At 38.0% G+C, this 144,179-nt stretch overlaps 1 pseudogene; it reads right to left on the bottom strand.

The window, feature by feature from the left end:
- Positions 1 to 40,841: 40,841 nt before the first annotated feature.
- On the bottom strand, positions 40,842 to 132,282 carry LOC150069602 (heterogeneous nuclear ribonucleoprotein C-like; annotated as a pseudogene).
- Between the last annotated feature and the right edge of the window lie 11,897 nt (positions 132,283 to 144,179).

Here is a 144,179-nt window from a genome sequence, read left to right as displayed (position 1 = left end):
TGAATTATGGTCCTATCCTAATGAATTAATTTGACTTTAATTATCTTTTTAAAAATGCTTATGCCTAAATACAGTCACATTTGAAGTTGGAAGTTCAGTTTGCAAAGTTTTCGGGTAACATTATTCAGTTCATGGCAAGACTTTAGGACAAAGGCCTTCAGCCCATCACAAGTGGGCTTCCTCCCTACCAACGTGGGTACCCATGAGATGCCGCTCCATAGGAAACTGAATGAAGCTTGTTACACTCCGGCCTCTATCTAGACCTGGATGACAGGCTGAACAGCATGAGAAGGTCCTTTTTCTATGAGAGTCGGGGAAGGCCAGAGGACTTTGGGGCTGGGAGGGAATGTGTGGAATGAAGAGATTCTCAAAGGAGTAGTATTTCCATGCAAAAGACACTTAGAAATTCTTACCTCGATGGCCAGATCCATGCATGCAGGGTAGCTATTAAATGGCTTCACGTGACTTACTGCATATGCAGTAAGAAACCCCACTGCTTGTCTAGCGCTCAGTCTGTAGTGAGGAGGAAATGGTATCTTGTGAATAGGTAAACCTACTGATTCCAACACTGATTCACAAAGTGTACATCAATAGATGCCTGTTAGCTTTTTGCAATCACGAACAGCTCTACAACATGATACACGTGTGAGAAAGCAAAGCTCAAAGCAGAAGCAGCATGTGCTATGGGAGCTGGTACCTTTGTAGGAGGTCAGTTTTTGTGCTCAGTGACATCAAAGCCTCTGTGTCCTAAAGTTAAGCAGGATGAATTCAATAAAAGAAATAAAATATTCTGTAGAATATTGTCTGTTCCACATTCATTAGTTGTACATTTTGATATGTTTATATTTGCTTACAATGTGCATTGTCCAGATTCTTCCCTGCCCTGTACTTTCCCTGGCTGTAGTAGAGTTTGACTCAGGGCTTTGAACTTGCTCCGATCGATGGCTTTCACTTGTGTCATGCCATCAGCTGTCTTTTTGCTGATTGTCTTGGAGATGTGGCCTTCTATCTGCTTGGGCTGTTTCTCATCTATGGTCTTCTAGCTCTCATTCTCTCACCTGAATAGCTAGAGTTGGGCCACCAGTGCCTGACTTCCCTTCACTTCTCTACCTCTTCTCTCTTTCCCTCTTTTTTTTTTTTTTGGACAGTCCTGGGTTTTGAACTCAGGGCCTAAGCACTGTCCATGGGCTTTCTCAAGGCCAGTGCTCTACCACTTGAGCCACAGCACTACTTTCGGCTTTTTCTATGTATGTGGTACTGAGGAATCGAATCCAGGTCTTTGTGCACGATAGGGAAGCACTTTACCACTAGGCCAAACTCCTGCCCTCTTTCCCTCTTCTTAAAAGGATCTAGACAGATTTCATAGCTCTATTTTCATATCTGTATGTACATTACTTTGACCACATTTGGCCTCTTTTACCATCCTTTGCATTTTCTCCTCAGTCATCTCATTTCTTCCTGTCAGTCATCTCATCTTGCCATCACGTGTACTTGAATGTACTGGTTGTCCTCCTCCTCTGATTAGGAAGTCAAATTCAGAATGGCCCATTATCACATTAGTAAGTGACAGAGTTTTCCGCTACTCTGTGTAGCAGGACTGTCCTGGATAGGGAAAGGGTCCAAAATAGCCAAGTCAGATGACCTGAACGGAGACAGGTCAAATGCTTTACAGTGGCATTTTTTCCCCCTCTGGGCTTCCTGATGCCTCAAGTTGAAATTAATGCACAAGCTTTCAGTAGCTACACAGATGGTTTAGTGAAGCTCTTGAATCTTTGCCCTGCTACCAATTCCAATTGGCTCTAGAATCTTAAACAAAGCACATACTCTCTCTAGAGCTTATTTTCCTCATTCAGTGCATTCTGATGGTCCTTTAATCCTAATGATGTGAGACAGGTGACATTGTACTTGCTTTTGATAATGGCCTGAATATAAAAATACATGAGGTGAAACTTAGCCTTATTTTCAACGCAGACGTGGTTTGGATGACCTTCCTATGTCAAGCAGGCATATTTTCGATGTGTCAGTATATTCACTGGCATGCTCCCTTTTCCTGTGTTTAAACATTCAAGTGTAACTGGAATGGTGATCGACACAGTTAACTAAGGCCGATAGTTGGAATGACTGTGAGACACAATACACAAAGGCTGATACCTTCTGCCATGGTAGATGCGTGAGAGTCCTCTCTCACATGAGCTCCTGCAGGTTGTCAGCAACCTGAAGGCAACTTGGTTTCCTAGGGCAAGCCAGATAGTTTTGTGGCATAGTGATATCCAACTGTTTTGCTGTGTCAGGAACACATCATGGTTGAGGTTTTATTTCAGAGGAGTCGAGATTGGTAAGCAATACCACCGGCTATTGTCTTTACTACCCCACAGTATTGGGCTGGAAATCTACATGATTTTATTTCAAATGATTTCCTTTTAATTTTTGTATTTATGTGTTTAAATAGTTCTAGGAAAAGATTTATTTTAAGAGAGATTCAGAGTCACAAAAGGATTAAACTTCTCACCATGATATAGCATATTTGTTAAACTAATAAACTTATGTTGATACATCACTGAAAGTTTACATTTTGATGAGATTTTCATAGATTTTCTTTTTTTTTTTTGCCAGTCCTGGGGCTTGAACTCACAGCCTGGACACTGTCCGTGGACTTCCTCAAGGCTAGAGCTTTAGCACTTGAGCCACAGCACCACTTCTGGATTTTTCAGTGTATGTGATACTGAGGGATCTAACCCAGAGCATTATGCATGCTGGTAAGCACTCTACCACCAGGTCAAACTCCTGGCCCATTTCCATAAATTTTTTTAAACCAGTGTCCTTTTTTTGTTCCAGGACTTTATCCAGGATATCTTACTTTTTTTGTTGTTGTTGTTGGTCTGGGGCTTGAACTCTGGGCCTGGGCACTGTTCCTGAGCTCTTCAGTTCTAGGCTACTGCCCTACCTGAGCCCCACTTCCCATTTTCTAGTGCTTAATTGGAAATAAGAATCTCAGGTTCTTTAGTGCATGGGCTGGCTTTGAACCATGATCCTCAGATCTCAGCCTCCTGAGAAGCAAGGATTACAGGCGTGAGCAACCACATGTGGCTCTTGTTACGTTTTGTTGATTTGTATATCTCAAATATTTCGGCTTTATTGATGACTTTGAATTTTAAGTATTATTAAACAGGCATTTTTTAAGAATAGCTCTAAAATTTATATTCTTCCCTTTCTTCTTGGAGTTACAAGATTTTTTTTTAAACAAAACCACAGAAGTAAGTTATCATTGTCATATATCATGGTAGTTCTCTTCTTCTTTCCTTAACAACTTCTTTTGGGGGAGGAAGGGTTCCTGGTATTGTTGCATGCACTCATGGTTTGAATGCTATCCCCTAGCTTTAAATTTGCTATTTAAATTTATTTTACATTTTAATTTTAATTGTTATTATATTTGTTAGCTTTTACTCAAGGCTAGTGCTTTACCACTTGAGCCACACCTCTACTTCCAGCTCTTTTTGGATGTTATTGGAAATAAGAGTCCTATAGACTTTGCTGTGCTGGCCGGCTTTGAACTATGATCCTTAGATATGAGGCTCTCTAGTAGTTAGGATTACAGTTATCAACTTTTGGTACCCTTAACCATCCAGAACAATAACAGACAATTCCCCAGTCTTAAAGAACAGAAGCACATCAGTTATGTGAGGTTTTTAGACCACTCCTCAGATCAGACCAGAAAAAAAGAATATTTCATGACTTAACATGATTAAGACAGTAAGCACAGAGAATGAGAAACAATACTGAAGGGTGAGAGAAAAGAAAACCTATAAGAGGAAACCCTTAAGAATAACAACAGATATTTCAGTCAAAACTTAAGAAGACATGGAATGGTATATTTCAAACACTTCAGGTTGACAGTTGCAAGCTCTGAACACTATACTGAAACTGCCATTCAAAGCAGAAGGGCAAATAAAAATCATTCCATAATAAAAATTAAATAAAAAAACAATCACCATTAAATGAATACTACAGAAAATGCTCAAAAACATCTTCACACAGAAGATAAAGGAACACACCTTCTTGACAAAAACAAATGCTGGCTTAGGATGAAAGTTTGGTAAAAGGTCTTCTAAGAAAATGGACCTGAAAGCAGATAAGTGCAGATAAGAGTGACTATACTCATATCTGGCAAATAAAATTTCAAATAAAAATTATAAGAGACAGGGAAGGTCAATTCATGCAAAAAGACATATAACAAAATCTTTGCATCAAATGTTAGTACACCTGAGGATTTTTTTTTTTGTGGGTCATGGGGCTGGAACTCAGCCTGGGTTCTTGTCCCTGAGCTCCTCAACTCAAGGCTACTGCCCTACCCTTGAGCCAAGCCCCACTTCCCCATTTTTTACAAGCTAATTGGAGATTAGAGTCTCAGGTCCTTTTGTGCCCAGGCTGGCTTTGAACCTTGATCCTCAGATCTCAGCCTCCTGAGTAGCTAGGATTACAGGCGTGAGCCTGGCTATAAGTTTTAAAAATAAACATACCAGGCTTGAAAACACACAGATTCTGAACATGGTGCAAGTTAAGATATCATTACTGCATTCCTATCAGTAACAGGTTGTTCAGGTAAAAACTCAGAGACCTCAGATTTAATAAAAACTGGATATCCATCGGCCAAGAACTTAAACTGAATCCATTTTTTTCCTCACTTAAGCATACTAATATTATCTCAAAGACAGTAATGTAAGATTTAATGCACGTAAACTAGTACAACCAATATATAAGTCAATGGTGGTTCCTTTGTTTAATTGTCAGTTGTGGAGCTTGAACTCTGCAGCCTCTTGGGTAGCTAAGGTTACAGGTGTTTGTCACCAGCACCTGGACTATGGTTGTAACAATAGAATTATCCAGATCCTTGGACAGTGAGACTTAAAGAGCATATGAGGGCACCTATTTATTGATTGAGCCAGCTTCATTTCAGCCAGTCCAGGCTTCTCAGTGACCTACAGGAATAGCAATGCAGCAGATTCTGGCAGCTCCAGGGAGGTGCCCCCACCAAATAAGCATGCTTCTCCCAGTTGGAATGAGTTGTTGGACCTGGTGCTTTCTGGATCCAAAGTATAGATCTGGATCCATAAACCACTCAAATCCAGCCTGCTGGCCTGTCCTCCCAGGAAACTGGGCGCTATTTTTAGGTGACCTGTGTATGGTGGAGAGGTTTGACATGTAATTTTCATGCCTGAGGGTTAGATTTCACAGGAACTGTTTCAAATAATTTAATTCAGTGCAACCGACACATATTAATAAGAACACACTGGTTTGATTCTTGCCCTACCATTAAGAATTTCTATTCTTAGTCTACTTTGCATTAGCCTCTCCTAACTCCATTTCCACCAAGTTCACAGTTTTCTCTTCTGCCACATAGATTTCCTTTGCCTCTTTTGCTGCCGGGCCCTCTGGTTCCTTACCATGAATGAGTTCTTAGAATTGCCAACTTCCTTTCTGTCTTTTCTAAGCTCCATTCTGCTTTTGCTCCTTTGTTATAACCACATTGGAGCCTCAATTTCTAGACCTTAGATAGAGGACTTTCTTTGTCTAACCTGAAGTTATTGTATACTGTCACCTCCTTGTAATTTTACTTTTCTCTTATTTTCTTAACTTTGTAATTCAGTCTTATGGCAAGTATGAAAGTCATAAAGTCTGAATGCCTTAGATCCTTCTCCTGTCTTAGAATCATATTCTAACTTAATTGATGTTCCCAAATTAGAATCTCACCCAATTGATTCATCCAATTCTTCTATATTGTGGATATGAAAATTATTCATTACAGCTGGAGTAGAAAATAGCTACTGTATCAAGAACAGATACTTTCAATGAATCTCAAAAGAATGTTGCACTAAGAACAAGTAACTGAAAGCAACTGAGATTTTGTTCTCAATTACTGAAAAAAAGGTTGGAATGGAAGAATTCATTCACAATGCATGGCTGCATTTGTTTGCCCTTCCCCTGCTTATCCTTTCTTTTGGAAGATGCTGAAGTAATCTTTCTTTTCCCCTTCACTCTCTGGGGCTGGCCTTGAAGCATGATTCTTCCAAACTCTACCTCCTGCTTAAATTACATGTGTATACTGCCATGTATGACTGAAAACAAATGCATGTGCTGACTGCAGTGCAGTCACTGAAGGGGCAGGGATGTAGATTGGAAGTTAAAGCTCTTAGTGGTTTAGTTGCTAGTGCCTCTGTTAGTTAAAGTCAGCTTAGGTGTGAAGTTAAGTGTCTCGTGAGAGGCTAGAGGTATAGCTCATGAGGGAATGCAGAACTAGCTCGCTTCTAAACTGGAATAACAAGGTACAACTATAGGCTCTGGTAATGAATCAAAGGTCAGAATCTGTCTTGGTTCTCTTGAGCTGTAGAAAGAATTCTTGGGAATCGTTACTGATTACAAATTAATTGACATCAGTTACAACATCCCAGGCCTTAGAAATATGAGAATTAGCCTCACCTATTTATTTTAATGTTTGGTTTAATATGCATTTTTATGTAGGACAAATCCCTAATCTCTGTACTCCAGGATGCTATCACACTTATTTTGGTCTTATTACTTACCTGCCAGCCATACAGTGGGGATGTAGCAGCTGTTTAGGGAGTGACTCCGGGTAGCTATATGGTAGCATCATCATTTGGGAAACTGTCTTCTTCATAAGATCTAGATAGTGGGTAATAATGAAGATCCTTTCTGAACAAGCCTGAAGCATCTCTACTATTCCAAGGGGTATAATACCCCTTGGGTTTAGTCCCTGGCTCTGTGCTGGCGTGTGGGAGATACCATACGTTTGCTCTCTTGTAAACCTGCAAGTGGCAGGAGATGTCTAAACTACCATCCAGGATCGGGAAGACTCGTGTTGCTGAAAAAGAATAATTGCTGTGTCTAGACTTCATTGCACGTGGATGAACAGAGAGCTGAAAAAGGATGCGGTGTAATATGTCATCAACTTAGATGTCAGCCTTCCCAGAGCCCAGCCAGCCATCACCACTTAGAGGCTCTGTGGCTTCACACGAATGCCACTACCCCTAGGGCCTAGATTCTCTTGTGCTGATGTGCATTTGTGTGGTGCTGTAGCCCTCAGTCGGGAGGGCATCTTCCTGGAATGAGGTCCTTGCCGATGGCACATTACTTTTTCTAGTGCCTGCTTTCCTAGATACACATGCCCTCTCTGAACTCACATTCAACTCTGTCCCATGCCTTGCCCCGACCCTGCTGCTCTTAAAAGCTCCGATGAAAATGCCAACGTTCCCACGAGGCTCCTTCCCACCTGCCCAGCAACGTGAATTCTTCTTCCCCTTCTGCTCCAGTCACTTGCTTTTGTCTCCTGGAAAGCATGGGTCATGGTTGCCTGGTTGCCTGCTTGCTCGGAGAGTTCACGTCCACACGGCACCAACAAAACAACTTGTGTATAGTAGGTTCTCAGTTACAATTCAGTACATTGATAAACATTTATGCACAAGAGAACATTGCCTTACATGGCTTCCAAGGAGGGGGGGAGACAAAAATGAAAGAAAACCCTGTTGAGATAAAAATAGATGCATTCCCAGAACCAGAGGCCTTGCTTGCACAATGGGGTTGTGTCATTCAGGACACTTGGAAGCTGTTCACATTTCCACTTCCTTCAAGTTCCTGCTGTTCCAGCGTTTTGCCCACATGCTAAAAGGAATCAGAATCGACTTCGATAAAACAGAGTATTTTTAGGCCTTGTAATCAGCCTGGCGCTGCCAAATTTCTGGCTTTTGGTACGTGTCGTTGAGCACTGTCAGCCGTGCTCTCAGACAGGGCTAACCCTGACGAGGCAGGAGGTGGGAGCCGCCAAGTGCAGAAACAATGTGGACCTTTGCATTGTTTCACTGAAGCTTCCTCCTGGGCAGCGATGCTTCATGGTTTGCTACTGGAGGACAGTAGGCAGCTGGGGCCCAGAGAAGCTGTTTCTTGGACATCTTTAATTGGGGCTACTAGTTGCATGTGTTTATGAGGTATAATAGAATGGCCTATGAATACATTTATAGGAAGATTCCATCAGGTTCATTAGCCTATCCATCATCTCATTCAAATGTGTTGAATATGTTAAAAAATCTATTTCGGCTGCTTGGAAACATAATGCAGTTGCAAAGGATGCTAAGGGAATACGTGTATCCATGTGTCTTCCTCACTCCTTCTCCTCTGTCCACACCAGCCTTTAAGAGCTGCCTTCCCATTTTCTGCTTCCACGAGTTTGAACAGGGAGTACAGAGGAAGCATTTCTACTCTTTTTTTTTTTTTTTTTTTTTTTTGCCAGTCCTGGGCTTGAGCTCAGGGCCTGAACACTGTCCTTGGACTTTCTCAAGGCTAGAGCTCTACCACTTGAGCCTCAGCACCACTTCTGGCTTTTTTTTTTTCTATGTATGTGGTACCGAGGAATCGAACCCGGGTCTTCATGCATGCTAGGCAAGCACTTTAACCACTAGGCCAAACTCCCGGCCCCGCATTTCTACTCTTGACCTCCATTCTGTCCTTTTCTGAAGAAATAGCACTGAAGAATGTTGCTGTGTTTGTGGGCTTGGACGTGAGGTGGGACCCGGAACTTCTCAGGTGTTACTCCTGATGGAATTCACACGTATGGCTAGGGCTGTGTTAGAACTTCCTGGCATGGGGTGGCTCATGTCTGTGCTTTATATTACAATCTTGTCTAAAAGTAGTAATCAGATACCCTCAACCAATTAAAAAAACATTTTTTTTTAAATTGGAATGAGGCTTTCCTCCAAACTTATATGGAATGATCTTAGAAAATTCTAGATGAGTGCTTGCTTCGGCAGCACATATACTAAAATTGGAAAGAAAATTCTAGATGAGAAAGTATTTGCAGCCTACTGTCTTTCAGGGGAAAAAATGTTACCTTTTCTCTAAAATAAAAATCACTACAACTTCGTTTACACTCTGTAAAAATACCAGAATTTACTAGCCTCAGGAACTTCACCCACTTCTAGGTGGAGTAGTATTCCCAGAAAGGAGACAAGAGGGGACTGTGTGTATAAGTGCAGTGTGTACATGTGTCTTTGTATGTGTGTGTGTGGGGGTATATGGGTGAGAGTGTGAATGTCTGTGCCTACATGTGTGTGTATGCACATGGATATGGTATGTGCATGTGTGTGGGTTTGTACATGTGGATGTGTTTGAAAAAGATAATATCTTTGTCTAGACAAAATATAGCTTGTGGAACAAATTCTATTTCCAAAGTGGTGCTGTATTATGAACAATGCTTCTTTTAACTCTGTGAGATTCCTTGAGCTGGGCCTTGAAGTGTCCTGATTGGGCAGGAGGTATGACTCAAGTGGTAGAGCCCCAGTCATGAGCAAAAAGGACTGAGTGAGAGGCTCTGAATTCAAGCTTTGGCACTGACACAGTAACAGCTATGAAACCAAAACAAAAACCCTTAAGACAAATATAATATTAATGAGCTATGAGGCACATTTTCCTCTTTTGGTCCCAAGAAACCAATCATAGCCTTTCTGCACTGTGCTGAGGAGTACTTTTGCTCTCTCTAAGCACCCTTGAAGTTGGGAGATGAACTGTACCAAGTGCCAGGGGATCTGTTTTGACCATCTATAGAACTGATGCTTTGTGACTGCAGAAGTGAAGGATTCTAGAAACGTCTGAGCATTCATCTCCTTCAACACGGTGGAAATGATGAGGTGGACACTTCTGACGAGGTGGTGACAGCCATTAAGACACAAAGCACTGCTGGAGAATGGGGAGGCTCCACGCCTTTGGTTAAGGCCTGCTCTCTGCTGTAGCTCCCGTGGTGTCACTGGGCGGCTGCTGGCTGAGCTCTCCATTTTAACAATAACCCCTTCTCTCTGTCAATACGATGCTTTTTGTTTTGTTTTGTTTTCTGTTGGTCATGGGGCTTGAACTCTGGGGTGGGCACTGTTTCTGAGCTCTTCACCTCAAAGCTACCACCCTACCTCTTGAGCCACAGCGCCATTTCTGATTTTCGGGTGGTTAATTGGAGATAAGAGTCTCATGGGCTTTGTAGTGCCTGGGCTGGCTTTGAACCATGATCCTCAGATCTCAGCTGCCTGAGTAGCTAGGATTACAGGCGGGAGCCATTGCACCTGGCTATGTTTTACTTTTGTCTCACACTTATGGCCTTTAAGTGTGGAAAGAACATGTAGCTGGCCTTCTTCTTCCTTTCTCTGTCATCCCATCCGATGAGGACATGGGGAATAACTGACTGAGAATGCATGGATCATAAAAGATGCTGTAAAGAGTGGTTCTCTCTCTCCCCCAGGCTAACTTGGGGACTTAGCATGAAGCCCAAGCATGTAGTTTAGTATGGAGGAAGAAAAACCTGCATCCATACTGCTGGAATAAGAATTTTAGGACAGCTCTAGAAATTTCAGCTTTGCAATAGGGCATTTCTACATGTGCAAGCCATCTTGGAAGGCAGACTCACACATCTAAATTAATACATTTTTATAGGAGCTTTATGACATGGTGAATTTTCAGTTCAATAAGGTGTTATTTACTGAAATAACAGTTGTTTGTTAGTTTTAAACTATTTTGAAGTCAAGTGATTCACTCTCTGTTTGTTAGGATGACTGGATAATCAGACCCACAATGCTATTTCTGGGTATTTTGACCTTCTCCTCTCTCTCCGCTTTAGTGTATGTACAGTTAACAAACTGAAAAAATGTAGATCAAAAAACCAGGTCAATGCAACAATTTAATTTTACAGACTTAAAGATTGAATGGGAATCTGAGACTAACCCGCAACTATTTTTTTTAACTAGGTAAAGTTCAATATTCTACTCAACTTATTTTTTTTGACTGTTAATTCAAGACTTTTCTTTTTCTTTTTTTAAATCAAATATCTTGCCAATTGAGTCTCAACAAAATGTAGGTGTTAAAAATTTGCTCTTTAATTTTTTTCCCATCAGTATTTTAATTTGTAACATCTCTCTGTCCTTAGCCAATAGTTAGTTGGAGGCACATGATTTTAAGAAGAAAAGAATAAAACAATTTCCTAGTCTACTATTGCTAGAATGATCCTTGGTGAAGTTAAGCCATGGTGTATATTTCTGTGTGAATCTTCTCCCTCAATCATTCTAAGCTTGGCAAAGACACTTGAACAGTAGATGTGTTTACAGGCAGTGTTCACAATTGAGTCCTGCTTCTTTTCAAGATCATTTAAGAAGAACTCATGGATTTGGTGGAGGATGACAGCTCTTTGATTTATTACTCAAGGCATACCCTAGGATTTTCCTGTCATGGACTATGTTAGAGACTCTTACAAGTCTGTAAATATGGCAAGTTTGGAATAACTGGCTAAAAGGTTGTGAATATTTTAGGCTCTGTTTTCATGTCTGTTGCCCCCCCAATTTTTTTGTATTTTTTTATTAAAGAATTTATTAACGTTGATTTTTACATCATATTTTAAATGACAAGTTTAACAAACAAGTGTTCAAGGAGGGAATTTCTATTTACAATCACTGGAACTTAGTATTTAGAACTTAATCAAAATTAGGCTTTGGGTTTGTATGTTATAGAAACATATTAATTTATGAAAAAACATTACGTCTATAGAGTCATAGGTTTTTATGGCTATACAGTTATGTTTATATTTCCATATTTTAGGCTCTGTTTTCATGTCTGTTGCCCCCCAAATTTATAATTTTTTCTTTCTTTCTTTCTCTTTTTTTTTTTTTGATTAGGTAGACTAAACCAGGTCTAGTCTTAACCTCTGTTACCAACTGAATTATGCAAATGTGAGAACATCACTTACCTTCTCTGAGTCTTTATTTTTTCATCTGTGAAATAGGTCAACATCTAGGTTATTTTCACTTCTGTTAAGTTAGTCTCATACACTGTAATCTTCTACATGTACTATTACATGCTATATTATTTTAGCACTAACCATTTATCATTTTAAATCATTTATTTAGTACTTAATCATAAGATATCTAATTTCTTAGATTTTTTTCTCAAAGCACCCTGCAAATGTATTTTTCTACATTAGTGTATATCAGGCACATACTTGTATCCCTGTCTGTGTTAATGGGCCTCCTTCCTGAGCTGCCACGGCTTCTGTGTTCTCTTTATACTTCGGAATCATTCGTGTGACCTGCAGCCCATTCTTTCCTTCAAGATGAGTATTAGGTTGTCTTCTTAGCAGAGCCAGAGTCTGTGGAATTAGATTAGTTGATGCCAACGTGGCCGATGTCATCACTGACCTATCACATTCCCAAACTCCCTATTTTGGAGGGTATACAGTGATATTATTTCCTCTGAGGAATTGTGACAATTTGGGGCAGTCATTGTCACTAGTTACATGCACTTGGAAGGAGTTGGCTTTGGCTAAACTCTTTGGTTAGACTCATTTGGAGCTCTTGATGAGCAAAGCAGTTAGAGGTAATTCGACAAGAGCCGTGCCCCCTCCATTCTTCATTACGATTCTCGTCTTGCTTCTGAAATTTCCATCTTCCTGTACTGTGAGCAAAGATAACACTGGGTGTTCAGTCTTCTTGACTGAAGTCTTAAACTTTTTAAAAGTGAGCATGTGGGATTTTGGCTGCATCATTTAGTCTACAAAACAAATTTGTGCTTGTAAGTTATCTTGATAATGGCTTCTGGAGGTACATATTTTGAAGCTTCTGATTTTGAGGAACTTCAACTTTCTGTGTTTGTTTCCTTCAGCAAAAATGGGACAATGATAGAACTTGTTGCATGAATTCTTGTAAACATTTAATTTTTTTTCTGAGTCCTAGGGTTCAAACCCAGGGCTTCGCACATGATAGGCAAACACTGAGCAATATATTTTTCAGGTACAATCATGTTTTTGATGGAGACTTAGACACAACATTCTAGGATTCCAAAGACTTTAAAGGCTAGTATTCTAATCTCTATATATTCTTGAATCCCCACCCATTGCTATGTTAAAAAAGTAGAACAAAGTTGGAGATCCAAATGCAGCTCTCCACTGATTAGCTAAGTTAGTCCTGATTTAGGAAGGTAAAGCACCATATCTCTCAAGTCTGGGAATATCTACGGTGCAATTGTACCATAAAATTAATTAAAAATGTAGAAAAATTGCTTGAATATAGATCATGTAGTGCAACCCATATCAGTAGTTTTGAGGAATTCTGTTGTTCTTCAAGTTTTGGGGGGGAAAGTTGAATAGAGAGTGGAAATTCTATAAAAACTTCTAAGGACTAAGAATCCTTCCATTCTCAGTCTGAAAATGGAAAGAAGGCATGAGCTTTAAATGGAGGTTATGCTGGCATAACTGATAATGCTGCTGTTTCCCGAGATGTCAGAAGGCTGCATTCCATTACTCTGTCTCCAGTTCATGTGTTTCTGTGTCAGAATCTTTTTGATTTCCTGGAATTTCCTCTGAAGCAAAATTTATTGCAGGAAAATTTCTCAAACTTTATATCCTCTTCCAAAGAATTGAGTCAAGACAGTTCAATATTTTATGAAAATGGTGATGAAAAATGCCACGGTAAAAAGCTCCCACAAATCTGACTTCAAACTACACAATTCATAAACACATGTAAATCCTGAGGTCAAATGATTATTTAATCACGTGAGCATCAGAATTCATAATCAAAGAGTAGAACTATGACTTCAGTAATAACTTCAGCTTCAGCTCTAGGCGTTTCCTTCAGGGTTGAATATATCCCCTGTAGTCTACATTATTCGTCTTCAAATTAAGTTTGTTTGTTTACGCTGTTACCCACTGGGTTAAAAGGTATTTTAACACCAACTGTACATACCATAGCTAACCCCCACACAGACTCAGAAACTGATTCTTTGGTGTGTCTGGGAGACTCAGTGACTGGACTATAGGCATTCCTTTTTAAAATGTTTTTATTGCCATGGTAATGTACAGAGGGGTTACAGTTACATTTGCCAGGTAGTAGGTGCATTACTTCTCATACATTGATACCCCTTCTCATGGATTTGTCCCTATTTCCCTCCTTCACCCCCTCCCAACCATCTTGTTTCCCCCTTCCTTTTCCTATTTCAAATAAACAAATAAATGTATATACAATATATCAGGTAACAAAGTCAGATACAGTAATAAGATGAGATTAACCAAAGGGCAAAAAAAAAAGAGCAGAGAAATAACACAGTATATTACGAACCACAATCACATGAGATAAAGCTCATGTTTCCATATCCTAGAGATCCTTTCATTTGGTCTCATCCTATATGACCTTAGGTACCTAGGTTTTGAGCTATTGTAATCCTCTGCTAGGACTCTAGATGTGTACTAATTATTACAAATGAGGGAAACCATTGAGCTACATGCATTCCTATCTGGGTCTTGTGTTCAACGGTGAAGTCTGTCCTCTCCATTCATAAGCTTTCTCCTTGCAGGTCATAACAGTTTCCCACACCTTGGTATGACCTTCACTCACTGTTTTTACACTCAGTAGTGCTAGCCTTTTGACCTGTCATGGATACACCATTAGTTTTCTCTAACAGGTTGGGTGCCATTTTTGAAGCAAGTTGTGGTACCTGCCATAACTACAAGTTTCCTGAAGATGGCAGTAGAGATCTAGGATTGGAAAATGCTTCACTTGGATAATGACTTGAAATTACCCCATAGGAATGTCTCTTGTAGTCACTGTTGCAGAGAAGACGTGTGTCATGATCTGTTGGGAAGCTTGAACAGATGCAAATGACATCAGAGAAATGACAGGCTGCAGTTATTCATTAAAACCTCAGGTAAAATGAGAGCACTCATGCATTCATTAGGATGCAGTGGAGTGGAGCCAGCTGAGAGGTGAGACAGAGACCAGGGAGAAAGGGGAAAATGGTTTGGGTGGAGATTTCCCTCCGTCCAAGAGCTTGTCTGCCGGTGTGGAGGCCACAGCTAAGGATGGCCAGAGCTGAGACTCTACGTGGACGGACAGACGGATCAAAAGCAGGGAATTTCTGGAACAACCACATATGGAAGTTTTACATATCAAGATGTTGTGTCTGTGTTTGTGTGTAGTGGAGACTTGGGGAGCCATAAAAACATGAAAGGGGTTTAGGGTATTTTTAAAGGTCACCACTTTCTCCAAATAAATGTGAAATGCTTATTTTGGCCACTAGATGACAGAGTTGTACCACAAAATGCTTACAAGGAACTTGTCCACACTGCAAATGAGTAAATTGAACATCAAAAATCACTCCTGCTTTCCACTTTTAGGTATATTCCATTTATTGTTTCGGGCACTTAGAATGTCTAGAAATTTTGGATGATCCAAATTTTCTTTTGATCCCCAAAATTATCACGGAATGGGGGAAAAATGTGATTGGCATTTGAGTCCAAGAAAAATCATCTTAGCACCAGAATATATGTGAGAATGCAAGACAAAAACCCAAGTTTTTAAAGTAGGGCTGGGGGTATGGCCTAGTGGTAGAGCGCTTGTCTAGCATGCATGAAGCCCTGGGTTCGATTCCTCAGTACCACATACACAGAAAAAGCCAGAAGTGAGTGGCACTCTGGTTCAAGTGGTAGAGTGCTAGCCTTGAGCAAAAGAAGCTCAGGGACAGTGCCCAGGCCCTGAGTTTCAAGCCCCAAGACTAGGAAATAAAAAGAGGAAGTGAAGTTGACTAATATTTTACAGTTTGACTTGAAATTTGATTTAAAATGCTATACTTGCTCAGGGCCCTTGTTGAGGGGTTTTACAAAGTGAGCATGAAATACTATAACACACAAGAGTCCTTCATATGTGGCACAAGCTTCATTCAGGGCAGTAGTGGTAGGGGAGAGGGGTATTTGTTCCATGCTGTAGGAAGAAAGACTCCATTAGAAGGTAAGCACAAAGGCCCTGGACTAGTCTGGGACAGGAGAGGCCAAAGAGGGAAATATCAAGGAGTCTGTCTGTTGTTGAATGATAGTCTGGGCATTCCTAGGACCTACCCTCCCATGGCTGCTTGGTCTAACCGTGGTTCTTTCATTGTGTTTAATAGCAAAGCAGTCCTGGGGCTTGAACTCAGGGCCTGAGCACTGTCCTTGGGCATTCCTCAAGGCAAGCTTCCTACCACTTGAGCCACAGCACCACTTCTGGCTTTTTCTGTGCATGTGGTACTGAGGAATGGAACCCAGGACTTCGTGCATGCTAGGCAAGCACTCTACCGCAAGGCCAAACTCCCGGCCCCAAAGCCAGATTTTTCTACTTTCTTCAACTCAGATTAAATCGCTAGTGCAAATTAAAAAACAACTTATAGTTGTTGTTGGCGGCCAAGCTCTACCCCACTGTCTTGTTTCCTGAAAGTTTCAGAACATTAGACCAATGTCCACAGGGACGTTGTAGCTTCAAGACACCATTTCTGTGACGCAGACCCAATAGGTACTGATGTCTTTGCTTAATGCTGGGATTTTCCAGCTTCCACCATCTTCCCTTGCTTTAGTTTCCTCCCATCCCGGTTGCACAAGTGGATATCTTAAGGAAACGTGCATCTTTTAGTTGAACATATCTAAATTCTAGTCATCCATCAAGCTTTACTTTCCTTCCTTCTCCATTTTCCCCTTTCCTGCTTTCCTAATATCTTATTACTAGCTATATTTGCTTACATTTAGGTAAACCATGAACCATTGGTGCTTTATCTAACCTCTCTTCTTGCTGTGCTAGCAAAACATGAAATGGACTTCACAGAAGGGAGAGTGTGTGCAGAGGAGAGCTAAATGCCAGCCTCAGTGCTGCAGGAGGCAGCAGGGCATTATACTCCACAGTTGAAGAACAAAAGCTCTGTTGATTGTCCTGCCCTGCGTTTTGTTTCCCTCCTGGGTCAGTTACAGGAACTCTTTAAAATGTGATTATTTATGGGGGGGGGGGAGAAGAAAACAAAACTTGGCGAAGCAATTATGCCTGGGTTTGCACTTTGGCTCCCGTGGTCTGGAGCACATGATAGTAGGTGACAATCTCTCCTGGTAGAGATGTAGGCAGATGCGTTGCTATTGTAGCTACCAGTGTTTGCTGAATCCCAGTGTCAGACTGACACAGATTTTGAAATTAGAGCCCAGTGATGTTCCCAGCCACCCCTTACATTCCTCAAGATAAGTTTTCCAAGTGTCAACAAAGAAGGTCGTGTTCTCAAAACTCACGGCAAGCAAATGATAAGACCTTCCAGTCCAAGGCACGCATGCAACTCTTGCACAGTTCAAAGTCAAGATTCAAAGAACTCCAGTAATTACTGTTCTCAACAAAATATTACTCAAAGCCAGGGCCCAGCAGACATTTTCTGTACTGCTCCAGACAGTAAATATTTTTAGTTTTAGGGGCTAAATGCTGTTTGTCACAGCTACTCAACCCTATTGTATCTGGAAGGCAGTCATGGGTAACACACACACACACACACACACACACACACACACACACACACACACGGTGTGACTGTGTTCCCATAAAACTTATTTACAAAAACAGGAGCCATAGTGTGCTGACAATTGCTCAAAACCCAGACTTGTTTTCCTTCTAAGGGAGAAATCCTTTCTAGAGACTTCGGCTCCTTCACAGGATTTTTTTTTTCCTTCAAGTGTGTTTTTGTTTTTCCACTAATCCTATTACTTCCCCTGTATGTCCCAAACGTGATTGGCTATTTTTCCTCTTAATGAGGTATCAAATGTTGAGGTAGGTTGAAATAGGGAACCTATTCTGAGGCTTGACATTGGAGATTGGTAATAGGGTAATTTTGTTTTCTTTCCTCTTGTGGACCTTCTAATTTGGATTCAACCTAAGGAATAAGAGTTTAGGCCTGGAACAGTGCTTGGATTGGAACTAGTACAGTAACTCAGAATGTAAGGGGCAAAATGCTTTTCTGGTATTTTGAGGCTAAAATATATGGATGTTAATCAAGCCAACATATTAAATTATACTTGTAATTATATTCTATGTGTAATTATTTAATTTTTTTTGCCAGTCCTGGGGCTTGAACACAGGACCTGGGCACAGTCCTTGGACAGTTTTGGCTCAAGCTTAGCACTCTACCACTTGAGCCACAGTGCTACTTTCGGCTTGTTCTGTGGATGTGATTCTGGGGAATCAAGCCCAGTGCTTCCTACCTACTGGATGAATACATGACCACTAGGTCATGCTCTCGTCCCCTCTATTTGTAATCATTAAAAATCTTAATCATCTGTACTTCAAAACAATGTCTTTTCTTATTGTCAGGGTAATGAATAGAGAGGTTACACTTGTCAGGTAGTGGGTACATTACTTCTTGAATATGGATACGCCTTCTCATGTTTATGTCCCCATTTTTCTCCCTCAACTCTCTCCCAATCATCTTTTTTTCCCCTTCCCTTGCCTATTTCAAATAACCAAATAAATGTATATACAATATACCAGGTAACAAAGTCAGATACAGTAACAATATGAGATAAACCATAATGGGAAAAAAAGAGAAAAGAAATAACTTCACATAGTACGGTAAGAACAACAATCACAAAGATAAACTAGAGTTCATTTTGCTTAATCTCATCCTATGTGGCCATATGTACATAGGTTTGGAGCTATTGTGATCCTCTGCTCCGAGAATCCGGGATGTGTACTAATTATTACAGATGAGGGAAACTATTGAACCTATGTTCCTTTGGGTCTCGCTTACTTCACTTAACATCATTTTTTTTCCCCAAGTCTTTCCATTTCCTTACAAATGAGGTGATGTCAGCATAGAATTCCATTGTGTATAATGCCGCATCTTCTTGATCCATTCATCTCCTGAGGTGCATCTGGGTTGGTTCCATATCTTAGCTATGGTAAATAATGCTTCAATGAACATCATTGTGCTAGTAAGTTTAGCATGCCCTTGTTTCTGGACATGTGATTAAATGCTGTCACGGACTTCAAACTGTAATCTTTCAGATTTGTGCCTTCTGAGTAGCTAGAATTCTAAGCATGAGCTTCGGATGCCTAGCTACAGAGAGTTCTTTAAAAACTGTGTCTTGGCCTGACTTTGGCCTAGTGGTAAGAGTGCTTGCCTAGGATGCACGAAAACCCAGGTTCAATTCCTAAGTGGTGCTGTGGCTCAGGTGGTAGAGCTCTAGCCTTGAGGAAAGCCCAATGACAGTGCTCAGGCCCTGAGTTCAAGCCCCATGACTGGCAAAAAAAACCCAAAACAAACCCAAAACACAGTAATGCATGCTGGTGGAGTTTTTTCTTTTCTGTTTTGTCTGTTGTGGGGCTTGAACTCTGGGCCTGGGCACTGTCCCTGAGCTCTTCAGCTCAAGCATACTGCCCTACCCCTTGAGCCACAGCACTACTTCCCCTTTTCTAGTGATTAATTGGATTTAAGAGTCTAAACATGAGAAGGGGTATCAAGGTTGAGAAGTATTGCACCTACTATCTAACAAATGTAACTGTAACCCTGTATACATTATCCTGACAATTAAAAAAAAGAAGAGTCTTATGGTCTTTAGTGCCCCGGCTGGCTTTGAACCATGATCCTCAGATCTCAGCCTTCTGAATAGCCAGCATTACTGCGCCCCACTCAGAGTTGTTGGTTTTTTTTCATATATTTTTTGGTGTAATTAATAGAAGGGTTACATTATATTCACCAGATAGAAGATGCATTATTTCACATACATTGATACCCTTTCTCATGTCTTGGTCCCCATTTCCCTCCACCAACCCCCACCCCTTATTTTGTTTTCCCCCTTCCCTATCCAATTTCAAATAACCAAATATTCATATATCCAATACATCAGATAACAAGGTGAGCTACTGTAACAATATGAGATAACCGAGGGACGGCAAAAGAGATGAGAAATAAGTTGTTTTTTTTCCATATATTATTATTGTAATTAATAGAAGGGTTACATCATATTCACCAGATAGAAAGTGTATTACTTCACAAACGTTGATACCCTTTTACATGTCATGGTCCCCATTTCCCACCCTCCCTCCCCCATCTTGATTCCCCCCCTTCCCTATGCTATTTCAAATAACCAATTTAGCATATATAAAATATATCAGATAACAAGGTGAAATATTGTAACAATATGAGATAACGAAGGGACAGCAAAAGAGATGAGAGATAACATAGTATATTAAGGACAATCACTCATTATGTGGCTTTTGTTTCTGTATCCTGGAGGTCCTTACATTTATTTTTTATTTTATTTTATTTTTTTCTTTTATACGTTCTACTTTTTCTTTTTTTATTGTAATTAGTAAAAGGGTTACATGATATTTGCCAGATAGAAGGTGCATTAATTCACATACATTGATATCCTTTCACATGTCTTGGTACCCATTTCCCTCCCCCCCACACCCCCCACCCGTCTTGGTGTTCCCCCCTTCCCTATCAAATTTCAAATATCCAAATACAAATAAATTCAATATATCAGATAACAAAGTGAGATACTATACCAATATGAGATAACCAAGGGACAGCAAAGGAGATGAGAGACAACATAGTACATTAAGGACAACAATCATTCATTATATGGCTTTTGTTTCAATATCCTGGAGGTCCTTTCAATTAGCTTCACATTATATGGCCTTATGTATCAAGATTTTGCTCTATTGCAGATCTCTGCTAGTAGAGCCCAAGGTTTCTACTGATTATGATGAATGAGGGAAACCATTGAGCCTAAGTTCCTTTGAGTCTGGATTACTTCACTTAATATGATTTTTTCTAAGTCTTTCCATTTCCTAACAAATGGGGCGATGTCATTCTTTCTGACAGCAGCATAGAATTCCATTGTGTACAAATACCACAACTTGTTGATCCACTCATCAACTGAGGGACATCTAGGTTGGTTCCATATCTTTGCTATGGTGAATAGTGCTGCAATGAACATTGTTGTGCTAGTGGGTTTAGTATGTGCTTGTTTCTGGATGGTTGGGTAAATGCCAAAAGGAAAATAAAGTACCTAGGAATTAGCTTAACTAAGAATGTAAAGGACCTTTTTGACGAAAACTTTAAAACCCTGAAAAAGGTCCTTACATTTAGTGTCATAATATATGGCCTTATGTGTCAGGGTTTTTAGTCCTCGGTCCCTCCTGACCCGCAGGAGGGATAGAGAGAACACACCCTGACCAGGACAGGCCAAGAAAGGAGAGAGCCGACTGGCCGCCTGCACCCAGCCCTCCCTCGCCAGAGGACAATCAGACTCATCAGGGAGACCTGTCAAGGCAGGAACTCGTTTATTGAGGAAGTCCATTGAGCTAATATAGGGTGCAGGAGCCTATCAGCACAAAGGTGGGCAGGGCTGGGGAGGTACTCTCATTGAGGAAGTAGGATGCATGTGCTGTCCAAGAGGGCAGAAGAGTTGGATCCCAGAGGTGGCCTTACAAACCACACCAACGCCTTCCAACCAGGAGGCAGGTACCATCTCAGCCAGCTGCGGTCCCAAGTCATTTCCCTGATGTGACAGTGCCCCACACTTATGTATCTAGATTTTGTTCTATTGTAAATCTCTGCTAGGAGAGCCCAAGGTTTCTACTGATTATGACAAGTGAGGGAAACCATTGAGCCTATGTTCCTTTGAGTTTGGCTTACTTCACTTAATACCATTGTTTCCAAGTCTTTCCATTTCCTTACAAATGGGGCGATGTCATTCTTTCTGACAGCAGCATACCACATCTTGTTGATCCACTCATCAACTGAGGGACATTTGAGTTGGTTCCATAGCTTTGCTATGGTAAATAGTGCTACAATGAACATCGTTGTGCTAGTAGATTTAGTATAGCCTTGTTTCTGGACAATTGGATAAATGCCAAGTAGTGGAATTGCTGGGTCATAGGGGAGCTCTATGTTTAGTCTTTTGAGGAACTGCCATACTGCTTTCCATAGTGGTTGAATGTGAGTTTGCACTCCCACCAACAGTGTAGTAGTGATCCTCCTGGCCACATCCCCTCCAGCATCTGTTGTTACTAGTTTTCTTGATCCTGGCCATTCTAACTGGGGTGAGGTGGAATCTTAGAGTTGTTTTGATTTGCATTTCTTTTATGACCAGAGATGTTGAACATTTCTTCATGTGCCTATAGGCCATTTTTGTTTCTTCTTCAGAGAAGACTCTCTTTAAGTCTTTGTCCCATCTTTTAATGGGATGGTTGTTACTTTGGAGATTAGTTTTGGATTGATTCAATTTTTTGAGCTGTTGATATATTTTAGATTTGAGGCCTTTGTCCATTGTATGGTTAGTGAAAATCTTCACCCACTCTGTAGGCTTTCTAGTTAATTTGCTAGCTATGTCCTTTGCCATACAGAAGCTCAGCAGTTTAATGCAGTCTCACTTATCCAGCCTTTCTCTGATTTGTTGTGTTTCTTGGTCCTTATTAAGAAAGTTTCGAACTGTGCCAAGGAGACCTCCTGTATCTCCTATTCCTTCTTATAAAGTTTTCAGTGTATTGGCTTTTACCTCGAGGTCTTTGATCCATTTGGAGCTAATCCTAGTACAGGGTGACAAAGAAGTATCCAACTTCAGTTTTTTGCAGGTGCTTAACCAGTTATCCCAGCACCATTTGTTGAAGAGGCTGTCTTTCTTCTATTCTATTTTTTTTTTGCTCTCTTATCAAAGATTAGGTGGCCATAGGTCTATGGTTTAATATCTCAGTCCTCAGTTCTATTCCACTGGTCTTCAAGCCTGTTTTTGTGCCAGTACGTAGGTGTTTTGATCACTATAGCTCTGTAATAGAGTCTAAAGTTTGGTATTGAAATTCCTCCTATGGTGTTCTTTCTGCTAAGAAGTGTTTTTGCTATACGGAGTCTTTTATTATTCCATATGAAATTTTGAATTGCCTCTTCTATTTCTTTAAAGAATGACATTGGGATATTGATGGGTATTGCGTTGAATTTGTAGATAGCCCTTGGCAAGATTGCCATTTTCACGATGTTGATTCTTCCAATCCAGGAGCATGGGAGGTTTTTCCTTATCCTCAGTTCTGCTTTAATTTCCTTTTTCAGGGTTTTAAAGTTTTCATCAAAGAGGTACTTTACATTCTTAGTTAAATTAATTCCTAGGTACTTTATTTTCTTTGAGGCCATTGCAAAAGGAGTTGCTTTCCTGATTGTTGCCTCGCTCCTCTCACTGTTGGCATATAGGAAGGTAGTTGATTTTTGAGGGTTAATTTTATACCCTGCTACCTTGCCAAAGTTTTCAATCAGCTCACGCAGCTTGGGAGTGGAGTCTATAGTGTTCTTTAAATACAGAATCATATCATCTGCAAAGAGGGAAAGTTTCACTTCCTCTTTCCCTATTTGGATCCCCTTTATGCTTGCTTCTTGCCTTATTTCTCTGGCTAGGAATTCTAATACTATGTTAAAGAGGAGTGGAAAGAGTGGGCATCCTTGTCTTATTCATGATTTTAGAAGAAATGGCTTTAGCTTTTTGCCATTAAGTATAATACTAGCTGTGGGTTTATCATACACAGCCTTTATTATACTGAGGAATGTTCCATGGATTCCTAGTTTCTCCAGAGCTTTTAGCATAAAGGGGTGTTGGATCTTGTCAAATGCCTTTTCTGTATCTATTGCGACAATCATGTTATTTTTGTCCTTGCTCTTGCTGATGTGTTGAATTGTATTAATTGATTTGCATATGTTGAACCAGCTTTGCCTCCCTGTGATGAATCCTGTTTGATCATAGTGTATAATTTTTTTGATAAGTTGTTGAAGACAGTTGGCCAGTATTTTGTTGAGAAGTTTTGCATCAATATTCATCAAAGAAATGGGTCTATAGTTCTCTTTCTTTGATGAATCTGTCTGGTTTGGGGATGAGGGTTGTACTGGTTTCATAGAATGAGTTTGGCAAACAGCCTTCATTTTCAGTTTCGTTGAAGAGCTTGAGGAGTATTGGTGTGAGCTCTGTTTCGGAGACCTTATAGAATTCAGATGTGAATCCATCTGGCCCTGGGCTTTTCTTGGATGGAAGGTCTCTTATTGCTATTTCTAGATCACTGCTTGAAATAGGTTTGTTTAGTTGGATTAGGTCTTCTTGGTTCAGTGTGGGCAAGTTAATGTTGGCTAGAAACTCATCCATTTCTTCTAGATTCTCAAATTTATTGGCATAAAGGTTTGAAAAGTATTCCCTCATGATGCTCTGGATCTTTGTAATTTCTGTTGTGATATTACCATTCTCATTTGTGATTTTGGTTATTTGGGTGTGTTCCCTTCATTTTTTGGTAAGATTTGCTAAGGGTCTGTCAATTTTGTTAATTTTTTCAAAGAACCAACTCCTAGTTTTGTTGATTCTTTTTTCATATATTTTTTATTGTAATTAATAGAAGGGTTACATTATGTTCAACACATAAAAGGTACATGACTTCACAAATATTGATACTCTTTCTCATGTCATGGTCTCCATTTCCCTCCCCCCTCCCCCCACCCTTCGCCTTGTTTTCCCCCCTTCCCTATCCAATTTCAAATAACCAAATGCAAATATATCCAATATATCAGATAACAAAGTAAGATACTGTAACAATATGAGATAATCAAAGGATAGCAAAAGAGATGAGAGATAACAAAGTATGTTAAGTACAACCATCACTCATTATATGGCTTTTGTTTCTATATCCTAGAGGTCCTTTCATTTAGCATCATACTATATGGCCTTACGTATCTAGGCTTTGCTCTATTGCAAATCTCTGCTAGGAGAGCCCAAGGTTTCTACTGATTATGACAAGTGAGGGAAACCATTGAGCTTATGTTCCTTTGAGTCTGGCTTACTTCACTTTGTTTACCAGGACTGTTGCCTGGTGAAGGGGGAGGAACTTCCGCTAGCGCTGGGGGCGGACTTCCGGTTAAGCTGCCTCTGATTAATCCTTTGCCCTTTTGAATGATGGCGCTGCCAGCACCACTTCTCAGGCTCCAGTTGATTTTGAAGGTCTTTGCTAGCAGTCAAGATGGCGCTGCTCTCAGCTGGTGGGGGAAGGGATTCCTTCCCAATGCCGTTCTGTGAGCAGAAGTGGAAACTTCTCCTCTGAGGTACTCACGAATTGCTGGGTTTTCTGGTTCCGTGAAGCTGGCAGGTCTGCGCCACAGCTGGGTGATGGCCCTGGGCTCGCGCATGCTCTGTGTGGCTCTGTGTGGAGCCGGCAGGTTTGTGCTCGGGTTTAGAAGAGAGGCTTTGTCTCTGCGGCTGCTCTGAGCGGCTGGCACCGCTCCACGCTGTCTTCTTGTGCCAGTTTTCTGCCTTTCTCCTTTCTGACTGAGCTCTCTGTGGTGCTAAAGCTTACTTAGGATGGATCTTTGGGTAGGGACTTTCCCCTACGATGCCAGAACTGGTATCTAGGCAAGAGCTCAGAAAGACTCACAGTGAACCGCCGCCATCTTCCGCTGATTCCCAAGTTGTTTTTTTTTTTTTAAAGAATTTATTAGCATTGATTTTTACATTATATTTCAAATGATGTGTTTAACAAGCAAGAGTTGTTTTTACATCTAAAGATTTTGTTTTCTCCCAAGTGATTTTTTAAAAAGTATGCATGAAGAAGACAACTTCTATTTTATCCAGATTTGTAGTCCAATCCTAGCTCTGAGTAGTTTGTCCATTTTTTTTTATTTCTAGTATTCGGGCTTATTTTTTTTTCCTATGCCATAAAATATATACTAGTTTTGGGAAATACTTCTGTAATTTGTTGGGCTTGACATGCCCTTGATAATGGTTACTATAATAACTAAGTGGCTAATTCCATATTGTTAGTGGGGAAAAACAAATGGGAAGGAGTATGATCTGTGGCTTCTGTTGATGTCAAACAGGAAATTGCTGTGGCTCAGCAGTAGCATACCAAGAGGTTAGGTGTCGGTATCAAGTGGTGACAGAAATGTATACAGTATTCCAACCCATCTCTGCTGTTCTCAAGCGTTTCCCAAAAAGGCACCTGTGAATGTCTTACCTTTGATTTACCTGTGACTATTTTAATCATGGATTTAAAATGTTTTTGCCCTTTTGGAAAGTTGGAATATAAAAGTTAAAAAAATATATCTTAGTACATCAAAATACCAAATGATCTTGTTGTACTACAGTAAAGACTTTAAAATATGACGTCCCACATTTCACAGAAGAGCAAGCTTGATGTCCTGTTTCATACAGGGAATTTAGTAAAACATGATAATTTTAATAGAAATGTTTAAGTCCATATGGAAGGAAATGAGACATCATTTTCTCATTTTGGCTTATAGTTTTCATTTTTGTTTACAACACAGTATAGATCTACTTAAGGATAGTGATTTAAAACTATGGTAGGCAGAACACAACTATAGTACATGCCTATGATCCCAGCTCCCTAATTACCAGGAAGGTAGAGGAAAGAGGAATGTGATCTGAAGTAGACTTGGGCAAAAGTGCAAGACTCTATCTGCAAACAAACTGGAAACAAAAAAAGGACTGTGGTCTAGCAAGCAGAAAGCCCTGATGTGTCCCCAGTGTCTCCACCAATCAATCCACCAACCAACCAATCAACAATGAACATACAAGCAGAAAACAAGATGCAATAAAATTACTCATGGAACAAGCTCACTGGGAACATTCTCCTGGTCTGTTTGTCCACACTGGAAACATTGGTGCTCCTCAGAGTGCCTGTGCTATAGGTTACCTTTATTTACTGAATGCATTGAAATGTGAACATCCGTGCATTTATTCTTTTTTTGTTTTTGTTTTTTGATTGTCCCTGAGCTCTTCAGCTCAAGGGTACCATACCACCACTTCTGGTTTTCTGGTGGTTAATTGGAGATAAGAGTCTCACAGCCTTTGAACCACAATCTTCAGAGCTCAGCCTCCAGAGTAACTAGGATTACAGGTGTGAGCCACTGGAGGCAGGCCATGTGTTTGTTCTTATGAGGTATAAGAAACGTGATAGCTAAAAAGAAAAATATCAGAGACCAGGGCTATCTATTTTATTTTCTTAGACCATATGCTCTATACAATTGAGCCCAAAAAGTTGGGCACTGAAATTCAGAAGTGACCCCAAACGTAACAAGCCATGCTCCTGGAACGTTCTTATCACTATGCATTATGTCATGAAATGGTTTCTGAAAGGCTAATTGAAATCATATAGACAGTCAGATTGAACTGGCTGGCAGGTATTCACACTTTAAAGAAACCTGACTTTCTGTGTAATGGAAAGAAGGAAGGGAGAGAGGGGGGGGGAGATCCTCTCTAACCACACAATACTAGTTTCCTCTGCCTTCTCCCCTTATCTTATTTTCTCTTTATCTTGTCAGAAAATGCAGCAGCAGCATCACACCTGCTTGAAAATTTCCAAATGCCTTCTCCAAATAATAGCAATCAACATATTTAATAGACTTCAGCTGTCTGTTGGGGAGATCTGGCATAAAACTTCCTTGAATGTCAGCTATTTAAAAAGAAACACTGTTTTATGGCTTAAATGTGGGAATAATACAGAACTCTGGCTAAGCAAATAGTTCTTTTCTTTTTTTTTAAAGAAAGGTGAAGGTGACCACTGTTACTTCAAAAGCACACACACACTTGGAAGGGGACAGAACTAACACACAACCTACACCACCATTATCTGAATGCGCTGCTGGCAGAAGCTGAGAAATAGCTCTCAAGCCCTTTAGTTGTTCTTTCTGGGGAACTCACTTTTCAGTCATTTCCTACAGAAATCTCATCCTATAGTTCCTTATGTCCTTCCAACTATCATAGTATAGCTTGTTGTGTATTCTTTTCTATTTTTTTTAATTTTATGATCTAATTGGGCTCTGAAGAACTATCTAAGTACAAGTAGGCCATGCTTTCGACACTTCAGAAAAATTAAAAAAAATGAGACATTGAAAAGGAAGGCAGATTTTTGAAGTCTTGTTTACTCTGGCCCTTCCCCAAAGCCTCAAAAACGTTTAATAATAAATATATAAATTTCAATGAGCACATAACATTTTTTCATCTGACCATTTTGATAACCTTGTCTCTTTTTACTTCTGTGTTCAGGAAGGGGCTTATAAAAATCCCCAGATTCTCAATTTTATATACAAAAAGGAGGCGAGAGACCTACTCAGACTTAGTGGGAAGTTATGATTTAAACTTCCATAATACTTTAATATTATTTGAAGAAAATCTAGCAATTTTGAGTTTCCCATTGGGACTGACCATGGCTTCTCTTGCCACTTTATTTGGTCGTTATGTGGTCTTTGGGATGTCCAAAAGGATGAGGTAGACATGATTTGAGCAGGTCAGTCCAGGCTTCTGTAGGAAGGCGAGTTCCTGACTCTCAGAAATCCTCATCTTGGTGTAATCTTGGCCTTGAGTGTGGTCCGCATTAGTGAATCATGTGATGAACGATCACTTTGAGTATATTCCAATCTATAGCAAAAGGAATGGAAAGCTTCAGTACCTTTCCAAGTCAGAGTAATAATACTTTAAGGTAGTGGGGTAAGCCATATGGGCCTGACTTAATTCCATGATCCCTTTTGACACAGCAGATGTGAAGATAAGAGCCAGGCGGTTGTCTTACTGGATCCTAGAGAGGGACCCAGGGGTAGACCTTGACTCAGACTCGAGTTCCTGTGCTCGTCCTCACATCCCACCCAAGCACCCTGTGCAAACCTCTTTTGGCTGTCACCAGTCCTGTGAGGGCTACAAGCGAGTTTGTCACCTTGGGAAAGAAAACATAGGTTTCATAGTCCTAAGGTGTCTGAGAATTCCCTAAGTAGTTGAGAGCTGACTTCGCTCAACTCTTTTCTAAGCCAGGTGTGTATTCCTTTATTTTTGGCAGAGCCATTGTTTCATTGTTGTCATAAAACCTCAGATTTCGGGGCATTAAAGGACAGGAGGCCTTGGAGTATCATTCCTTTCTGAAATGTGATGTTTTTCTGTGTGAAATGTCTTTGTCCCATGAAGCTGCCTCCCAATAGATCATGAACATGGACAAGGATAATTATGATACAGAATAGGACACCTTTTCCATAATTGTATAGTTGGTTATCTGGCCCCATATTTTTTTCCATATATTTTTATTGTAATTAATAGAAGGGCTACATGATATTTGCCAGATAGAAGGTGTATTAATTCACATAGATTGATACCCTTTCACATGTTTTGATCCCCATTTCCCTCCTCCCACCTCCACTCTTCATCTTGTTTTTCCCCCTTCCCTAACCAATTTCAAATAACCAAATACAAATATATCCAATATATCAGGTGACAAAGTTAGATACTGTAACAATATGAGATAACCAAGGGACAGCAAAAGAGATGAGAGATAACATAGTACCTTAAGGACAACAATCACTCATTATATGGCTTTTGTTTTTATATCCTAGAGGTCCTTTCATTTAGCGTCATACTATATGGCCTTATGTATCAAGGTTTTGCTCTATTGCAAATCTCTGCTAGGAGAGCCCAAGGTTTCTACTAATTATGACAAATGAGGGAAACCATTGAGCCTAAGTTCCTTTGAGTCTGGCTTACTTCACTTAATATGATTTTTTTCTAAGTCTTTCCATTTCCTAACAAATGGGGTGATGTCGTTCTTTCTGACAGCAGCATAGAATTCCATTGTGTACAAATACCACATCTTGTTGACCCATTCATCAACTGAGGGACATCTAGGTTGGTTCCATATCTTTGCTATAGTAAATAGTGCTGCAATGAACATTGTTGTGCTAGTGGATTTAGTATGTCCTTGTTTCTGGATGATTGGGTAAATGCCAAGTAGTGGAATTGCTGGGTCATAGGGGAGCTCTATGTTTAGCCTTTTGAGGAACTGCCATACTGCTTTCCATAGTGGTTGAACAAGTTTGCACTCCCACCAGCAGTGTAGTAGTGATCCCTCCTGGCCACATCCTCTCCAGCATCTGTTGTTATTAGTTTTCTTGATCCTGGGCATTCTAACTGGAGTGAGGTGGAATCTTAGAGTTGTTTTGGTTTGCATTTCTTTTATGACCAGAGATGTTGAGCATTTCTTCATGTGTCTATAGGCCATTTTTATTTCTTCTTCAGAGAAGGTTCTCTTTAAGTCTTTGTCCCATCTTTTAATGGGATGGTTGTTACTTTGGAGATTAGTTTTGGATTGATTCAATTTTTTGAGCTGTTGATATATTTTAGATATGAGGCCTTTGTTCTGGTCCCATCTTATAGCCTCTGCTTTACCTCTGCTTGGCCAGTCTCTCAAATCATTGGTTTCTATGTAGCCTAGATGTGATATTCATATTGCACTCCTTTTAGAAGCATCTCTTTCCCCTTTTTCATTAACCCTAATGCTTGTCAGCTTTACGAGTCCCTCAATCATTCTAGCTTTCTTTATCCCATTACAGGTGTCGAAGAGTATGTTCATGATTCTACCCATTATTTATTCTGGGGCAAGCTTCTTGCTGTGGTGGGGTGAAGTGGGGGAGTTGGTTTGTCTCCTCCAGCACAGCAAGGGCACCTGATACTCATGGTGGCCGACTTAGAGAAGATTCTTTAGGAGACCTGCTTGCTTGTTGTCTCCTCCTCCTGAGTGTGGGCCAGGCCTGGTGATTCCATCATTCTAGCAAATGGAATGTGGCAAATCATGGGATGTCACTTGTCAGACTAAGTTAGAAACTGCTGAGGTATCTGTCTCATGGGCTTTTCCTTTTCTTTCCCTTTTTGTAATAGCAAACAAGCTGTAATGAGGACTTCCAGGAAGTGATGGACTCATCACTCAGGATGTATGTCCCCTGCCAATGGATGCCAAGAAAGCCAGGTCCTCAGTCCAGCAACATCTGAAGACTTAATTCTGGTAATAAGCTGTGCGAATGGCCTTGGAAGCCAGTCTCTCCCAGAGTTCTGATCCACATAATTGGTGAGAGAAAATGTAAGATTGCCAGCTGAGCTGGTATATGTTTGTAGCCTGAGTTACTTGGGAAACTGAGGCAGGAGGACCATTTGAACCTAAGAGTTCAAAGGCAAGTTTTGGCAACAGAATTGGAAGCTGTCCCTTAAAAATAATGCATGTGAAAGTAAAAGAAATACAATATACACTGTATTTATCATAGTACACAATGTTTAGATATAAAAAATTTAAAACCTGATAAAGTATCTATGGTGAAAAGTGATCTTTGAGAAACTAAAAAACAATTATAACCTTGTCTGTTAGCAGGCCAGAGAATGTAACCCTGTTAAATGATGCATGAAAAAGATCAGTATGTTCATTAGAACATTTTAATTGGAATTGAAAAGAAATCCACTTGTTCAGCCCTAGTATACTAAGCTAAAATTGGTCTAACTGAATTAATTAAGGATGGTTTCTAGTACTCTTTATCTCTGAGAAGAACTGAACTTCTTAGTTTTATTTTTTTTTGCCAGTCCTGGACCTTGAACTCAAGGCCTGAGAATTGACCTTGGGCTTTCTCAAGGCTGGAGCTCTACCACTTGAGCCTCAGCACACTTCCAGTTTTTTTTCTATGTATGTGATACCAAGGAATCGGACCTAGGTCTTCATGCATGTTAGGCAAGCACTCTACCACTAGGCCAAACTCCCGGCCCAACTTCTTAGTTTTAAATTAGGGTGGGTAATGTAATATTTATCATTTCTGGCCTCCAATTAAAAGTTCTTATGCGTCTCATCACATTTTCTTTTTTTTAAAAGAATTTATTAATGTTGATTTTTACATCATATTTTAAATGACAATTTTAACAAATAAATGTTCAAGGAGGGAATCTCTATTTACAGTCACTGGGACTTAGTATTTAGAACTTAATCAAAATTAGGCTAAGGGTTTGTATGTCATAGAAACATATTAATTTAAGAAATAAAACTTTATGTCTATAGAGTCATAGGTTTTTATGTCTATATAGTTATGTTTATATTTCCATTACCATGTCCATAGCTTTGGGTATGCAGTTATTGAGTCCTCGCTTGCATTTTCTTTTTTTTTTTATAATTTTTATTGTGATTAATAGAAGGGTTACATTATATTCACCAGATAGAAGGTGCATAAGTTCACAAACATTGATACCTTTTCTCATGACATGGTCCCCATTTCCCTCCCACCCTCCCCCCACTTATCTTGATTTCCCCCTTCCCTATCGAGTTTCAAATAACCAATTAAGCACATATAAAATATATCAGATAACAAGGTGAAAAATTGTAACAATATGAGATAACCTGCAAATACAGAGGCTAAATTCCCTTAGATACTGATTTTAGGGAAGTACTTTATAAGAGGTTTTGGTGGTTCATGTTTTATTTTGTACTCTGTTTTTATTAGAAATAGGCCAATGGCTTGTACTATTTGAATTGGAATTTGGTTCACTGATAGTCCAATAGCAACCATCTATCATAAACTTGCAATCTATTCTTGTTCTTTCGATTATTTGAATGTAGATAAAATCACAAAAATTGAAAGTAGCCTTTACACCTCAGAAAACTCTTCCACCTAAAACTTGAGAGTAAGTAGAATGTAATGTTAAAATATGAATGTTCAGAAGCCTAACTGAGTTTGGATCCCAGTCTTTTCCTTCTAAGGAAGTGGCTTAACCATATAATGAGTGATTATTGTCCTTAATGTACTATGTTATCTCTCATCTCTTTTGCTGTCCCTTGGATATCTCATATTGTTACAGTGTTTTACCTTGTTATCTGATATATTGTATATATGCTTATTTGAAATCGGATAGGGAAGGAGGAAAACAAGATGAGGAGTGGGGGTGGGGGGAGGGGAAATGGGAACCAAAACATGAGAAAGGGTATCAATGTGTAGTAATGCACCTTCTGTCTGGCGAATATAATGTAACCCTTCTATTAATTACAATAAAAATATATGAAAAAATAATGCATGATTATTATGAAACAAATAAGGCCAGGAGTGGTGGAGAATGACTGTAATCCACAGACCTTACTTTCTTTCAAGACCTGCTTTTAAGATCTGGTTGCTCCTTTTTGGCTTGATCCTTTACCATAGCATCTAGCATTTATGCCTGGGAAGGCCTGAATGATGTCCTTCTATTTATCTCAAATGTCTGGGAGGACAGGTATGTGTCACCATCCCCAGCCAATTCTTAAGGTGCTGTCTTACTAATGTTTTGCTGGCACTGTCATAGAACTACAGTCCTCATGGTCTCTGCTTTCCACTGAGCTTGATGTATATATCTTCCTTCCAGGAACTCTATAAGACTGTGTAAGAAGCTATGTTTTTCTTTTGTTTGTTTTGTTTTTGTTTTTGCTTGGGTCATGGGGCTTGAACTCTGGGCCTGGGTGCTTTCCTTGGGCTCTTCAGCTAAGGCTACCACCCTACTCCTTGAGCCACAGCCCCACTTCCCTTTTCTAAGTGATTAATTGGAGATAAGAGTCCCATGTTCTTTAGTGCCCAGGCTGGCATTGAACCTCGATCCTCAGATCTCAGCCTCTGAGTAGCTAGGATTACAGGTGAGAGCCACCATGCCTGACTATTTTTTTTTTTTTTTGAGTCCCTTTACTTCCAAAGCCAATTAAAAACCTTTCCAAGGTCATTGTCTTGACCTTGTCCTTTACTTTTACTTCTAACCCCAAGTCCACAAGGAGAATGTGGATCACAGGAGGGGGAGGGAGAACCCACACGCACAGGAAACCAGGTAGGAGCAATCATGAGACTCATCCAGTCATACCAAGTCCAGGTGACTTTGGGAGAGGAACACACTTTCGGGGATGCATACTTATTACCCTGGGAGACAAGTAGAGAAACCTAGAGTATTCTGTGCTGTCCGGAGACTTCCTAGAAAATATTGATAAGCTGATATTCATTTGAGAATCTTTGCTTTTTTTTCTACCTTTATTTCTTCTCCATGCAAGGTAATGCAATCAGTGCACACTCAGTTCCAAGTTTTGACTGTCCTGTATCTTCCAACGTGAGCATGAGTGAATGCCGTGTAAAAAGCCTGTGACTGGCATCATAGCTCCCTGGGGGCTGGGACTTCATTCCTCAGTCAGATCAGGAGCAGGCAGCCAGAGAGGTTAAAATGTCTGGTCTCAGTTTCTTCCCTTGCGTCCTATTTTAGATGATGATTTTTTTTATTTTTAAAAATATTTAGAACAGAAAAACAGCATTTGGATTTTATAAAATACAACAGATCAATTCCTACTTGTGGTTTTACACTGGAGCCTGGCGTGGAGAGTGGTTCTAACAGATATTTTTCAAAAATCATTAGGTTCACCAGAATTCAAGCAGGCCCATGACATTTGGAATGGATCTGTGTTTTTCAAAACTAATACTTTTCTACCCCCAGTGGTCTCTGGCTCTTAATCATACTCTCTACATCATAAATTTATGTGTGTTTGTGTGTGTGTGTGTGTAACCAAGTATTGCCGACTGAAGACATACTTAGAGTTGTGTGTTCACAGATTTCTGTAGGCAAACATCTGCCTGCATAGGAAGGGAACACTGCTGATAAATTCTCCTCCTTCTGGAAGATTCTCATAGCCCATGGTGTCTGCTGTCCTCACACCTCAGTTTTCCCTGCTCCTATACTGACATACACTTAAGTCACTGAAGATAAACAAAAGTCATAGGCAATCACTATAAAACTGGCATTTTATTTTAGGAGACATTTGACACTGTTACATCATTACTGTGACGTTTATGAGATCTGTCTGGGTAGTTAATTTGTAAGAATACTTGTCTTCTAATTAGGTTCTTACTCCTGCTACAGCAAATAATCGTACATATCATATGAAAGACAGTGCTAGTATGCTGCTTTGGGCGGGCAAAATCTGAGCTGGTTCTCATTGGACTACAACAAAGTTGTACCTCTGGGGTTTCCAAATGAGACCCTGGTTCATTATCTTTTCTAGCCTTCAGAGCGGCTGAATATCTTCTCGTCTCATGGTCCCATGTCACTCCTGCCTCTGCTTCTGTCATTACATCTCCTTTGCCTGACCCTCTCCCTTCCTCGTTTCAGTTGCCGACTAATTAGTGATTACATTGAGCTTACTCAGATAATCCAGAAGAATGTTCCCATCTCAAGATTTCAAATTTCATCTACAGAATCTTTCTGCCATGAAAGATGGCATATTTTACAGGTTCCATAGATGATGATGTGGAAATGTTTGGTGGGTTTGAGACTTTATTCCCTTCATGGTAGATAGGCATTTTCAGAAATTCAACTTCTACTGTCAGAAATCCAACTGTCTACTCTGTACAAGAAGAGATTGGGATAAAACCATCCTTGAGAAAGGTCATCTTAAAGAGAGGGGCTGGGACTATAGCCCCGTGGTAGAGTGCTCGCCTAGCATGCAGGAACCCCTGGGTTTATTTCCTTGGGACCACATACACGGAAAAAATCAGAATTGGTGCTGTGGCTCCAGTGGTAGAGTGCTAGCCTTGAGAAAGCCCAAGGACAGTGCTCAGGACCTGAGCTCAAGCTCAAGGACAGTGCTCAGGACCTGAGTTCAAGCCCAAGGACAGTGCCCAGGACCTGAGTTCAAGCCCAGGGACAGTGCCCAGGACCTGAGTTCAAGCCTAAGCACAGTACCCAGAGCCTGAGTTCAAGCCCAGGGACAGTGCCCAGGACCTGATTTCAAGCCTCAGGATGGCAAAAAAAGGAAAAAAAAAGAAAAAGAAAAGAGATGGTGTGTACAGTGGAGAGGTAGAGCTATAGAAATTCAGAGAGCAAATGCAGATATGAAGTAGATAGTTCAGGAAAAGTCTTTTGCAATAACTGTAATTTTTCATTAAACTTTTTGTTTTGTCAGTTGTAGGGCTTGAATTCAGGGCCTGGTCTCTTTGCTCTTTTTACTCAAGGCTAGCACTCTACCACTTTGAGACACAGCCCTACTTCTGCATTTTGAGTGGTTAATTGGAGATAAGAGTCTCCTGAGGACTTTTCTGCTCTGTCTGGCTTTGAATCATGATTCTCAGATCTCAACCACCTGAGGAGGATTACAGGATTACAGGCATGAGCCACCAGAACCCTTCTCATTAACCATGTCTTTCCTTGTGAAAAGAGTTTTCTTGGGGGGTGGCTCAATTGCTACAATTGGGAAGTATAAAACAACTGTTGTGTCTGGATTTTAAAACAATTTTAGCTTTGTTTGTAAGGGCAAATAAGAGGCATGCTTTATTTAGGAGTTACTTGAAAATCAGCTTATTCTTTAGATTTCATTATGTGAAGGGTAGTAATATAATTATGTAAATGTTCACTTAGTTTTTCTAGGGTTGTCTTATTTAATTGTAGAGTCATAAAATATCTAATTTGTATATTACATTTTATAGCCATGGTCTAAATCTTATAAGCATGGCCCTAATCTTTGGAGAAGTGTTTAAAGCAGAGGCATCTGAAAATGAAAAAAAAAAAAAAAACCAAACCAAACCTAAGAGTCTTGTCTAGCCTTGAGCTTTGAGTAGTGGTTTATGTTTATGACCATAATTGGGGGAAAAAACAAAACCAAAGAGAAATAAGCATCTCAGTAATGTTTGCAAGTGATTAGAAATGGAGCCAATGTTCTTGGAGAGGGAGCTACATTTCTGGCGTCTCTTGGATGGTTCTTTGATGTATGTCGCCATGAGCAAGTGTGTCTCCTTTTGCTCCATTTGAAAACGAAGTCAACTTTCCACATCATCATTGCATGGGAAACTGGTATTAGTGGCTTTGCTTCAACATTCAGAATGAGTGAACAAGTTCTTCCTTCACCAACAAATTTGCAGTGTATTAATTGAAATCAGATTCAGTCAATCAAAAGAGACAAGACAGAAATGCAGTGGTAGTTGTATACATCTGTATAATATCTGAGCTGCAAAGAAACTTGGTTATCATCTTAATTTCAGAAATTATTTTAGAGTATTACTATGTGCCAGGCAGTATTCTGGCATTTCTTTTACAAATATGACCTCATTCCTTTATCTCATCAGTCTGGTGAAGGAGTCATAGTTACATAAATCTTGTGGATGAAGAAACAAGCCCTGAGCAAGGAGTTTGATCCTGTTACTAGGATTTTATTTTTAAACATCTATGCAACTCTATCCTTCTTGTTCAAGTCTTTTGCATGGGATTTTTGTGATGTGCTGAGATCTTTCGAGGCAATAGAAAGAGAATGATTTCTGTTCAGGTCTAAATTAACCTAGGAATGAGTTTAAGTCCAAGGAATATTGAGAAACAAAAACTGGGGATGATGTTGTTAGCCTTTAATCCTCTTGGGGGTCTGAGGGTGGAGGATGGCATATTAGAAGCTAACCAGGACTACAGGGTGAGATGCTGTCTTGAGACTAAACAAGAGTTTGAAAAGAGTGAGAGGCTTATCTCTTGTGACTCCAGCCGCAGGCTCTCTTCCCACCTGGCATAGAAATTCTTCTCTCATCTGTTTTGTAAGTAAAGCCCACCCAATTGGGCTTTTATATTTCCAATATGTCCTACTCCCTCAGGCTCTAGTGTGATTAATTTCTAGTCAACTATAATTAGGTTCAGCAGTTGTAGTCACAACATACTTTCTACAAACACTGAATTAGAAAATACTGAATCACTGTTCCTAGGGGAAATACAAAATTAAGTGCAGTGGTCACCACATTTTCACTAACTTATCAGGACCCAGCCCTATCTCAGGAATGTTCTTGCTTCGTTGCCTTTCTGTATCATTAATGTACTTGTATTGAACTCCTGAGCCAGAGCACTATATCCCCTTACTGAGTGAAGCCATTGTAATGCATGCAAGCATCAGCATTACGTGGGAACAGTGTTACACAGTGAAATGATTGCTCACAAAAATGTTGAGTGTGACAGTCAGTGGACTTCTTTTCCTAGTGTATGTGCTTAAAGTCACTCCTTGAACTCTCTCTCCTTCTTTGCTCTTGCTTGGTGTTCCACTACTTGAGTTACATCTCCAACCTGCTTTTTGGTTTTGGTTTTTTGCTGGTTAATTAGAGATGAGGGTCCTGGAGACTTTTCTACCTGGCCTGGCTAAAAATCATGATCTTTCAGGTCTCAGCTATCTGAGGATTACAGGCATAACCCATTGGTGCCATGCTGCAAGTGGACTTTTAAATGGACCCTTATTTTCCAGTATGAAAACTGAAACAGGAAGGCAGAGTACTGCTTTGAGTGAGCTCCTTTGTTGGAATGTGCTGCACGGGACATTTCTAGCCATGGCCTCCAAAGCATCAAGAATATGGCTTTGAGATTACAATACCGGTTTTGATGAGTAGACAAGTCTGCGGAATAATGAGAATCAGCTGGATCACTGTGGGTTTTTGAACAATGTGCACATTTTGACATACTTCCGGTGTACTTGGGTGGGCAGTTGTGAAACTGCTGGGTCCCATCAAGGTCCATCAGATGGAGACTCATGAATGGGGTGCTGTCCATCTCAGAGTAGAAGAGGGCATCTTGGGTTTAATTGGGAACAGTTAACAATCAATGAAGAGAGCAAAGGAATAAACAGGGATCAAGGATTTCCTTTGGAACAAAGGTAAAAAAAGCAAAGGAGCTGAAGACATATAATGATTTTTTAAGTGCAATGACCCCATAGTGGCTGAGAGAAAACAATGGAAGGAAGAGGAGCCTGTAAGTGGAGCTATAACTAAGAGCTAAGGTCAGCCAAGAATGGAAAAGACCAGGACTCCTAGGTGAACGAGGCTACAGTGTCTAGAGTTGCCTCTCTATCATGTGTGGGAATTGGCTTTGTAGGGCTTAAGTAGATTACTCTGGGATAAAGACACAGATTTTGAGTGAAGACAGTACCCTGGCTCATGCCTTGGCTTGCTGTGCACAGTCTCTGACAGATTATGCAAGAAGTTTTGAAATTTTCATCCAGTACTTGTTACTCTCATCATTAATCAAATTGACCTAATTTTCTAAAGTTACTAGAGCCTTGTCTCTTTTGTCATACCATTTTTTTGTTTAATAAAAAGGATGTGTATATATTATGAATAATTCTAATCTTATTACAAAAAGAAACATTTTTTTTGCTCCTAGGCCTTGGATTCAGGGCCTGAGCACTCTCCCTGGGCTTTCCTCAAGGCTAGTACTCTACCACTTGAGCTACAGCACCACTTATGATTTTTTTCTAGGTGTGTGGTACCAAGGAATCAAACCTGGATCTTCGTGCACACTAGGCAAGCACTCTATCACTAGGCCAAACTCCTGGCCCAAGAAACATGTTTAAAATAACAATGATTTTCTTATCATATAAATTTATCCATTTCATGAAATTCTCTTTTTTTTGCACATCATCTCATCTTTTCTTTTCTCCCTCTCCCTTCCTTCCTTCCTTCCTTCCTTCCTTCCTTCCTTCCTTCCTTCCTTCCTTCCTTCCTTCCTTCCTTCTTCCCTTCCTTCCTTCCTTCCTTTCTCAGAGATTGTGTTTACCACACTGATATGATCCAGTCCCATTTGATATTGGACATTCTTTAACCAGGTATATTCATTTTACCTGGAAGTATGCTCCAATTCCATTTTTTAACCCCCAACTATGAATTCTACATGTAATTTAGCCTCATTCTGTCTTCTTCCCACTCTATGCAAAATTATCCTTAAACTCTACACTTTCTAAACTAGAAGACATATTTATATTTGAAGCAACATTAACAAACTATAATGGTACTCTGATTTTTTCTACTTTATTTCATCTGTGCAAAAATTATGGCAAACATAGAGGCCAATAGTAGAGAAAACAATACTTGGAATGACTGGAATAACATACATAGTACAATATAAAGAAAAATAACTGAGTTGGAAAAAATGCTAAGAACCAATTGAATTGGAATTGAGATAAGAAAAAAATGGGACAAAAAAGGAAAAACAAAAAGAAAAAAAATGGGACAAAGTATATCTCAAGGAAGTTGAGTGTTGATCAAGTTTCATTGCACACCTAAACTGACATGTTGAATGGTAGCCCCTTTACATAATTATTTAAAAATAATAAAATGTAAATTAAAAAAAGGAGTGGAAAATTGAGTAATTACCTGAAGCTAGGAAGAAGAGCAGGTGGAGAGAGGATGTCCTATAAGTACAGAAAGGAAGAGTATTCAATTGTATCATAAGGTGACGAGAGCTAATTGTATTGTTCACATCAGAAGAGGAGTTTGTAAATCCTCATACCACAATGTAATGATAATATTTGAGGGGCTGGATTTGCCAAGTATCCAGCTCTAATCATTACATCTTTTATACATATTATATAATAGGACACTGTGTGCAGCCCATAAATCTTAATGTCAAATGGGATTGGATAATACCAGGGTGGTTACCACAAAATCTGCCTTTCTTTTCTTTTCTCTCTCTCTCTCTTTTTTATTTAAAAAAATTATGTGATCTCATAAAACTACACGCTAGAAAAGAGCTGAGGAATGTACCTCAGTGATAGAGTGCTGCAAGGAAAATGTAATTAAAATAAATAGATGTTTTAGAAAAAGTTTGTCCAACATAGAGGTCACTATTTTTGCCAACACGGTAGCAAGATAATTATATAAAATAAAAATTGAAGAACTAGAGAAACATAGATCTCATATCTTTTTATGCTAAAATAAAACCTTCTTTCTATATACATTCCAGTAGCCGGAGTGAGCTCTCAGAAAGACCATTGTGGGGCTTTCCCCTCTCATTGCCACATGAGGTAATTTCTTATTTCTCAGTCATGTTACAGTAAAAGGTTCTTCCTTCTTCAAAACCATTAAGATGAACTGGAAAAGGGAAAAAAGAAAGAGTATTACCAGAAGGAATCTGGATTTCTTTCTTTTTTTTTTTAAACATCCTTTTTATTGTTAAAGAGGTATTAAAATTAAGAGCAAAAATTACAGGGCAAGACTTAACAAAACTATCAGGAGCATCAAAGGAAGCAAAAATGGAAGTAGGGCACAGGGCAGTATGAATTAATGAACACGGGAAGGACAAGGATAGAGAGAACACTGAGCATGTGCTAAAGAGACTAAAGGAGAGAAGCTGGTGAAATTTTGATCTTAAGACATGCGCCTAGATAAATAATGGGATAAGATCCCTAAGCCCCACTGTGTGCTTAAGAGTCATCCTCGCCATTGGCGCTGTCTCTGTCCTTTCCTTCCTCAGCCTCTTTTTCATCATCCTTGATCAACTCCAGCTGGTCTTCCCCCATCTTCATTATCATCATCATCTAGTAGGTCCCCCTCCTTTGAAGAGTCATCTGCATGCCCCTCAGACTCCATCTTCACATCAGTCTCATCTTTCTTCAGGGAGCTGCTGCTCTGTTCCTCTTCTGACTTATCATTCTTCACCTCTACTGTTGATGATAAGGACAGTTCTGCTTGTTTGCTCTGTTCCTTTTCAATTTTTTCCAGGCTGTCCAGTAAAGAATCCACTTTTTGTTTAATCTGGGTTAGTTCCTTCTTAATGGCTTGAAGGTCATCTCCTTTCAACTTTCCAGACTTGGAAGAAGATCCTCACCCACCGCTCTTAGAATTGATGCCACTTTTGTCCTCGCGTGAGGTGTCTCCTGACACAATGCTGACATTTACAGGGCACTACAGCCCCAGCAATAGAAGGTGGTGGTGACACAAGTGCTGGGTAACTGTACATCCTTTCATAATAATCTTGTAGGAGCTGAGTAGAGGGGGCAGAGAAGGGTGTTCTGGTCACTGTGTTTGAAGCATATGCCTCGTTCCTTCCTTGAGTTTTTTTTTTTCCCTTGCCAGTCCTGGGGCTTGAATTCAGGGCCTCAGCACTGTCTCTGGAGCCTCTCTGTGCTCAAGGCTAGAGTTCTACCACTTGAGCCATAGTGCCACTTCCGGCTTTTTCTGTGTCTATGGTACTGAGGAATCGAACTCAGGACTTCATGCATGCTAGGCAAGCCACACTCCTTGTCCATTTGAATGTTTTCTTATAGAAATTTCCCTATGTTTACACTGTTCACTGTTCTCTGGTCATTTTCTTTTTTCTTTAGTACAGGTCCTATGGCTCGAACTCAGGGCCCTGTCCCTGAGCTTCTTTTGCTCAAGGCTAGTGCACTGCAACTGGAGCAACAGCCCCACTTCTGGCCTATTCTGAGTGGCTTACTAGAGATAAGAGTTTCAGATTTTCCTGCCAGGGCTGACTTCAAACTGTGATCCTCAGATCTCAGCCTCCTGCATAGCTAGTTATTACAGGTGTGAGTTATCCCCTCCTGGCCCTCTGATCGTTTTCTCTTGCATCCTCTCTCCACTTCTCTTTCCCATGCCCAGAACGGGGTGCTGTTGAAGATGATATGATTTCTGAATTTGTGGATAACTTTTTTTTTTTTTTTGGTGGATCATGGGTCTTGAACTAGGCTTGGGCACTGTCCCTGAGATCTTCAGCTCAAGGCTACAGCCCTACTCTTCAGCCAAGTAGCAGTTCCCGTTTTTCTAAAGGTTAATTGGAGATAAGAGCCTCAGGTCCTTTTGTGCCCACCTGGCTTTGAACCTTGATCCTCAGATATCAGCCTCCTGAGTAGCTAGGATTGCAGGCATGAGCCACCGTGCTTGGCAAAAGTTCTCTTTTTTTTGCTTGCCAGTCCTGGGGCTTGAACTCAGGGACTGCACACTGTCCTTGGACACATTTTACTCAAGACTAGTGCTCTACCACTTGAACCACAGCCCCACTTCCTGCTTTTTCTGTGTAAGTGGTACCGAGGAATCGAACCCAGGGCTTTGGGCATGCTAGGTGAGCACTCTACCACTAGGCTAAACTCCCATGTTAGAGTACTTACTTTTTGAGAAATGAATCAGAACAGTGAAAACAGTCCAGGCTACTTGTAGCCCACGTGCATTTGCCGAAAATGTCAACCTGTAAAACAGTATTGAGAATCATTCATCCAATTAATCCAATCACATATAACATTTTAAAGTCCAAGGGAGGAAATGCCTTGCTGAGCTTTTCTTTCTTTAAATTACATTCAAAAACAGAATCAAACCCTTCATTGGTGTTTTCCTTTTTCTAAATCATAGTTCAAGAAGAATATCAGTGTGGTCTAGCAGTTTAATTCATTATGGATCTACAAAATCCAAGCATTGGAAATTTTAATCTCTGCCTCTAATTCTTCATATTGGTTTTATATGTAATTAACCTAGTGAAAGTAGTCAGATGTCAAATTCTACCTTGTACTTCAGTTGCCTAATTTACAAAGGCTCTCTAGAGACGTTCAGTTTCATCACTTGGTACTGAAAAAGCATCAAGTGGAAAGGCAGGAATATTAAATAAGAAAACTAGGTGTTTTAATAAGGCATCCCAGAGGGAATTATTGGATGAGCCCAATGTTTGTACAGCCTTGGTTAGGTGGTTAGGTTTGGGGCAGTATTGTGGTCAAAAGAACACAGTACTAAAACCAAAATTAGCTTCAAAGGAAATTAAATCCTTTACAACTCTCAAAAGCAATGCTTAAAAAATTCCTTTCCCTACTCCTCTTTCAGCCAAAGCAATTTTTTCTGGAGGTGCATGGGGCCTTTTATTTTCAAATGTCCATCACTTGAAACAAATGCTCCCCTCTCTCCCCACCTCCACCCCCACCATCTCATCTCTGATTTACTATGCTTCTCTCCCTGGAAAATTCTCCCAGAAAAAAAATCCCCAAAGAATGAGGTTAGCAATGAAAGGACCTCCAGGATATAGATACAAAAGCCATATAATGAATGATTGTTGTCCTTAATGTCCTATGTTATCTCTCATCTCTTTTGCTGTCCCTTGGTTATCCCACATTGTTACAGTATTTCACCTGGTTATCTGATATATTGTATATATGCATATTTGGTTATTTGAAGTTGGATAGGGAAGGAACAGGATGAGGGGCGAGGGTGGGGGGAGGGAAATGGGGACCATGACATGAAAAAGGATATCAATGTATGTGAAGGAATGCACCATCTATCTGGCAAACATAATGTAACCCTTCTATTAATTACAATAAAAAATATATGAAAAAAATGAGGTTAGCAAAGGTGATAACTGCCTGGAAGACATTCAGAAGGAAAACCAACTAAACTTTTCTGTAGGGATAAAGGATGGCAACATGAGGGACCTCATAAAGCAATCTTTCATTTAATGTACCATGGTTGTCCCTTAGATGAAAAGAATGTGTCACGAGCTTCCAAGGGATGCCTGTAACTTGGAAGTATTGAACCCAACATTTATGTTTGTTTACATGCACACACCCTAGGAGAAAGTTTGATTTATACATTAGGTACAGAAATTAATTAAGAACAATAAATAGAAATAGAAAAGCGACAGCCACATACTGTAGTGAAAGTTGTGTCTGTTTCTGCTGTTATTTATTCCTCTGCTTATGATGACGTGCTATGGCACATGCTGAGATGTGAGGGGGGCCATGTAGTCTTTGTGATACAACATGTGGTTGCATTAAGCACTGTGACCTGCACTGATAACCTACAGGGCTGCTAAGTGATTCTTGAGCAGGTAGGAAAAGTTGGACAGAGAGATGATTATTTCTGGAGGGATGGAGACAATGAAAATTTTTTATCATGTTACTCAGAAATGTACACAATTTAAAAATCCTGAATTGTTTATTTCTGAAAATGTCCACATTATATGTTTGATCTCATTTGACTCTAGGGAGCTAAAATTACTGAAACAAAAACCCATGAGTCAAGGGAGACCCACTGACTACAGATGAAGATCAAGGAAAATTGTGATACCTCCAAGCTACATTTCCTTTTTCTTTTTCTTTCTTTTTAAAATGTTTTTCTTTTGTTGGTCATGGAGCTTGAATTCTGGGCCTGAACGCTGTCCCTGAGCCCTTCAGCTCAAGGCTACTACCCTACTCCTTGAGCCACAGCACTACTTCCAGTTTTCTAGTGGTTAATTGGAGATAAAAGTCTCACAGTGGGACTGGGAGTTTGGCCTAGTGGTAGAGTGCTTGCTTAGCATGCATGAAGACCTGGGTTCGATTCCTCAATACCACATACATAGAAAAAACCAGAAGTGGTGGTACTGTGGCTCAAGTGGTAGAGCCCTAGCCTTGAGAAAACACAAGGACAATACTCAGGCCATGAGTTCAAGCCCCAGGACTGGCAACCCCCCCAAAAAAAGTCTCACAGACTTTCATGCCAGGCTGTATTTGGGCTACGATCCTCAGATCTCAGCCTCTGTAGTAGCTAGGATTACAGGCTTGAGCCACCAGCACATGGCTCAAGCTACATTTTCTTATCGGCACATGTGGTAGTCCTTGGTAACAGCTACCTCAAGATATTAAAAGGTCCATCTTACATTACAATTGTTATTCATGGCATTCCCATAAATCTTATAGGAGTTCCTTTATGAATTTTCTTGTGGTGGTTGGAATGAATTTAGAATAAGACCTCTATCACTTGAGCCCTGCTCCTAGTCCTTTTTCTTTTTTAGTTTGTTTTCTTAGTTGGGATCTTAAACTTTTGCCTAGGGCCAGTCTTATACTGTAATGTTCCTATCTTTGCTTCTCAAGTAGCCAGAAATGTAGCATGTTCTCCTAAGCCCAACTAGGACTGACATTTAAAATTCATGCCATTCGTGAGCTTGACAGTTCAATACAGTTTTAAGTAGTCCCAGATATGGTTGATAATTCTGGGCTTGTCTTTACATTAACTCTGTATTTTATCTGCATCTTTTGTGGTTTTCAAGAAGTTTTGGTGGACTGAATGGATCCCCTCAAAATCAGTGTACTGAAAACTTAACTCTTATTGTGATGGCATGAGGAAATGATATATTTGGCCAGTATTAGGTTGAGAAGATGGAGGCATTATTTATGGGATTCATGCCTCTATTTACGGGATCTTGCTCCTTTTACCTTAAAAGAGTTTCATCTTTGAGGAATTCTTTCATTCCCTTTTGCATTTTACTTACCTCCTCAGAATCCCTTCAATTTAGCTGTGCTTTCTTTGAGTTCAGATAGTCAGAATTGTTCATAGTACTCCTGATTAAGATAGACATCAGCTTTGTAGGAGGATAATAGCCTTCTATGATTTACTTTGTGGATCTTCTTGTTACAGCTTAGCATAATTACATTTGTTCTAGTTCTTCAAGGGACTGCCATATTAGAAATCATTTCTTAATGGTTCCTACACCATTTCCTTATTAAGTAATAACTTTCATGCTTATCCTCCTGTAAATATGGCTTGACTTAACCATTATACAAGTCTAATCTGTGTCCTATATCTACATGAAATCTTATTTGCCAATTCTTTCTGTACTCTGGAATTGTAATCATTTCCTGGGGATTGTGTTGGAAAAAATTCTAATTGTTCCTAAATATACATAGTAACACAGGTAGAAGAAACCCTGTGAAAAGCTTTGGAGTAGGAGAAAAGGTAAATATGATTTTCAAAAGGTCTTCTTCCAAAATTTCAATTGATAGTAGTAGAGTGTTCACCCAGCATGCACAAGGCCCTAGGCTTGATTCCTTGATATCACATACACAGAAAAAATCTGGAAGTGGTGCTGTGTCACAAATGGTAGAACACTAACCTTGAGAAAGGTCAAGGACAGTGCATAGGCCCTCAGTTCAAGCTCCAGAATTGGGCAAAAAAATAATTTATTTTGAAGAGAATTAATATAGGAAGAAAGCTTTATAAGAGAAATTTTCTTGTGAGGGAAATTTTCAAGTTGTACATTGAAGAGAGTTAAAAAAAAACCCTGTAAAACAGTAACATTTAAAAATGTTCTTGGCATGTGAAAAGGTATCAATGTATGTGAATTAATGTACCCTCTATCTGGCAAATATCATGTAACCCTTTTATTAATTACAATAAAAATATTAAAAAAATAAAAATGTTCTTGGGCCAGGAGCATAGCCTAGTGGTAAAGTGCTTACCCAGTATGCATGAAGTCCTGGGTTCAATTCCTTGGTACCATATACTTAGGAAAAGCTGGAAATGGAGTTGTGGCTCAAGTGGCAGAGTGCTAGCCTTGAGCCCAAATTGTCCAAGACTCCACTGCTGTGCCCAGACTCCACTGCTGTGGATCAGTAGTGTGGTGGAATTTCACGATGGTATAAATATGTGACAGGGAAAAGTTGCTTACCACATGGCAACCAGTAACAAGACAGAGAAGGAAGAGGCAGTGAAAATATACACTCCCCCACCAGACTTGGAAAGAAAGTCAGATAAGGTGTACTTTTTCCTTACATATAGGAGACATGGATATGAAAGGGGAGCTGTGGGGAGGAGGCCCTTGGCGGGGGTGGGGGGTTGGGGAGAGAACTCGATGAGGCCTCCCTCCATGTAACTGAAACTTATATATGTGCATGAAAAGAGCTTAAGGAAAACAGCTGAAATTATAAAAAAAACAATGAAAAAAGCATAGTGGGGTAGGAGGAGATAGGATAAGAAATACTGTGGATAATAATAGAGGCGGGGGATTCGATCTAAGTATACTATGTGCATAGATGGAAACTCCACACTGAAACCCTCTTGTATATGGTAAAACAACAACACAAAGACCTTTCTAGAGACATACTTCCTCAAACCAAGCCCCACCTCCTAAATCTCCACTGCTTTCCAGTGGCCATCAAATTATTATGAGTCCATGAATGGATGAATCCACAAAGACAATGATGATCCTCTCAACTGGAAAGTTGATCTCAACTGGAGAGCGGGTCTGCACAGGAGCTCTCTGGGTGACACCTGCTATCCAACCCTCAACAGTGTCAAACACTCATTTCATTAATAGGGCTTACTTTATACTCTTGAAAGCATGTGATTTTCTTTTTATTATAATCCTGTCATATAAAAGGCAAAGACAGAAGTCTGGAAAAATCATTATTGTTAAAAGAATTGGGAAATTATGTCCTTTAAAAGACAATATAAGGACAAGCCTCAGCACTTCAACTAGAGAGAATCCACAGCATTGAGAAATCACATATTTATTTTCTATTTTTATTTATTTTTTATTATAAAGGTGATATATAGAGGGTTATCGTTCCATCAGGCAGGTAATCAGTACACCACTCTTTAACAGTGTCACCCCCTCCCTCATTTTCTCCCAGTTTTTTTCCTTCCTTCTCTCCTCCTCCTAAGTTGCTATTTCCAACATAATGTCTAGTGCATAGCATTGCTGAATTAGTTTACCCTTTGTCATACTGTTTCTGTGATTCCTCTTCTCCTCTCCAAGTGAGAAAATGAGTACAGAAAGAAAAAACAGTAACAAAATGGGGACAGATAGGCAAAAAAGAGAACCTTAAAAAATAAAATAAACCTATTTATTTTAAATGGCTGTCTTTTATCTGCTTTGGGGGTATGTTTGGTACGTGGTAAGGCTGATGGTTTTCCAAAGAGATGATAGCCAGAATATCACGTGGTAAATTAGATTTACTTGAATAATTTTGACTTTTTAGAAACATTTCTCCTCTGCTTCCATTCAAAAACCTGTCTGCTTGCCATAGCTTCAGTGGAAAAGGAAAGCTTCTCTTGCCAGAGTCTCTGAGAACATGCTTAATATTATGGTAAGAAGAAAATGTCATCTAATAAAATTGCTAAGCAAGTGATTCAGAGCTATCACCACCTCAATTACACACCTTGTCCAGGTGATATCCCAGGTCCAATATAAAGTTCTATTAGGACACCGAGAAAGCACACCTGACCAGGTGTGGAGTTTATATAAAAAGTCTCAAGGCTCTTAGGAAATTGCACATGGCTATAAGATGCTTTATTGCAACAGTGGTAAATTTGGAGGAGCAGGAATCAGAATGGAAAGGAAGGCGTTCCTTCCTAGGTGGGCTGAATTACATCCCCAGATGGTGTTAGCTTAGAGCCAGTCAGCATTTTGGACTGACTATGAATTCTTTCCACTGATCTAAGGAGATTCAGAAAATTGAGCAATTCCCAAGGCAATAGGAGGTTCCTATGAACTTGACCTCCCAGGTAGAGTTTGTCCATCAAGAGATCTCTTACCTCCATTCCTTGAAGTCCCACAAAATAATCTAGATACTTATTCAATAATAGGTTTTCTAGGTCCACAAGACCAATTAGAAGTGACCAGGAGCAAATAAACTGCAAACTCATGAAAACTAGATATAATGCTGGTGTTGTGAGTTGTGAGAATAATGTCTGAAATGCCAAGAAGTGGGGGAAGATGTGTTAACACCTTGTTAAATAGAACATTGTGATTTTTTTTTTCTTCTGGGACTAACTGAATCGGAACATCTAATAAGTTTTACACAGAATGAATGTACTCCAGTAAAATAGTTCTTTCCTGGGATGAGAGATGGTGACAGACCAAGGGACTGGAAGATAAAGAGGGAAGTGTGGGGGAAATAGCCCTGTCAGAAAAGCCCTGCGTTTGGTTTGGAGCCAGGGATGCAGCATTGGAGGAGAAGTCAGGAGGCCTGGGTTATCACCTCTCTTCATCTCTGGCTAAGGGATGAGTCAGATATTTCTTTCCTTTTTGTTTTCCTTTTGAGAAAGAGTCTTAGCTCTAGCTGGCCATGTATTCAAGATTTTCCAGCCTCTTACTGCTAGGATGACAGATGTGAGCTACCACAGCAGACACTGAACTGTTCTTGAAATGAATTTCTTGTTCAGAACCAGAATGTCCATTGCAACTCTTGTGAGCATTAATTTAGGCAACGTGTAAAGCAGAGACACGACCTCTGCTATAGTGTCCGAGACCTTGGAGTTTAATGAGACTGACTTTAGTCTTTGTTATTCTTTAATAATTTAATTATTTTTATTGTATTTTATTGTTGGGCTACAGTTACATTCATCAGATAGTGGGTACATGACTTCTTGAACGTTGATACTCCTTCCCATGGTTTTGTGCCCATTTCCCTCCCCCACCCTCTCCCAGTCATCTTGTTTTCCCCCTTCCCTTCCCTATTTCAAATAAACAAATAAACGAATATACAGTATACCAGATACCAAAGTCAGATACAGCAGCAGCATGAGATAAACCATAAAGGGGGAACAAAAGAAAAGAAATAATTTCACATAGTACATTAAGAACAGCAACTACAAAGATAAACCTCTAGTTTCCATATCTTGGAGTTCGTTTCACTTAGCCTCATCCTATATGTATATAGCTTTTGAGTTATTCTTGAAAGTAAGGATAATAGTAATCATTTTGCCCCCTTGCCAAGCACTTTCCATTTCCTGCTCGTGATCCCTTAGGAAAATCTTAATTTTGAGAAATTGAAACCTTTTAAAACTGTATAATAATTGCAATGTGTTCTCCTGAAGCTACAAATACTCAAATGCTACTGATTATGATGAGAAAAGTGGTCTGCGTGTGGACCACGTGGGACAGTTATAACCACGAAGCTTGGAGAGAGGCGGAGGTAACATAGCAGGCCCTTGGTGGGAGGAAATGGGAAGGACGTCACTCCTTGGGAAGAGAGGGATGCCATGTGAAGCCCCTGGATAACTTGTCCTCTTGGTGTTTTCCTGAGGCTTGTACTTATCCATGGCCAGCTGCTCTTGGCCCGCTTTCTTTCTACCTCACAGGATCAATTGTTGGCTTATTTAGCATTTTGATGCTTTCAGGGAAGGGAGAAATTGTTGAAGCCTATTAAATTGTATTGAATAAATCTAAGAGACATGGAGAACATACTTAATGCTTTAGTGGTGTAAGGGTAATATTCTATGAAATCAATTTGGCATACAAAGGGCGTGTTTACAGTTCCTATTTCACTGGGTATGACCCAACCCTATCGGAACCATCTGTTCCTGCTCAGAGTTGAAAAGAGGACAAACGTGTCTGTGCTTAAATACCAGCTGTGTAAAACGTACATGCCTGTCTGTGACACTCCATCTTTATCAACGGAATCTTTTTGGCAAGCAATTTCTTTTCTAATCTTGATAAAACTTTAGATAGGACTGATGTTCAGCATATGCAATGTTTTGCTTTTGATTAATTGGTATGCACGGTACACATTAACACAGTTGGGAGTGATGTTTCACCTATTTCACCTGAGGCGTGTAGTTAGCACATGCTGAGCAAACAGTCCCCTGTCTCCAACTCTAGTAATCATGATTGTATATTCAGGTCATTTCTTCTTTTTTTTGCTTTTGCTTTTTAAATATGTTTTTAAAAAAATGTTTTAAAAATGTCTTTCTGTGTCTGGATCATTTCACTTCATACAATGACCTCCATTTTCATCCAGAAAAGAGGACTTGTTTATGGCCCAGTAATATTTTTACCTTTCTTGTATCTCAAAAGTTAATCATTAGCCTGGCCCGGTGGCTCATGCCTTTAGTCCTAGCTACTCAGGAGGCTAGGATTGAGGTTCAAAGCCAGGCCTGACACTAAAGACCTTGAGACTCTTTTCTTCAATTAACCACTAGAAAATGGGAAGTGGGGATGTGACTCAAGTGGTAGGGCAATATTCCTGAGCTGAAGAGCTCAGGGATTGCACCCAAGTACAGAGTTCAAGCCCTATGTTGCTCCTAAACACAAAAAGTTAATCATTAAATCTAGATACATACACATATATAATAGACATGTTAACTAAAGTGTGGTATATGCAAGGGAGAGTTTCATTGGTGTAACTCCTTTGAACAAGTAATGTATAGTTTAACAAAATAAATTCCAGGAACATGGCACTTGTTTAATCGGTTGGGGAGGGATTTGAGGTCAGTGAGAGGGGCTAGACGAATAGAGAGAGGTAGGGAAGATGAATGCAGTCAGACTGTTAAAGTATATGTGTACGGTGGAACTAGGTGAATTGAGGGGACAAGTGGATTTGGACAGATGGGGAAAAATGACAAAAAGGGTGATATTGATCAAGATACATTGTACTCACAAACTGATGTGGTGAATTGCAACACTTTTTTTTTTGCTAGTCCTAGATCTTGAACTCAGGGCCTGGGCACTGCCTTTGGGCTTTCTCAAGGCTAGAGCTCTACCACTTGAGCCACAGCATCACTTCTGGCTTTTTTCTATGTATGTGGTACTGAGGAATCGAACCCAGGTCGTTGTGCATGCTAGGCAAGCACTCTACCACTAGGCTAAACTCCCGGCCCCAAATTGCAACACTTTTATGCAGCTACTTAAGAATAATAAAATAAGCATATTGTCCTGTGCCATACTACTATTCCTTCTAGAAATATCAGCAGCAGATACAAATGACTGTAAACTTTGGCCTGACTTACAAGCTCTCTACTCCTGTTTTGGACAATTCCAGTGTATGAATCATATGTCCTAACTGTGGCTGAAGGGTCATTTGTCCTGTTTATTAAGCTGTAGTAATCTGTTCTTGTTTTACTGGGTCTCAGAATTCTTTATGGTCATCATCCAGTGGCTTTGACATCACAAATGTTTTTCAGTGTTGAGAAATCACTTAAAAAGAATATTTGTAGTTCTAGAGTAAGCACACTCCAAGTGAGTAAGTGTACAATCCTTGAGTTCAGTTTATCTGATGGGTGGACTCACCACGTAGATGGCAAGTGCTTCAGAGAGCCTGATATCCCTGGGTGTTCATTTTTACCTTCCATTCCCTATTTATTATAATGATTTCATGGTATCTGCTTTAATTCATTTTATTCAGTGAGAGCCTTCGAGTCAATTGTACTACACAGAAATTAAATGTAACTTTAAAAAATATATGTACTAGGTAGTCTTCTGGCCTCTTTATTTTTCTTCATATTATTTTTATTATAATTAATAGGAGGGTTACATTATATTCAACAGATAGAAGGTGCATTACTTCACATATATTGATACCATGTTTTGGTCACCATTTCCCTTCCCCCACCCCGGCCCTCATCTTGTTTTCCCTCTTTCTCTAACCTATTTCAAATAATCAGATAAACACATATACAATATATCAGATAACAAGGTAAAATGCTGTAACAATATGAGATAACCAAGGAACAGCAAAAGAAATGAGAGATAACATAGTACATTTAGGACAATAATCACTCATTATATGGCTTTTGTTTCTATATCCTGGAGGTCCTTTTACTTAGCATCATCCTATATGGGTTTATGTATCTAGATTTTGCTCTATTGTAAATCTCTGCTAGGAGAGCCCAAGGTTTCTACTCATTATGACAAATGAGGGAAACCATTGAGCCTAAGTTCCTTTGAGTCTGGCTTACTTCACTTAATATGATTTTTCCAAGTCTTTCCACTTCCTTACGAATGGGTGATGTCGTTCTTTCTGACAGCAGCATAGAATTCCATTGTGTATAAATACCACATCTCTTTGATCCAATCATCTACTGAGAGGCATCTGGGTTGGTTCCATATCTTCACTATTTAGTGCTGCAAAGAACATAGTTGTGCTAGTGGTAAATGTAACTTTTAAAAAAAGAATTACTGACTAGGGTTCACAGAGGGAGGAATGGTGTGGATCTTAAGAGTTAAAGCTACACTGACATTGATTTAATTAAGGGCCAGATGATAGTAGATGCTCTTCTAGATTTAAGACTTTATGAGCAGAAAGGGTGTTATATTTTCACCAGGATTTATAATGTTGATGATATGTTAGTGTATACTAAAATGTGCACTGTGAAATCCCTTTATTACTATTTTCCACAAAACTTAGTCTATTAGCAGGTTGTATGTCGATGTGCTTTACTTAAAGAAGATAGTGCCATACACATAAGAGATATTCTGTAAAGGATATAAGAGCAAGTTCTATTTTGACAATATAATACACAACAAAGAGATATCCATTAGCGATGAAAAGAATGGATAAGAAACAAAAAATGTGCCTGGTATAAATGCTTAATGTGCTTTAGAAATGGAATGGTCCCAATAAATTGTTGACCAGGAGAATCCTCACAAGAAGTGTTGGACCTTTGATTTTGTAAGTATATAAGCCATAGTAAGTATCATTTGATAATAGTTTAAGCTTTGCTTATACCAACCAACGGCATATTACATGGCTTTAAATGGCTATATTCTCTTAAAATATTTTGAAAGGAAAGATTCTTGGATTCTGTGAGTAAAGAAAGTGTAAGATCCATGTGGCATTTGAATTCAACTAAACATTGAGCAAAAAGGAAAAAATGGGATCATTCCTTCACTCTGACAATGCTTAGAAGATGATTGGTCTATGGGTAGCTCAGGTGGACGAGAGGGATGAGATTTGCGAACATGTTCCTGCTGATTCTAAGGCAAATTACATTATGTCAACCTGCTGAGTTTGCCATGTCCAAGATGATAGAGAAGAACACATGCCTTTCTGCATGTTCTATGAATGCAAAATGATGTGATTTCCTGAAAGATAAGCATGAGCTTATCCTTGGCAGGCTGTGGCATGATTAGTGAACATCATTTTTTAAAGCAATATTGCTACAAAAATAAAAAAATATAGAGAAGCAGAGATTTTGATTAAGAAAATCATGTAAAATTCCTATAATCTTTATTTCTTATTTGGAGAGACTTACTGATATCCAATATTTGGCAGGAATTCTTAGCTACCAGATCCTCTAGCTTAACTTAAAGTTGTATTCTTGCTAGGTATCTATGCTATAATAGTATCCAAGTCCTTTTGTCTTTGATAACATGTGTTTTAGTAATTGTTCATGCTTGTGCAAATGTGGGCAGATATGAACATGACTCTATGCCTGAGAACTTTTGTAAACACTGTCTTTTTGTGTTTTCTGGTTCCTCTTACCTTCTCATCTCTATAGTTCTTCATAAAAGTGAAATATTTTGTCAAATGCATTATTAGCATCTATCTTGAACATACTTTGTTCATTTTCACTAGAGATATAATTCACTCCCATAGGAATCTTCTTCTCTGTCAAAATGGCCACTTCAATGGTTTCTAGTCTTTTTGCAAAACTGTGTAATCATCACCACTGTTTAATTCCGAAGCATTTTCAGAATCCCACAAACAAAGCCCAGTGTGCATGAACAGTGACTACCCACTGCTCACCCTCGTGAGCCTCTAGCAAGCACTCCCTAACTCCATGCCTCTGCAGACTCGCCTGTCAGGGTCTGCCATGTGATGGAGACATAGTAGATGAAGCCCTTGCAAGTAATTCTTCTGTTTCACAGTTTTCCCAGTTCACTGTGTTGAATGTAGTATGCATCAGTACTTCATTCTAGTTTATAGCAATGCATTTTTATACTCCACATTTCCTTATTTATCAGTTGCCAGATATTGAAGTATTTTGCTAACTCTACTATGATGAAATATATACATACATATACATGCATATATATATATATTCCTTTTTTATTGTAATTAGTAAAAGGGTTACATGATATTTGCCAGATAGAAGGTGCATTAATTCACATACATTGATACCCTTTCACATGTCTTGGTACCCATTACCCTCCCCCCTACACCCCCCACCCATCTTGATTTTCCCCCCTTCCCTATCAAATTTCAAATAACCAAATACAAATAAATTCAATATATCAGATAACAAAGTGAGATACTATAACAATATGATATATTCTTTTTTTAATTTTTTATTGTTGGGGTAATGTATAGAGGGGTTACAGTTACATTTGCCAGGAAGTAGGTGCATTACTTCTCAAACATTAAAACCCCTTCCCATGTTTGTGTCCCCATTCCCCTCCCCCATCCCTCCCAATCATCTTGTTTCTCCCTTTCCTTTCCCATTTCAAATAAACAAATAAACATATATACAATATGTCAGATAACAAAGTCAGATACAGAAACAATATGAAATTAACCAAAGGACAAAAAAACCCAAGAAAAATAACAGCATATTAAGAACAACAATCATAGAAGATAAAGCTCTTGTTTCCATATCCTAGAGATCCTTTCATTTAGTCTCATCCTATGCACCTATATGTATTCTTTTGACAATTAGTGGTAATACTGCTGTAAATTTTTTTGTCCTCTCCATTTAGCCAATAGTCTTGGAAGTAAAGCTGTGACACAAGTGGTAGAAAGCTAGCCTTGAGCAAAAAGCTCAGAAATATCACCCAGGCCCCAAGTTTAAGCCCTAGGACACACACACACACACACACACACACACACACACACACACACACAAATCATGTGTAGTTCTTTATATAGACTATTGTATGCATATAAATATACTTAAAATATATTAAATACCATTCACATCTAAAAAAATCCTCCTTTTTGATATCTGGTTCACTTTTACATGACTTTCATTTAAAATGAAGATTGGTATCAAAATAGGAATTTTCTCCTATATCTTTCTTTTCCCTATAGAAGAACAGGATATGATTTTAAATCATTGAGCACATATCATCTTTTTGAATTTTATTTTAGTAGATTATATTTATTTACATAATATTTCTTGAGGGCAATTGCTTGTCTATGTTCCTTATTTTATCTGTTTCCTTTCCTTCCATTTATACCTAGCCTACACTAATACTTTTTTAAATATTTGCAGCACTTACTCTATAATACATATGGAATCATATGTATCATACTTCAATGTCAAAAGCTAGTTTAGAGGTCAAGATGACTGCGATGCTGTGACTAACATGGGGGATGTAATATTTTAGCTAAAAGTGACTGTAATTTTGACTCAAATTTTCTTTCTTAACTGCTGCATTATATTCTTGAAAATTCCATTTAGGAAGATAGAAAAGAATAATAGAGAATTTACTTCCAATGATAAAGTAAGATTTAGTATTCTTGTTTTTGCTTATTCTGGCTTCAAACTCTGAACTTTAAAATATTTTTAAACTTTATTTTTTATTGTTGGGCTAATATATAGAGGAATTACAGTTACATTCACCAGGTAGTAGGTGCATTACTTCTACATATTGATACCCCTTCTCATGGTTTTGTCTCCATTTCCCTTCCCCTACTCCATCCCAATCATCTTGTTTCCCCCCCTTCCCTTTCCTATTTCAAATAAACAAATAAACGTACATACAATATACCAGGTAACAAAGTCAGATACAATAACAATATGAGATTAACCAAAGAGCAACAAAAGAGTAGAGAAATAACATAGTGCATTAAGAACAACAATCGCTCAAGATAAAGCTCTTGTTTCCATATCCTAGAGAAGATTTAGCATTCTTATATCATAAAATTTGAAGTTTATAAAAGAGGAGTAGTTTGAAATTTTATGAGGGAAAATGTATACTATGCTCTGAAATTGTGAAATGTTTGACCATTATTATTATTGAAAAAGCTCTCGGCTAGCTCTAGATATTGCCTTGCTAGATATTCATAGATTGTTCCAAAGAGTAAAATGCATTTGTTTTTCATGTTGGGCACAAACGTGACCTTCTAATATCATCATTGGGACTTTATCTTCTGTTAAAGCATAGTAACATTACTAACTGTATATTACCATCCCAAGCTTATTTCAATTTTAAAAAATATCACTTAAGTGCAAAAAACATATAGATTGTACTAGTGCAACAGTATTTCCACTCAAAGAAGCTATACTATTTTTGTAGGGAAGGTTGCGTATGCACACAGAGACACAGAGGCGCACATAGACACAGCCTTGAGCACATTCTTAACATGCAAGATCTCTTTGGGGCCATCAGAGTCATCGAAGAAGCTTGTAGCTGTCCACTCACTGGCTAAACATGTCTCAAGTCAAGCTTTAATGAGGAATTTTATTAAAATGGAGTGAACCCAATTAGCTTACTTGTTTAGTGATATAAATTTTACTGATCATTTTTAGAGGTCGATACAGAATTAATTATTGCCTTAAGACAAATAAAAACTGGGGCCAGGAGCATGGCCTAATAGTAGAGTGCTCGCCTGGCATGCATGAGGCCCTGGGTTTGATTCCTTGGTACCATATATACAGAAAAAGCTGGAAGTGGTACAATGGCTAGGGTAGAGTGCTAGCCTTGAGAAAGCCCAAGGACAGTGTGTACACCCTGAAGTTCAAGCCCCAGGACTGGCAAAAATAGAGAGGGGGAGGAGAAAGGGAGAGAGAAAGGGGGAGATACTGAAACTTGATAGAATAATAACATTTCCACTCAGTGCCCAAAAAGAATATAGATCTGGGCAGTATGTGACTAGTGTCACAGCAAGAGAGACCAGAGACTTTGGGCCTCTTCGGGCTCTGGACACTGTGATGGCATGTGAGATTGAACCAGGCTCAAAACTGGGCCTTCTGCCAGTTTGTAGGAGTCAGAGGGAGATGGCTGAGAGAATGCCTTCACTGTCATGTGCAGTGAATACTGAGCAGCTGCCACCATGAAGTAAGTCTCCACTGGTGGGAAAAACATATTGAATAGCCTCTGCTCTCACACATACATTGGAAAGAAAATGCGCAACAGGAAATGACACTGCATAGTGATTTAACAGACATCTTCGTTTAATAGACGAGAATATAGAGAATGTCTGGAGAGTCTTACTTTACAGACAATACTATAAAAGGCAAGGAAGCAATTACTTTACGGCAAGCACCCAGAGAGTGGGAAAAGAGAGGATTGATTGTTATTTGGGATGGCTCAGGTAGAGAACCTTCCGGTTGGCTGGTAAAGGTATGTTTGTTGATACACATGAGGCTACCAAGGGTATTGTATTAGTTTCTCATTGCTGTTGTATGATGAGTTATCTGAATTATCCTACATTTCTTACTGAAGCCATGTGATAGATTGTGATACATTTATTTTCTTAAAATGACATTTATCCTGTATAGGTCAGAATTCCAGATCAGTTGGGTTGAATTCTCTGCCACATGGTCATTGGGTCATTTGAACTTGTGTCCGAAGGCTCTAAGTAAGAATTCCCTTCCAAGTTCCTTCAGGCTTTTGGCAGAGTCCAGTTTCTTGTGGTTGTGAGGACAAGGATTCTGTTTCCTTGATGAATGTTGTGTTAGTCACTTCTCATCTCTTTGACAAAATACCTGAGAAAACAACTTCAGGGAGGAAGGATTTATTCTGGCACCCTGGTTCCAGAAGTTTCAGTGTGAGATCACTTGGTTACTCTTGGGCCAGGGCCTGGTAAGGCAACACACCATGTCAGAGAGGACATGGGGCAGGGGGTGGCACAGAGTGACTCACTACATGGTAGACAGGATGTAAACAGAGAGAGAGAGGGAGAGAGAGAGACAGAGAGAGAGACAGAGAGAGGGAGGGGGAGGGAGAAAAAGAGAGAGAGAGGGAGAGAGAGGGAGAGAGAGACAGACAGACAGATAGACAGAAACAGAGAGACAGAGACAGACAGAGAGAGATGGACAGAGGATGCAGAAGGGTGGTATATTCCTAAGTTGCCAGCCATTTTCTTTGACCAATCTCATCTCCCAGTAATTCCAACCACTGGGGAGTAAGCCTTCAACACAGGACCGTTTTGGTGATATTTTATTTTTTGCCCAAAGTGGGGCTTGAAGTCTGGGCCTAGGCACTGTCCCTAAGGTGCTTATTTGCTCAAGCATAGTCATCTACCACTTGAGTCACAGCTCCCACATTTGGCTTTTGCTGTGATTAATTAGAGATAAGACTCTCATGGATAAGAGTCTCTTCCCTGAGCTGGCTTCAAACCTCAGTCTTCAGATCTCAGCCTCCTGAGTAGCTTGGATTACAGGTGAGAACAATGGCACCTGGTCTTTGGGGCTATGTTATAGTCAAAATACAGCCGTCATTTTCATGGAGCTTCCTTTAACACCTTAAGGACACAGTGCCCCTTGTCAAAGTGTCCCCTTCTCCATTGTCCAATAGCGGCAGTGGATGGTATCCTGTTTACACTGTGAATCAAGTGCTCCTTCAGCAGCTGCTCTTCTTTCCTTCGTTACTCTTAAGGCGCACATGAACATATGGACCCCACACCAATCATCCTAGATACACACCCTACTTTAAGATTAGTTGATGAATAGCCTTAATTCCAATTCCAAACTCCTTTACAACAGTATCTACAGTAGAGTTTGACTTACTAATGAGGCCTAGAATATTGGGTGAGGTCTTGAGAATTCTGCTCTTCGTATTTTTTTCTTTTAGTATATGTGTTTGTCTTGTATGGATTTCCCTTATATGTTTGTTTTATATTGATTTATTTTACTGTATACATTTGTCCTGTGTTGATTTTCCTTTTGGTATAAGCCTGAGAAATCATTGGGACAGCAAATTGGTACTTTCTTGTAAATAAATTTTTGCCCTTAGAGCCCCAAGATGGGCCGGGAGTTTGACCTAGCAGTAGAGTGCTTGCCTAGCATGCACAAAGCCCTGGGTTTGATTCCTCAGTACCACATACATAGCAAAAAGCTGAAAGTGGTGTTGTGGCTCAAGTGGTAGAGCTCTAGCCTTGAGAGAATCCAAGAACAGTGCTCAGGCCCTCAGTTCAAGCCCCACAACTGGCAAAAAAAGAAAGAAACAGCCCTAAGAACCAAAAAGAAAAAAAAAGATATTTTAATTGGGTAATAAATCATAACAAAGGATATCACCTTGGTATTTTATATGTGCATATCTTATTTTGTCAGATTAACTTCTCTTATCATTTTTATTGTCCTTTATTGTCTTTAATGTTCTGCTCTGTTTGTAGACACAGAAACTATAGTGCCAACCAACCATAAGGACACAAACCTCTGAAGTCATGTTCCTGAAGAACTTCCTTCTTAAAACCATTTGTCACAGCCACCATGTCCAGCCAGTCCTCTTATTTTCTGAATCAGTAAAGTGAGGCCCCAAATGGAGAGGTGTGCAGTGGAGCCTCTCTTTCCAGGATCAGAACTCAGAGCTCCTGAATCTGGGTGTGAAGCATGCACCAGTGCATTGGCTCAAGTTTTTTTTTTAACAGTTATTAATGCCTCTGAAATTTATTTGAAGCCTTGTGACATTTGGTATTTTCTAGTTTGTCCAGGCTCTAGTCTGGTTTCTGGCTGGAGATGATGCTGGAATGGCTAAGAGGTGGCAGGTGACATGTGAGAGTGATTCCCTATACAAGCCATGTCCAGATGTTCTTCTGTTCTATATCTCTTTGTTCAACTACTTGCTACTGATTAATATGTTGATTTCCAATTTTTTGCCAGTCCTGGGGTTTGAACTCAGGACTCGAGTACTATCCTTAGGCTTTCTCAAGGCTAAAGCTCTACCACTTGAGCCATAGCACCACTTCTGGCTTTTTCTATGTATGTGGTACTGAGGAATCGGACCCAGGTCTTTGTGCATGCTAGGCAAACACTGTACTACTATGCCAAACTCGTGGCCCTGGGTTCTTATTGCATCACTTAGTGTCTGTTGTTTATTGCAGTGGCTGTTAGGAAAAGGCTTTAGTCTCACCGATGAAATCATCTGTACCTTGAAGATGCATCGAATAGTTCAGAAACTTTTTGATGGCTTTATGAACAGAGAATAAGTTTGATGGAACACTGTTCTGTTTTTTTAATGGATGACAGTCATTTTATTCCCTAGTTGGTTCTCAGTTCAAGACACTGGTTTAGGAGAGTATCTGGTTGCAGGGTGTCATGTAGGCATATCTTGTGATTCTGTTTATTTTGGTCTCACATTTTTATGACTGCAATACTTCAAAGGTTTCCTCTAGTGTGTGGAGTGTCTGATTGCTATTCTTGTTGGTGAATGGCTGCTAACACAAGTCTGTAGGTGCATAGGAATTGGAGCTGTTTGTGTTCATTTAAACATAATAGTGAGGCTGGGGAAGAATAGCAAATCTCACCACTAACAAAGAAACTCCCCTGGAGCCTATTTCTCAGCTAGCCTCCCCGCTTGGCATATAAACAGTGGAATGAACATTACTATGGTTTCGAAGAGTTCAGGATGACATTGTTAGGATGACCTTGGACTCCTTTATAAGTTGCCCTTATAAAAGCCTCTCTTATAAACTCAGAGCTGGCAAAAGGATTTGCTGTTTGTTCCAGCCAATACTTAGTAGTGGGCTCCTCCATCTTATAGCCTTTGTGGGAGCTTAGAAGGCTAACTTCAGTAAGCACTTGCTAGAAACCTATGGTTCTATGTCTGCAGAGCCACAATCCTAGTCTTTTTACTTTGATTGTTTTTGAGACAGGTCCTTGAGTGTTTTTCCTAGGCTACCCAATGACAATCTTTCTATGCATACTTTCCACATGGCTGGGATGACAGGCATTGTTTTTTGTTGTTGAGATGTCTTGCTTTTTGCCAGAGCTACATCATGGCCTCCACTTCTAAAGTAATTGAGATTATAGGAATGAGCCATGACACTCATCTATAAAGGGGTTTTGTTTGCTTAGTTGAATCAGGAATTAGAAGATTAAGAGACAAGCTGGACTTTAGCTATGTGGGAAGTTTTGTACTTCTAAGACCTTTAAAACAAGTGGAATGAGAAGAAAAGAGAAGGAACCAAGAAGAGAGAAAAAGTAGGGCCAGCTTGGTCCAGGACACTCTAAGAATGTGCTAACACTGTAAACTACCATCTTTATATTTTTCTGTTACATGCATTTACAGGAGGGACTGGGTACTGGTGGGAGTCAGAGGAGAAAGTCACTATTTTTAGAGAGCTTATCTCTTTAGGGGGATTCAGTTCAGAAGGTTGGCCCCGATCTTCTCTCCGGTTAATTTGTTTCGCAAGAAGTCTCATTGTCTAAAGTGTACTACTGTTTCTATAAGTTCCTGTGATGATAGTATATACTTACAATTTGGATCTAACCTCCACAAGCATATTAACTAAAAAGTATGGTATACTCAGGGAGGATTCCAGTGGTGAAACTCCTTTGAACATTGAACTTCTGGAATGGCAAAATGAATATGGGGAAACTGGATTTGTGGAGTGTGTGTGGGTCAGGTCAAAGAGGGTGGGAGGGGACAGATGAATGGAAGAAGGAGGGGTGAGCAAATTCGCCATAATATTGTGTGTGTGTGTGTGTGTGTGTGTGTGTGTGTGTGTATGAGAAAGTGGAAGTAGGAAAATTGAGGGGACAAATAGGATTAGGAAGGATGAAGAGGAATGACCAAGGTGCATTGACAAGTTGAATTGAAGCCCCCTATACAACTACTTAAAAGAAATGCAAAATTAAAGCCCTGTGGTGTTTGGAAAACTGTGCACTTGAGACTTAGGTCTAATGGGCATACAATCTTTGGGCTTATAGGTGTTATATTCCACAGTAGCATGCATGTGTCATTGCCTTAGTAATTTTTCTATATTCCAGTGAAATTATAGAGATGACCATATATTGACTTAAAGGTTTTACATAAGTTGTAATTTTAAGTAATTTTGAATATTAGTACTGTGGCAGAAGATATGTGTGACATTAAAACCAAACATTTCTGAGAGTGGAAATGATTTGGAGGGTTGTGTTTATGATGGTGGAAGCAATAGTCAGATGTAATGAAAGAAGCCATGCATCCTTGTAACTAAGTGTGTAAATGAGATTTATGGACCCATGATGTCTCTGGTGTTGCTACACTCAGCATTTTGGGAAATAATATGAAACACTTGGAGTCTTCCAAATGCATAATGAGCAGCAGGCTATTCACCTTGCACCTGCTACCTCTCTCCTTGCTAGTCATCCAGATTATGTTTATCAGCACTGGGAAATAACTTTGTCTAATGCTACTCATTGTGAGTTACATGTTGAATGAATGTTAGGGTGTATTTGTTTATATTTCAAAGTTCACTATTAGCAAAGGACTCTTTCTTTACCTGTAACCTACGAAAGAGGAAACAGGTTGACTGCAAAGGCAGGTGGGTTGAGTGGTAAGATTAACTGAAAAGTTTTCCTTCCTCCCATTTCTTATCACCTCTGGTTTTCAGGCAAGACCCACTTCTAGCTTTTCTCTTTATTTCCCTCTATTTTATTTCCTTTACTGTGTATTCTCAAGGAGTTATTTCAAGGAGTGATTAATAGTTCCCTCATTTGTTTGGGGGTACAGTGCCATGTATGAGTCACAAGAAAGAGTCAAAATTGTCCTCAGGCTCTGGGGCCAGAGTCTCTTCAGAAGGACTCCATCTTGTGCTATGGAATGCATCTCTATTCTTTATAGCAAAGGGTAATGCATTCAAACTGTAACTTATCACATCACCTTTTAAGATGACAGGTCTCTGACACTTCATAAACTCATTAGCTTAGCAGAAAGATGAAATGATGAAACTGCTGTATACTGTCAACCACCAAGAGTCTCAGGCTGTCCGGGTACATGGGTGAAGTTTTCTATACATAGCTTAATTGAACTGAGATATTCTTTTTTTTCTGCTTTGCTTGGGGCTTGAACTCTGGTGCCTGGGTACTGTTCATGAGCTTTTGTGCTCAGTGGAGCCACAGCTCTACTTCCAGCTCTTTGTGGTTAATCGGTGTAAAGAATCTCATAGATTTTATGTCCCTCTCTGGCTTTGAACTGCAGTCCTATCTCAACCCCTGAATAGCTAGGATTGCAGGGATGAGCCACTGGAGCCCAGCTAAGAAATTATATTCTTATCACTTCAATTTAAGACACAGTAGGAAGAAAAGGAAATGTTTGGTGGATGTGGAAATGGACATCTGTAATGACAGCTAGAGGAGGTCGCTGTGAGAGGTGGACCTTTGAGGCCAGCTTGAGAGAAATTATAAGACCCTATCTAAAATGCAAAGTAAAGCCAAAAGGACTGGTGTATATCTCAAATTTTAGAGTGCATGTTATCAGCACACATAGGCTCCGAGTTTAATCCTGAGTTGCAAATTATAGACAAACAGATAAAGGAAAATGTCCTCTTAATAAGTGAAAAATAGCATTCATGGATAAAGTGTGCTGTTGAGTGGGAGAATGTGGGTTACTCTAGGTTGTTTTTATTTAGTTTTCACAAAATAATCCTAAAATATCTTAAGAATCACATGAGACAGAGTCATTTGCATTAGATCCTTCCCTCACTGAGATTGCAGGCACTGTTGCTCAGAACTATAAATTCTGTATTCCATTTAAGAAAGTGTTTTTTTTATTGAGGTTAACACAGTATTTAAGTTAATGGAAAACATACTTCCATGGCAGAGTATTTCCCCCAGAATTTCTGGATTCTGTACAATAATCTGTTTCTATTTTGGAAAAAAATGTTTTACTGTTGTGTGACCTAAATATTCCCCTTTCCCTCCTGTTACTTTACTCTTGTACATTCATGTTCTCTTTCTTTCAGGTGTATTTAAATAAATTGAATAGTATAATTTTAAATGGAAATGTTTCCTAGTGATGTATATCTTTAGTGTTTCATAAAATACACAATCAATTTGCCTTAAAGCCTGTGCCTCATGTCTATATAGAAAGCATGAGTTTCTAGTGCTGATACTAAGATACTGTTGGTATGGGAGATAGAGAAGGAAAAAAAAAATCTAAGGATCACAGTTCAAAGCCAACCTGAGCAGAAAAGTCGACACGACTCATCTCTAATTAACTATTAGCCTTGAGTAAAAATGCTAAGTTATAGCACCCAGTCCTAAACTGAAGGTTCAGTACTGAGATAAAAAACAAATGTTTGAGATGGGTAATTCCATGCTGATAGGAATCTTTCAATTTCAGAAAAATTTAGACTTGAGCATAGAAGCATTTAATAGGATCAAATCCACAGTAGCAATAATTTACTATTGCATTGAGAATACTGTTTGTTTTGGCATTACTATGGTATGATAAATAATTTATAATCATGAAAGACGATTTGGTTAGGATAAGATTGATTATTATGGAGCATTAGAAGATTCCCCCCCCCTTTTTTTTCCAGTCCTGGGCTTGAGCTCAGGGCCTGAGCACTGTCCTCGGACTTTCTCAAGGCTAGAGCTCTACCACTTGAGCCTCAGGACCACTTCTGATTTTTTCTATGTATGTAGTACTGAGGAATCAAACGCAGATCTTCATGTATGATAGGCAAGCACTCTACATTAGGCCAAACTCCTGGCCCCTGGAAGATTTTCTTCTAGACCTGTATGTGCATCAAAGATAGGCAGAAAGCTTGTTTTATAATGTTCTCATCAGGGACAGATTGACAGGTGCTATAATGTCTGGAATGTTCCTAAGTGAATCTGAGAGGATTGCTGTGAATTTTCCCTGTTCTTTTTAAAACTATTTTTGGGGTACTGGGGACTGGTGATTGAAGTCAGTGTCTCTTACTACAAAGGTGTTCTACCATTTGAGCCATGCTTTCAGACCATTTTGCTTTATTATTATTATTTTTTTGCCAGTCCTGGAGTTTGGACTCAGGGCCTGAGCACTGTCCTTGAGCTTTCTCTAGGCTAGTGCTCTACCACTTGAGCCACAGCACCACTTCCAGCTTTTTCTGTGTATGTGGTACCAGAAATTAAACGTAGGGCTTCATGCATATTAGGCGAGCACTCTACCACTAGGCCACATTCCTAGCACTGCTCTACTTTTTAATGGAGTTTCATGCTTTTGCCTGTGGTGGTTCTTGTCCTGCTGCTGTCTTTTCAGTAGCTGGGATTACCACTAATCATACATCAAATTTACAGCTTCGATTCCTAAGATGAAATATTGCTAGAAAATTAGCTGACCTCCTATCTTTACCTCTTCAGTGGTTGGGGATGTATGTTCCACTATGTCTGGCTTCACTTAAAGTTTTCTGACTAAAACTGACATCCATTGCTTCTGTTAATGCATGATATCAGTGGATGCAATTGTCTAATGATTCCTATTGTGTGTCCAGAAGCAAAGGAGTGAATTCTTGGTCTTTAGACTTAATACCTTCCATCATCCATTAAAATAATTAAAAATATGCATTCTGCATAATCAGTTTAGACTTGCAGTTTTCAGGTCACATTGAGAAACTTTAGAGAAATTGGTATTAGTCTTACAGATGTCCCTCTACTTATAGTGGTCCACTATTATAAATCACATTATAAGCTGGAGATGTGTTTGATACACCATAGCACAAATCATATGTGGGCACTGTAGATATTATGGGATGTGATAGTGCAGAATATGATATTCAGAAACACTGGCATCAGAGCACCCTGTAAAATGTCAGCTGTTTACCCCAGTGACTTCATGGCTGACTGGTAGCTGTGGCTCCCTGGGTATTAAGATGGAACATCATACACATATTGCCAGCTCAAGAGAAGGTCAAAAGTCCAACTTTAAAGTAAAATTTCTGCTGACTCTGTATTTCCTGGACCATAGTAAAGTCAAACAGAGGATTATTTGTATTGGTGCTTATTTTATAAAGATGAATTAATCAGTTAGATATTTTTTAGATTGTGCATTGATGAGAGCTAATTAAAAAGTATTTTAATACACCTATGAAGTATTATATATTTAAGGTATTTTAAGAAAGCTATGAAACTAAAACTTAAAAATGTATTCATAATTACCTTAAGCTTTTTTAAAAGTGACTTAATTTTTTGGAGGGAGTGGAATTATATCAAATTGAAGTTTTATAGTTATATAAATTAGTTATTTCTTAAAATTTAACTCTGTGTGTGTGTGTGTGTGTGTGTGTGTGTGTGTGCACTTGTGTGCAGACACATGCCAGGACTTGGGCTTGAATTTAGACCCTCTTGCTCTTACTTTGCTTTTTTTGCTCAGGTTGGTGTTCTACCACTTGAGCCACAACTCCACTTCTGGCTTCTTGCTGGTTTATTGGTGATTATCTCTGAGATTTGTGTGCCTGGACTGGCTTTGAACCATGAGGCTCAGATTGCAGTCTACTGAGTAGTTAGTATTATAAATTCCCATTTTAAAATTTAATCTGAATAGAAATTACCCTCTTGGGTATCAGATGTTTTCATTTAATACTAGTAAATTCTATTCTACATTATTGTTAATTATGAGCATTTTATCATGTAAAATGATTATTTTTAGAGGCTGAAGCATGCAGGATTTTCTACAATGAAGTACAAATGTAGGGCTCATTCCAAGTGCAATAAAGGACCCAAATGTGTGGGTTCTTGATTTTTAGTAGATGAATGCCTTTTCCCTTCAGTTATATAAGTAAAAGAGTTCTGTGAGATAAAAATCATGCAGAAATGTCTGTCATTTATCCCCACTTTATAAAAATAAACCATAGTATAGTTGATAGTATACAGAATATGCTTATGTAAATTGGATAGAGGAGGAAAGAAAGGAAAGACTGGATTTTAATGAAACCCATTGTTTTAATTTGAGACATGAGTAAGTAAAATCTTAAGAACATATGACACAAGTTATATTATATATATACATGTATTTACTTATGGCTTCATCTGTTCCAAGAGAGAAATTATAATGGCTTTACAAAAACCACAAGTCTTTTGCATATAAGTCATAATGTCTATTCCATGTGGTTTAGAAATGTGTACAAAGCTTTCATGTGGGTGAAAGCCTTTTTAATAGTCACATGAATAAAAGAATCAAGCACTAAGAAACATACAGAAAGTTCAACAAATATCAACACATATAAAACTTTTTCATTAATAATTACAAAAAGTGGCGGGTTTGATTATGACATTTCTATACTTGCTTCTAATGTACTTTGATCATATTCCACATTTCTATTACTTTTTTCTCCCCATCCCCTTCTATTTTCCCCTTTTCCTATTAATCTCTTGTTACATTTATTTTTTTTCTTCCCTAACCCTTACCCCAGATTCCATAGAGGAGAGAAAATATGTGATACTTGTCTCTGTGAGACTGGCTAGTTTCATTTAACATGTTGCTTTCAAGTTCAAAATAGTCTCCTGAAAATTATATAATATCTATCTTTTTGGTAAGGTATGCTTTTAACACCTTTATAAAAAAATTAGAAGGCTTTAGTTGTGTAGCTTATTTCTGGATCATCAAACTTTTCATAGAACCACATGTCTGTTTTTGTACCACCAGTATCAAGGCATTTTTGTTGCTGTAGTATGGTTTCAAATCATGTATAGTGACACATCTAATAATATCCTTTTTGCTCAGAATTTCTTTGGTCTTTTGTGTTTTCAATATGTTAAATAGATCATGACCAGGCATGACCAAGTTAGGTTCACATTCCAGAAATTCCAATGTGGTTGACCATATGTAAATTGATAAGTATAATATAATACATAAACATAAGCCAGGACAAGATTTATATAGTAATCTTAATAGATGCAGAAAAGTCCCTTTGGCAACCAACATTCCATCTGAAGAAACAAGGAACACAAGTACTTTACCTCAGCATAATCAATGCTATAAACTATAGTTCTGTAGATACCACTCTAACAGATGACGAGACACTGAAATCACTTTCTCTAAAATTAGGAATGAGCCAATGTTTCTGTCACCACTGTTATTCAATATAGTGCTTGAGTACTTAGCAAGAGTAATAAGACAAGAGAAAAGAATCAAAAGGCACAAGTATGAAAGGAGGAAGTGAAATAATCTCCATTTTAATAGTATATAACTACATAAAATACCTGAAGACACTCCTAGAAAATGCTGAGATGATAAAGTGTAGGATACAAAATAAAAATTCAGTAGTCATTAGGTTCTTTTTTTAATATACTACCAATAAACACAATGGAAAGGAAGTCAGGAAAGTATTTCATTCAGAAAAGCCTAAACAAAAGATAATGTTGGGAATGCATCTTGGTGAGTAGCATGCATGAAGTCCTGGGTTCAATTCATTAGTACCATATCCAGAAAAAGCCAGAAGTTGTGCTGTAGCTCAAGTGGCAGAGTGATTGTCTTGAGCAAAAGAAACTCAGAGATAGGGCCCAGGCCCTGAGTTCAAGCCCAAAGACTGGCAAAAAGAAAGGAAAGAAAGAAAGAAAGAAAGAAAGAAAGAAAGAAAGAAAGAAAGAAAGAAAGAAAGAGGGAGAGAGAAATAAAGAGATACTTACGTTTACTTAATCAAATATGTTAAGCTGTCTACAATGAAAACTATAAAGTACTGAAGCCTAATATGTAGACAATATCAGAAGATGGAAGATCTCCAGTTTTCATGGCTTGGCAGAATAAATATTATCTAAATGGCCATGTTACCAAAAGTGATATATAAATTCAATGCAAGCTCTAGTGGAGTCTTATACTCAGAGTAGACCTAAACTAAATGCCAACCCTCTTTAAGCAAAAGCCAAACCCACAGAATAATGACTATAAGCTTGATTTATGTAGTTTATTTCCCTCAAAATGTTCATTGAAGTGAATGATTATGCTGGAGGCCATCAGTGTCTGCTTAGAATAACTTTGTCTCTATGCTATTTGTGACAATAATGAGAGAGAGAGAGAGAGAGAGAGAGAGAGAGAGAGAGAGAGAGAGAGAGAGAGAGAGAGAGAGAGAGAGAGAGAGGGAGAGAGAGAGAGAGAGGGAGAGAGGGAGGAGAGAGAGGTTTCCTATAACATTGACTTTGCCACGTAAGGGGCTCCTTTTGAGCCCCTTGGGTCTGTGATAGAACCCGTATATTATTTCTCTAGATCCCCTTTTGCTCACATGCTGAACAAAGTCCTAAACCAAGGCTGGATCTGGCCCACAGCAGTGTTTTATTTGGCTTGTGCAATGTTTAAAATCATTTTGAGCCAGAATTTTGAAATTTCAAGCTCTCACATAAAAATCCAGATTTCTCAAGCCTTTCAAAGTTTAAATCTGGGAACACTAAGCTCACGTTAGCACACTAAAGTTTCTGGCTGTGAGGCGAAGCGAAATGAGCTCCACGATATGGAAACAAGAGGTTTATCTTTGTGGTGGTTGTTCTTAATGTACTATGTGAAGTCATTTCTTTTCTCTTTTTTTCCCTTGTGGTTTATCTCATATTGATACTGTATCTGACTTTGGTATCTGGTATATTGTACATATGTTTATTTGTTTGTTTGAAATAGGGAAGGGAAGGGAAGGGGAAAAAAAAAACCCAAGATGATTAGGAGGATGTGCAGGGAGGGAAAGTGAGAGAAAAACATGGAAAGGTTATCAGTATTCAAGAAGTAATGCACCCACTATCTGATGAATATAACTGTAACCCCTCTATGCAACACCCCAACAATAAAAATAATACAATAAAAATAATAATGTTTATGGCTTCTGGGTAGCAGATGTCCCTGTCAGACAAGTGTGTTTTCCATAGGTTCTTCAAAAGTGTCCAGGCATTTGCTCTAGTTTTCAGTTGTCAATTTTGTCACTCTAAACAGTGTCTTTTTTAAGACTCTAATCATATAGCACTTGTTATTTTTTTCTCCTTCCAATTTGCATGTTATACAATTGATAGGAAAAACAGATGTTTCTATCCAGTTCTATCTAAAAAGCTTGACTTAAGATGACGTTATGGTTAAGGAAGACAATGCTTGTGCTAAGCAATTTTTTTTTGTGGTTGGCAACCTTGAAAGTTGGGATTTCTGCATTTTTTTGGATACTGTATCATAAATACGGATGGATGAGTTGCACAAACATTTAAAAACTGCATTGTGCCTTATCCAAACAAAAGGATAACCATTCAAATTATGAAGGAATAGATCTTAAGTATGCTGCCTTTCGTTTTCTTTTTTCCCCCCTCTCTGGTTACCAAAGTTATAATTTTCTTAGTGTTGTGGTAGCTTGTCCATCTCAACAAATTTGTTTTTTGGTGAGATAATTGAGTTGGGATTTTTCTCCTCTGACATGAAGCCACATTATTAGAGTTACTAACCTAAGGCTTAGATTTTGTTGTAGAGAAAGTGAATTTATCCTGAAGTCACCCTTGACTTAATTTAGATATAGTAAAGATTTCTTCTTTTTCTGGGGAGAGGGAGATAGTTAATTTCCTATCAACCATTAACAGATTATAAAACTCAAATATACTTTGGGTCTTTGTGTTTTCCTTCTCTTTGGTTTTACTGCCAGCTCTTGGCTGTCGACTATTCTTTTTTTTTTCCAGAAGATTCTCTACTTAAGAATGATATAGAAAGCAAGAATTTAAATCTGGAAATTTCCATCAATATATGTTTCTTAAACATAGGTCATATGAATGTATTTGAACATGAAAACACTTTAACAGACTTCGAATGTAAACAAGATGTCGGCAAAAATATTTATCCCTCTAAGTCATCCAAAATGGAATCCAATAAAAGGCAATACTCAATGAGTACTTATGAGTTAGAAATCTCACAAATATTGCTAAAACCCATAATAGTCCAAGGCATAAGTTTTCTAAATTTTCTACTAGATACACTATGGCTCAAAGAAGTATATAAAATCTCAGGCATTACATAATGATCAAGTCCCAAAGCAAGGATTTGAACCTAGGTCTATCTGATATGCAAGTCTGTACCAGATCACCTTGCATTTTAAGGCAATTTCAGTGATCACATGAGATTTTTCCCTATCTCTTTTTGGAAGGACTTTGAGAGAATATTTTGGATGATGGATGTAGGTGATCAAGATTCTAAAAAGCATGACAGTTTTCTGTACTGATATAGTAGAGACAAAAATGAAATATGTGGTTGTGATAGATATTAATGTTGACTGGATTCACACTGTAACTTGAAATTGAAAACCCTCACATTTGAGTCCCTAAAAGTGAAATAACTCGTTTATAACATTTGTATGTTTAGGGAAATTATAATGTTTTTTATTTTGTCCAAAATAGCCTATTTTAATCTCTACTACATTTTCTTAAAAGCCTAATTCAACAAAAAATAATTTTTATACTTTTTTTTCTAAATCACTCTTCTGGTAAATTTTTGTTGTGGCTAAGGTCAAAAGTATAGTGATGTTGACACTAAGTTGCTATGGTCTGACTTTAGACATTTATTTATTATTTTGACATAGTTGTACAAAAGGGTTTTAGTTCTAGAAGTCAGATTATGAGCATAATGTGTCTTGGTAAAGGTCAACTCTTCCATGATTTTCTCCCTTTCCTCATCCTATCCCTATCCTCAAGTAACATAGTTCACTTTTACATAGTATACACTGTATATAATAATTGTATTTGTTTACCTTTTTCCTCTATTAATTTTAATTTTCACAAAATATGAGAAGTAGGACCTAATTAGTATTGATAGATGCAAGCTGGAATATTTTATTGATGTAGCAAATGATTAATTGTGATCTTCAAAATTTATACTTATTGTAGAATAGCAGCTAACACCAGTTACCTTCTCCCTTTCATTTCCCTAGAACACCAGATACACTAGACACTGTGATGACTCAACCTAGCTGCCTAATCTCTAGCAGCTAGGACGGGAGTAGAGGGAAGATGTTGACATGGTATTTAGAGATGGATGTAACTAGAACAAAATCTGGGGTGTCAGAGAATGGCATCCTGCTCACACCTGGAGCAGATATGAAAGAAACATTTGACGAATGCCTAATCCTGGGTAACTGGATTTACTTTTTTTATTTTTTTTTGTCGCTTGTGGGGCTTGAACTCTGGGCCTGGGTGCTGGAAGCTCTTTAGCTCAAGGCTAGTATTCTACCTCTTGAGCCACAGCACCACTTCTGGATAGACTTTTGAATTCAGACAAAATACCTACTGGTAGTATGTGGCGATCACTGCTGGTAGTGAGGGTGGGAGGAACTTTCTGGGTAGCTAGGTTTGTGTAAAAGTTAGGGACTTCAGAGACAAATAAATGGCATTTAGAGTAAAGATATTTCCATTGGTCTGTGAGAAGCTTGATTCTACTTTAACCCTTTTCCAGACATTTTAGGATGTCTGTGATGACTGGAGCCTTCAACAAGCACAATCATTAAACAGTTCTGCTGCTGGATAGTTGAAAAATGCAGAAGGAGGTATGTGAGTCCTCTCTCCTGAGGTGTGGATTCCAGGTAGTCTTTGAAGGCCTCCTAAGAGTCACACAAAGACTTTGGATCGCCATTGTGTCGTTTGTCTTTTTTCTAGAGCCGTGGTTACTACAGAGGGTTGGAAGGAAATGCATCCTGATTATTTCTGGCACTCTTAATGTTCATAGAAAGACAACTTGTGAAGTCTCTTCCCTATCTCTGGTTTGTGTTCACCTATGTCAATTCATTGAAACACTCTTATTTACCACGTATCAGAGATTAAGATTCATCCAGAATTTGTTGTTGTCTCTAAATTTGAGTGACTTTTCCCAGGCTTTAGTTTTTGAATAGGATTTCGCCTCTAAGGTTTCCCCCTGGGTATGCCCCTTCTCCGATCCCTGATGGTTTCCTAATACTTGGCTGGGTTCAGTCTGGCTTTGATCCTAGCATACCTTTTTGTTTGTGGTGAATTATTGGTTGGCTTTTAGGCAAGTTTTGACAAGTTATTAGCAATTGGAGTTCTTTGCCCAGTAAATAATGAGTAAGATTATTTAATCAGGGGTTTTCATCTGAATCACAGCATAGAGAACAAGATTGGAACAGCTATTTTCTTAACTCTTCTAACAATGGAGTGTTGAAAACAAGACATTTAAAATTATGTCTACTAGTCCTATAGATCATACTTAGATAAATTTGATGTAATTCATTAATACTTATAAAACTTTTCGGTGACAGCAATTTTACCCTGCCATGAAGGCTTTCTTTCTTAGCTTTTCTAAACTTGTCTGCTTTCTCTTACTTTCCATCTTTATTATATATATTGATCTTAATCTATTACTATTTTCTATTATTGTCTGGTTTCATTTGCACTTTGTTTTCTCAGCTGAAGAGCTGTGGATTTCTTGAGGGTAAGGTCATTAGTTGACATTGGAATTGGGAATATTGAATTAATGTATTTCAAATTAAATGATTTTATATTTTTCTACTTTCTTGGTGAATTTCTTGGTTCTAGCATAAGAGTTCACCATTTGGCAGTGCACTCTTAAGAAAATTCAGTATACATCAAGTATTTAGTTATTTCTATTTTGCTTTGTTCAAATGAGACATTTCTTTTTCATCTAATCAATGAAATAAGTTAAAATGCCCTTTTAGAGCCGGGAGTTTAGCCTAGTGGTAGAGTGCTTGTCTAGCATGCATGAAGACCCAGGTTCGATTCCATGGTACCACATAGAAGAAGATAGAAGTGGTGCTATGGCTCAAGTGGTAGAGCTCTGGCCTTGAGAAAGCCCAAGGATAATGCCCACTCCCTGAGTTCAAGCCCCAGGACTGGCAAAAAAAAGCAAAAAAAACCCAATAAATTGCCTTTTTACCAATTAATATTTTTTAAGTAGGTCTTTTTCCATAGAAATCATTTCGTCACATTAGATGGAATATTTCTCTTTCCTTTTTTTTCTATGTATGTGGTACTAAGGAATCGAACCCTGGTCTTTGTGTATGCTAGGCAAGCACTCTACCACTAAGCCAAACTCCCAGCCCCTATATTTCTCTTTTCTTTAGGCAACTATATCTCCCACTTGCTTTTCTCTCTTACTGTTTTTAGATAGAAGCCAGATAAAAACTGCGGGTTTTCCCTCCAAGTATTTCCCTCCAGTGTCCCTTCTTTGTCCTTTGGCTATCCTCATGCCTGGACCTGACAAATAGTGTGTGAGGGTAACAATGCTGGCCTAGTGAGTGAGTCTAAATTAGCTTTCAGTTGTCATCTGGAGAAAACCAACAAGGTCTGGTAGTTGGCTTTCAGCTCTCTAGCTGCCTGTCAATTTACCTGCTGATCTTAGATCTAGAAGAAATACCCTTTGAATCATAAACCAAAGCATTCTTTTAAACCTCTAGGTGTGGATGGTTTATTATGCAGCATAAACTGATAAAATTCAGAAAACCCTAGAACACCTCAATAGGACATTTTCCTTCACTCTACAGAACCCGTGCCACATGTTCTCTGCTCACCTGTCTAGCCCAAGACTTTTCTTGAAATAAAAATACTTGTAAATTAGCAAAGATATGGAACCAACCCAGGTGTCCCTCAGTTCATGAGTGGATCAACAAGATGTGGTATTTGTAGACAATGGAATTCTATGCTGCTGTCAGAAAGAACGACATCACCCCATTTGTAAGGAAAGACTTAGAAAAAATCATATTAAGTGAAGTAAGCCAGACTCAAAGGAACAGAGGCTCCATGGTTTCCCTCATTTGTCATAATCAGTAGAAACCTTGGGCTCTCCTAGCAGAGATTTACAATAGAACAAAATCTAGAGACATTAGGCCAAATAGTATGACACTAATGTAAGGACCTCCAGGATAAGGAAACAAAAGCCATATAATGAATGACTGTTGTTATTAATGTACTATGTTATCTTTCATCTCTTTTGCCATCCCTTGGTTATCTCATATTGTTACAATATTTCACCTTGTTATCTGATATATTTTATATGTACTTAATTGGTAATTTGAAATTGGATAGGGAAGGCAGGAAATCAAAATAAGTGGGGGGAAGGTGGGAGGGAAATGAGGACCATGTCATGAGAAAGAGTATCAATGTTTGTGAAGTTATGCATCTTCTATCTTGTGAATATTATGTAACCCTACTATTAATCATAATAAAAATTTATTTAAAAAATACTTGTAATTCTTCCTGTTTACCAGTGTGCCTTCCTGTTCCTTTTCTCTCCTTTCAGTTCATTTTCAGATTGATTGTTCAAATTGTAGATAATCTCCCACCTCCTCTAGGAAGACTAATGGATTAGACACTTGTGTTGTTCTGATATGTTTTTTCTTTTCTTTAAGTTTAACTTATTGGTACAATGTGTTTATATTTCTGTTGATTTCTGAGGCAAGTGTCCTTTATTGTGAAAAAATTGTCTAAAATTGTTTATCAAATGACTCATTAAGTGCTTTGACTTACACTAGTGATAACCCATGATATAGAAATCATAAATACAGGAATGAAGGGAAGGATAAGAACCCAATGAAAACAAGAGAAATAAAAAATTCTGAAGATCACCACTCATATATATATATATATATATACACACATATATGTGTGTGTGCTTATGTGTGTGTGTGTGTGTGAACCTGAATAAGATCACCAGATAATACACGTAGCCACTTTACCCATTAAACTGTTACAAGGCTGAGTCAGTGACTATACTGAAAGTGCTATGGATATTCTGCTCAGAAGTCCAGTCTGGAAACAAAGAGAGGAAATGACTTAGCAGGAGATTGACATATAAAACTCCCTGGAGACACATACACAAGCATCAAGCTGAACTGTGTGGATTTGCCACTGGGTTCACTTTTAGAAATTATTCATAATCATGATGTCATATTTTAAAAGTTTGTTGGAGGTTTCCAGTTTAGTTGAGGGATGTCTCTCATGTTATGTTTTCTTTTTTAGCAAAATAACCCACAGTGGTTATTAATATGCTCATTACAAAGTTATAATACACTAGGGACTGAGGTAAAAGTGACTTGCTTACAACGGGAACAGTTTTGGATAAAGCATCATAACAGAGATAATTGAAGAAATGATGGAATGGGGCTGGGAGTTTGGCCTAGTGGTAGAGTACGTGCCTAGCACGCACAAAGACCCTGGTTCGATTCCTTGGTACCGCATACAGAAAAAAACTTGGAAGTGGTATTGTGGCTCAAGTGGTAGAGTTCTAACCTTGAGAAAGGCCAAGGACAGTGTTCAGGCCCTGAATTCAAGCACCAGGTCTGGCAAGAGAGAGAAAGAGAGAGAGAGAAAGACAGAGAGAGAGAGAGAGAGAGAGAGAGAGAGAGAGAGAGAGAGAGAGAGAGAGAGAGAGAGAGAGAGGGAGAGAGGAAAAGAAAATGGAGAAATGAAGAAATGATGGAACAACATGGGACTTTGTATCTTTCAAGGTAAATTGTTTTTTTCATTACGGTATCTAACTTAGAAGAAAAAAACTTCTATAAAAAAGAAAGTTATATCTATAGTTACTTTTCTGAGACTCTGTGAAGTTGGACAGGTCCCGCCTGACAATGACAGGGGGTGTGTGAGAGGGAACGTGACACTTGCAGTCAGGCAGTCATGCTCAGGGTAAGGGGTTATTTTATGAAACAAAAGTGAAAGTAAGCATCAAAAGCAAGCCAACTTTGATGATGTTACATGGAAAGTGTGACAATGTCCGATACTATTCACCAAGATTCTGCCTTTATTTTTATTTTTTCTCAGTTGTGAGGCTTGAACTCAGGGCCTTCTCTGAGAGCTCAGCTCTTTTGTTCAAAGCTGCTCAATTCTATCACTTTGAGCCACAGCTCCACTTCTGGTTTTCTGGTGTTTGATTGGAGGTGAGAGTCTCATGGACTTTCCTGCCAAGGCTGGCTTTGAACCGAGATCCTCAGATCAGATCTCAGTCTCCTGAGCAGCTAAGATTACAGGTATGAGCCACCTGTACCTGTCTAAAGTATCTATTTTTAACTAAGACAAGAATAAAATTTATAATTCTGTAAAAGAGCGCAAAATAGAACTTCTGTCCCATCCAAAGATGCCTGATGTGCAAGAAACTGTTCTCATGTGGCCTGTAGCTGCAAGTCCTTGACGTGAGTTGGTAAATTTAAGCAATGAGATATTAATCATGGAGATCTTTGGAGGTGGATTCTTTTATGGAAGGTAACCAGTGTATCATAAAAGACTAATAGTGCTTCTGCTTAATAAGTAGAACACATAGTAATGAAGGTACTGAAAGCAGAAACTCATACTTATGTATACAAGTTTGGAAGAAGAATATGTGGATAAGGATTTCCACTGGTCTCTTTAAGTATCACTAGCTTCTTCAATAAAGTAATGCAACATGGTCACATAATGTACTCAGTGGCATTCAGTATGATAATCACTAGCCTCACATAGCTGTTTGAATTAAATTCAAATCCTATAAAAGCAAGCCACATGTGTCCAGTAACTAGAATGAGACACCAGTTCTTTGTCTTAATGTTGGGGTTGAATTCTGAGTCTCTAATGCAATTATGGTGGGGGCTGACTGTTTTCTCATATGTTAAATGAGAATGTCAGTCTCCTGAAGTTTAATCATAATAAATCTGACAGTTATACTAGTATCAACTCATTTTATAGATGCATATTGAAGCTCACACAGGTTCAGTAAACTGGCTAAGTATACGTAACTACTGAGTCATCTAAACCAGCCTGTTGAGGTTTGAATGCTATTTTTGATACCTATTTCCATAAGTCCAGTATGTTGTCTTTCTGTACAGAGTATATCAATCTACAGAGAGTTGATCTAGGGGAACACTGACTGAGCAGTGTAGAATAGATGCTAGCTATAGCAGCTTAGAAAGAACAAAGCCAGGGGCTTTCACCATTGAGCTGCTTAAATGAGAGCTATTTCAGTCTGCATGCTATGTGTGCATATCCTGACTCGCCCTTTCCTTGGGGGAAAATAGGGAGAAAAGTACATACATGGAAATGTACTACTCACTGCTGCACCAACTTTGGCAAGGACACAGAGTATCATGGCCTCTGAGCACAAAAGGACACTTTCCTGCCTGTTAACATGCTCAGACTCCAACTGGGATGTGAGAATCTTGTCTGAATCTTTCCCAGCATCCCACCACCTTAGCTGCAACCCTGTGGAGAACAGGAAAAAAAAAAAGAGTGATGTATCTGGAGAGTCAGATCTAAGCAAAAGCAACCTCACTGCAATTCTTAAAATAAGTTTCAATGAAAGAAAGCCTCCTGAGTCAGAGGATATGACATCCTCATTTGCATGATTCAGAATGGCAGTGACGCCACTGGCAGCCGGTTACTGGGGAGGAGTTCCTGAACATGGAAATGCTGAACAATTAAATGGATATGGTAGCTGGCACCACATGAATTGTCTTAGATAACTGGAGGCTGTTCCACTGGCCTGGTACAGGAAGCTCATGCTATCAGAACTTCACAGTAGGTGAGTCCTGTCACCACCCCACAGTTTCCTGGAGTGAGGTGCTGAGGGCAGTCTGCTGAGAGGAACTGAAATTGCAGGGCTTCTTTTCCAGAGCAGAATATTCTATAGTTACAACATAGTGCCTCTGTCTTTCAAATGGATTAGAGAACATTCATCCAATATTAGAACGAACACTTGTAACCTTGTTACCAATAAGAAAAAAAAATCTTTTAGGGTTACTATGACACTTGGGACGTTGACTATAAAAGCTGATTTGGGGAAAAATGCTCTCTCATATTCTTCAGCTTGTCTCTAGTCTCTTAAAAATGAGAGCCATGCTTGAAATGCTAGCTATTCAGGAGGCTGAGGTCTGAGGATCATGGTTCAAAGCCAATCCTAGCAGGAGAGTTTGTGAGTGTCTTATCTCCAAGTAACCACTGAAAAGGGTTAAGTTTTTTTAAGGGGTAGCATGCTAGCCTTAAGCAAAACATTAAAGGACCTCCAGGACCACAGTTCAAGCCTCAGGATTGCACAAAAAGTAGAGTCACATGTGTCATAATAATAAAGCTTATAGACAACAAACTAGTGAAACCAAATTTTAAAAACTCTGCTGGGAGCCAGCAGTGTGGCCTACTGGTAAAGTGCTTGCCTAGCATTCACAAGGTCTTAGATTCAATTCCTTGGTACCACATACAAAGAAAAAATACAAAAATGGTGCTGTGGCTTAAGTGGCAGTGTGCTAGCCTTGAGCAAAAAGTGTTCAAGGACAGTGCCCAGGCCTCGAGTTCAAGCCCCAGGACTGGCAAAAAATAAAAACAAAAACAAACACCTAAACCAAAAAATTCTCTGCTGATTAAGTAGTAGGTTTCACCACATACTATATCTTCTCTTCTCAGCATAAACATCCGTGCTTTTATGAATTTTAATTTTAATTTTTTTGTTGGTCATGGAACTTGAACTCTGGGTCCAGGTGCTGTCCCTGAGCTCTGAAGCTAAAGATACCCCTCTACCACTTGAGCCACAGCACCACTTCTGCTTTTCTGGTGAATAATTGGAGATAATAATCTCATGGACTTTCATGCGTGGTTTGGCTTTGAAATGTGATCCTCATATCTCAGCCTCCTGAGTAGCTAGGATTACAGATGTGAGCCATTGTGCTCAGTTTTCTCATATTTTTTTTTTTTTGCCAGTTCTGGGCTTCAGCTCAGGGCCTGAGCACTGTCCTTGGACTTTCTCAAGGCTAGAGCTCTACCACTTGAGCCTAAGCACCATTTCTGGCTTTTTTCTATGTATGTGGTTCCGAGGAATCGAACCCGGGTCTTTGGACATGCAAGACAAGCACTCTACCACTAGGCCAAACTCCCGGCTCTCATAATTTTTTTTAAACACATGTGAATGAGCTATGACTGCCATACAAGATTTGTTCAATGATAGCCCATACCTTTCTATTCAAAGCCTTCTATCTATTAAAATAACCCCTGCTATGGTGTAGTCTATTTACCAACAGTCGAAGAGATGTGTATTTTTAGAGTAATAGTTCCTACTGAAGTGCAAATTGAAAATCTTGCTGTGCATTTTTTTTTACATATCATGCTCTTTATGGATGGCCTCATTCATACAGGAAACCTAGTTTGAAGCCAAGCTTATATTGAATGGCTCTCTATACTGGTACCGTCAGTAACTGAGATAATTGAGGGCTATGTTCTTAACCTCTAAAGATGCCTAGCCTTACCCTCTAGCACAGAGTCAGAACTGCTACCACTCAGGCCTTCTGGAGCAAACACTTTTAATAGTAATGCCTGTCCCATCATCTCATCCAATGTGTGTGTATATTGTAACCAGAGTTTAGTTGCTTCTGATGCAGAAATGACACAAAGTTTCCTAAATAGGTCACATTAAGTGGTACTCATAGTAGGAGCCACAGGAATGCACAGAAATAGGAATGACTTAAAATGTCTTTTGTGAGCAATTGCCAATTGTAATAAGCTCCTGACAGCAAGAGAAAACCTGTTAGAATGGTGTCTACTTTCCTTCCCATCCCATTGTTTTTGCCTATGACGAATGCTGTGTTTTCTGTGATGCTGTGTTTTCTTTTAAGATGATTCATCAAGGAGAGATCTTTTTTGGGGGGCAACCTGTGTTGCAAAGACTAGCTTTCTTCTAGATTCTGTCCTTGGCTAAAGCCACATTGCATAGCAGGTACTGACTGAAATAGAAGACGGTATCCCCAATTTTTTTTTTATTAATATCACTTCTTGTAAGCCAAAGTTACAAGTAAATCAGTCGATTTCCATTTCACTGTGGGGACAGAAAAAGAGAATTGGTCAAGTTGACATCTACAGAATGTGAGAGCATGTTCTGTTTTATTTTCAATCCCTAAAACTTCTTTTTTTTTTGGTCTTTCTGATGTTTCTTTTTATTTTTTTAATAATTTTTTTATTGTAATTAATGAAAGGGTTACATGATATTTGCCAGATAGAAGGTGCATTAATTCACATACATTGATACCCTTTCACATGTCTTGGTACTCATCACCCTCCCCCCCACCCACCACCCATCCCCCGTGTTGGTTTTCCCCCCTTCCCTATCAAATTTCAAATAACCAAATACAAATAAATTCAATATATCAGATAACAAAGTGAGATACTGTAACAATATGAGATACCCAAGAGACAGCAAAGGAGATGAAAGATAACATAGTAGATTAAGGACAACAATCATTCATTATATGGCTTTTGTTTCAGTATCCTGGAGGTCCTTTCAATTAGCTTCATACTATCTGGCCTTATATATCAAGGTTTTGCTCTATTGCAGATCTCTGCTAGTAGAGCCCAAGGTTTCTACTGGTTATGACAAATGAGGGAAACCATTGAGCCTAAGTTCCTTTGAGTCTGGCTTACTTCACTTTAATATGATTTTTTCTAAGTCTTTCCATTTCCTAACAAATGGGTCCATGTCATCCTAAAACTTCTTTCTACTAAACACCAACTTTATTCCTGAAAATAACTGGAACAAACAAAACAACCTTCAATTATTTTTTGATGGTAAGTTTCTTGTTAGAGTAGAACTTAATTTTTTTTAAAAAATCAGACTATAAGAAAGTCAACTTTTAACTAGTTTTCTTTCTTGCTAAATCTAAAGACTGACACAATAAATTTTTACTCAGTTTTCTTATGTATAGTTTATTGCTATCACTGAAGATGGTAAAACACAAAGCTCTCCTAGAAAGATAAGTCTACTAAGAAACAACATCCCAAATTAATAAATGAGCTAAACACGTAAAAAGAGACTTCTCAGAAGAATGGCCAGTGGACACATGAAGAAATATTCAACATCTCTGATCATAAAAGAAATGCAAATCAAAACACCATGGAGATTCCATCTTATCACAGTTAGAATGGCCATTATCATGAAAAGTAACAGTAACAATTACTGATGGGTATGTGACCCAAGAAGAATGCAACTACACTGTTGGTGGGAATGTAAACTAGTTCAACCATTCTGGAAAGCAGTATGGAGGCTCCTCCAAAGACTGAATACAGATATTCTGTATGACCCAGAAATCCTACTCCTGGGCACTTATCCATCTGACCACAAACCAGGCCACCCCTAAAAGTACAACCATGTTCATTGCAGCACTATTTACCATAGCTAAAGTATAGAAGCAACCCATCCTCAGAGGATGATTGGATCAAGAAAATATGCACAATGGAATTCCATGCTTCCATCAGAAAGAATGACATTGTCCCATTCCTAAGTAAATGGAAAGACTTGTGTGAAAAATTATATTAAGTGCAACATAGGTTGCATGGTTTCCCTCACTTGCGATACTTAGGATGTGTCTATAAATCTACAGATAAACCCAGTGGACAGTAAAAGACAAAAAATTATACTTGGACATAATAAATTAAACAGGACTCAAAACAATCACACAGTGTGACCAATGGAGGATATTCTTAGGAGATGATCACAAGGGCTCAATAACTATGTGCATATGAGCATAGAAAATGATGCTTATTGAAATGAACCCCAAGAAATGGAAATAAGAGGTTTTGTATTTGTGTGTGTTTGTCCCCCTTTTGTTGCTATTTCTGATTTCTGTACCTTGTATATATAAGTTTATCTTCTTTGGGAAAGGGAAGGAGAAGCACAGAAATGGTTGAACAAAGAGCGAATTTATTTAACAGCAATGCTCACTAGACACCATGTTGAAAATTAGCTATATAACTGGGGGAGAGGCATGGGGAGGAAAAAAGTGAGAAAATGAAGGGGTGACCCTATTCAAATAAGAAATATGCTCAATAGCTGATTTATGGAATTCTACCCCCCCTCTTACATCAGTTTTTTTTGTCTGTCATGGGGCTTGAACTCTGGACCTAGGTGCTGTCCCTGAGTTCTTCAGCTCAAGGCTATATCTTTACCACTTGAGCCACAGTGCTAATTCAGTTTTCTGGTAGTTGAGATAAGAGTTTCATGACTTTCTGTGCCTGGGATGGCTTTAACTGCAGTCCTCAGATCTCAGCCTCCTGAGTAGTTAGGAGCTACCACGCCCAGCTGTTAATATTTAAATAAATTTATTTAAATAAATAAATAAATAAAATTATTTAAATAAAATAAATGAAATTATTTAAAAAAGCTGTTTAAATAAAATTATTTTAAAAAGATGAGTTTCCTTATTTAGATTGCCATGCTTGTTGGGAATTCAGATTCCTCACTTCCATTCTAGATGAATGTAATCTGTAATTTTTCAAGACTGTTAGAATATTGCTATGTACATCAATTTTTTTAAGCTCTGTTTTTAGGATTAGTTTTCACAGGCTTAGATAATCTTTCTATTCAATTGTGTATGATGATCTTAAAGAACATTATAGAGATTCCTAAGTCAACTTCAACAAGCTGTCAACTACTCATACCTCAAGGTATTTTGGTACCAGAGCTTATATTTGTAATTATGGTTACTAGTGATATGATATGAATATTGTAAACTGATACAACCCGAGAGTCAAGAGAGTGGTTCTGTTTCCTTATTGTTGAATGTAGACCAAACAACTTTATGTGGTTGAAAGTACTATTAAAATCATAGATAATTTCTGTATTTAGGAGACTAATATGCATAGATTATGAGTTGAAGCCAGCTTGAACTTCATATCTCTATCCCTCAGGGGTGTGTGTGTATGTGGTGTGTGTGTGTGTGTGTGTGTGTGTGTGTGTGTGTGTGTGTATGGGCATGTGTGCATACATGTGTATGTATGTGATTCAGTCTTAGTAATTACAAGGTTCCCAGACTTATGGTATAAGATATTTGTGTAGCTTAAGGAGAAAATCCTGGGTAGTTTCTCAAGTATATCTAGCTAGTTAAGTTAGTGTGACTTTAATTGGGGGAAAGAGCTTTCTTGTGATAATGGAAGTTTTCAGTCATTCTTGTATCAGTGGTTTACAGAGACTGGTGAGACCACATGGAAGATAAAGGAGTTTATGAAGTTATGAACCATGTGTGTTGTAGGCACACATGTAATCTCTTAACATTTCATGGTGGGTTTAAGACAGCACAATTCAACATGTGATCACCCCCCTCCTGACAGCTACCTGGACTCCATGGACTAATGCCACTGCCTCTCGGCCCCATGCCAGTGCACTTGACAAGAAGGTCAAGAAGCATGCTTAGTAAAGTCAGGATGCATGAAGTGTGTTGTGGGGCAGGCATGGAGTGCAGAACATTAAATACTTTAGAGGACTTCAGGTATTACAGCACTGAAGGAAAAGGGACTATTTCAGGCAGCTGGTATAAGGTAAACCACCTAAAACTATTTTCAATTAAAAAGTAAGATCCTATTAAACCCTCCCCCACCTCCAACCCCTATGACCACCTATCCCACTATTTGGTATTCAGTCTTTGGAATTAATTCAGGTAGAATGTGTGCATAATGAATCACATTTTTCTTTTTTGCCAGTCCTGGGCTTGAGCTCAGGGTCTGAGCACTGTCGTTGGGCTTTCCTCAAGGCTAGTGTTCTACCCTGAGCCACCACACCACTTCTGGCTTTTTCTATGTGTGTGGTACCGAGGAATCAAACCTGGGTCTTTGTGCATGCTAGGCAGGCACTCTACCACTAGGCCAAACTCCTGGCCCTGAATCACATTCTTTTATGTAAATATACCAAAAAGATACACAAGGAAGAACTCTATACAATAAATCAATTTTTTTCACTTAAAATAAAATAGCTTAAACATTAAAAAAAATCAAAGATAAGAAACTTCAGTTTATTTACGGATTTCTTCAAGTTTTTGTTCTACTTGAAAGAAAGTAAATCCAGGAATTGCATATCTTGCCTTTTAAGTGCAAAATACACAAGCAAGACATCTTATTGTTTACTCAGAAGATCTAAATGTACTTGTACATTTTAGTTTTATATAAAAATATATGCATATTTTTCTGATTTTTCTTTGCTTTATGGGACTTTTGTGGAAGACAAAGTAAATGCCAGTTATAATTTTGTCAGGGTTTTTTTTTTTTACTATATTCCTGGATCTCATCCCAGAACACTAAGTTAGGGTAGGAATTGGATATTTTTATTTTTTTTTGTAAGCTGGCAATCAGATAGGCTTGGAAATTATTGAGTCATAGAATTCTGATGGACAAACCAGCATTACAGTAGTAGGAAAAATTCAGCAGGCTTAGATATTTGAAAAATGTTATTAAAACATTTAACAAAGAACTGCTAAAACTTTTGTAACAATTAAAATTACCTGATTCTACACATAATCTCTTTGGTATCACCTCCATTTCCTATTATGATGCTTTTTCAAGTTTTTCAGAAGTTGGATCAATTGGTCCTTCTGAAATCTTCCATCTATAAAGTAGGAGATGAAGAGCTTAGATACTGAGCAAAATTTCCCATGATCACTTCCCATGATCAATCTATTTCTGGTCTCCTATCCCACTGAATTTGGCTAGAAGGGTGTGCCTATTTTTATTTGGAAAGACTCCTTACTTTCTAGTGATTATTTTGATTTTTAAGAGTAGTAAAAGACTTACTGCCTCTAGCTGTCAGGAGATGAATGGAATTTTTCTAGAGCAATGTTTTCTCAGAACAAAGGAAACACAATGATTTTATTTGATCGAAGAGGGGTTATGCACACACACACACACACACACACACACATATGAAGTAATTAGACGTAAGTACATAGCTTAGCTTGAAGCTCATGATTTTGGGGCCTGCTGAGCCTATGGTCATGGGACAGAGGATAAAATGGTGGACTGGAATGCCTCTGAGATTATTGTTTCACTTCCCCTCACCCCAAATTGTAGCTGAAGCAAAAGAAAGGCTATTTGGACAGTGTATTTATTGTGAATTTGTCCCTTGCAGTACTTGGTTTAGTAGCATAGAATTTCCCCCAGAGACATTTTACTCTTCAGTCTCTTGGGTCTTTAAGGAGGGAGGTCATTATTCTGAAACTATTTCCAGCTAAATGGGGGTGCTCCTATCTTCCTAATGGAGTCTTGATGTTAAAGTGAGCTAAGTTTTAGGACTATTGGGACAGTCTGTAGCACCATATTTTGAGATACAAACTAAATTTTGAGGAACGGTTAATTAGGACATAAACTATGAATAAGCACAGTAAAATTGGTATCTCCAATATAAGTAGTCCAAAAATATAATAGAGAATTCAGGCTAAAATATAGTTAAGCAAAATGATAAAATAAAACAGGTTACTGTATTCATTTATACTGAACATGATTTTAAGAACAAAGTAGTATAATTACGTAGAAAGATGAAACTATATAAACAAACCAACCAAGAGAGAAATACAAAAAGTAATTATTGCTTGTCTGTATTTTTTGACTTGTCTCTTATTGTATGACTCTTCAGCTTTACTGCTAATCATAGTTGCATTTCACAGGATTCTGCACTTGCAAGGCTCACCTAAAACTTTTGGTTCATTATTGTGGTATGATTACTTCAGGGAGCTACACTCTGATGAAAATGTACAGGCTGGAAATGTTTTACAACCTCTCAAATGAAATTTCTGGCAGTCAGAACAGAAGTTTTCTTCAATCTCAGACCTCCTCTGAAGCTTTCTATAGTCACATATCATCAACTAGATCCCTTTTAAGGTAATTTCCTTATAATCTTTTGGACATCTGGTATCAGCCTAGACAGAAAAATAGTTTTGTTAATCTAGCAGACCACTGGATAGAGATTAAGCCCCTTAATCCCTTAGATATGTGGTTGCCCATTGTGTGATTTGAAAAAACAAACCTATCCACTTTTTTGATGATATTTTAAAAAAATTGTCAGTGTAATGTATAGAGGGGTTACAGTTACATTTACCAGATAGTAGGTGCATTACTTTTCACACATTGATACCCCTTCTCATGGTTTTGCCCCCATTTCTCTCTCCCTACTCCCTCCCAATCATCTTGTTTCCCCCTTCCCTTTCCTATTTCAGATATATATATATAAACATATATATATATAATATACCAGGCAACAAAGTCAGATCCAGTGATAATAACCTATCCACCTTATGAAACCTCTATTAGTTGACTGGAGAGTCTAGCATTGTCCATTTTTCTGGGAAAAGTTCCAAACAAAAGTTTCAAAGTGATTGTCAAGTTTCTATAAAACATGAATAAGGCCTTTCAGTCGTTCCCTTTATCAGCTCAGCACCCATTTATAGGTAATCCATGTGGGGCCCTCTGCTTTATTCATTTCTGTTTCTCATAAATGTCAAATAGCAAAACTTTATAAGCCTTCTGGGTATAATTTCCACCTGTGTACACTGTTGGTAATGAAGCACAATAGGTTTGTATCATAATGTTTGAAAAGTCTACACCAATCCTAGCCAAAAAATAAGAGTAGAGAAAGAGTTATTACCTGAAGCATATAAGGAGAGCATGGGAGACAGTTCTAGAGCAACGGTTTCCTTCCTGTTTATCACTGGAAACCAACATGGGAAACTAAGAACACAGGGTTTGGAAGGAGAGTTTTAAGCTAGATTGGCTGTCATTGGACCAGTGTATTGTGTTTGTCTTCCAGCATTCTAATCTGGTTTATCTGCTCACCATATGCCTTTCCGAAGAACCTGGACATGGGTAGGTTATGGGTCTATGGAAAGAAAAAAATTCTTGAAATGAGAAGAGGGCTAGAAAATCAGATTATCATCTCCCTTTTAAATTAAGAGATGACAGTGTAGTTATTCCTAGGTCAGAGTTGAGTCTTGTGTTTAAGGTAAAAGTGTAGACTTAAAAGAATGATGATTTAAATGAGCTGCCTCTTGGACTTGTCACTCAGCTTGTAGCTCACTCATATTCAACATTTACCAACACTCTTGCTTACACTGGAATCATGATTTGGAAATGAACATCATGGATATTTTGGATGATAAATTTCATGATTTTTTATGTGCATGGCCAAGGCTGAAGTCTCTGTTGGAAATAGAGGTGATTTCTTGACAATAATGGACCCAGGCACACTTATTTATAACACAAGACACCACCACAGTGACTTCAGCCTTGGCCCCAGAAGCATATGTCTGGTTATAATTTGCCACCCACCTCTCTTCTCTCATTACCATCGAGGCCTTACAGAAGTAGACAATCCAAATGTAAGCACACTTAATGTGTCAAAAGATTTTTGAGAAATAGTTTGCCAAAACTCTGACATAAGCTCTATGGAGTCTCACCTTAGACCTCTGTTTTCCATGCCTGATGTGGAAAGTCATTGTATGGGGTAGGTGGTGGAGGTTCTTAAACAATGTAGATCCTAGGCCTTACCAGATATTTCTACTTACTAGGGCTCTTCAGGAGGGGACAGATAATTCTTACAAAGAAACAAGTTCTTAGATTTATTTCCTTCTGATACACACTAAATACTACATGTATGTATAATAAATGATCATTAGTGACCATGCCAGTAGAACTAAGGTCAACTGTAAAAAACGTTCTGTGTGATTCTGCAGAAATCTATGGTAGTATGTGGTGCTTATTTGTTTTTTTTGTTTTTTTTTTTTGCCAGTCCTGGGCTTGAGCTCAGGGCCTGAGCACTGTCCTTGGACTTTCTCAAGGCTAGAGCTCTACCACTTGAGCCTCAGCACCACTTCCGGCTTTTTTCTATGTTTGTGGTCCCGAGGAATCGAACCCGGGTCTTCATGCATGCTAGGCAAGCACTTTAACCACTAGGCCAAACTCCCGGCCCCTGTGGTGCTTATTTGTTTTAAGCAGCTAGACCATTTTGAAAACTGTAACATCTATGATTGAATTCGATCTCATAAGTATTGCACAGGAATCAAAACTGGTTTTGTTTATACATAGCACAGTAAAAGTAATTCCTAACACAGTAGCAGAGAAGATGATGATGGTTAATTGGAGATAAGAGTCTCACAGTCTTTAGTGCACAGGCTGGCTTTGAACCACGATCCTCACTTCTCAGCTACTCGTAAGTAGCTAGGATTACAGGTTTGAGCCACTGCACCTGGCTTGACAGGCAGTTTTTTTTTTTAACATGGAATAAAAAGATAACCCCCAAATTGGTACAATGGATGAAAAATGTGGGAAACAATTAGTTTATTCACTGAGAAATGGTAAACAACGAAAACCTGTCAAGTGTGTGGTGCATTGCATTGATTCTAAACAGATTTTGATGTTTTAGGCCTAGAAAAGATACTCAATATTAATAAAATAACTATGATTAATGTATTATTGAGAAAATGACCAAATAAGCTACAGAGCATGAAAAATTACTTGCAATATTTGCGTGAGCCACCGAGCCCATCAATTAACCATCAGAAAACCGAAAATGGCACTGTGGCTAGGAGATAGACTTAAGCTGAAGAGCTCCAGGACAATATCCAAGCCGAGAGTTCAAGTCCCATGACTGACAAAAAAAAAAGAAAAAAAATCTACCCTTCTTTAAAAAAATTACAATAATGGCAACAGAAACATATTTCAGATATAACTAGAGTTTCATATATATTTTATATTTGCTCACTACATTTCTTTTTTTTTTTTTTTTTGGTTTGTCATGGGTCTTGAACTCTGGGCCTGGGCGCTGTCCCCGAACTCTTCAGCTCAAGGCTACTGCCCTACCCCTTGAGCCACAGTCCCACTTCCCTGCTTATTACATTTCTAATGGTCAAGTTCCTGCAGACTTGAGTTTTTGTCTCCTATCTTTCTGTTTTAGAGCTTTCCTAGCATTTCTTATGCTGTGTGTTGATGCTGACAAATAATTTCAGTTTTACTTATCTTAAATGACTTCTTAAATTCCATGCTTTTTTTTCTTTTTTGTTTTTGTTTTTGAGGGTCATGGGGCTTGAACTCTTAGCCTGGGCACTGTCCCTGAGCTCTTCAGCTCAAGACTACCACCCTACTCCTTGAGCCATAGCCCCACTTCCTGTTTTCTAGTTATTAATTAGAGATAAGAGTCTCATAGTCTTTAGTGCCTGCACTGTCTTTGAACCTTGATCCTCAGATCTCAGCCTCCTGAGTAGGTAGGATTACAGGCGTGAGCCACTGCACCCAACAAATTTCATGCTTTTGAAGGATATTTTTTAGTAGTTGTCTTAGCTCTCATAGTGACATATCTGGCATTCTTCACTTTGTGTAAATCCATATGTCCATCTGGTAACCTTTCTACCTAATGTATTAAATAAGGCAATGGAAATTACCTCTCATTTAACTTTTATTCTTTCATTAGAAAAATGGAAGGATTACGTTGATATATGTATAGTTCCTACATATTGTAAAATTTTCAAGAATCTTCCAAGGTTATATTTATTTATTTATTCATTTTTTGGTTTTATTAACATTGAGTTTTGCATCATATTTTAAATGTCATGTTTAACAAGTATTCAAGAAGGGAATCTCTATATACAATCATGGCATATAGATTTTAGAACATGGTTAAAATTAAGCTGAGGGTTTATATGTCATAGATACATATTAATCTATGTAATAAAACGTCTATAGAATATGTAGCCCATACTAGATTTTATGTCTGTGTAGTTGTGTTATATCTCCAATATCATGTCCATAGCATTGGGTACCCCAATATTGGGTCATTGCTCTTGTACTGTTTGGATCTCATATCTACATATTAAGAATAGTATGAGTCTTTTGTTCCTTTGGTCTTGACTTATCTCACTTAACTTGATTTGCTCTAGTTTCGGTGAATGCCATTATTTTATCTTGTCTGTTGGCTAAGTAGAATTCCATTGTCTGTCTGTCTGTCTGTCTATCTATCTATCTATCTCTATATCACATTTTTTGTATCTATTCATCTGTAGTGGGACATCTGGGTTGTTTCCATACTTGGCTATTTTGAATAGTGCAGAGATGAACATGGCTGAGCAGGTGTCCTTATCATATCCTGGGTTATGATGCTCAGGGTAGATGCTCAGGAGTGGTATGGCGGGATCATAGGGAAGGTCTATTTTCAGTTTTTTTTTTTTTTGCCAGTCCTGGGCTTGAGCTCAGGGCCTGAACACTGTCCTTGGACTTTCTCAAGGCTAGAGCTCTACCACTTGAGCCTCAGCACCACTTCCGGCTTTTTTTTCAGTTTTTTTAGAAACCTCCAAACTGCATTCTAGAGTGGCTGAACTAGTTTACATTCCCATCAGTTCTGAGCTTATTTTGATATAAATCTCCCCGCAGATCTGTTAGCACTCACTCTCTGTGGGAATAAACAGCTTTTATCTTTATGGAAGATTCTTGGATAATTCTTATTCTAAAATAAAAATTTGATCTGGGAATGTGGCTTAGTGGTAGAGTGCTTGCCTAGCATGCATAAAGCCCTGGGTTCGTTTTCCCAGTACCACATAAACAGAAAAAGCTGGAAGTGGCACTGTGGCTGAAGCAGTTGAACACTAGCCTTGTGCAAAAGGAGCTCAGGGACAGTGCCCAGGCCCTGAGTTCAAACCCTAGGACTGGTTAGTAAATAAATAAGTAAAACCTTATTTTGAAACTGATCTTATTGAAAAAATTACCTATTGGCATTTCAGTATGATTGTTACTTTTATCATTTTCTTAACTGAAGTTTTTCTGGAATTCAGGAATGGTGTCACCCTTACTTGAGCTCAATTAGCTTAGGCTAATGACTAAGCACGTAGATTCGTTAAACAGACAAAAGTTTGTCTTAATAGGGAATAATAAAGTGAATGTAAATGCATTTGTATCTTAGTATCTAGGGGGTTGCCTTAAGGAACTCCTAATTAGGTAATAAATCCATAAAGTCCCTTACATAAAATTATAAATCATTTATTTGAAAAAACATACATATTCCTGTCTACTGTATCTAGATCATTTGTTTTACCTAATACAGTGCAAATGATGGCATGTACTTTTTCTTACTGTGTTGTTGCTGCAATATTAAGAATAATGATGAGAAATAAAGGAAACAATGATGAGAAATATCTATACATGTTCAGTACAGATACAGTCCTCCCCACCCCTCACCAAATATTTCTAAGGATAGTTGCTTGCATCCATGTATGCAGAACCTACACATACCAAGGAAACTACATATGTTTCATTTACCAAACAAGAATACTAATTGTGTCTTTGTTCCATGGGTCTGAACCCTGGCACCATGGCACTGATTCTACATAAAGGAGAAACACAGTGTGTGAACTATAGTTGGCCTCTGTTGCTTGATGAATGTGATCATACAGAATAATGGGTCAGTGGGAGAGTCTTAGTAGCTAAGAATGCCATAACAACACCTTATTGTAGATAGAATGTCTGCCTTGGGGTCCTGATGGGACTTCCCAGTCCTCATTATCCCCTATTCTCTAGCATTGCTCCTTGAGCCAGCAAACTGTCCAGCTCTCACTAGAGTCCTTCTCTAGACTATACAGGGACCAAGTAATCATAGCTACATGATAGGAGCACACAGAAATGAAGGTACCAGGCTCACAACTCTGAGCATGTTCACTGTCTGGAAACCATGGCTCCCATCACCTTTCTAGCCTGATATTACCCTCAGTGTTAGTAGTAAATAACCCTCCTCTTTTTATCTTTTCTCTCCTACCCTTGGTGATAGGAAAGAGTGGAAGACTTGACTTTTCATATCTTATAGAAGAAATAATTGATTTAGTTATGTTAAACAGAAAAGTTTATGAATAAAACAACAGAGCACCCCAGTGAATCAGCTACTCAATGCCACATTGGAATTTCCCACAGATAAGCAGAATAAGTCAGATTCAGAAAGCCCAATGTTATGTGTTTTCTCCTATGCAAAATCTAGACCTAAATATATGGGATGGGGATAAGGGGGGTGTCTGTTTTATGTGAGAGGGAATCAGCAGGGTATAGGGAGAGCAGAGGGGTGATGATAGGGAGTGAACATGATTACAATATCTTCTGTGCAAAATAATATACCTTTTAGAAGAAGAGAAAATAACAGAAAAATAGCAAACATCTATAAATATGGCAAAATATCTTTTAAAATTCCTGTTATTAACTTTAGCATAACCTTTCTCCAAAACCATGAATAAAATTCTAGTGGAATTTTAACAAAGTCTAGAAAGGAACTTTAAAAAAAAATATTAGTTACTGTTTGCTTAATTGTTTCTTCAGTAAAGATGAGTCAATAAAGGGCATTATTTCTGTTAGTACAGCTAAAAAACAAATCAAATTTATTTGCTGATAAGACAATAATTTTTTCTGCACTCCATAGACTTCTCACTTTTTGCTTTTTCATGAGTCTGAAAGTGCTGGCATTTGCTTGGGACTGCCAGTTGGCTTTGGAGTTTTAAGAGACATTTCCGTAGATTTACTGAGTCATCTGGTGTTTATCTCAGATTATAGTTTATGGGAATAGTAGTTCCTTCATGTTCCATTGATTTGCATGTTACCCTTAGTCCTTAGCAACCCAAATTCAAATTAAAACCATATTGCTTTAATAGGGATATTAATTTTTGCTGACAGTAGAGAAGAAAGGAAGACATTGAATCGGTAGTTCTAGTCTGTCCTATTGTAACAAAATGTAGTCTGTGGGCCCAACAATTAAAAGAAAAACAAAGAAGATGGATTAAAAAAAGAGCTGAAACAAAACTGAGATTTTTTTCATATATTTTTTATTGTTCTTAATAGAAGGGTTACATTATATTCACCAAATAGAAGGTGCATTACTTCACAATTATTGGTCCCCATTTCCCTCCACCCCCCCCATCTTGTTTTACCCCCTTCATTATCCGATTTCAAATAACCAAATAAGCATATATACAATATATCAGATAACAAGGTGAAATACTGTAACAATATGAGATCACCAAGGGACAGGAAAAGAGATGAGAGATAACATAGTACATTAAGGACAACAATCACTCATATGGCTTTTATTTCTATATCCTGGAGGTCCTTTCATTTAGTTGTCATATTATATGGCTTTATGTATCTAGGTTTTACTCTATTGTAAATCTTTGCTAGGAGAACCCAAGGTTTCTACTGATAATGACACATGAGGGAAACCATTGAGCCTATCAAAACTGAGATTTTTATTGGTAGCCAATGGTAAAGAAGCCCGAGAGCTCTTTTACTAGTTTTATTTTAGTACCTTTGGGAGAAATACCAGGGGGTGGCAAAATGAATGGTTTGCAAATGCCATCTATCACCAAACCATGGGAATTGGTACAAGTGAGTCAATTTACAGAGCAATTGTGGATTTTCTTTGGCTTCCATTTGTTCATTTCAATGCTTTTGTTCCACCTTAGTGTGCTTGCAAGAGCTTTTTTTCATATATTTTTACTGTAATTAATAGAAGGGTTACATGATATTTGCCAGATAGATAGTGCATTAATTCCCATACATTGATACCCTTTCACATGTCTTGGTCCCCATTTCCTTCCACCCCCACCCCTACCCCTCATCTTGTTTTCCCCCGTTCCTTATCCAATTTCAAATAACCAAATACAAATATATCCGATATATCAGGTAACAAAGTGAGATACTATAACAATATGAGTTAACCAAGGGACAGCAAAAGAGATGAGAGATAACATAGTACCTTAAGAACAACAATCATTCATTATATGGCTTATGTTTCTATATCCTAGAGATCCTTTCATTTAGCATCCTACTATGGCCTTTTGCTTGCAAGAGCTTTTAAAGATATTTAGGCTCATTGTGACTTTATAAAATATACAATTATTTTGAGCTGTCTCTAGTCTTCACCAGCTTCTTATTTTACACCAGTGTGTTGGTTTGTTAAGGTAATCATAGCATGGCATCCACACCTCGGTAGCTTAAACATAGAAATCTATTTTCTTGCAGTCCTGGAGGCAGCTATCCTCTGTTTGAATGCTAGCAGAGGTATCCATTTTTTTAAATATAGATTTTATTGTAAAGGTTATATAGAGAGAGGTTTGAGATATATACCATCATCTCCCATTTGTAGAGGACTTTCTTCTCCCTCTACCTTTACCACATCATCTTCTTTCCGTATGCACATACCCAAATCTCCTCTACTCATAAGGAGTTGTATTGGATTTAGTGTCATTCTTATGATCCCCTTTTAGCTTGATTACCTCGATCATCACCAAACAGGGTTGCATTCTATAGATCCGAGACTGAGCTTCACATGAATTTCTTTAAAGGGACACAATTTAGCCCTTAATATCCAGTATACCTTGTATACCACACTAATAGTTTAGTGTTACAAATCAACTTTCCCCCTTTCCCCAAACTTAAGTGCCATAGTCAAATTGTCCACTATTGCATTAGTATGCATTAAGAATAACATCTCACCTGGAGCGAGAAGTAAACCAGAATATTAACAAAAAGTGCAAGTGCTCAGGCCAGTGCAAGGAGAGGTTACTGGATACTAATTTATAGGACCAATGATGAATTAGTACTTTTAAGGGTTTAAAAAATTTTAATCAGTACATTGCAAAGCAAATTTCCCTCCTCCCTCACTGTAGGATCTCTCCCTAGAAATAGCTGCTACTACCAGGCAGATTTCCTATGATGCCAAAGCAAGTATGCATAATTGTGTATTTGGTAGTTGATACTGTGAAAGCATTGACTTCCATCACTGTCACATATATTCCGAGAAATATAACTTCAGAAGATGGAATGTGGTATCAACGCAGAAAGACTGCCCTCTGAGAAGCATGAGGTTTGGCTCTGGACTGGGAGATGGATAGGTCAAGGAATTTGAAACTCTCCCTTGAAGAAAAAAGGTTTTTTGGTTCCATAGGCAACTGACTGATGATTTAGAGTAGCCATTCTCCTATTGTAGAATGGATGATAGGTCATGGAGAAACTAAGATCTCTTTTCCTCCTTCTCTTGATTTTAGGAAATGCTGCAGCTTCATTGGTTATGACTATTCTTGGGCAAAATAATAACATAGACATTACTATATCCACTCTGTCTCCATTCATTTCTTATATTCCTTTCCACACAGTCAGCTTCCATATGAATTTTCAAGAAAAATCCTATCTAGATAAGTAAAATCTGGCCTTACCCCAAACTATCAAATTACAGGGTCATTTTTTTCAGTAAGGAAGATAGTCCAAAATATAGAATCAAGGTGGTTCACCTGGGACTTGACACTTAATTTGGTCTCACTATTTAGTTCAAAACAAAAATCCAAACTCATTTTTGATCCAGATATTTATTTATAAGAGAAAATGATTTACAAGTATAAACTACGAAGTCTGTGTCATCATAAAGTTATTAATCATAGAGTAAGTGCTCCATAATTATAAGAAAGTAAGCCAGCGAATTCCTTAAGAAGTACAAGCAAAAATTATTTCCGTTTTTGAGGATAGAGTTGCAGGTCATGAAACCTTGAACATTCTATTTTGAAAAGTGAGGTGGGAGAGGGAGAGACTATTAAGGAATTTTGAACTGTCAGATGACATTTTAAACAAAACGAACATTAATATGCTTATTGTATCACTTGTCCTATAAATTTTTTTTTTTTGGCCAGTCCTGGGCCTGAGCTCAGGGCCTGAGCACTGTCCTTGGACTTTCTCAAGGCTAGAGCTCTACCACTTGAGCCTCAGCACCACTTCCGGCTTTTTTCTATGTATGTGGTACCAAGGAATCGAACCTGGGTCTTCATGCATGCTAGGCAAGCACTTTAACCACTAGGCCAAACTCCCGGCCTGTCCTATAAATTTTAAGTACCTTTCTTATTCTTGATAAATCATAGTTTTTAATACTCCTGGTTTTTAAAAAAACATTTTGTCTTTAAGAGACAAATCTCAAATACCCAGACCTTAGGAATTCAAATTTTGCCATTTCCAGAAATAGTGTACATTTTTAAGACTTTAGAAATAGTGTTTTGTCCAACTATGGAATAAGAAAATGCCATGCGATGGGGCTGCTAGCGTGACTACTATCCAAAATCTGTGCATTCTGAAGAAAGGAGCTTTACATACCCTTTTATAATAAACGGCTAAATGCTTTGTAGAACAGAGGGAAAGAGAACTGTGTTGGAAGTAAATGTGGTATGTTTTAGAACTTCCCTTTGATGGAGTGACTATGAGCCCAGTAGCAAATTTAGAATGTGAAAAGAGGTTTAATCATGACAGCATTACGGATCTTGGTCTCAAATCAGCACAAGACAACATATTCTTAACATGCCACCCTAAAACCTTTGTATTTCTTTCTTTCTTTTTTTCTCTCTTTTATGGGTGTTATAGCTGGAACTCATTTCCTTGTGTTCTCACTCAGCATGTTGGCTCATGGATGGCACTCAAAAACTTGAGCCATACCTTCAATCTTGCTTTTTGCTGGCTAATTGGAGAGATTACGTCTTAGGAACTTTTCTTCCTGAACTGTCTCTGAATCAAGAGCCTCCAAATCTCAGCCTCCAGAGTAGCAAATATTGCAAGTATTTTAGAGAAGAGAAAATAGAATATTAATGGCTATAAATCTTGTGCTATCGGAGGAACTCGTAGTATTCAGTGTGGAAAATATTTGAATGACTGGGAAACAGAAAACAGTATCCAACTTGTTAAGAGAGGATTTTCTGATACTTTAGCATTTTCCCACAATTGAAAAAGCTAGCTTCCCAGAAGAGAAAAATTTCATAGCTATGTATCAGGGACATTGTAGCAAGAATTTTGTTGGAGTTTTCAAATTCATTAAATGTGTACAAATCCTTAAAGCAAAATTTAGTATTTTACAGTGATAAGACTTTATATAAACATGTTGATAATTGTATTAAATAATTAAATTCTTTTTAGTTATTTTCATCTAATACGTTTAAGACAAGGTTTTTCCTTGATACTGCTGAGTGATTTTATTGCTTTGGGAACAATGAGAATTTCAAGAGTTCTGTCTGATAAAACTTGCCATTAAAAAAAAAAATCTCATAATAAGGCCAGGAGTTTAGCCTAGAGTGCTTGCCTAGCATGCACGACGACCTGTGTTTGATCGCTACCACGTACATAAAAAAAAAAGCCAGAAATGGTGCTGTGGCTCAAGTGGTAGAGCTCTAGCCTTGAGAAAGTCCCAGGACAGTGCCCAGGCCCTGAGTTCAAGGCCCATCACTGGCAAAAAAAAGATCTCATGTTAGCTGCGCTGGGTGACTTATGCCTGTAATCCTAGCTACTCAGGAGGTTGAGATATGAGGATCATGGTTTAAAGCCAGTGGGGGCACTAAAGACTCCGAGACTCTTATCTCCAATTAACCACCAGAGAACTGGAAGTGGCCCTGTAGTTCCAGGGGCAGAACAGTCGCTTTAGCTGAAGAGCTCAGGGACAGCGCCTATGCCGAGTCCAAGCCCCATGATATAACTGAACAATAACCTATCCCCAAGCAGAAGTGAGGTTATTTCTATGATTTTTCCTTTTTGCTGTTTGTATTATTATACTTTAATTCTCCAAGAGGCTTTTAAAGCCAATTTAAGATTATGTGATAATTAGACCAATTCTGTCTGGATAATCTTGGTTATTTGGTCACAATATAGTAACAGTGGTCAATTGAGTTCTTTTTCAACCCCCCCCCTTTTTTTTTATAACTAATGTGTTTTCTGTACTGACCTCTATTGTAATGAGGTGAATGGGAACTCTAAATGAGACATAGCAAAGATTCCATTATTTGTACTTTATTAATCATGATTCATTTTTCCCCTTTTTGACATAAATCAACATAGCATTTAACATGTTTTTATACTGTGATAGGTTATCTTGAGGCTCTTGTAATTTTCTTTGGCGGTCACTGAACTAGCTTCTAGATTAATGTAGTACTAAAAGTCCAAGAGCAACCAGTAATCCTTCCCATTTTGCAGCAATTATAATGCAATAGATTATGAAATTCCATTCTTGCAGAAGGCAGACAAATGGCATTCCACACAAGAAGGTGACGATTCAAAGGTTTCATTTTAGACTTTGAGAACAAAGTTCAAACAAGGGGACACTCCAAACAGCTACTGCCCTTGCTCCTGGTTTTGGAATACCCAAAGGGAAAACCAATTCTCTGTTCTTTTTTTTTTTTCTGGTGTGGGGGCATATAAGAACAAGCATTTATTGTACTGGCAGTGTCTTAAATCTCCATCTACTCTTGTTTTCTTACTGACTTTTAGGTGTTGATGCTGGTGCTTGTAAGCTTATTCGCCCCAGTTATGTGGTCTGGTATTCTTTAAGAGGAGGGGAGGAAGAGGGGGAGGAGGAAGGGTAAGTGGAAGGAGAGAAGAGGGAGGAAGAAGAGAAGGAGGAGGACCTGGTGGTATAGGAAGCTGCAAGGAAAGAGTCCAGTAGACTCTAAGACAATATAGTTTTCTTCCCTTCCTTCAGTGTCTTTGTGCTTTATCTAGTTTGTGAACTTCATCTCTTTTGTAAAAATTCTCTTAATTTGTATTCATTTTCGATGAGAATTTAAACGGAAGGAGAGAGGATTCCTATCATCCTTAGTCTCAAAGCATGGAACATTCTCTTTTTTAACAACTTCTGTCCTTGCAGACAAGACGGCATAGTTTTAGCTTTGGATTCTCAGAGACTCTCAAAAATTAGGAAAGAGTATAAAGCTTTGCATAGGATAAGAAAAGAACTTACTGGAAGGCAATATGTACACAATGGGAAAAAAATCACTCATTGGTCAAAACTATGTTCGAAGTTCAAAATTCAAAACCACACTGGTGCTGTGCTTGGGTCAGCAGCCTCTCAGGTGAGGCGCTGCCCATGCTGTGTGGGAAGAGTTATTACTACTTCCGAGAACAAGTCCCTGGATGGAGTTTAAGGCAGATGCCATCGATTACATTTCATATTCTAGGGGATCATATGTCTGTGGAATGTCATTGTAATTTAATTTATATAAGAACTCTTTCTTCCAAAAAACATGTCATTTGGTTTTAACAAATTGCATCTCATGTTTTTCCTAATAGTTTAGAGCCCAAGAAAAACGGTGAAAACTCAAACTGAAATCTTGGCTTTGATTTAAGCTATTTGATCATGTTTTATTTTTTTTTTTACTCTGAAAACTTCTGGAAGCATTTCTCACTTCAAGGTTTTGTAAGTTGCAAAATGTTTGATGGGTAGGTTTTAGAGGTTTTTAGTGGTTTGATTCCTACGTGTGAAAAAAACAGTCGAATGAATTATAAACAATAATTCTAACTAAAAATAATTCTCTTCCTCCAAAAGTTGAAAAACAAATTATAAGATAATAATATTAATTTAAAAAGTGAATTTATGGAGATTTGAGACTAGTATAAAGGTACACACAAAGGGAGACAGAGAGAGGTATCTATTTCTCTATATGTAGGAATAGATCTAAGATAGTTTTTTTTTTTTTTTTTTTTTTTTTGCCTGTCCTGGGCTTAAGCTCAGGGCCTGAGCACTGTCCTTGAATTTTCTCAAGGCTAGAACTCTACCACTTTAGCCTCAGCACCACTTCCGGCTTTTTTCTCTGTATGTGGTACCGAGTCCGGATCTTTGTGCATGCTAGGCAAGCACTGTACCACTAGGCCAAACTCCAGGCCCAGATAGCTTTGAGAGTGCACATGATTCTTCTTTTTCAAAATAATTGTATCTGACTTGGTTAGAAAGTTATATATATGATTCTGGATTCAATCCTGAGAAGGAAAAAGGAGAAAAATACAAATGTTTCAACATGTGCAGCTTCAGTAGTTTCACAGCCTGTGTATAAGAGATCAGGACTTATTAATTTGTTCGTTCCTCTTGAAAACATTCCCACCATGAAGAAAACACTGCATTGGCCTTTAGCCCTGGAGAGAAGAAAGGGTTTTAGTCCTCTTTATTTAAATTCAGTTTTATAGTGAAGATGTATATATGCCCTCGTAGGCAAGCTTCATCAGTGAAGGACTGCAAGTTGGATTTAGGACTTTGTCTTTATTTCTATTTCCTTTTCTTTCCCTTGTTAACCTGGCTGCTTCAGTAAATCACTCCTAGCTCATGGCTATACTCATGAAAAACTGAGAAAGTGAGGATCTGCACAGGTAGAAAAGCTTGTGAGATGCCCGTCTTCACTTATAGTTGGATACAGTGGTGCAGGCTTAGCATCTTTGCTGAGTGGGAGCCTGAGATTGCTGTCTGTGGTTTGAATCCAGGCTAGGTAGAAAACTCCATGAGACCCAATGGAAGAGATTGGGCATATTAGTGTGCTCCTGTCATCCCAGTTATGGCCCAGGCTTGTGCCTGGGGAGGAAGTGAGAGCCCAGCTAAAAATAACCAACACAAAACAGGACTGAAGGCAGGGTTCCATGTAGTTTGCAAGTGGAAAGACCCTGAGCCCCACCAATACAAACAGAAGTGTTAGCCTTACAGCTAACAAATTTATTATTAGCAATTTATTTTTACTAAGGTAAATTTTAACAATTGGACAAGGAACACATGCTGTTAAGTTGACCAGAGTTTTTACTCCAGGAAGACTTACCACTTTTGAACTCCAGAAATAACCTTTTAAGTAAAATGTTCATCAGTTTATCTGAATGCCAGGCATTTACATTTCAATATTCTGCTTTTTAAAATAAATACATCTAGAACACAAATACACTGAATTCTACTTTCCAAATAGTATTGCAGTTTGATTCTTTAATTGTGTCAATAGCATCAACAAATTATATTTATTTGGGATTGAAAACATAGAAAACCAGCCCAAAGATGTTTGTGAAAACAACCAGATAAGAGGTAATTTGTTAATATTCTTGTGTCATCCCCCTCCATCTTTTAATGAAGTCATGATAATCAATTTTCAAATTATCAGAGTGTCACTTCCTCTATTTTTTTTAAAGAATTTATTAACGTTGATTTTTACATCATTATTTCATGAGCTTTTGTTTTGTAATTCATTCATTCACATATTGAAACTTTGTATTTTGCAACTGCTCTGTGCTGGGAATTATGCATAGAAGTTAAGGTTAATTATGTACAGTAGTTACTAGATATCATGTCTTAAAATTTAGTGTTAATGGTAAAGGGAGATACAAAGGAAAGAAATAAGTAAAAAACCTATTGGATGCATTAAAGTATGGCGTTCAGATGTTTTCATGCTTCAGATAAACCTATTCTAGTTTGAGATGTCAGGGAACAGTTAATCTCTCTCTACCTATATTGAAGAAACTAATTTTCCTCAAGTCCCATTTTACCATATCTTTTATAATTTAATTAGGCCTCTATCCCTAGCTATTCTGAATAACTCTTGAAAGCCTCCATAAGATCACTCCATCCTACCTATTGGCATGAGTCTCTTGGTCTACTGAATTCTAGACAGTGTGGTTTCCTTGTAGTCCAATGTATATGCCATCTGGTCCCCAGTCTCCAAGCCTCTGCTACAATACTATCATGTTGACTTTCATCCGCATATCATTTTTTTCAGTCCTGGACTCTCTTAGTCAAAATATACATATTTTTAAATGTATGGGGCTTGAACACACCCATGTGACAATACTAGCTCTTGAATATATTTTCTATTTTTACTGGCATTAACAACACCACTAAACAGTTAAATTTCTTTAATTTTTATCCTGAAGCACATTGTGTGACAGTATATGTATGTTTCTGCTGTCACAAAATTTTTGCTTTAAAAAGTTTGCCAAGGGGGCTGGGAGTTTGGCCTAGTGGTAGAGTGCTTGCCTAGCATGCACAAAGACCTGGATTCAATTCCTCAGTACCACATACATAGAAAAAGGCTGGAAGTGGTGCTGTGGCTCAACTGGTAGAGTTCTACTCTTGAGAAAATTCAATGACAGTGCTCAGGCCCTGAGCTCAAGCCCAAGACTGTCAAAAAAAAAAAAAAAGAAAGAAAAAAAAAAAGAAAAAGTTTGCCAAGGATAGTGCACATGTATAAAAAGTCATTAATAGTTCAAGATCATAATTTCTTTCTCTAAAATATTATGAGTATTTTTAATGCAATGTAATTATAGTGTTATTAGCCCTCTACTTTGGTACTGAAGTAGAATTTCTCTAGTTATGGCATTTATTTATGAAAATATATAAAACTTTTGAATACTTAGCACACATGTCGTGTACATATACAAACACAAACACAGATATTTATATTAATTCACATAGATTTTCAGCTACAACCATATAATAACGATGTATTTAAATATTTGCATATAGGAAAATTTGGATCAGTCATTAATGAGGATAGTAAAAATGTGGTTTTATAATTGAATAAAAGTTTCCAGACGCCTTCAATCATATTTAAGAGAGCTAAAAAAGTGATTTGGATTTTTAAAAAGTCCTTTATTTTAATTAAAGCAAGTATTTTTGACACAATTAAAGACATTTAACTTAAAAATACCCAAGATGAAAGTCTTCAAGAATAACACATGAGCAGTTCTGCTGGTTGCACTGCATACTGCATTATCTGTTGCAAGAGTCCATCCATTTGACTTCAAAGAGAGTTCTTTCCAGAATAAACCACGACACAGTGAAGCAATCTGTGTGTTTTTGCTTTCATTGAATTTAGAGCATTTATTTCTGTGTACAATTGAGCCCATTGAGGTCTTAGACCTAGAGACATGTCCCAGCATTTTTACCACATGTCAATGAAGGCCTTGCCTTTGCAAAACTTCTGGTTCCCAAATGAATTTAGTCTTGCCTTGGTGGAGATAAATACTAAGGAACTATGAATCAAAGCTTGGGTATTTAAAATACTTTAAGTGATATTTAAAATTATCAACATTTTGATGATGATAAGTGCATTTACATGTGAGTCAGTTTTACTTACTCCATGCCTAAAATAAGGAAAAATAATTCTTAAAAACATGGAGATCATTCTAATGAAGGGAGATTCCCCATTAGAACAGTTATACACTTACAGTTCTGTATTAAAAAAAGAATCATGCTCCAGAATAACATTCTGAATTGCATAGAAATAGCAAATAAGGAGGCTAAAAAAAGACATTTTAGAACTATAAAACACAATTGGAAACACAATGAGATTTTAGGGGAGACAGGGGCAGAATGTTGAATGCGGGTTTTAATGGCAGACAGACTTAGGTTTGCCCTGAAAGTACCCTTTAACCATATAGTCTTGGATTGTCATTGAAGTTACATGGCATCTGTGTCCTCATCTGAAAAATGGGAGAAAGAATACATATCTTACCGCTTTGTTATGGAAATTTTAATTCCTGGCATATAGAAGTTGCTTATTTAAGGGTTCTCCAGAGAAATACCACGAACTCTCCTCTCCCTCTCCCCTTCATCTCTCTTCCTCTTTCTCTCCCTCTCCATATATATACACATATATACATATATGTATATGTATATATATACATATACATATATGTATATATGTGTATATATATGGATCTCCACACATAGTGTGTTATATGTATGTGTGTTTGAACATGTATGTGGTGTGTGTATATATGTATGCCACATATATAAATATATAATTCTATCACATGCATGTATATATTGGCCTATACAGTGATGGAGCCTGACAAGATTCAAGATCTGAGACAAGTCATGCCCACATTCCAGTTCTAGTCTGAAAATAAGAAAGAACTGATGTTCCTTTTCAAGCAGCGTGGAGAAAGGAACGGCACCCTGTTTGATCAGGGTGAACCTTTGTTATATTCAAGGCTTTCATCTACTGAATGTAGTTCACATCCAAGAAGAGGACAAGTCGGCTCTACTTAGTCTGTCAATATAAAATTTTAACTCCTCCAAGATCACTCTTGAGAAACACTTAGCCTGAGTACTGCATAGCTTAGTCAAACGAATACATAAAGTTAACCTTCACAAGACTCTGTAAATAGCTTCTGTTAATAATATGAAGAGAAACAGTTAATTTTCTCTTTCTGTAAATCTGGATTCTGCTTAAAATTGGGCTCATGTATCACTCCCAAGTCATTTAAAAGAAGAAAAATAATGACCACTATTCATAACTATATTACTACTATAGTATCACTGATAAAAGTCAAGAAAGCAATCATAGAACAATAAAAATGGAGTTGTTAAGAAAAGCAAAGAAAGCAATCTTAGAACAATAAAAATGGAATTTCATGCAATTCCTCGGTACTACATACATAGAAAAAGCCAGAAGTGGTACTGTGGCTCAAGTGGTAGAACATTAGCCTTGAGGAAAGCCCAAGAATAGTGCTCTGGCCCTGAGTTCAGTCCGCAGGGATAGCAATATATATATATATATATATATATATATATATAATAAAGAAATAATGTATGTTTTTGTGGTTCTAAGCCATGAGGGTGTCATTGGCCAAGTAATTGTAGTATCTTCACAATGTAAGGATTTCCACTTTTCAACGCTAGGTAATTTCTTCCTTATTAGGAATTCTGTACAACAAGTCATTCTGTGGCCAACGTCACATTAAGTGGATATTTCCATGTTTTTCATCTCCAGATATTTGTGAATGAAAAGCCAAACTTGTGACTCACTTGAAAGGGGAGTAGTAAAAACCACAACCATCACCAGTGGTAACGTGAAGGGACCTCTTTCAGTGAGAGAGACAACACCCAGTCTTCTAGGATTGATCAGCTAGGTGGACTTCGAGGCTGACTCTCTAATGCGAATCTTAGACTTGGCACCAATGTGTAAATGACCTTGAGCAGCCTCAGAGTTCTCCTTAGAAAGCAGGTATGGCATCAGGACAAGCTGTGGGATATCTAGCCACGGCCTTTGAATTCAAAGGACTGTGGGATTCTGTGTAGCTGGCTTTTCTGGGCCATATGAGGTCACTGAAATGCAAGTTCAGACAGACCAAAGGGCCCCAGCTCCCCACAGTGCTTTGGTTAGACACACGTCTTCATATGAGCCCGGTCAGAACCTGTGAGGACAGCAATACCACTGCCCTATCTTTGAGCCACAAGGGAAAGTACATTTTTTCTTTTTTTTTGGCAAGTACTGAATCTACCTGAGTTGTTGAAACTAAACACCACCTGGGGGTGATGATAGCCCAGCCTTACGTATGAGCTCATTCCGAGAATAAACAAAGGAGAAAAAAAGTCATTCCTGGGGCTGGCTGTGATCACAAAAGTATGAAGAAGAAAAGGCCAAAGGGAAATTCATTTTTCAATAAAAATAATTGTTATTCTAGATCCTTTAAAAGTTTATTGAAATTTTTTCCTTGCGAGTTAATATAAATCTAAACCCATGTATCTATTTCCACATGCATGTGCATCTGTAATATGTGTATGTGTCTGGAGTGGTGACAAATGCCATCATGCCAGTACTCTGGAAATGGAAGCAGGAAGATCATGAGTTTGAGGTGGAAGAAAGGACTCCATCAATTTCAAAACATTGTCCCTAGCAAAGGGAATGATCCAGTGAATGAAAAATAACTTCCAGACTGGGAGAAAACTTGAAACCAAGTATCTGATAAAATTTAGGGGCCAGGAGTCTGGCCTAGTGGTAGAGTGCTTGCCTAGCATGCACGAAGACCCGGGTGTGATTCCTTGGTATCACATACATAGAAAAAAAGGTGGAAATGATGCTTTGGCTCAAGTGGTAGAGCTCTGGCCTTGAGAAAGCCCAAGGACAGTGCTTAGGCTCCGAGTACAAGCCCAGGACTGGCAAAAAAAATTAGTATTTAAAATAAAGGATTGTCAGTGCTGTTTTTTAATAATCTAGTAAGTTGTCTTGTATTTGATGTTGGTGGGGCTCAAACCTAGAACTGCATGCATGCCAAACATTCACTGTACTACTGTCTAGCACTTCATCGGGTATGAAGATCTTAAGGAACCCATTTACTGCTCTATGTGGACATGTAACAGGCATGTGCCCACAGGATTATGGGAGAAATAAGTGTGCAGTGATGAGTCAAGTAATGAGTACATAATAGCATTTTTGTTCATGTATTTCAGAAATGGTCCAGTTGGTCCCTATTTGTAGATGTTCCCTGGAGGTGGTTTCTATGGTCATTTTTTTTTAGTTAGCCTTGGTGGTATAAGTCAATAATTCTAACTATAGATACCTTAATTAGGAGGCTTTTCATGCTACAGAAAAAAAATATATTTACCTGTTCTGGGGCTTGAACTCAGGGTGTACACTGTCTTTGGATACTTTTTGCTCAAGGCTAGCACTCTGCCACTTGAGCCACAGTTCCACCTCCAGGGAATCAAATCCAGGGCTTCATGCATGCTCAGCAAGGATGCTATCACTGGGCTACACTCCTGACCCCAGTATATATTTTTTAACTTTTCTATTTAATTATGGTCAAAGTATCAACTATTCAATTCATATGAAACCTCCTACTAGTATTGATGCACTCCAACATAAATCGAATGCTGGTTAGACCCTTCTGAAGAACTTTTGTATTTATGCAATATTAATATTTTTGAAGGAGGCACATATACTATTAGATGATAATATCCTGAGTTATTGGCTTTTAGAGTAAATAACTTATTACAGTCTAAAAATTTCATATTAAAGGTTAAATTAGATTCTAATTGCTGACATTGGCCACACAGATGTGAGTTGCAGGATAGGACAGCTCCTGTGGTGCGTCTTTCTTTGTAGGTCTCTGAGAAACACCATGGTAAAATGAAGAGGTATAGACTTTATGTTCAGAGATGTTTCTGTGACCTGCGACGTTGCTTGTTTCACTAATGCTCTCTTTTCTATCTTGTAATTAGTTATCCCATGTACAAAAATGAGAATGGTGTACTAAGGGAATCCTTGCATTTAGCCTTTGATATACAAATGGTAATGACTACAGTTGCTGCTTACAAATGGTAAAACAGAAATTGTGAATGTGTATGCATGTATGCTGGTCCTGGAGCTTGAACTAAGAGCCTGGGTACTATCTCTGAACATCTTTGCTTCAAGCTAGTACTCTACTACTTTGAACTACTGCTCAATTTGTGGCTTTTTTGGTAGTAAATTCACTAACTAATATTTAGCTTTTTAGTCATTAATTAGGGCAATAGTCTCATGGGCTTACCTGCTCAGGTTGGCTTTGGATCTCTATTCTGAGATCTCAGCTTCTTGAGAGGATTACAAGCATGAGCCACCAGGATGGTGTTAATAATATTTTTTAACTTAAAGAGAAAATAATCACAGAGAAGGAAATGATTTTGATTTGGAGGTCAAAAGCAAGATGGACTTTTTGTGAGAAAAGATGAGAATTTCATCTTCTTGTGCCAGAAAGAAAGGAAAAACTTGAGGACTAAAAGAGCATGTTGGAAAAAGCATCTTAGAAAATTGACCACTGGGCTATATAGGGATAATTAAACCCCACAGACAAATACACACACACAAATACAAACATATACTCCCCACAACCAGTAAAATTAGTATCATACGTGGGAGTTTTAAGATGTCTACTAGTGAAGTAAGCCAGACTCAAAGGAACATAGGCTCAATGGTTTCCCTCATTCGTTATAATCAGTAGAAACCTTGGGCTCTCCTAACAGAGAGTTACAATAGATACATAAAGCCATATAGTATGGCTCTAAAACAAAGGACCTCCAGGATATAGAAACAAAATCCATATAATGAGTGATTGTTGTCCTTAATGTACTGTTATCTCTCATCTCTTTTGCTGTCCCTTGGTTATCTCATATTGTTACAGTATTTCACATGTTATCTGATATATTATATAAATGCTTATTTGGTTATTTGAAATAGGATAGGGAAGGGGGGAAAACAAGATGAGAGGCAGGGGTAGAGGAAGGGAAATGGGGACCAAGACATGAGAAAGGATATCAATGTTTGTGAAGTAATGCACCTTCTATCTGGTGAATATAATGTAACCCTTCTATTAATTACAATAAAAATATATGGAAAAAGGATGTCTACTAGTAATTAGGCATAATAAAAGCAAAAGGCAAGGCAATTGCTTATTTTGCAATGGAGGGAATAGTCTAGATTGTATGATGAGGAGAATATCAATAAAATAGGTGGTGAATGCTGCAAGTACTGGCAACACAGGAGTTCATGAGACACTGTTAAAGTTTTACCCTACAAATACAAGGAGAAATATGTATCTATAATATTAACCATGGACACCCATATTTAACTGTGTTAACATCAGCAGTAGATTAACCTATGAATGTCTCTATTACTAGGAGAGAGTGTGAGGTTTACAATATCATTTATTTCTATTTAGCCATGGTTTGTGGATCCAATTTCCTGTTAGATCAAAGGAAGACACAAATTAAAAGACTCAAAAGGAAGTAAGAGCAATCTAGAATATGGGATATTTTATGAGTGGTTGAGACACTTTGGTGACTTTCTACATTCAAAGAGATTTATCACCTAGCAAAGTGTGACTCATCTTTTCCAGATTTTATTATCTTTTACTAGTTATTCTTAGGGGTTCTATTTTGACAGTGTACTTTGATTGGAATTATGCTCCCTCAATCTCCTCTTCTCCAGCCAAACCAATTTCAAAAAGATTCATTTCACATATGTGAAGCATTTTGATCATGTCCTAATGTGTGACTCTTGATTATAACCTCGATTAAAAAAGAGAAAAAAATAAAGCCAGAAATGGGCATAGATACCTGTAATCTCAGCTACTCAGGAAGTAGCAGTTAGAAGACCGTGGTTCAAGGCCAGATCAGCTGCAACAGTAAAACAATCCATCTCATCAAACAAATCTAGACATGGTTTTACACACCTGTATGGTGGCAGCATAAGTACTTTTAGGATTGTCCTGGACAAAAAAACAAAAAAGGAAAAGGTGAGAACCTATTGGAAATCTTACTAAGCCAAAAAAAATTGTTGTGGCTCAAATGCTACATCTATTTTGAAATATAACTCTGGTCTCAAAAAAAAGAAGAGAAAACAAGAAAACCGTCTTTTGGTATATGTGTCTGATTATGCACATAATGTCACCCTTTGGTATATGCAGGGTATGAGTTTTGTATCACACGTAAATGTGATACCAAAATTTGCTGATGCTCAAGTCTTTTATATGACTCAAGTCTCTTCTAACCCATAAACTCCCTCTATTGAATACCCTGTTCTCTACATTATATACAACTCTTAATACAATGGAAATGATATCTAAATATTTAGTAGGTGACTAAGATTACCTATGTGATTACCAAAGATTGGATGGAATGCTTGACAACCCTTGGCCATCCATGCCCCTGGTCACCTCCACTCAACCAGGTATTTTAGGACACACAATGCGATGGGGTTGTTAAAGAACAAAGCCATCCACACAGAAGGAGCTGCTACATTAAATCAATGTGCAAGGCCTATGATGAGAGAATGACCATTTCCCATACAATGCAGCAACATGGGGTGAGCAAACAACTTGATAGGACTGTATGGGAAACAAAATCAGCCTTTTTTTATTTAGTGTTTGCCTAAATATTGCTTAAAAAATGGAGAGTCCCTTTTTACAATGTGAGAATTTTATTTGCTACATAATTTATGAGTTCACCTTTCAAAGATCTTGGCGATTGTATTTTGAAATCTATGAACTGGAAAATATTTGAAAGCTTATATTAATTTCAGATGAAAGAGGAGAGGGAGAGATGGGGGAGGAAGAGAGAGAGAAAGGGAAGGGGCAGAGAGAGAGAGAGAGAGAGAGAGAGAGAGAGAGAGAGAGAGAGAGAGAGAGAGAGAGAGAGAGAGAGAGAGAGAGAGAGAGAACTCCACGCATTTCATAGTCCTGTTTTTTCTCTGCCAGCTTTGGTGGGAGTTGGCACGTAAGATGTATTGCAACATCTCACTTTTCCTTGTCCTTTGACTAAAATGTTCCTTGTGTGTTTTTGACATGTGGAGAACAGCGGAAGAGACCGCGTCTAATCTGTATAAATAAATGAATCACCTCTACTGCACTCCTGATGGTCAACAAAGCTTAGACCATTTGTAGATTTAAGAAGGGTTTCTGGAAAATGTTATATGTTGTAATTTTCATGATGTTTAGTATGATAGAAGGAAATGATTCTTTTTCTTTTTTTTTTTAAAAAAATCCAAACAAGGGAGCATGGTAGCAACATGTCTGTAATCCTAGCACGCAAAGACAACCTGTCTCATAAAACCAGAAACAGAGATAAAAAGCAATAACAAGAAATCCCCTGAACCAAACCCACTGGCATTTGGGGACAGTCAGAAATAGCATTTAATGAGCCTAACAGTACATTATTAAGAAATTTAGCTGCACATACCCATGTGGAACCACAAATGGGATCTTATGAAGTAAAATGAACAACTTGTATCTGCATAGAAAGGAGGTGGGGTTGACACATGTAGTATATTAGTTTAGTAGGTCACTCGGTACTGATGCAGGGCCTAGCAATGTATAAGAGCAATTTCATGCGAAGTTCTGTACAGCAAAAGAATTGAATTAAAAATCAGTGAATCTACCAGCTCTATAATCTTATCATGCCAGTGCACCAGAGGTATGATGAACTACAGTAAGAAAATGAAGAATATATTTCAGACCTCACTCTTCCAGTGAGAGTTTCTTCACATCTGGGAAACATCAGCTGGGCCGATGACCTGATGCAGGAGCCATGGGGTCTGAGAGCCTGGGTTTGAATTTCAGCTCATGCACTTAGTAGATGTTGATTTTAGGCTATTTGTGTATTTTTCATCAGTTTTGGTTTGTTCATCTACAAAACAAGAACATAGGAAAATTTGAAAAAGAGCAAGAGTGAAGAAAATTTACTTCTGAGGGTTTCTGGAAAGTCTTGATCACATAAATAAGGCCCGTAGACTGTGGCCTTTAGTGCGTGCTCAATAAATACTACTTATAGATCATGTACTACTAAGAAAAAACCCTTCTGAGAAAATGATGCTTTCTTTTTTTCTAGAAATCTTATTTCATAGTAATTAAAGTAGATCTTCTACACTTGGAGATTCATTTTCCCATATTATTTCAGCTTCATATAAAAAATATGTCAATGAAATTATTCAAGAATACATTTCTTCTTAAAACACTTTCTCATTGGGTTGCTAGATGCTGCTGACTCCCAACTGTAATCTAGCAACTCAGAAGGCTGACACTTAAAAATCAGAGATCTTTATCTTACCAGCAACATGTTGGAAGTTCAAGTATGGCTCTATTGGTAGAATCCTAGCTTTGAGTGAAAAAGCTGAGTGAGGCTCTGAGTTCAAGCCCTATTACTGGTACACATACAAAAAAATAACTATCCTTTGTTTTTTAAAGTAAGTTTTTCCATATTTTATTGTTATTGTAAAGATGATGTATAGAGGAGTTACAGCTATACAAGTCAGATAAAGAGTACACCTTTTTAGACAATGGCACCCCTTCCCTCAGTCTCTCCCAGTTTTCCCCTCCCATCCTCACCCACAAGTTACATGGTTCATTTTCAACATCGTTTCCAGTGAATCCCACTGCTATGCCCTTTGTCTCACCAAGTCTGTGCCCCCATCCACACCCTCCCCAACTAACAAATGAGACAAAAGGAAAATAAAAAAAACAGCAACAAAGAAAAAAATAACTCCTTGTGTCTATTTCTTGGAGTTTATTAAAATAATATTTGAAAGTATTTTTCTTCAGATTAATTGATAAGTAATAATTGTATGTATTCATCAGGTTCAGGGAGATATTTCAACACATATGTACAAGACCTAGTGGTCAGACCAGGTGACTTTTCTACTTACCATCTCATTTATCTTTTGTGTGTGTGTGTGTGTGTGTGTGTGTGTGTGTGTCTGGGTGTTTGTGTGTAGCAATCACTTAAAATCTCCTTTAGGTATTTTGTTACATGTAATTAATTGTTTTCAATTAGTCACCCTACTTTGCCATAGAACATTAAAGGTTACTCATGGAGTACAGCCATGCACCCACTATCCCCTCTATGTCTGTACACTTCCCAGTCTCTGGTAACAATTGCCTTACTCTCCACTACTTTATTATTTGATTTTGTAGCTTTCTCGTATAAGAAAACCATCTGATATTTCTCCTTCTATGTCTGCTTTATTTCAGTGAACATAATGTTCTCTGATTATAAACATGTTATTCAGTACAAGTGGTAGGATTTCATCCTCTTTTTTAAAGGACTGACTATTACTGCATTATACCTAAAAGCTTACCTGCAGAACATATATATATATATATATATATATATATACACATACACATACGTATCCACATTATATATAGACATGTATATATCTTTCACTGATGGAAACCTGGGGTATTTCCATATCTTAGCAATTCTAAATAATAAACACAAGAGAATTGCTTATGTATAATTTCAATACATTATATAATTATAATATATATAAACATCCATGAAAGATGTTCAAAAAATAATAAGCACAAGAATGCAGGTGTTTCCTTGACAGCTGATTTCATTTCATTTGATATATACCCAGCAGTACAATAGTTGGGATCTATGTTAGCTCTGCTGCAGCTTTCCATGGCTCTTTATCCTGTCTTTCATAATGAAGGCTATAATTATATTTCTACCAGGCGTGCTGTTCAGGAGAGTTCCCTTTCTTCCTCTTCCTCACCAATATCTCTTAATTCTCCTTGATGATAGTCTTTCTGACAAGGATGACATAGTGTTTCCTTTTCAGATTTTTATTTCCCTGATGGTTAGTAATATATTGAGGGTTTTGGTCAGATTCTTACTTGAGATTGGAATACTTTTTTTTTCTATTTTTCATGTGCAGTGTCTACTTAGATCATTTGCCCATTTCAAAGTAGAATTATTTGTATGTTGTTATTCATTTCTTTAAACTCCATAAGCATTAATCCCTTGAAAGATGAAACATGCAAAAATATCTTCCCGTTCTAATATAAAGTTTATTGACTATGTCTAGTGTATCTCAAATTTATCCAATGGCATGTATTTCATGACTTGTATAAATATTGATGTTCAGGTATGTATTAAAATCTAGATATTATGCTGGATGGTGGCTGCCACTCAGGACACTAAAATCTAGAGAATAATGATTAGAAGACAGCCTGCACAGAATAGTCCATATACACCTGTCTCCAAATTTATCAGCCAAAAGCAAGTCTGGAGGCACAGTTCAAGTGACAAACCATGAGCTAAGGAAGGTGGGAAGCAAATATGAGGCTTCGAGTTTAAACTGGAAAAAAAAGAAAAGACAAGGCTTACAGATAACAGGATTCAAAATTAGTGGCTTCCTGTCTGATTTGTGTTTTTGTGTTATCAGGAAAAAGTAACTATGTTCACTCACAGGCAGGCAACTAGAGTTTAGAAATATCCTGCTGCTACTGCTCATACAACTTAATTGTGTGTCTTACACTAATGAAGTAAACTATTATATAAGATAAAAGCTTTGGAATAGAGTATGTGTTCTTAAGATATCCTAATTTGTTCTCTGATGAGCTTTATGGCCTTCTTCAGATGTTTTTCTTCATTACCAAACTAATATCTAGTATGTTATATGCATGTATGAAAATAAGCTAACATTCTTTACAAAAGGCTCTCACTTTGAAGGCTACAATGTAAAATTTGCAGAGTGATATTTCACTGTTAGAACATACTTCATTCCCCAGGTGGTTTAAGTAGAAGTTTCAGTTCCAAGCTACACCACGACATCAAGTCAAATGATGGCTTTGGAAAGCTTACCATGTTGGGGAAAAAAGTGACATTAATACATCCCTTCTGGATTAAGTTATATAATCTCACACAGATCTATGTGTGAGAGCTGGACTACTGTCTGGTCCTGGAACAAAGTAAGCCCAATAAATTCACCTCAAGTGTCAACTTCAGTTTAAACCACATGAACTGAGTGGTCCCCAGACAGAAAACCCAATAGCTCAGCTCTTTGCTATTCCAGTTTCTATTGCACTCAGCAATACATTAGTTCCCAACTGGTAGATTAACCACTTGAGTGATTGTGGCTCCTTTTCAAGTTAATTTGGTTAATGTGTAGCCAGTTACAGCACTATAAGGAAAAACATTGACCCAAAATGATTTTTTTTCCAAAATGGTTATATATATTTTTTTCTTAGAAATGCATTTTCTAGTCTTTAAGAAGGAATGAATTTGCTACATATTGTCAACAATGACTTTATGATAACCTAATACTTTCCTCCTTTTTTTTACTTTAGTAGCTATTGTGAGGTTCCAGTTGCATTTCAGAAGTTACTAAGACTACTCAACTCAGTTTTATCTTTGTATTTGTTTGGAAAAACAAAATTCAGAAAAATCCTCCAGGTAGTCTTAAACTACCTTAGTTTCTCTCCTTCGTGTTTGTAATTCTCCAATTGCTTTGGGAACGTAATGCTTGTGATGGAAAAGAACGGTCTAGAATAGCCTAGTTCCTCTCCATCCAAGGGAATGCAGTATCTAGAGTTAGGAAAAACCTGCCTGTTACAGGCTGGGCCTTATCCCTCTCCCCTGAAAATCAAGATATTCTTCAATGATTCACTGAACTTCATCACTGCTCTTAAGATATGTGACTCAGGACTACTGCATTTTAGGGTCCCTCGGCTATGGTGAAAGTGGGATCTACACAGCTAGGACTCCCTCAGCTTGAACTCTGGGGACCACTATCTTTTACTCACTGTTTGTGAGTAGTAAGTCCACTTCCTGTAACATGATATATTCTGTCTCCTCAATTCCTATTAACAGATAACTGGATACATGTAGGCATGTATGTATTTTGTGGGTGGGTATGGAATGGCAAGATATTGTCCCTCATCTTTCTATAGTGAAAATGTGCCCTATGGCCTCCAGGATGAAGGCCACCTTGTTGAACTGCAGAAAAAGGTAGAAGAAAGGTAGCACAAAACTCTTATCTCTTAAAGTACAGATTCTAATTAAGATGGTGTTAGGACCTGAAATTTCGAAAGGTATAGTCCTTGCCTTTAAATTATTTTCTTAATTTACTATGTAGAATTATAGGTATCAGAAGAACAGAAATGTGTACATGGAAGATCAAGGAGATGACAATAATAAATGTTTCTAGATAGGAGGTATTAGGTGTAATTTCTCACTGTTGGATTGAAGGAAGTTTTCCGAAGAAGGCCAGGTTTATGGCAAGTTTTCTTTGCATTGGTTTCACAGGGAATGGAGAAAGCACTTCTATTTCATACGATCAAACTTTTTGTTGTTCATTGGAGGCTTGTCACTGTAGCAAAGCCAAGTGGACTTGGTGAAAATGGCTGCAATAGTACATCAGAAGCCAGAGAATGCTGTCATTTTTGCAAAACTGATGGGTGGGGATGCTAAACAAGATCCAGCAAGTAAGCTGTTGTCAAACTCTTTCCTGCCCATCCTAGCCCTTCCCTTGGGTGACATTCCTTTTCTGAACTGTTTAACCTGGCAGAGCCCTATACAGGGCTGCTCCCTGCCCTCAGGTGGAAGAGAAAGCCTCCCAGGGCCCCCTCATGAAAGCGAGGGGCCAAGTGATGGGAACTGAGCCCCTTTCTAAGATCTCCCTCTTCACATTCATCCCAGTTGCTTAGTTCTGCAGGAACTCCTGTTCCCAGGTGTTTTTTTTTTTTTTTTTTTTTTGCAGACATTGTTTCCCATCAAGTTCATTTACATTAGAAGTAAATGAAATAAAAGTTTAGTCATGCACTACATTCAAAAACTGATGATGTTAGTATCTAGAAATCTGTTTGTGCCTACTGTCACATTTCAAAATGATTTGCTAGAAATTCAGAATTGTGATCTAGCAGCCATTTGCAGAAGAAAATCGGCTTCTGTCTTGCTTCTTTTATGCTTTGTCCATCAAAATGACACTTGGAAGATGGTTTTTTTTAAATAAAAAGGAGTAGGAATTCAGAAGAGCTTGAGTATTAAGCTTTTGCAAAGTTTAGTCACCAGAGTGAACAGCTAAACTTTGAAGATGAGGTGGCTTTTTCTACATATGTGTTGCTGAGTAATTGAACCTAGGGCTTCATACATGCTAAGGTAGGCCATGCTCCCTACCGTGGATCAGTATTTTTATCACCAGTATTGATGGGCAACAAATAACACTGAGCAGAGCTGGAGATGCAAGGAGTGTGTGTGTGTGTCGGGGGAGGGGAGGTAGGGTCTAAATATAGTAAAATGAGGGAGCTATGTTGTGAAACCAGGTAGCTACCTCAGACAGTCTCACCAGGGGTGAGTGTGAGGGTGAGGTTTTTCCCAAGAATGGCTAGGAGGGATTTCAGGGGCCCTGAAGGCAGCACTGGGCTAGGAACAATGCAGATTCCCAATATTTTTCTGTTATTTGGATATCTCATGAAACTGGTAGGGCCTCAAAGGGCCAAATATAATGTCCTCTCTTTACCCTCATAGGTAAGTTACCCCAGCCAAGTAACTGTTCTTATTAAAGGAGCATGGATAGTTCCTGCTTATCTTTGAGTAGAGGGTTCGGAGCCCTGCTCAGCTACATAATTCAAACGAACAATCCACATCCTCTGATGGGATTCTTTGTCCTTTACCTTGAATATTCCTATCACAGCCCCTGTTTATGCTCTCTGTTTTCAAGAATGCACCCAGCGTGGTCCTGTAAGCATTACAGTGTCCTCATCTCCAAGTATATGCAAGTAACAAGACACTGTCAGTCACACCTGGGGAAAATATAGGTTCCCCAATTATGTTTGAATTTCAATGGAACAAGAATATAAGCCAAATAAAAATATGATTTTAAATAAATATAAGCTAGCTGCATATTATCTTCCAAATATCACATGGAATGTATATAAAATAAGAAGGTATGTGTTGCTAATATAAAATTCAGATGGAACTGGATATTCTGAATTCTTTGCTATAGCTGGCAGTTCTTTCCAGCAGTATATCACCAAATACTCTAAATTCTACTTCTTTAATATTTCCTGAATTGGCATATTTCCACCTACCTCCAAAAGGAAGATTGGGTCTCATAAACTTTTACCTGGGCTGGCCTTGAACTGTAACCCTCCTACTCTCAGCCTCTCTCCCAAGCCATTGCAAATAAAGACATGAGCCATAGTATCTGTTCACCCTGTTGGTGAATCAAGGGCATCCATTCCATTAGAGAACACAACCATCTCTTATGGGGGTGGCTAGACATACGTCCTTCTGTAGAAGTAAACTTTGCCTTGCTGTGTTCCTTTTGAGTTCTGGTGTCATTTTTCCTACTTGGTACTGATACTTCCTAACATAACCTGCATGAAGAAGTTGTTCAAATCAAGCCACATGAAATAAACTTCAGATACATAGCATCAATTCATAGTAACTCGAGAGAACTCAGACACTGGAAGGCACAGTGTGTGAAAACGTAACGTAAGAGCACTTTCACATACTTTGCGTGTTTAATCATTGTGAAGTCTTTTGTAAAGAGCAACTAAAAATGTATTTACTTTGTAAGAGCTACCTTAAATGTTTTGCTCACAAAATATTTCTCCTGAGGATAAATTTTTGCCCTGTGTCACTTGAAAGACAGTTGAAAGATAGTTTTAGTAATTTAGAATACCCACTGCTTCTCAAAGAATGCTGAGTTTATTGACATAACTGCAGTGAAATAAAGATGGAAAACATGTGTCTTGTAACATTAATATTAATATATTCTTGAAATTATGCTCAAATTATTTACAGTTTAAACATTCAGCTCAAATACTTCTCACACCTGTATTGGGAATTTCCAAGAGATATAAAGGGAAAATCTTGTAGTGATTCCAGAAATATAACCACTTCTTTCTTAATAGTTTTGTTTCTGCATTGAGAATTATGCATTGGAGGCCAATTCATTGGTTGAAAGCTTAAATTACCTGTTGTGTTGAAGGTAAAGTGAACATTACTTCATACACATTGATACCTCTTCTCATGTTTTTGTCCCCATTTCCCTCTCCCATCCCCTTCCCTCATCTTGTTTTTCCCTCTTCCCTTTCCTATTTCAAATAAACAAATAAACATATTTACAATATACCAGGTAAGCAAGTCAGATATTGTAACAGAATGAGATTAACCAAAGGGCACCAAAGAGAAGAGAAATACATTAAGAACAACAATCACGGCCCAGGAGTGTGGCCTAGTGGTTAAAGTGCTTGCCTAGCATGCACGAAGACCCGGGTTCGATTCCTCGGTACCCCACATATATAGCAAAAGGCCAGAAGTGGTGCTGAGGCTCAAGTGGTAGAGTGCTAGCCTTGAGAAAGTTCAAGGATAGTGCTCAAGCCCTGAGCCCAAGCCCAGGACTGGCAGAAAAAAAAAAAAAAGAACAACAATCACACATTATATACTCTTATTTCCATATCCTGGAGGTCCTTTCATTTAGCCTCATCTTATATGGCCTTATGTATCTAGGTTTTGAGCTATTGTAATCCTCTTCTAGGAGAGCCCAAGGTTTATACTAATTATTACAAATGAGGGAAACCATTGAGTCTATGTTCCTTTGGGTCTGGCTTACTTCACTTAATATAATTTTTTTCCAAGTCTTTCCATTTCCTTACAAATGAGACAATGAGACTGATTCTTCAACATTGATGATTTCTGAGCACTGACCGTGGCATTTTACAAAACAGCTTTCCTCATGGCCATAGTTTTCCTTCTTTTCAGAGCACTGGGGATTCCTTAGACCTTCCTGACTAGGCTGCTTGAAAGCAACTAATATAAACATATCCATTTGCAATACAAGCTGCAATGGTTACTTAGTTTTCTGAAATGATCTCAGGTGGTTAAGTCCCTGTCATGGGACAGAGTCTTTCCCTGTTCCCTAGCATCAGCCAGGAGCTATCAACTCTACAGAGTCAAAAACACTCCTCCTATGTACCTCTTGTGATGGCAGAATCCTACTTGAACATTGAATCCTAGAGGCCTCTGATCACTGTTACTTAATTTCTAAGTCTCCCACTTATATCTTAGCTTCCAAGCCCATCCCCCTGACTATAAACTACTGGTGAGCCTGCCATATAAGTTGTAACTCTGTAACCTGAGCTCCCTGCTAGCAGAGATTAAGCTACTTTGTTTTCTGAAATGAGCCTTCAATAATGAAGCTGCTCTCATCTAGTGTTGTGAAGCTATTGACAGCTGAGATTTTTTTCTACTTCCCCCAACTCATGAAGCTTTCCCTCAAATCATACTTCTGATACTCTCCAAGCTATGAGAGAGAAAGTTTCTGCTATCTTGCTGTCCTGCTACATGGTACTAATTTCTCTCAGAAGTTTCCCATAGTGATAAAAATGCGATTATACATCGAAGCTCTTTGAAATGTCATAATATTTACTAAATCATAATATGAATAATTAAGAATTACATGTCTAGAAATTCAGGAGTTTAGAGATGTGAAGATTGAGGTAAAAGGATCAGAGGTTGATTTTTTTAAGAACTTAATGCTTTATGTAGGCACATTCATTTCTAAATGTAAACTTTTATAGTTATGATTTTGCCATATTTTAAATTGCTAACACCCCCTTGGACAATGTAGCATGTTCTGACTTACAAGTTCCCAGTGAATGTTAGAGAGTTTGTGAGTCCTGTTTCACTGAAAGGAATAATTTTATGGCAAGAAACTTACTTGAGCAACCACGAGAAGAAAGGTCACAGAGAAGGGCATGGGACATCCACAAATCAAATCAGAGTAATAGTTGGGTAACTAGGCGTCAGATGAGGGAGAGAGGATGGCTCTACACCACACTCTTGAACACTTCCAAGTACTTGAATACTTCACATTTTATCTCTCTCAAGTAACACATCCTAATTTTTAAAACAAATGGCATGTTCATAAATGCCTTTATTGCAAAACAAAAAATTCCTAGACAATCATTATGAAAGTACAAAGGACACGGAATTAATAACATAACAATTCTACAGAGGGTAGACAGATATGTGATCACATTAAGTCAAGGGAATGTAGGTGCTGAGACATTATGGAGAAAGAGACTACATTCCTTCTCACCAATGAAGTGATACCACATCAAAATTGTAAAGCATTAATAGGTCATCCAGAGAACAATTAGGGGTTCTGGGACGATTAACCTTTAGTTAAATGTAAGACATTACATGCCTGATGGCCTTGTGCTAACTGTGTCATCAATATTGTCTTATTCAGAATGTATAACCACTGTTAGGCTTTAGAAATCTTGGAATTAGTGGTTATAAAGAACAAAGCTCAAGTTCACACTGTTAGCTAGATTCATATGTGACTTCTGAATCCAGGATTGTGTAACTTGTTTGTTTTCTTTGGCTAGAGCCAAAGGAACTTGAATTGGGCACCTAACACATTAACTCATTGACTGGCATTCTGCCAACAGAGCTATGTCTCCAACCTCTGTAATTCTTTTTTCTTTCTTTCTTTTTTCTTTTTTTTTCAGTCGTGGGTCTTGAACTCTGGCCCTGGGTGCTGTCCCTGAACTCTTCAGCTCAAAGCTACTGTCCTACCACTTGAGCCACAGCACCACCTCCAGTTTTCTAGTGGTTAATTGAAGATAAAAGTTTCATGAACTTTAGTGCTTGGACTGGCTTTGAACTGTGATCCTCAGATCTCAGCCTCCTGAGTAGCTAGGATTATAGGCATGAGCAACCAGCGCCTGGCTCAGTCCTGTAATTATTAAAAGATGTTCTTTTTTCATCAAAACTGCTTCCTTGAGGATATTCTAGGAAAATTCCTGATGTGTTGAAGATATAGTATTTGGGAACAAATGGCAAGTTGGATTCAGAGTAATTAGGTCAATACTAGTAGAGCAAGTGGCTTTGGAAAAGGCAAAAAGTGATGCAAAGAAATGAAGATTTTTCCTAGATTCCATTCAGTTTCAACTGCTTCCATTCATTTTAATGTTTTCATTTATTCATATCTTATCATATAACCAACCAATATTATTGCTTCTACCTTTGAAATTCACATATGATGCAAAGAATCTACAACCTCAGGATGCTAGGTTGTATTTTATTCTTATTATCATCTCCAAACATGATCACATATCAGCTAAAATTGCTCTTGCTCCAAACAAGATCATGTACTGACGATGCACAGCTGCTCGAACCCTAATATGTGAATTTTCTAGAAATACAATTTGGCCCATAACAGTGCATTAAGAGGAATTAAAGCCATAATGTATGCCTCGTGCAGTGGCTCATGCCTGTAATCCTAGCCATTCAGGAAGCTGAGATCTGAGGATCAAGGTTTAGAGACAGCCTGGGCAAAAAAGACCTTGATACTCATCTCCAATTAATCACTAGAAAGCAATAAGTGGTGCTGTGGCTCAATGGGTAGGGTTTTAGACTTGAGCTAAAGAGCTTAGGGACAGGGCCCAGGCCCAGAGTTCAAGCCTCATGACCAGAAAAAAAGCCATAATATGTGTAAGATGTTTAAGACGATGTGAAATATTTGGTAGACAATATTTATTTCCACTATTTACCACTTCACATTTGTCTATCACACCCCTTTAATCTGATGAAACCCAGTCTTTCACTTTCTACTGTTGATTTAACCATTTGGTGAGAACTAATCACATCAAACATATGCTTTCAGGGATCAGGAATAAGTGCTCTGGAGTGTGGTATTTGAAGTTGTGGACATCAGCCAAGCATTGTGTCTGGGGGAGGAGTGGGGGCTTCTGTTAGGCTGACATGTAAGTAAGACATACTTTCTTTTCAGCTGTAGTTAGTCCCAGAGATAGCGTTTACAGAAAATAACATGTTCCTAATGTCCAGAATTCTTAGAATTGTTAGAATTGTTAGATGTGATAATTCGAAGGATAGAAAAAGAATGTAAAAAACATAGGGTGTCATTCCTGACATCGAAGGACAGCTTGTTATTACTATAGTAGCCCTTTCTTGGAAAAGAGAGTTTCAGGAAAGTGAATTCCTTATGAGTTCATCACATTACAATCAGTAGACTTCCAGTGTTTTTTTGAGCTGGCCTTTGTAAGATTCTTTTTTGATATAGGTCTCATTTATCTAAGTGATTTGCTTCTCCATTGACATTTATACACAACAGTGGAGAAAAACGTGCAAATGACACAGATGCATTAGTAACCACAATGGAAACTGCATTTTCTGTTAAAAGTGATCAGTGTAAACACACTGAGAAAATGAATGATCTAAAACTAAATTTGTCTTTGAAAATTTCTACCACTTCCTCCACTAATGGTCATTCCCATTTACCATCAGTGTGGCAATGTTATTATGAAACCACAGTCTACTATCCTATATTATAAATCCATATTTTCACTAAAAATTTGAATTCATTGTTGATAACAAAGTCCTTACTTAACATGATGAGTTCCATTAATTTTCACAAATTAGTCACTTATGAACCAATCTGCACTGAATTGGTTGACCATAATTCAATTCACTAAGTTTAACTAAGTATTTATATAGCAGGTTAAGATATAGTAATTAGTAAATCATGAGAGTTGAGATTATTACATCCCTTTTTAATTTTTTTTCAATGTTGTCAGTCCTGGTAATTGAACTAAGGGCCTGGGCACTGTCCTTGAGCTTTCTGAAAGCTAGCACTCTACCACTTGAGCCACAGCACCATTTCTGGCATTTTCTGTATATGTGATACCAAGGGCTGCATGTATGCTAGGCAAACATTCTACCACTAGGCCATGCTCCCAGCTTCATTACATCCCTTTTGAGGTAGAGAATCTTCTGTAATGTTTGGTTCAGGCTTCCTAGACCTTTAAAAGTCTTTTATCATTTCATATCAGAATTTGACTTATGACTACATTTTTGAAATTCTCAACAAGTAGAACTCATTCTCATAAGAAGGTAGAAGCTGGAATTTCCCTATTTAATTACAAGAGCCCTTTATCATTCCAGTTTTCTAATCCCTTCTTACCTGTCTTCTGTTTTGGTTGCCAACTCATCTTTGCTCTGTTGTATGTTAGGATGCCTTCTTCTTGATGTATTTTCTTTCCTACTATTCATGTAACTTATTGTAGATTTGTTGTGATACCTTGACAATCATAAAATTTGTACCTAAGTGAATAACTTTTTTTTTGCTAGTTGTGTGGCTTGAACTCAGGGCCCAAGCACTGTCCTTGGACTTTTCTCAAGGCTAGCACTCTGCCACTTGAGTCACAGTCCACTTCCAGCTTTTTCTATGTATGTGAGACCGAGGAATCTGACCTGGGTCTTTGTGCTTGCTAGGCAAGCACTCTACTGTGAGACCAAACTCCTAGCCCTGTAAATAACTTTTATTACTCCTTAGTCTAATAAGGCTTAAGAAAATCTGTCAACCTGTTGTTTTGATTTACTTTAAAAAGCTCACCTGAAAGCCAGTGTCATCTACAGTGTAGATTTGATAGTAACTGTTTTGTGCATACAGTATCATTGAGATTATAAATGGGTTCTGTGGAGATTTGTATCATATGTTCACAGTAGTTTTCTTAATAAAATACTTGGAGTTATAGTCTCTGATGAAGAACTTAGATACCCTAGTTACTCATTTGCCCTTGTTTATAGCAGTTACAGAACTGAGGAAAACGTTGGCCCTGTCCACAGTTACAGCTTTCGATCAGCTTTTGGTGAGTTTTTTCAAACACAAATGTTGAATAGTCTCCATTTTAACAAGATAAAAGTCAGTCATACCATGAGAAAATTTGATTATAAAAGAGTTAAAATCTGTTATATGTTTCCTACATGCCACATATGGTCTTTAAATTTTAGCCAAATAAATAATTTAAAATTGTTATGCTGTTTTGATAAAAAAATATTCAAGTACAAGTAATGACTTTTTGTGTGTGTGTGTCAGCCATGGGACTTGAACTCTGAGGCTGGACATTGTCCCTAAGCTCCTTAGCTCAATGCTACTGTTCTATTCCTTGAGCCAAAGTGCCACTTCCAGTTTTCTAGTGATTAATTGGAGACAAGAGTCTCACAGACTTTTTATTGCCCGGGCTGACTTTGAACCTCAATCCTCAAGTCTCAGCCTCCTTAGTAGCTAGGATTACAGGCATGAGCCACCATTCCTGGCTTACAAGTAATGATTTTTGTAGAACTTGTTGTACACGATATTCTACAAATATTTTAAATTCTATCCTTAGATAATCCCCCAAAGAGACAGAATTAATTTTATTTGTCCACAAAATTATATTTATAGGAAATGTATGTTGGAATCACACCATGAGACTCATTTTGGGGATACAGATTGGGACTTTGCTTGCCATAGAACAGAAGGCTAGTGAGAGCCCAAGATGAAATTTCCTATTTTTCCCTATGTGATAATGGTTTTCTGAGGAAATGTCAGTTTCCCCCTTTTGCTCTTTAAAGTAGAAGGTTTAGAGTCTAAGTATGGAACAGCTCTCTATGTTAAATTTTACATCACATAGTTTGGACTATAACTGTTACCTTGGGACAAACATACCCAGTATACCTATATTTACTTCTCTATGCTTAAATTTTGTCTCTCTAGTTTTATTCTGTATCTTCTTTAGGCTGGAACAATATTTTAAAAACAATTTAAGCATAACCTATAAACAAATAGCTCAGCAAGTGATTCACAGAGAGAAAGTCTTCTAATTTTTTTTTGTGGGGGGGGAGAAAGGTGATAGTATGTAGTTATTTAAAAGAAGACAATTTGTTGGCTTTGGGCAGTAAGATGCCATGTTGTAGAGTGGTATCTGTGGCAGAGAATGATTACTGGTCTCTCCACACTGATCTGAGAGTAGCCCTCATTCTTCCATAAGGAAATTAATTCTGCCAAGAATCACTATGCTTGGAAGAAAAATCCAGGCTGTGTAAAACATTGTAGTTACCATGGGTTCCATTATTTTAACTTAGGGAGGCTCTAGGATAGGATCTAGCCAACCTGTGCCAGGAATTTTGAGCCAGGGTTTTCAATAAATACATTTGTGTTATCTTATGTTAGTGTTTATGATAAGTTGCATGTGGCAATAGAAAATTGATATAATTAAAATAAACCCAGATATATCCAAGAAAAATTAATCTGGGCACCTAGTCACACAGATCAAGTTAACCGCTTATAAAAATAAAAGCAAATTATCAAAGTTTCTGGGGATAATGATTTATGACAGAAAGTAGTAGAATAACATAATTATAAAATATTCAAGGAAGTATGAATGTAAGTTAACAACTTTTATCCCTCCAAACTGGCTTTAAAATCAGAAAGGAAGCCGGCATGCCAGTGGTTCACACTTGTACTCCTAGCTACTCAGGAGGCTGAGATCTGAGGATTGAAGTTCAAAGCCAGCCTAGGCATGAAAGTTCGTGAGACTTTTCTCCAGTGAATCACCAGAACACGGGAAGTGGCGCTGTGGTTCAAGGGATAGGGTGGTAGGCTTGAGCTGAAGAGCTCAGGGACAGTGCTCGGGCCCATGTCACTCCCATGACTGACAAAAGACAAAACAAAACAATAAAAGCAAAAAAACCAACCCACCTCAATCGGAAAGTAGTTCCCAAACTGATGTTGTGACTCTGTAAGAGCACAGGACATCATGATATTAGCATGAACATTTATGAAGACTCCACCAGAGAATTTCAAACTGGTTGTGACAATAAAATACATGTGGTACCAAGTCAGCCTGGGAAGGAAAGTCTGTGAGACTCTTATGTCTAATACTCAGAAAAAGCTGCAAGTGGAGCTGGGTTTCAAGGGGTGAAGTGCTAGCCTTGATCAAAAGGAAGCTCAGGGACAGCACCTAGGCCCAGAGCTCAAGCTACAGGACTAGGAAAAAAAATGGCTGGATTAGTTATATTAATTTTAAAAAAACAGACACCAGAGTAACACAAATTATGGAAACTAAAAGGGACACTATTATAGTGCTAAAGGGGTCAATACTCCAATGAGGCTTAATAATCCTTTAGTAAGTGCCTAAAATCCTCAAAATTCATGAGCTCAAACAGAATTGCTGAAAAGTGTGAGTTCATTACTCTGGTTGGAGACTTTGATACCACACTATTATAAAATGAGTTCTTGAGTAACTCTTACCAATCTTACTGTAGTTTTATTACTTTGTCTTTTATTTTATTTTACCTTTTTTCCAGTCCTGGGGCTTGAACTCAGGGTCTAGACACTGTCCTGGCGCTTTCTCAAAGCTAGTGCTCTACCACTTGAGACACAGCATTACTCCCAGCTTTTTCTGTGTATGTGGTACCTAGGAATTGAACTCAGGGCTTACTATATGCTAAGCAAGCATTCTACCACTAGGCTAAACTCCCAGCCCCAGTCTTTTATTCCTTATGTATACTCATATTGCATTGAGGAATATAAAGTTTTCTCACTACATTTCTCATCTGAAATGTGTTCTTTCATGAAAATACTGAATTTCACAATCCAGTGGAACAAAAATTGATAGAAACTGCAATTTTATATCCTGAGGTGCAGATGTTGGAGGCATAATAAAGATCAGTAATGATTATTATAGTTTATGCAGTTGTCTTTATAATTTGTGCAGTTGACTTTTTGAAAGGCAGGTGTTGACCTTTGTGTTAATTTTTTTTCCACAAGGAGGTTGCCAAAAATTATTTTACTGGAAACTTTGTCACTCCCTTGGATTAACACCAAAGGGATAAAGGAGATTACTCATCACTAAAGAGATGAGTAATCTCATCAAATGGGATAAATGTAAGAGTCTATAAGCACGACCTCACCTCATAGCCTTCTCCATCTATCCCATAACCTTCCCATGTCCTTTCACATGAACTACGTCAGGTTGCTCTAAGCCATCTCATCCTTTGCTCCTCACCTCTTTGAAGTCTTCCCACAAGGCTCCAGTGTAGACTGAAACTTATTTTTCCTCTATAATTAAGGGTACAATTCTCCCAAGAGTACTCATTACTCTTTACTCAGGATAGAGCAAAGTTTTAGATGAGGAGGTGGATGAATCTTTTGTGTGTAGGAAAGGTGTGAATTGTGCTAATGCACCTGCAAAGACCACTACTTGACAGTCTATTCTTAAGACAGGCGTCTTTATCTCTGTCAAATCTGAGATGAGCCTTGGTTTGACTATTTACGAGGTGAAAATATATGACCACGATTTTGATCTTCCTTTTTCCAAACTGAAGAGTGAATTAAGAACCTTAAATGGGGTAGCCAAGTTCTCTCCCACTTGAACTATAGGTATCCAGACCTTTTGTTCTTAAGTTTGTCAGATAGAGTCTTGAGCTAAGTTTTCCCAAGCTGGTCTGGAGCCATGATTCCCCTGTTATGATCTCCCAAGAAGCTGGAATTACAGACATGAATGGTCACACCAGACTTAAAAGACTTCTACTGTTGTTATTGTTATATTGAGGAACTCAGGGCTTCAATAACAGATATAAGTTTGAAGAATCCTTAAAGTTTCTATTATTGATCTCATTATGCAAACACTTGTTTAAGTGTTCATGGCCCGTCACTTGAATTATTTTAGACACTATTAGTATTTTAAAATACTATTAGACACTAAGATGAGATAAAGGTAAGGACTTGGCTGGGGAAGAAGACAATAACTTGGAAAATGGATCCCTTGTCAAGGGAGACAAGTTCTAACACTGGGACTTTTGCCCTATAGAAAAGGAAAATCTAGGCAGTGGTTTTTAGGGGTTTGGGAAGAGAGGTAGCTAGAATAAAAGGGAGAAAGATAAAAATGCAGAAGTCAAGAGATCACATACTGTCCCTCCTGTGTTTTTGGATTCTCATAGTTTTGAGGGAAGCTGTGGCAAAGATGGTCAGGCAATGAGAGATTTTCCTCCAGCGTTAGAATTTTGAGGCCCCTTCAGACTAAGAGCCAATATTTTTTAAGGCCTTTTTTGAATAGGCCTTCAAATAATACTAGTGATAGTAATGATGGAAAGTGATTGAAGAGATATCTCTAAGGGGTTATGCGATATGGTTACAGGTTCTATTCCTTGCACAAATTTTACCTGAAGCTTAAATAGAAGGGAATTTTCTTTAACATTCTCAAATTTTGATTCAGGACTTTTACATGTTTAGAAGCTTGAGGATCTCAAAGAGACATTATTTAGGCTGATTATATCTGTCAATATTTTGCACAGTAGAAATTAAAATAGAGAACTAAAAACAAGTCACACCAATAAAATAACAAAGACTGATAGAGAACACACGCACACATACATATTTTAAAATAAATCACATACTTCTGTGAGTAACATATTTTCCAAAAAGAGTAAGGAAATGCTACTGGTTGACATTCTTGAAATATATGTGATTCCTGTTTTAATAGAAGTTATCCTCATTTTTGTTTGTTAAAATATATTGTTTAAGAAATTTGGCTTTATGAAGTATTTTAGGTGGAAAGGGGAGAATATTATAGACTCCTGAAAGGGTCCTAAGGAACCTTTGAATTTATCAAAGAAATTTTCTTTGAAAGAGTTAAGAGTATAAAAATAATATATAAGAAATTGTGATCTTATTTCTCCCTTGAAGAAATCTATTCACTGTGGATGTAAAAAAAATGTTTCCTCTAATTCATTCATTTGTTGTAACAATGACAATAAAACCCCACTATGCTTTTTGGCGAGTTCCTCAGATCACTTTACCACCATGCCAGAAAATGAAACAAGTAGGAATTTTAATCTTGAGAAAAGTTAGCAGAGCCTGGCCAAATGGTAAGGCTGTGGTTGATAAAACGATGACCTATCATAGACTGACTTTAGTCTGAGGGTATTTCCTCCCCCGCCCCACCGCCACCCCAACACACTCAAAAAGTTCCAGCCAATTTTACTGAGAGTCTTTCTCAAAGCTAACCTTGCATTTCCTGGTGACATGGGCAAGAATTTCTCAGAAATGAGAAGTGAGTTTGGGAGTGGCACTTCCTGGCGTTTTGATTGGAAAAGAAACCTTGAATTCTAACTGATTAATTTAGAAAAGAATGAGCTGAAATTTCTTTGCCAAATGCCATACCCAAAGTTCATTACAGATTATTATAAAAATAATGCATCCAACTCAGGAGTGATTAATTCTGAATTTTGTATCTTGTAGATTTTGATTTCTGTATAATCCAAAGGTTTATTGTAGGTTATATAGTATGGAAAAATTGGCTATCAATAGTAGATAGTATATAATAATAAAAGTATAGTGCAGAAAAGTAAAAGGAAATAACACAAGAAAAACACAATCCTATTCAAAACTACCACTGCTGTGTATTTGCTTTTTGGTATTATTATTGCAATGATATCTGATTGGGATTTAACCATTACCTTTTAAAAATAGAATTTTATTGTTATTATTAAGGTGTACAGAAGGGTTACCATTTCATGTCAGGTAATGTGTGCATTTCTCTTTTGGGAAAATGTCACTCCTTCCTTTGCTTTCCCCCAGTTTCCTCCTCCTGTCTCTGGACACAAGTTATCCAGTTCATTTTCCACCTATGTATAGCAGATTACATTTGCTCCCCCTCCCTCCCTCTCTTGCTGTACCCCATTTGCTCCCCTGAAAAGAAAAAAGCCCAAATGGAAATGCGCTAGCAATAACAACAAACTCAAGTTTCCATTTCTTAGAATTTGAACCACGCTTGTTTTTATCCTACACATAATGATTTTTTCCCCCCATTTGCTCTATATTCCTGACCAAGGGACATGGTGAAGGGTAGAGAATGGAGATGCATTACAGGCAGACGAGGGAAGACAGCACTTCAGTACAGCCATCTTTCAGGGTACAGATACTGGCTTTAGATTAAACAAAAAGAATTGGGGTGGGGGAGGAGGAGCTGGTGAGAAGATAAGCATAGATAAGTCAGTGTCTAGTCACTGTGGTTTCCTCAGTGATCTTAGAGCACTTTGCCTCAACATTTTGTAGGTCTGGGCCTTGTATGAGTCACTAATGCCTGGTAGGCGTGCAATCTGTAGTTCATTCCTTCCTAGATTTCAAGATGGATTTGACTGCATCAGAAGGGCTCAGGAGAAAGCACCTAGATAACAAAATGGTGGAACCTGGGGTGTTAGCCTAAAATCTGCTCCCAGTTGATGTTTGGGCCCAAGTAAGAAGTTGATCTTTCTCAAGAACAACAACCACAACAACAAAGTAAGCATCTCTCACATAACCAGAGAGAGTTTTCTTTTTCTTTCTCGTTGTATTTCTAAACAACATATCCAGAGGCATTCTGTTATTTATTATGAAAATAATGACTTGAAAAATTATTAAAAATGACCTCAGAGGTCCAGAGGGGGGATGCATCCCTACAGACTCCTAGATTTTGCTCAGCGGAACAGCTTTGTTTTTTTGTTTCCTTCCTGCTTCCCTTGAGAGAGACGTATGGTTTGTCCAGTCCTCCTGGAGGAATAATTCTGTCATTTCCATTAGGAAGATGATTTACTGAGAGCAGTTTGTTTTTTTTTTTTTTTTTGAGATTGGATCAGAAAAAGAAAAACAAATCAGCCTTGCAAGCTGGTGGGGCTATTTCCTTTGCAAAGCCTTTCCATGCTTAGTGTTGTAGCAATTACGTTGGCCTTAAACTAAATCACAGACACCTCTCTGATCCCTGCTGTAACCTTCTCTGGTAACCCACAGCAGAAAACCTTGGAGACCTCGAGGTCTGACGTGGGTGAGAGTCAGGGAACATGGCTCCGAGATTTCTCACTAGAGACCATCTAACCTGTAACAGAATATACCCCAGGGCCACCCTGGGGCAGCCGGATGCTGAGTGCAGTTACGAGTTGTAAAGGTGGATTTGATTGTAGCTGGAAAGCAATTTTTAGGGAAGGCAGATGGCAAAGCATTTTCCTCCTGTGTACCCATATCCTCCTGGAACCTCAGGGGTCTGAGTCTTGGGAAATCCACATCTGTGCAATGCCAGCAGGGGGCAGCTCGCTCACACCTCCACCAAATTCTTACTGGCCTCTGGCTGCTCATTTCTCAGATAGTGGTTGTTCACACCTTGTCCTAAAGAAAAGGAAACTTGTAGCCTGCAAACCTGTGATGGAATAGCCCAGTGTGCATTGAAACGGTCATTCATGCGGACACTTCCTTTACCAAACAGACAAACCCAGGCGAACGCACTGTGGTTTGGTGAACTGAACACTACCTTGAAAGGAAAGATTCAGATTTTTGGTCTTGGGTTTGGCACAAAAATAGCCATGTGACGCAAAGCTAGTTTAATCCTGCATTTCCAGTCGGATGACTTAGACATCAGGGCCTAAAGATTTTAGATGCAACAGCAACTTCAAAATATCTTTATTACTGTGAGGGTAACGCAGAAATGAGACTCTGGAAGAGAAAAAAATTCTCTTTACAGCAAAATGCTAATTCAAATAGTTTAAGACGCATACAAAAGAAGCCTTTTTCCTCCATTCCATGAGAAATGAATTCATCAGTGTTTTCTTTTAGAAAATATATTTTAAAAATGGTTAATTAGACTAAATTAATTGCACAAAAGGGTTTATGATAACATTCACAACATGTATATGTTATACTTGTATCAAATTTGCTCCCATCTAAATTTTTTTTTTAAAGTGGTAGGTCTTTTAAAAATTTTTTTTATTTTTTAATTTATTTTTTTAAATTTTTTATTGTAATTATTAAAAGGGTTACATGATATTTGCCAGATAGAAGGTGCATTAATTCACATACATTGATACCCTTTCACATGTCTTGGTACCCATTACCCTCCCCCCCACCCCCCCACCCGTCTTGGTTTCCCCCCTTCCCTATCAAATTTCAAATAACCAAATACAAATAAATTCAATATATCAGATAACAAAGTGAGATACTGTAACAATATGAGATAACCAAGAAACAGCAAAGGAGATCCCATCTACATTTTTAGACAACTCTCCTTTTTTCCTTTTTCTTTTCAAATTCCCATCTATTAACTTAAATCATATAAGCTATTTTCATGTACATGTATATGTGTATATATGTACACATATATATGTATGCATATATATTTTGCAGTTACCGAATCCAGAATCTTTTCACCCCTTCATCATTATTTCTTTCCTCCTCTCCTCAATAGTTCTCCTTTTACAATGATTATTGTTACTATTATTTTTAAGTGTAGGCCCTGCACATGAGCAAAACATACAATGTTTGTCTTTCTGAGCTGGGCTTGGAAATGTAAATAATTTAGGAAATTGTCAACTGGGCATGGCCTTTGGGAATGAGAAAGCAAAATTCTAGCCCAGCTTCTCTTCAGCTCTGGGCATCAAGTGAATTGCTTCAATGCCGTGTTGTCCAGTTTAATTATTAGTAAAATTCAGAGGTTGAGTAAGAACCAGGGATTTAACTGGGGGGAGAGAGTAGGTGCAGATGAACAGGATCTGTTCCACACCCCTTCACAAGTGTTTTACGGTTGTTCTACATAGATTTGCTGAAAGATCCATCCAGTTGGCACAGGCATATGCCGAATAATGAATTTCAGTGAGAAAAAGTGTTGGTTGCAGGCGGTGACTCCTGCTCTTTACTGTTTGATAGTGTGGAAGGCAGAGGGGACATTCGGTCACTGTCTACTTATCAGGTGGTTGAGGTGCGTGTCAGTGTTTTCACAACTGGCTTGTCCCCAGATGCCTGTATACTGTCCACCACTCTCAGCACTCCAGGAGAGCTTTTTAAAAGTACCAGTGCCTGGGACCACACTGGACTTAATGAATCAACATCCACATGTCTTCCCACCCCAAGGTAATTAGTGATACTTTGCAATTTGTAGGAATACAAAATAAGTGTTGCGTTTAAACCTGACAGGGTTTACTTGATGAAGCCCAGAAAAACACCAAATGGTGACATTGAAAGTGTCATCCTTCTAAGCTGAGTTGGCAGAGTCTTCTGTGATCTAGACAAATGGTCAATGAAACACATTGAGAATTGTTAGCTACCTAGGTTCAGAAATCCTCCTCCTCAAGCTTTTCTTTCAGAGCAATTTATTACTTACACATCTCAAGACCACTCTCACTTTTCCTTTTCCTTTTCCTCCCCCCATAATTTTAAAGAATCAAAACAACAAAAAGAAACAAAGGGTCTGAAGTATCAGGCACAAGCGCTGTTTCCTGCTCTTATGTTTCAGTTAAGCTCAGATATTCAATGTTCCCATGATAGTCTCAGCTATTAGAACAGAGGCAAATATGTACTTCTTTATTTTCATCTGGACTGTATTTTGTTGCAACAAATTAAGTGCTTCGTGATTTGAATCAAACCTGAGTAATGTAAGTTCAAAATTGTAGGATGAAGTTCCTGCTTTAGTTAATGGTTTCCAGCTAGTTAATTACATTTGTTTAAAAAATTTCTGAATTTTTGCTTTCTGTTGAAATGATTTATAGCCAGGATAATTAGTTTAGTAGGTTCAAGTGGCAAAAGTAAAACAATAGAAGGAATGAAACACTGCTATTTTTGTACTGGAATGAGATTTTTTGAACACTTCAAGGACGTAAGATTTCATGAGTTTCTATCTCTGATGAGATATTTTGACACTGATCATTCTCAGTCAGTGATTTTTCAAGTATTTACAATTAAATGGTAATTTAAGAGATGATATTTAGTGGCATGGCTTGAGTGGTAGAAGTTGTCTCACATTGTTGAGGTCCTAGGTTGAAGCTTTAGTACTACAAAGTTAACATATTTTAGTTGGTGGGTTTAAGAGAGTTGATGCTTACTCATGAAATGTCTTTGCTACAAGGCCCTGGGGTCTATCAGAGACAATTTAGATGTGGGTTTGTTTATGTGTATTGGGTGAGAAACAGAGAGATTAAAAACCAATCTGTCCTACAACAAATACATGCTGTTGGGTATTTATCTTTATGTTTAGTTCATTCCAACAACTTAACTCTAGCAAGAAGACTACAGATCATATACCCCAATACATTTATTAAGTATAATTTCAGCCTTTCTAGTTAATGTTTGATATGCTTTGAATTTGATAGTGAAGCATTAAAAGGCGGTCAGACTTCCAAGGCAAAGCCTGGATCTTGCCAAAATTTTTATAGAAAGTTTTCTAATTCTTAACATAATGTTCATGCATACCTAAGCATAAAACAAAGATACTTTCCATCAAGTGAAGATACAGAGTTTTTAAAAAATTATCTAGATTCCTAGCAAAGCAAGCACTTACTCTCTGTTAAGGAAAAGAAAACCACAGGGCTTGAGTTAGATAGACTTTATATAATCTATTCAATTAACTGTCTTGGTTTAATTTGATTATCTTTTTATCTATTTCTGAAACAAGTTTTATCTACTTGTAGTTAAATGAAGATGTCAATATCAATTTCAACTACAAACAATCTATTTCTTCATTGTGTGCAAACCTTGAACAAAGTAATCCCATTAAGTATCTCCTCATCCTTTTCTGGGCAAGAGTTGTATCCAGGTCTTGTCTCAAAGCAATTTTTGGTTATTATTCCAGAAAAGAATTAGGCACAAATCTGGCTTAGGGTAACTTCTTTGCGCCTTTTCTTCTTACCCTCTGTCTGTCTCATGTTTTTTTTCTTCATTGTTTATTTGTTTGTTTGTTTTTTGGTATTCTTACATTTGCTTGCTCTTTAGTTTCTCCCTAGTGTAGAGATTATGGAGAAATAACTGTCATTCCCTTGTGAGAGGATGAGAAGACTTTGTAGCATATAAAATACATGCTTAGGATGGTTTAAATATTGAGCAAACAATTGAAAAAAACCCTAATCAATGTAATAATAAATTACATATTTCAAATACAAGATTCTTTTCTTTTTCTTTTTGGCAGTCATAGGGTTTGAACTTAGGCCTTAAACACTACCCTTGAGCTTCTACCACTTGAGCCACAGCACCATTTCCGGCTTTTTCTGAGTAACTTCTTGGAGATAGGAGTCCCATGGACTTTCCTGCCCCAGGCTGGCTTTGAATTGCGACCACTGATCTCGGCCTCTAAGTAAAGATAAGATTCATAAGTCTACCAGAAACAGTTCAGATTCTGTGGCAGAGTTCACATATTGATATGTGAATTACCTCTTTGGCATATCCATTAGAATGTTTTACTACATGTTCGGACATTTTTATGGTAGAAAAGCTCACATTTCAAAAGCTCTGCTAGAAATTTCTTCCTCTTTCTTTAGTAAGCTCAAATCTATTTTTTTTCCTGTTAGTTCTCTGTGTCCATATGAACACTGAATAATTCTAGTCAATTCCACACTTAGCCTTGAAATATTTGTTGACATTGATTCTATTCTATCCAGTTGATGCTTTTCTTTTTTTTTTTGCCAGTCTTGGGCTTGAGCTCAGGGCCTGAGCACTGTTCTTGGACTTTCTCAAGGCTAGAGCTCTACCACTTGAGCCTCAGCACCACTTCCGGCTTTTTTCTATGTATGTGGTACCGAGGAATCGAACCCGGGTCTTCATGCATGCTAGGCAAGCACTTTAACCACTAGGCCAAACTCCCAGCCCCAGTTGATGCTTTTCTTAACTAGGATGCACAGTGTCAAATTCTCTCAACTATTCATTATATTACAGTGACTTAGTTCAGTTACTAATGTTTGCAAGTGCAGCATTTCAATCTATTCTCAGGAAAAATTTGTCAAATAGGTAAGGATTTCTAAGGTATCACGTTTATGATGACAAAAACGGAGGCAGCTATAGACGGCAAAACGACAAGAATCCTGACTGCTATCACTTAAATTATTTTTGGCTTTTGAAAATCCATCAGCTTCTTACTCTTTTTAAATTGAATAATGGTAAGAAAAGAGAAGTCTTACCTTGGGTATAATTTCAGATCATGAAATTACATTAAAATGTAAATTTCAAGTGTCTTAATAGTTAATCAAGTATACAATTTCCGAGAGTTTCTCCATACTAGGATGGGGAAAGGAAGAGAAGTCCTCACACTTAGTTATTTGGTGCTCTTTAAGAAACATGTTCCAACTGGATTTTTATACAAATAGAATAATTTCTAGATTCATGCTAAAAATCTACCTATACCATTTTCTTAAGTAAAATTGTACTCTTTGCAGCATGTTTTACACAGCCTTGACTTGCACTGCAGTTTTTTTTCCCCACACGTTGGGAGTTCTAGATATTTTACTAATGAGCTCAGAAGTTTCCATCATTTATTCATGTTGATATAGAAAAAGTATAACATTGGTCTTTTGAAAAGTAGAAGGTGCACTTTAGCACGGAAATAAACTTGTACCTGAGAGGTACAATTCCATTCTGTGTACTCTGCCTTCTGAATGTTACTTTTGATGCTGTAATGAATTCAAGAGGAAACTCTACCCTTTCCTCTAAGTGACTCATGACGTAATGCCTTTACAGATTAAAAGCATTATTTGCCTAATAGGCCTCTTTATTGCTTGTAAGGTTATATACATCTCACCACATTCACCCTTATTGGATGCACGGCAGACTACGTAACTTGTTCTAAAAATAGAATCAGTAAAAAGGGTTGATTCAAGGATCACTAGTCTCATTCTAATCAAGCCATTGCCATTAATTTGGGGCTTAATAACAAGGTTAAATGGTAGTGCAATATAGATGATATTATGGATGGCTAGAGTGTAAAAAGACAAGCTATTGACAGCATTATAGAAGTATTTAAAGTACATTTTATTTCTAGGAATAGTAATTATATCTCTGATTGCAAAATAGAGCCAACTTGCTACAACAGCATTTCTCTGATCTATTTTGATTTTCAAATCATTAAAAATTCATATTTCCTTTTGATAAACACATGGGTTTGGTAACTATTCACATATTTTGAACTAAATAATCTTTAAATTTTTTTAAATAACAGAGTAAATAAAATAGATTAAAGATAAGCAAATGAGGGCAGGAAAGAAAGATGCAAAGAAATACTCAAGTAGTATTAACTAAGATATAAAATCTCTATTCTTTTCCTCATGTAGCTCTTACAGTTTAAATTATCCTATTTTACTCTTGCATTTGTTACATGTATTTTGTTCATTTATTTGTTTTGTTTGGCCAATTCTGGGGCTTTGAACTCAAAGCTTGCATGCTGTTCCTGAGTTTTTGTGCTCAAGGTTAGTATTCTACTATTGAGCCACAGATCCACTTGTAGTTTTTGTGGGGTGTGTGTGTGTGTTTGTGTGTATGTGTGTGTAAAATTAGAGATAAGAGACTCACACACTTTTCCACCAGCCCACCAGGGCTGTCTTTGAAGCATGATCCTCAGATCTCAGTCTCTTGACCAGCTAAGATTACAGGTGTGAGCCGCTGGTACCTGAATAAACATATTTTTTCATATATTTTTATTGTAATTAATAGAGGGGTTACATTATATTCACCAGAGAGAAGGTACATTACTTCAGAAATATTGATACCCTTTCTCATGTCATGGTCCCCATTTCCCTCCTTAACTATCCTATTTCAAATAACCAATTAAGCATATATAAAATGTATATGAAATATTGTAACAATATGAGATAACCAAGGAGCAGCAAAGGGATGAGAGATAACGTAGTACATTAAGGACAACAATCACTCATTATATGGCTTATGTTTCTATATTCTAGAGATCTTTTCATTTAGCGTCCTACTATATGGCCTTTTGTATCAAGATTTTGCTCTATTGCAAATCTCTGTTAGGAGAGCCCAAGGTTTCTACTGATTATGACAAATGAGGGAAACCATTGAGCCTATATTCCTTTGAGTCTGGCTTACTTCACTTAATATGATCTTTTCTAAGTCTTTCCATTTCCTAACAAATGGGGCAATGTCATTCTTTCTGACAGCAGCATAAAATTCCATTGTGTACAAATACCACATCTTGTTGATCCACTCATCAACTGAGGGCATCTAGGTTGGTTCCATATCTTTACTATGGTAAATAGTTCTGCAATAAACATCATTGTGCTAGTGGATTTAGTATGTCTTTGTTTCTGGATGATTGGGTAAATGCCAAGTAGTGGAATTGCTGGGTCATAGGGGTGCTCTATGTTTAGTCTTTTGAGGAACTGCCATACTGCTTTCCATAGTGGTTGAACAAGTTTGCACTCCCACTAACAGTGTAGTAGTGATCCCTCCTGGCCACATCCACTCCAGCATCTGTAGTTCGTAGGCTTCTTGATCCTGGCCATTCTAACTGGAGTGAGATGGAATCTTAGAGTTGTTTTGATTTGCATTTCTTTTATGGCCAGAGATGTCGAGCATTTCTTCATGTGTCTATAGGCCATTTTTGTTTCTTCTTCAGAGAAGATTCTCTTTAAGTCTTTGTCCCATCTTTTAATGGGATGATTGTTTCTTTGGAGATTAGTTTTGGAGTGATTCAATTTTTTGAACTGTTGATATATTTTAGATATGAGGCCTTTGTCCGTTGTATGGTTAGTGAAGATCTTCTCCCACTCTGTAGGCTTCCTAATTAGTTTAGTAGCTATGTCCTTTGCAGTTTAATGCAGTCCCACTTATCCAGCCTTTCTCTGATTTGTTGTGATTCTTGTACATGACTGTTCTTTAAAACAAAAGCTATTTCTTGTATTTCTTGCTTTGCCCTCTTGGTTTCCTTATGACCTCTGTCTCCCAACTCATTCATACTTGAATAATGTCCCTGCAGAGAAAGCAGGATATAGAGATTAAGATTTCAAGACTGCAGAAAGACAGGGGCAGATTGAGGTCGAATTTCCAACAGCTAATCCAAAAATACCCCACCTAAGGGGTTCATCTGGAATTCTGTAACAGCAATTTTGTGCCAAGACAGGCTTCACATGGAAGAATCTGTGGGTTGGTTTGCCCATGTGAGGAAAACACAAACCAAGACACATCCATGTGTTGTGTAAAATCTGGTTTGTTAATTTTGATTCTCTTGATTTTCATTATTTTGAGATTTGGCTATCGTGCTCAAGGTAAGATCTATCTGCATCAAGTGAGCAAAGCATAAGCATATTCTTTTTCCTTTGTACATGAAGTGATTTTTTTTATTTTTTCTACTATAAACAAGATATCCTCACCTTTTCCCTTTCCTGTTTAGTGTTATCAGTGCCCAGAAACTAATGACAGACACAGAATGTTTCTTGAAAAATAAATTATCTTCAATTTAGTTATTCAATCTGCAGAAAGAACAGTTTAAATCATTTTAAGATTTTCTTGTTAACATGGGAGGAATGGCTAGTAGAGACTGAGAAGAATTCTGGGAAAGTCAGATGACAAGTTTGCAAGTTTGTTTGGAAAAATAAATATGAAATGGCTCTCTTTTTGGTCTCTTAAAAAATCACAGAGAGAGAGAGAGAGAGAGAGAGAGAGAGAGAGAGAGAGAGAGAGAGAGAGAGAGAGACAGAGACAGAGAGGCAGAAAGACAGGGACGGGGGGGGCAGGGAGAATGAAAAGAGCAGCAACAGCATTTGGGAGCCTAAAAACTTTGCATGTAAAATGTAATTTTACTTTTGAAAAGGAAAATTAGTAAGTAAAAACCAATATCATAAAGTTATTTTTTGTCATTGTTTGCAAAGATTAAAGCCTCAAGATTTAGATACAGTCAAGTAGTTATTCCTCATTGCCCTACTTTTTCATGTTTTAAATATTTAAATAGCTTGTTTATAACATTTAATGGATAAAATTATGATAGTGAATGGATTATAAAATATTTTCTCTAATAGTTTATAAATTTCATAGATTTGGTATATCATTTAAGAAAGCGTGCTTAGAAATGGGGACTAACAATTCTTTTCTTTCTTTTTATTTATTTATTTATTTATATTTATTTATTTATTTATTTATTTTTGCCAGTCCTGGCCCTTGAACTCAGGGCCTGAGCACTGTCCTTAGTCTTCTCCTCAAGGCTAGTGCTCTACTGCTTGAGCCATAGCACCACTTCCAGCTTTATTTTATTTTATTTTATTTTATTTTATTTTTGCCAGTCCTGGCCTTAATCTCAGGGCCTGAGTACTGTCCTTGGGTTTTCTCAAGGCTAGAGCTCTACCACTTGAGCCTCAGCGCCACTTCTGGCTTTCTTTTTTTTTCTATGTATGTGGTACTGAGGAATCGAACTGGGATCTTTGTTTATGCTAGGCAAGCACTCTAACACTAGGCCAAACTCCCAGCCCCACTTCCAGCTTTTCTCTATGTATGTGGTACCAAGGAATGGAACCTGAGTTTTCGTGCATGCTAGGCAAGCACTCTACTGCTAAGCCAAACTCCCAGCCTTGTAACAATTCATTTATCAAAATACTTTTTAATGATAATGCACACTAGAAGTAAGCATTTACATCAGATCAATCTGCCTATTATGAATTCACTTCTATATTATATTCATATGTTACCCTCCTATCATATGCTATTTTAAATTGTCTTTCAATTATTTATACTTAATAACTTTCTTGTAATCCTAATCCAGGTGTTTAAAGAATTATTTAAGAAATTATTAAGAAAATCCATCAATATCTTTTTAAGTGATTAAGACAATTTCAGTAAATCAACCATCAGACCCTTAATATTATTATTTAAAGGCAAATATTTGGCTTTAATATATGTTAGATTAAAAATTTTGAGGAGTGTTTTTGTCCCTAACATCAGTTAGGTTCATTCATTTGAAAAATTCAGAACAAAAGGCACAATTAGTTGTTCTATACTGTAATTTGTCCATAGAAATCTATAGAAAGGCTAAATGATGAGCTTCCTTTGTAGTTATTAGGAAAGATAGAATAAAGGGCCCTTGTACCTGGAGATTTTCCCAGAGGTAATGTTGCAAAATCCATTACCGAGTTTTTCAGAAGAGAAGATGGTTTCTGTAATGCCAAGTATATTTCAGAGCTTCTGGACAAGGTGTCCCATTTTTAAATGTCGTGCCATACAAGGTGTCTGTTCTGATTCATCCTAGTGCCTTACTCATGCCAGTGGTCATTTTAAGAGCACTGAGGAAAGTTGCTACACGTAGTTCTTCAGTGACCTGCACAGAGGTTATCCTGGAGGTCAGACAACAGTCATTCATCTCCAGATAGCCCAGCAGACTTTATAGTCCAAGACACACAAAGCCAAGCCCAGTTCTGACTGCTGAGACTGCAGTGTAAATTTAGCTTAGTTAACTTCTTAGTTAAATATGTTATTAAAAAGGGTTAAATTCTTAGTTAAATATGGCATAGAAAAAGGGTTATGGTTGTATAACAATGATTATCTTTGGTTTCAAAACATTTACTTAAAAAATGATCTTCAGGGCCGTGTAATCACTGTGAAATTATAGAGTGTAACTTTCCAATCAAGTTGTATATGACCATCAAAGCAAAGAAAGGAGTGAAGTCAGTTCAATTTAGATGTATGAGCCATGCTAAGAAGAAAAGACTGGATTCTAGTAGCAGCTTATCAGCCACAGATTCCCAAATTTACAGTTACATCATGAAATTTCCAAGTGTCCCAGTTTCTACAGCTGCAAAATCAACACAATGATATGCATTTCTGGTTCAGAAGATCTTTGCAAGGAAAAAACATAAGAATCTTTTATTTTAAGTATATGTCACAAAAATCAAAGAATAATATTATATATCAGAGTTGCTCTGGGGCTCCAAGCTATTGCTTTTATTCTTAATATGTGATTTTTATATTGTATTACTTTAAAACTGATGTATATATTACACTACTTTAGATTTGTTATGTTTCTCATATTTGACATAGAATGAATCTTGTTGAAGTTATTTGATAGTAAAATAATGAGAGCAACAATATTATTTATGAATTTTATTATTGTATCAGTGTAGCTTTTTTTTTTTTGCCAGTCCTGGGCTTTTAGCTCTGGGGCTAAGCCCTGTCCTTAGACTTTCTCAAGTCTAGAGCTCTACCACTTGAGCCTCAGCACCACTTCCAGCTTTTTGCTATGCATGTGGTACCAAGGAATCGAACCCGGGTGTTCATGCATGCTAGGCAAGCACTCTACCACTAGGCCAAACTCCCGGCCCTCAGTGTAGCTTTTTATGTGAATTATCTTGCTTCTAAAAGCTATTGCATAGAATATTATGTTTTAGCAGAAACATATATTGGTTTTGCAAATGAGTTTTATTGTGATATTTTGATACAGGAATGGTGCATATGTGTGTGTGTTTGTGTGTGTGTGTGTGTGTGTGTGTGTGTGTGTGTGTGTGTGTGTGTGGTGTGCTTGCCAATCCTGGAGTTTGAACTCAGGGGCCCATGCAGTCTGTCTGAGCTTTCCTTAAAGTTGGGACTCTATTACCTTAGTCACATCTCTACATCTGCCTTTTTGGTGATTAATTGGAGATGTGTTTCACAGATTTTCCTATCTGGGATAGCTTTGAAACATGATCCTCAGATCCTAGCCTCCTGAGTAGAATTACAGGTATGAACCACTAGTGCTTTGCAGATTTTTTTTTTTTGGCAGATCTTACAAATAGGAAAATTGTGGTTTGGATAGTAGAGAAAGTGGGCATCTAGATTGTAGGTCACAGGATACAACTCCATCTGTTTGATTCCAGATTCTATGCTCTTGGCTAATGTGTGATCAAGAAGTTTACCCTGAAATTGTAAACTCTAGCACCACAGAATACAACAGGAAGTCATCAAGATAAGACCTAATCCAGTATGACTGATGTTCTCATAATAAAGTTTTAGGACAGAGACAAATACTGAGACAGACCTTGTGAAGACAGAAGGAGAAGAGGGAGTCATTGCAAGTTAAGGAGAGGTCTCAGAAGAAATTGAACATATTGACACCTTGGTTTTGAACCTCCAGTCTCCCAAATTGTAAGAAAATCAATTTTCATAATTTTAACTAGCCAGTCTGTGGTCTTTGCTATAATCCTCTTAGCAGACTGATAAAACCAATGTATCTTCCTTATTATCATAGATTAGAAGGTGTCTACTCTGAAAATCCTTAGCTGATCTGAAAATAATCATCAGTTCAAAGAGAAGTAAAACCAGCTTTTTCCCCTTTCTTCTCAGTGTCATCTAATTATAGAAGCTTCTCCTTATCTTTCAGACATGACTTTATTGCCAGAAAATATTCACTTT

The sequence above is a fragment of the Megascapheus bottae genome, chromosome 1, assembly GCF_031878675.1.
Source record: "Megascapheus bottae isolate mThoBot1 chromosome 1, mThoBot2.hap1, whole genome shotgun sequence".
Classification (NCBI taxonomy): domain Eukaryota; kingdom Metazoa; phylum Chordata; class Mammalia; order Rodentia; family Geomyidae; genus Megascapheus; species Megascapheus bottae.
The sequence above is the reverse complement of the archived record's forward strand: the minus strand, read 5'-3'. Positions and strand labels throughout refer to the sequence as shown.